Raw genomic sequence first — 143243 nt, forward strand, 5'->3', positions numbered from 1 at the left:
AAGATTGTATACATAAAATAAACAGATTGTTTTAAAAAAAACTAAAAGAAACAGTCATAGGACAGAAAAGAGCCAATGAAAATTCCATAGAAACAATAGAAAGCTGTAGAAGTCTTTTAGAAACTAGTATGAGGAGGAAACGAAAGAACATTGGAGAGAAAAGATTAGGAAATTAGAAGGTCAGTCCATAGGTCCAATATTTGATTAATAGGAATTCCAGAAAGAAATAACAGGGGAAAAAAACAGGCCAAAGAAAAAATTAAAGTTAGTAATTTCATAAACAATCATCCCAGAACTGACAGGCATGGGCTTCTAGATCAAAAGGATTCATGAAGTATCTTGTGAAATGGACAAAAAAAATAACACATCATCGTGATGTTCCAAAGTTCCAAGAATAAAATGAAACTTCCAGGAAAAAAAATATTAAAATAAGAAACATACAAAACAATCAAGAATCAAAATAATACGGGACTTTTACTAAAGTCACTGGAACACAGCATACCGCGTAGGGATGCCTTCAAAACTCAAAGACCCAGTCAAAATATCACTCACGTATGAGAGCAGAGATATTTATCCACAGGAAGACTTAAAAATTTACCTCCCAAGCATTCTTTCTCAAGAAACTATTGGAAGATGTACTTCAGGAAAAAAAAAAAAGAAAAGAAAAGGGAGTAAACCAAGAAAGGAGAGGATATGAGATCCAAGGAAAACATTGGCAAGGAGAATGCTCAGAGGATGGCAAACGAAAATTCCAGCATAGGAGCTATGCAGCAAGCCTTCAGCAACCAGTTCAGAGTGTAGCAGGCCAGAAGTTTCTCCAAGGTTGTTAACATGTGAATCTTTTATGTGGAGATAAAAGCTCTTAGCAGAGTTAAATAAAAAGCACTCAAAATGTGGTGAATAGATATAGAAAATTAATTACTCCAAGGTAGTTTTTCAAATGTTAAAAATGAATAAAGCAATTATTATGTACTTCAGAACTCAATTGTGAGTAGCATTTACAGAGTCATCCTGGAATGGAGACCTGGAGGAACCAATTATGATGTCAATAAATTGGGAGAACAAAGGGAGGTATGTCTATGAATGGGTGGAATAGAGAGAGTCCCCAAATCCTCCTGAGTTCAATCACAGTAAAAACAAGTTATTTAAAGATGTTGAAGGAATTACAGGAAGAAATATCTTAAGGGTTACTGCTGGTGAGGAGAACACAGAGAAGTATTTTTTATAAGTGTTGTAGATCTAATTGACTTTTTAAAAGAATATAAGCATTACATTAAACTTCAATTTGAAAAAGCCAAAATGAAAACTAAACTCAAATTAATGAATTGAGTGAATCCTGCTTTCACTGTGATAGAGTAATAGGGGTCAGACTGACCTTCATGTCATAAACAGTTAGAAAACTGGAAAAATATATGGCAGACACTGGGCCAGAAGTGACACAGAACCATGTTACCGGAAGGAATACATCCACACGAGACGGCTTTACTATCAACCTTGGTTTTCCACTGGGAGGCACATTCTGTACCATAGTGCCAGGAGGGTGACCTCAAGCAGAGCATGGTGACCTTCCCAAGTGAAAGATTAGGGAATTGGAGATCATGCAGGCCAAAACCTTGGAGTGACACCAGAATTTGCTCCTACATTTTTTCCTTGGAATATTTGCCAAATTTCAGCCCTGGGCATAGAGGCCAAGCAGAAAATATTGGATTCAGCTTTAAAGAAATCTCACTGAGTCAAAGAAATTAAAACTGGAGTTCATTATTACCAAGGTAGTAAGCACTGGAGAAAAGAGGACCATCAAGAACAGAGTCTTGGGGCTGGGACTGAGGCTGGGGTTCAGTGGTAGAGTACTTGTATCACATGTGTGAGGCACTGAGTTCAATCCTCAGCACCACATAAAAATAAATAAACAAAAATAAAGGTATTGTGTCCATTTATAACTAAAAAAAAATTACAAAAAAAAAAGAGTCTGGTATTCTCCATGAACTTTTCCCCCAAAGCATTTGCCAGCCTTGAAGAAGCAGAAGCTCTGTTCACATGAGATGAAAGATGGAAAACTACGTCATAGAGAGTGTCTGCTGAGAGGCCATGTAGGCAGGCATTTTGACAATCTCACAATGGAGAAACAAAAATTGAGGTTCACAATCTACCTAAAAGAAGATGTTCTGAAAAATATTCCAGACTTTCATCTGAGACTCTAAAAGGATTGCACTGTGAAAAATAAACAAACAAATATAGACTACCTTGCAAAAGCCTGAACCCAGTCTTGAGTCCTTTCACTGATTAGAGCAAGGTGATATGCCCACACTCCTTGGCACGACAGGAAAAAGATTCTATTCGTTCTTGGAGTTGATAACACCATCCATTGCCTCTGTAATTTGCATATTCTAAGTCTACTGTTCCATTAAAAATAACTAGATGTGCCAAGATACAGGGCCAAATGAGAAAAAAATGGAGAGAGAAAAAAATAGCAACAGACCTACAGATTGTCTAGGTTTTTTTTTTTTTTAAAGAGAGAGTGAGAGAGGAGAGAGAGAGAGAGAGAGAGAGAGAGAGAGAGAGAGAGAGAGAGAGAATTTTTAATATTTATTTTTTAGTTCTATTTTAGACACAACATCTTTGTTGGTATGTGGTGCTGAGGATCGAACCTGGGCCGCACGCATGCCAGGCGAGCGCTCTACCGCTTGAGCCACATCCCCATCCCTTGTCTAGGTTTTAAAGTTATCAGACACAAATTTTAAATTAAATGACTAATTGTCAAATAGATGAAAATATGGAGAAATTTACCAAAAACTGGGACAATTTTTTAAAGAATTAAATAAAAATTATAGAATTGAGAAAACTAACAAATTAAGAATTTTCTGCCAGATGCAGTGGCACACTCCTGTAATCCCAGCAGCTCAGGAGGCTGAGGCAGGAGGATCACATGTTCAAAGCTAAAAGCAAGATACTAAGCAACTCAGTGAGACCGTGTCTCTAAATAAAATTCAGAATAAGGCTGGGGATGTGGCTCAGTGGTTGAGTGCCCCTGAGTTAAAAAAAAAAATCATTTTCTATCCAATAGCAAATTAGACAAAACAGAAATTGAAGATTAGATCAGTAGAAAACACTGAAATTGAAGCTAAGAGAGAAAAAAAAGGATGAAAAATAAAGAATAGTGAATGAAGTACCTAAAATAAGCTTTATAAGTTGTCTAAGTGGAAAAAAAATTAAGTCTTTATGAAGAATATTAAACAAGATTTATGTAAAGGAGATATGGCCACATTCCTTGATTGGAATATTCCATATTTTAAAGATGCCAATCCTCCAACTGATTTATAGATATAATAGTACCATTAAAACAAATTCTAATGGGTTTTCTTCTAAATATTGGTAATCTATTTTAAGTCCTATTTAGAAGAAATAAAAGCCAAGGGCTGGGGATGTGACTCAAATAGTAGCATGCTCGCCTAGCATGCGTGAAGCACTGGGTTCGATTCTCGGCACCACATAAAAAAAAATAATAAAGATATTGTGTCCACTAAAAAAATATGTAAAAAAAAAAAAAAAGAAATAAAAGCCAAGATGCTCTTGAAGAACAAGACAGGTAAGTTACTTTAACAGACATCTAGAAGATGACGAGAAAGTTAGAGTAGCCACAGGACAATTAAACATTGATGGATAAATAAAATGTTACAAAATAAAGAGGCCAGAAACAGATCATGTTAGTTCATTGCTGTAACAAATACCTGAGATACTGAACTTGTGAGGAAGAAAGGTTTATGTTGGGCCACAGTTTCAGAGGTTTCAGTCTGTGGTTAGTTGGTCTGATGCCTTGGGCCTGTGGTGAGGCAGAACATCATGGTGGGGAGCCCATGGTGGAGCAGAGAGATGGGGAGGAAGGGGCTGAGGTCCCAATGTACCAATGACCTCACTTCCTTCCAGCAGGTCCCACCTCTTAAAGGTTCCATCACCTCCCAACAGTGCCACAGACTGGTGACCAAGCCTTCAACCCACGGGCCTTCCAGAGACACTCAAGATCCTAACCATAACACAGATCCTTCATAACAGGAAAAATTGATGCATGACTGAATTGTAACTGCAGATTTGTGAAGAAATGTTGAGTTATTCAATAAATAGTCCCAGGATAAATTTTCATGAATCAGATCTCTACCTCTCACCATGGGTGGTGGGGGATGGGGAGGGGATCAATTTTAGGAAGATTAAAATTTAAATGTGAAAAAGAAAAACTATAAACCTTTTTAGAAGAGAGTCCCTTTATGACCTCAGCATACAGAATAATTTATTTTTAAACTTAGAAAGTGAAATAAATACAGGAAATGATGATAAATAGAACTACTGTATCAGTTTTCCTCTACTATACAACAAACGGCCACATAGTTGAACATTTGTTAGCTCAGGGGCCCCAAAGCAGACCCCATGGCCACGTGCTCTTCTCTGAGTCTCAGGCTTAATCAGGGTGTTGGCAAGGCCATGTTCTCATCTGGACCCTGGTTCTCTTCTGCACTCCCATGGTTATTGCAGGTTCAGCTCCTTGGTGATGAGGTAGAGGTCCCTGGTCTCTGTTGGCTGTCAGTCAGCACCTGTCAACTGCCTAGAGGTGGTCTGTGTTGTCATATAGTCCCCTCCGTCTTCAAAGCCAGCAGTGCATACCAAATATTTCTCATGCTTTGAAACTCTGACATTCTCTTTCTCTGATCTCAAGACCCTGAACTGAAAGGATGGAGTCATGAGGTCAGATCCATCTAGATAATTTCCCTCTTGATTAACTTGTACACAACTGTTAGTAATCCTAATTACACCTGCAAAGTTCCTACTGCCATATAATCCCAAAAGTGAGATCCTGTCGTATTTGAAGTTCGTGTCTACACTCAAGGGGTGAGAGAGGCATTGTACAGAGAGAGGCAAGGGTCATAAGAGTCATCTTAGAATTCTGGCTTCCACCACTCCATTACAATTAATAGTTTGTGTTCTTGCCAGATGCCACATACCTGCCTGTAATCTCAGCAATTTGAGAGGCTGAGACAGGAGGATTGTAAGTTTGAGCCAGCCTGAGCAACTTAGCAAGACCCTTTTTCAAATTAAAAATAAAAAGGGCCGGAGAAGAAGCTCTGTGGGGGAGGACCCTGAATTCAATCCCCTGTACTGAAAAAAATTCTTCTCTTTGAATGACACTACAGATGATCCCCTACTTGTGATTCTTAGGCTTTTTTAAAAAAAAATGTATAGTTGTAGATGGACACAATGCCTTTTTTTGTTGTTTATTTATTTATATGTGGTGCTGAGGAATGAACCCAGTACCTCACACGTGCTAGGCAAGCACTTTACCACTGAGCCACAACCCCAGCCTTATACTTAGGCTTTTTGATGATGTGAAAGCAATGCACACTCAGTAGAAGCCAAGCTTCAATTTTGAATCTTGATCTTCTCCTGGGCTGGCGGCATAATGCTGGGCACAGTCAGTGAGGCACAGTTCCCAGTCACATAATCACAGGGAGAAATGACGACACTCTATAGTACCATGTGTTGCTGGTAATTTTTGGACACAGGTATTCAAAAAATTACATGAGCTATTCAACACATTATAAAATACGTTTTGTGTTAGATGACTTTGCCCATCTAGAGTCTAATTTAAGCACTCTGAACACATTTATGGTAGGCTAGGTTAAGCTGTGATATTCAGGAGGTTAAATGTATTAAATGCTTTTTTAACTCAGTGTTTTGTACCTAAGTTGGGGGTCACATCCCAATTAGCCTGTCTGATGGAACCCCAATGTGTGTTGCGGAGCATCTGTGTAAGAAAGTGAAAAGTCAAGCTACAGATGTAGTAAAAAAAAATTACAATATACATAAATGATGAAAGAATTAAATCTCGAATGTCTTATTAATTTCTTACATGTTAGTAAGAAATAGAATCAATGGAAAAAACAGACAAAAGAAAAAAACATTTTCACAGAAGAAACTCAGGATATCAACAAGTGTGTGAACATTGTTCCCACACTGTGAATCACGAAGAGCTTTTCATTGTTAACTGAGGAAAAGTAAAAGTAAACTCAGGATGACACCATTTCACCTCACTAAGTTACCAAAACTTTTTGAATCTGACATTATCAAGTATTTGTAGTGAATAATAGGAATGTACACATTTTTAATGTGAACTTAAATTGGTGCAACTTCGCTGAACAACAAATCATGATGATATTTCATTTCGTTCTATTTTATTCTGTTTCATTTGGTTTTTGCAGTGCTGGGGGTGGAGCCCAGGGCCTCAGCCTGCCAAGCAAAAGCTCTACCACTGAGCCACATCCCCAGCCCAATTGTGATAGTCTCTAAGGTTGAAAATGCACATGCTCTACAAATAGTGATTCCACCCCTGGGGATATACTAGACAGAGATGCATGCACAGGAAGGTTCAAGGCAGGGAAAGAAAAACTGAAAACACTGGGGAAAATCCAAATGTCTATCAACAGTAGTATGTGTGAATAAATCAGTCGTGGAATACTTCAAGGTAATGGTATGGTGATATTTCTTAAAGTTGGTAGAAACCACACCGGTGTTTCTTTCATTCTTCCTTTAAGAAGTCTTCCCAATTCCTCCATTCCTTGCCCTGAGCAGTAATCAGAGGAGGACAGGGGCTTACAGGTCTGGACCCCAACCCTCAGCTTCATTCACAAAGGGGCAAGGGAAGGAGATCTCACTCAGGGCTTCCAGGGGCTTCCACTGACGCCCACCTCTTTGCCTAGGATGCCCTCTTCCTTCCTTCCTTCCTTCTCAGCGCCCTCTTACCAACATCCTCTGCATCTTCTAGGTCCTTCCCTAGTCCATCCACCTGATTTAGGAAACTGTGGTTCAGAGAAGTGAGAAACTGACATTCAGATAGATCAAAGAGTGTGCTTAAGGCATGCAGTTATTAAGAGGCAGACCTGGCTCTTGGAATCTGCGCTTTCTTTATCAGCCGCTTCCAGGGCTAATTCTCTCCGTATTCACAGCACCTTTGAAGACAGTCCCTTGTAAACAGCAGATGTTCAGTCAAGGCCACTTCCTCCCTCTAGTCCCTTAACCCAGGTTTGAAACAAGAACTTTCCATTAATGCTGCGACACAGCAGGTGACCAGCAGAGGACAGCATTTAGCTTTCCCAGCTCCCAACTCTTAACCATCGCAAGCTTGAGAGGGAGCAAAGTTGGGTTTGCTTTTCTGTTTGCAGTCTGAGCCTCCTGGTGATGCCCTCTGCTCCCATTGGGAGCCTCATCCTCTTTCTTCTTTGCTGAAAAACATCTTAACTGAACTTCTGCAGGAGCTCCAGTTTTAGACATGGTGGGGAGGAGGCACGTGGATATGCAATAAGAAAGTGACCCTTTTTACCTCTAAGGAGCCTTATGAAATGTCAATTCTCACAAAGCCATGTGAAAGAGTGGACAGGGACTGTCTCCCTTTCAGCAGGGATAACTCAGGCTCAGGGAGAGGAAAAGGTGCTCAAGTTCACAGAGCAAGGTCAAATTTTCTGACTTTATCCAGAGAACTTTCTGCATTACCATGTTAGTTAGTTCTCAAAGGTAAAATGTAGCCAGAAGGCATTCTTAGCCTGTACGTGCAGCAAGGAGACCTGAAAGTTGCTGTTGAGATATATTTTTTTTTCAAATACAAAATGCTGTCTTGAAATGACAAAGGATAGCCTTGAACAGAATGTTGAGGCTCTGAGGAGGAGATGGTACCATTTGTAGGGAGTAGGTGTGGGAGGAACTGAGGAGACAGAGAAGAGTTCCTATAAACAGAAGAGCCCTCATCCTTAAACACAGTCAAGATGTGAAAAAGAAAAAGTGCAGTGGTGGAAATTCCAGATCAGGATGTGCAATACATGGTCTGGCTCTTCCATTTTCTTTTATCTCCCCCTTCCTTCAACCCCTGTCCATGACAGACATCATTAATCAATTGTAGAATTCTTTCCCCTTGAGCTCACAGCCTGCCCAGAACCCATTGCATCATGATATTCCCTTACCAACCAATAGGAAGTGGTCTATGAGGAAAACCTATCTGCTCTCTCCCCCAACTCCATTGCATCTGTAGTAAACATAACTGCACACTGTGTGCAGGAAGCTCTATGGAGCCCCTTACACACAACTTCCCTTGAAACTACCAGACGACAAATTCTCAGGAGTTAGGCACACTTCTAATTTTACAAATAAAACAATACCTTGAGGCTGGGAGATGTTAAAACTTCACAGTGGCACAGCCAGGATTTGAACTCAAGCCCATGTCTTCAAAGCCCAGGCTTAGAATCTCCTGGATGGTTGGGATCAGCTCAGCACAGAAGAAGTCCTGGGGTATAGGCCTTGTTTAGCCTGAAGGTAGTTTTTGGAGGTCTAATTTTTCTCATTTCCTTTAGTAGTAGGGATTGACCCTGGGGGCCCTTAGCACTGAGTTATATCCCCAACCCTTTTTATTTTATTTTATTTTGCGATAGGGTCTTGCTAAGTTACTGATACTGACCTTAAACTTGAGATCCTCCTGCCTCAGGTGTGTGCCACACCTGAAGGTATAATGAGACTAACCATGTTGCAGTGCAGACCAAACCCAAAGAACAGAAGACATGAAAATTGCTTTTGTTTCTTTAGTAAATGTCAGACACCTTGTAGATGCTGGGAGTGTAGTGGTTAACAAGAGAGACAAGACTCCCCACCCCTGAACCTGTGAGATTAACAAATACACAGGACAACTGTATTATGTGTGGGATGATGTTAAGGGGTAAGGGGGGAAATGAAGACTGGGGGAGGAGTAGAGGGAGTCACAGAGAGCTACGTGGGGACTCAAGCCTAGGAGATAAGGGATGACCAAGGGCCCTGAGCTTCCTGGAGTGACTGATGCAAACAGAGTGAAGGTCCTGATAATATGGGTCCTGATGTCCTCAAGACAGACAGTGATGGTGAGTGTGAGTGGTAAGGAGGAGAGCAGACTCCTTGTCAGGAATATGTGGAGTTCCAGAGGACTTCCTCATTCTTCTGAAGATGACGTGCCAGGGAAGGAGCAGGATTAGTAAAAAATGCACCCATCTCCTGGGCCCCTTTCCACCCTAGCAGATGTGGGTGGAGGCAGAGTTCCACTCACGCATCATGCATTTGTCGAGCACCTCAACAGCGTTTTGCAAGCCTCTCTGCCCATTGCCGGCATTCAGCCCCAATGGGAAGGACAGAGGAGGGGGAGGGGGTTTTTCAGCATCTGAGAACTGACTTCCTGCAGGGCCAGGAGTGGGTTCTTATGGTGCCAAAAGACGTGGAAACGTGGAGGCTGCTATTTGCCTCCATCAACAAGGAGCACATTGTTCAGTTGGGAGGGCAAAATGATGGCCCATGGGTCTGTGTAATGACCCAGGAACCTCGTTCATAGAGTAGTGTCTATTTTGGCAGGAATAAAAATGCAAAAAAAAAAAAAAGGCCTAACCCTGCTGGAGAATCTTGGGGTCTCCCCTGGGGTGCAAGTAATCTGGAAAGGAATGGAAGAGGAGGAAGAAATGTCACCTCCATAACTGGGACAGAGTGCAGAACTCTCACACTCTCATAGTTATTTTGGGTTACAACATGCATCCCCAGAGAGTTCCAGAACTTTCTGGGAGCCTTTTAGTGGCTGCCCTAGAACCAGAGCAGGCCTTCCTTAGATAACTGTCCCTCTAGGCACTCTTCACCTAGAGCCTGTGAAGGCCTTAGGAATAGGATCCACCAGAGTAGGGTGGATAATTACAGGTACGTGCGCATGCCTGATTATACAGATCCACACAGCTTTCTTCAAGTGCCCCCAAGGTATCTATGCTAGTAACTAAATTCTTCCTTCTCAGCTCCAAATTCATTCACCGTATTAGCTTTCTGTCGTTATAGAGAAATATCTGAGGCAATTAACTTAGAGAAGGTTTATTTAGCCAACAGTTTTGGAAGTTCTAGTCCAAGTTCTAGGTAGCCTCACTGCTTTCTTTGGGGGCTCTGGTGAGGCAGCATATCATGGCAGGAGGGTGTGATGGAACAAATGCTTGCCTCATGATCCAGGACTCAAGAGGGGAAGAAGAAGAGACTGGGGTCTCACAATCCTCTTCAAGGGCATGCCCTCAATGACTTAAAGACCTCCTAAAAGGCCCTACCTCCTTGAGGTGCTACCACCACCCAGTAACCCTACCCTGGGGAACAAGCTTTTAACACATGGGCCTTTGGAGGGTATGTGATAGAAATTTGCCCAAGCTTTTACAGCTGATCCTATAGCACTCAACAATACCTTCTCTGTGATCATGAGTAGAATTCCCATATGCTTCTCTCCTTGCAAGTGAACACAATATGGGACTTTCTCAAATAGAAGGTGCTGAGAAAATAAGTTAGAATGAAGGGGCTTCTCTTGCTGTTTTGGTGGGAGTGAGGATATTCAGTGATTCTACCCCATCCATGTCTCCAAAGGTCCCAGGAGATGCCAGCCCTGGCCTGGTCATCACCTCCTTAGGATCCTCCCAACACAGCTACTGCACGTTTCATGCTTCCTGTCCTTGCTGGAGACCCAGCTCCTTGCACATACTCATATACCCACCCTCTGCTGGTGGCTTACCTGTGCCCTGGAAGTTTGTTTCCTGCTTTCCCAGTTATTTCAGACCAGCTGTGGCCTAGGCTACCCAACAAATTTCTCTGCCACCAAGAAGCCTCCAAAAATATTTGATCCCCTAGGGAAGGAGCCCTTGCAAGGTTGTTCTTCCTGGGGTAATCCTCCCCAGCTATAGGGGCAGTAGCCCCACAGGGTTCTCTTTAAATCACGTTTACTTGTTTTTTTTCTTTTGTGGGGGAGTACTATGGATTGAACTCAGGGGCTCTCAACCACTGAGCCACATCCCCAGCCCTATTTTGTATTTTATTTAGAGACAGGGTCTCACTGGGTTGCTTAGAGCCTTACTTTTTTGCTGAGGCTGGCTCTGAACTTGCAATCCTCCTGCCTCCGCCTCCCAAGCTGCTGGGATTACAGATGTGCGCCACTGTGCCTGGCACATGTTTACTTTTTAATCACTGTGTAATAATTATCTTTATTAAACTTCCATTGTGTAACTACCATATGATTTCTGTTTTTTTGTTTGCACTTGAACTGATAAAGCACTCATTATCCCCAAATATTAAGATTTCTGCATATCAAGTCCCAAAAGAAATATCAGGCCAAAAGAAAAATATAAAAACTCTCACTCAGTTCATTGCCTCATGCATAGAAAATGAGAACTCTAACTAGCTCTGTTACTACCACAAGTCGGAGATGGAGACCAGTTTCTGTTACCACAAAGGGTTGGTAGCCTTTGAGACTTGCCCTCAGCCATTCCCCTTGATGTTATAGCGTAAGCTCTCTTTTCTCTTGCTGTAGCTGCAAAATAACAAGTAGAATTATCATTTATGGAGCACACACTTCAGACGGATCAGTGTGGCATGAGTATTATGTATTCTATTAACCTATTTTGCATATAAAAAAGTTGAAGACTAAGGAAGTTAGAAATTTGCCCAAGCTTTTACGGCTGACCCTCAGAAGGGTTAGAAACCAAGTACATCCAATTCCAAGGAGCAGAGCTTCTCTGAGTCTTTCTCTCTTTGGAGATACTGGGGATGGAACCTGGGACTCATATATGCTTGGCAGGTGCTCCACCTGTGCGCTACATTCCCCGTCCTCAAAGACCAAACTCTGAATCACGTTTGTTCATAATAACATCTCTTGCTGCGTCAGGCTCTGTGTTAAATGACTCACAGTAGTTATGTAATGTGTTTCCCATAACAACCATGTTTGGTAAGCAGTATTTTTGTTCCTATTTTATAGATAAAAAGACTGAATGCTTTACCCAAGGCTACTCAGCTAATGAGTGGTGAAACCAGGATTTGAAAAGTGGCCCTCTGAATCCAGAGCCCACATTTTAATATCTCCAGTGACCTGCTTCTCTGATTCACATAATATAAGAGAGCTCTAGAGAGAAGTACTTACACCTGGGGACCGAAAGGGAAACAATGGAAAGCATATGATGTTTGATTTACCAATAGTCCCTGCTGTTCCCACTGATGCTATCCATGTGTGTTAATAAAGAATAGAAAGCTGGTGAAGGAGAAGGATATAAGACAAGATGGGCCATGTCATTACCCTATGCTTCTGTGTTATTCCATTTTTCTGTTACTATAATGAAATGCTGGGGCTGAATGCTTTATAAAGAAAAGATGTTTATTTAGCATAGAGTTTGGGAGTGGAAATTCAAACAGTGTGGGTCTGGCTCTGGCAGAAGAATACATGTCTAAGGATTGCATAGAATACACAGTGTGTGGGTACTTATCCGTAAATAGCATTTCTCTAACTGAGCTTTTAAAAAGTACAGCATGGGTATGAGGCTGAGAGTGTACTTAAAATGCTAATGGTTTCCATTGCCAATGAAAAGATATGAGTCATCTCCCTTAATAATAAACTGAGCTGAGGCTTCTATTCAATCCTTTTACAAAAACTCAAGCACCAGCAAGAACATTTTCCTGAAGAGAAGGCTGAGTCACATGCCCTTTGAGATGTACCGAGAGTGATCCTACAAGCAGAGAGAGCCCAGATTCTTTTCAGGAGGAACTTTGAGCGTTCTCTAACAATACAATGAATTAGTAATCAAGGACCCACAGTTCCACATCCAAAAGTGCAATGGCAATAGAAATCAGCCTGGAAAAACTGGAGAGCAGGAGTGGAACCTTTTAGCCTTTTTACATCCTGCCCCCCACCGGAGAAATCTGCTACATATCTAATTTTGAGCAACAAGCTCTGCTCGTTAGACTAGTTGTGTAATGTACATGCAAAGTAACTCACAAAGTGATATATTTACAGTTTATAATTATTTTCTATAATTTCCCCTAAAGTTGGGTGTAGCTCAGTGATAGAGTGCATGCTTAGTATGTGTGAGGCCCTGGGTTTAAACTCTAGCACCAAAAAGGGGAAAAAAAAAAAGATTATTTTAGATCTAGAATTGGTAGCCTCTATTTCCAGAGGCAATTAGATAGCAGTGTTGTCCATTAGGACCACTCCTGGTCCACAATATCAAAACCAGGTAATTTTCATCCATGGGGAGGCTTAACATTCTGTTCTGTGTGTCAGGGTGTCAGGGCTATACCATTTCTAGGATTCTTCATGAGACAGACACCAACCCTTGGAACTGATGTTACAGATGGGCTGCACTATGTCTAATGGTTGAGCAGGCCAGTAGGAAAGCACATGTATAGCTCCCCTTTGAATGTGGAGTGTCCTGTTGCTGTTCCCACTTTTGTAGTTCATATTGTAGAATATAGATACAAGAATACATATATAATATCTATAGTGTACACTATATATGATATATATAATATATGTACCTATGTGCCTATGTATACACACACACACACACACACACACACACACACACACACACACAGTCTTCTTGGCCAGTGCTGTTCCTGTTTTAGCCTTTTATAACTTCCTGAGGGCTTCTAATTCTCTGCACATACCCTGTAATCTATTTGAAAACACTATTTGTTTCCTTCCCCATCATTTTTGGAGTTCAAGACAGGTAAGAGAGATGGTAGCATACACTCAGTCCATTATTATAGGAAGGGAATTTAGAGAGTTTCTAAAAAAGATGAGAATTAGGCAGAATCTTGGATCATGAGTCAGAGCAGCCAAAGTGAAAAGAAGAGGGAAAAAAAACTCACAAAACTTTGCAGATGAGGAGATACAAGAGCAAGGTTTGGAGATAGAATATGGTCTAGATGAGAAGGAATACAAGAAATTTGACGTTTGGTGAGAGGCAAAGGTGTAGGGCTGCAGAGACAGGTAGGATGTGAATAAACATGTGTCATGCTCAGGGCTGAGCTTTATCCTGGAGAGTCCACATCTTGTCTCCCCTGGGTGATAGACTTGAGGGGAGTGAGACTGGAGCCTGGAAGACTAATTAGAAAGTTCCCACAGAGGTCCCAGTTAGATTCCACAAGGGCCAGAGAAAGAGGACAGTAATATGTTAGGGATGGAGAAGAGGGGTTAGATTCGACAAGTGTGTGGGAAGTAAAACCTGTAGACAAGGAGGATGTTCTAATGTTGTTTTCTATAGATTGAATAGAAAGATTCTTCAGTCTTCTTCTAGGACAGTCATATGTTTTTGTAAAATTTGCAAAAGTTATCTGTTAACTGCAAATAGTTAATACCATTAGTAATAATGTGAATTTTTGTGACTACTGTCAGAACCAGAAATATTCCTATCAAGTGTCAAATATAAGCCATAAGATTAGAGGGCATCTTAAGTGCAGTGTCTCATCTTAATCTTTCTTGAATAGACACAAGTATTATCCAATTTGTCATGGATGTTCTTATTGTAATGGTGGATTAAATTTTATATTATCCTCGTAAACGTATTTCATGTCAAATTATCATAAAATTTAATCTTAGTGTTTATATCTAGCATTTGCAGACTTCATCAGAATAAAAGATGTCAGATAAAGTCAGTCGCAACCAGATATGTCAAGATGCATAGAACATTCAATTTTCATGCAAGCATACTTCTATTTGTAGCATGTGCACATTTTGTGACTTGCTATGTAAGAGTTATAATAAAATGTTTCCCGGGGGGGTACTGGGGTTAAGGCTCTACCGCTGTGGAGCCCTCGCCTCACACGTGCAAGGCTCTGGGTTCTATCCTCAGCACCACATTAAAAAAAAAAGTTATTAAAAAAAGTTTCCTGAAATTGCTCAAAAAAGATGCATTTATATATTGTGTTAAAACTGTATGTTGCTTTATTGAATATATTTCCTATAGGAGAGAACTTCTATTTGAAATGGGCATAGATGAGAATAGAGTTACATGCTTAAAACTATATATACACACACAACACACATAGAGTGGTTGAATGAGTTTTCCATAGACTGATTTCTGCTCCATACATCTGCGCCATACATGTCAATTCTTGTATTTCCTCCACTGTTGACTTATTTCTGAAGATGGGTGCTTTAGAACAGGTCATTATTGAGATGCTGATTCTGGAGCTGCTGACTGAATCAGAACAGGAATCCTGGAAGCCATTCCTACACCAGAAACACCACCAGGAAAGTGACTACACATTGAAGTGACTGCAAACTACATCAACATGTCCCATCCCTTGCCAGATCCCCCAAATATCTGTGGCTACTCCATACCAGGGGCACAAGGAGAAATGAGATGAAGAGGAATCAGAGTGGAAAGACCCAGCCATTTTGACTCTTTGCACATATAGCTCCCCTCTGAATGTGGAGTGTCCTGTTGCTGTTCCCACTCTGTAGTACATATTGTAGAATATAGATACAAGAATACATATATATTATCTGTAGTGTATATATATATATGATATATATATATATATTATATGTATGTACCTATGTGTACACACACACATACACACACACACACACACACACACACACTTACTTGGGAAATTCTACAAAAACACATGAAATAGTACATTATTGAGCCACCTTGTTAGGAGTCCTAACAAGGGGGCTCTGCAGCTTCCTGATGAATCTTTCTCTATTAACAGGTCTTGAAAAGTGATTCTGGCAGAGGGGAATTCAGTTGCTATCAGACCCATGGCATGAATGACTTGACAGAAGTGTTACCCCACCAAGATACAGAACCCAGGAGGAAAAGTGGGTCTGGGGGTGAAGAGGGTTAGTTCATTTTTCTGACATGATAAATTTGAGTGTTTTGAGTAATGGACCTAGTAGATGCCTATGTTTGTAACTCTAGAATCACCTTCCTGTTAAAACAAAATAAAACAAAAATTCAAACAGAACAAAGGAATATAGGTAAAGAGGAAAAAAGAATGAGAATGGGAAAGTACATGCAGCTATGCACCAAACAGAACTTCAATTTGTAACAATTTATAGAGTTATATCAATGTGTTCTAGATGAATATCAGCCCTGGGGGATATGGAGCTACCTATGTCTATATCTATATATCACAAGGAGGACAGAAAGAAATCCAAATATCTTTGTAATTATTATCAATATAAATGGTTTAAATGTACTTGTTAAAAGCAGATACTCAAATGATTCTTTAAAAATCTTATATAAGAAATGTCATTTCTAACAGACAAACCTAAAAGGAGTAAAAACAGAAGAAGTAAGAAACAAAAGAAAGAGAAAGGGGAGATAGATATACACTAGACAAATACTACCTTAGGATGTCAATATTAATAGAAAAAATAATAAAATGGAGTAAGTCACGGAAGAATACAACAATTACGTACTTGTACATGCCTAATAATTTGCTTTCAAAATTAAAGGCAAACTCAGACCAAATAAATTATAAGGAGAAATTGACAACCTACAGTAAAAGTAGGAAATATTAAACTACTCTTTCAGAAATCAATAATTAGTAGTTTGAAGTGGGGGAAGGATGTGTTAGGGGGGCAGAGATCTAAATAACCTGATTAGTAAGCCGGATGGAGAAATAGAGAACATTGCATATAAAAAGGACTAAGCCACATTCACAAAAACTAGGTTTGCCCCCCTCCCTCAGAAAAGGTCTGCATATTAGGCCACAGAGGAAATTTCAACAATTAAAAAACAAAACAAAACACGTTTTCTCATCTGTGACCATTAAAGTGAGAAGTCAATGACAAAATGATTACTTTTTTAAACAAAGCTGTAGGGTTTTAAGAAAATTTGTTTTAATACTTTTTGGATCTTTATTTTATTTGCTTATTTATATGTGGTGCTGAGAATCGAACACCAGTGCCTCACACATATGAGGCAAGCATTCTACCACTGAGCTACAACTCCAGACTAACAAAGCTCTAAGTTTGAAAATAGAAAGTTGAAAACATACTTCTAAATAATCCACGAATTAAGGGTAAAGTCCCAACAAAAACCCAAGGTATTTATAACTGAGGGGTCATGAAAGCATGGCATATTAAAACTTGTGTGATGCAGGATTTACAGGGAGATTTACAGTGATAGAAAGTTACTACAAGATAAGACTTTGGAAAGCATGATCCTAACATTCAACTCTAGAAGCCAAAACATTACAGTAAACCCAAAGAAGGAAAACTATTACAAAGATAAAAGTAGAATTAAAGCAATAGATAACTTTAAAAAGAGTGAAAATGATTTAAAAAATTAAAAGCTATTTCTTTGCTAAGCCTGGTGAGAGAGATCAGAAGCCTTTGAGATCCCATCCTCTCAACAACCCGCAGGATTCCTGCTAGCAAGCTTTATTATGTGTGGCATTTATGATTTATTTGTTTCTCTATTAGATTAGGAACTGTGTTAAGAATATAGGAATTTTCTTTTATTCTTGTATCCATGGTACCAAGCACAGGGCCAGTTATGTAGGCTGTACTCAAATGTTGTTGGTTGAATGAGTCAATATAAGAATGATTATAATAATACTGTATCACTCAGAATCCAACAGCATGTGACATTTTTCTTATTTGTTTATTTATTTCGGTACTGGGGATTGAACCCCAAGGAGCTTTACCACTGAGTTACTCCCCCAGTTCTTTTTGTTTCTTATTTTGAGATAGGGTCTAGCTAAGTTGCTGAGATTGACCTTGAATTTATGATCCTCCTGCCTCAGTTGGCCAAGTCCCTGGGATTACAGACGTGTGCCACCAGTTAGGCACTTTTTTTTTCCTTTTACAAGGGATTTACTTTCCCTTTCCTCATTTGATGTTTGTATGATTCCTGAACAGCAAGGAAGTCAGGGTTAATTTTCTAATCTTGAAGATTTTATAGGTGAGAAAGCCTGAGGCTTGGAGGATGAGTCACTTGTAATGTCAGAATCAGAACTAGAACCCAGGCGTTGGAAAACTAAGTTTTGCAGCTCTCACAAGGTGTTCCCTGTATGGAAGCCCTAGCAGTGAGCCTGTCCACCCACCTGGAGAACCAGGTCCTAGGCCAGGCCCCTCTGCAGTACCTCCTCAGCCCCTAGCATCTTGCTGGCGCCGTCAGGGCTTAACACATGTCTGTTGAGACTATATGGTTGAAAATTATGAAAAGGGGAGCACAGTGGTGGCTATTCACCATTCTGGCCTTGAAGAGTTCTGAGACAGGAAAGTGTGTACCAGGGAAAGAAGGAATCCACTCTAAGGATTGTTTATTTTTAAACAAAGAAACATTTGCTCAGTAGTGGATGAAAGTATTTCTCCAGGGAGAAAAGAAGATCGCCTCTGCTGCCGACCACGGGCATCCAAGCAGAAGTCACCTGGCTCCCTTCCCATACAAATCTCCCTGACCCACTGAGAACACCAGGTGACAGGGGTTCCCGAGAGCTGAAAAGGCGCGCCGGTTTCTTTGCGGGTTTCGCTGTTGCAATCTCCTGCAGTATGTCCGCGCCTCTGCAAGGATAATAACCTCAGCCCTGGGGGAGTCTTTCCTGTTCCCTTTGACCTTCTCTGTTCCTGGAGGCGTTTTCTCAGAGTTGCTCTGGAGCCTTTAGCCTGAGTTTCACCTCTCACCCTCCTATTCAGGTCCAGCCCTTAAGAAGAGCCCTCCTCCGCCTGGAGGGGTGCGCGCGTGTGCGCGCGTGTGTGCGAGTACTGACAGACCGCGGAGAATGAATGGGCCCCGAGGGTCCGATGTGGCTCAGCGGCCAGGTTCTGGAAGGTGCGTTCCCGCAAGGCGTGCTTGCATCAGCACCGCTGCCAGCGAAGGGCCAGCGCGAGACGGAGGCCAGAGCCTGCCTCCAGCCCTCTCCCCGCCTCCAGTTCGCTCGCGGTGGTCCTTCTAGTTCTTGTTGTCTGTGCGCTCTCGAAATGCAAATAGGATCAGCTGCTTGTTTGCATCAGTCAAAAATATGCAAAACATAAATATCCTTCAGTAAGGAGCTAGATAATAAAGAACGATGACTGTGTGATGGCGCACACTGTTCAATCCTTAGAAATAACCAGGTCGATTCAGGTATGCCTGCCTGGAAAGACCCTCCAAGATATAGTGAGTGAAAAGAGACTACTGTTGTTGCAACTACTCCAACACCGTTTTATAAACAATACAGTTATGTAAGTATGCATGCGTGCACTCAGAGTGTTTTAGGGAGAGAGATTTGGAAGGACGCACGAAAAAATGGGGAGGAAGTGAAGAGCAAATATTTTTTAGTTTTGAATATTTTATAATTACCATATATTCATATATCACGTGAGTGACCTTTTTAACAAATAACTTTATTTTTAGAACAATTTTAGATTCATAGAAAAATTGAGAATACAGAGAGTTCTCATAAACCAGGAATTTCTCCCATTATTAACATTTTATCTATTAGCATGATGCTTTTGCTAAATGGATGAGCCAATATTGATGCATTATAATTACTTAAAAGCCACACTTATTCAGATGTCTTTAGCTTTTTCCTAATGTTCTTTTTCCAGAATTCCATCCAGAAAACATCTAGTTTTCATATTTCCTCAAATTCTTCTGGTTGTAACAGCTTCTCAGACTTTCCTTGTTTTTCAGACGATCTTGAGAGTTTTGAGCGGTGCTCCCATGCATTCTGGGGACTGCTCCTCAGTTAGGGTTACTATGATATTTTTGCATGTTATGTATACTATAATATGACTTATCACTGTTGATGATAACCTTGATCCTTGGCTGAGGTTGTCAGTTTTATTCACTATGAACCTACCTCTTCGTCGTTCCATACTGGGTATAACCAGTATGAATAACCAGTATGAATATTTTTCAAATATTTACTTATTTTAGTTTTAGGAGGACACAATATCTTTAGTTAATTTTTATGTGGTGCTGAGGATGGAACCCAGTACCTCATGCATGCTAGGAGAGCATTTTACCCTTGAGCCACAACGCCAGCCCATGAGTGTGACCTTTTTGATGTAGAAAGTTTTCTTCCTCTTAGAGGCATTAATGACATACACTGGGCTGAAGAGGGCATTGGGAAATGCTTTCCTTCTTGGACACCAGTGAGGGGCGGGGCTGGATCGGGTCAGGGAGCGCAGCTGCCGGGCTCCAGGACCTGTCCTGGCCTCGAGAGGGCCCAGGCTTCCTCCTCCAGCTAGCAGAGGCCATTTTCTCCGTCCGCTGCGCGTCCTGGGCCTCACCTGGGGGCGGGGCCACTGTGCGAGAGTCTCCTCCCCCGGGCGCGTGGGGACTGCCGCGCCCGCGGAGTTTTCCGCCTAGTGGGCTCCTCCTCCTGCTCCGCCCAGACGGCTCGGCGCCCGCAGATCCCCGAGAGTGCCGGAGAGCAAGAGTGGGACGGAGCTCCAGGGAGAGCCCAGGTGCTCGCAGAGAGAGCCGCTGTAGCCCGTGTCCCCCTGCCAGGTGAGAGTCCGGGGCTGGCCGGGTGTCTGGGGCGCGGGGGGTGGGGGGCGGCAGTGCACTGCGTCCCCTGGTGGAGGCCCAGAACTGCCTCGCGTGCGTCCCGGGTCGGTCCCACTCTTCCTGGTTGCACCGCCTGGGGCAGGAGTGGGTCCGGGTCCCCTCGGCCGCGGTATGGGGAGGGTGTTGCCTTTCTAATGAGTTTGGGGTACACAGGCCACCCCCCACCCCCGCCAACCAAGTCGGCGCACGTGATTATGCAGCGTAGTCGGTTCAGGAGCTGTGCCTCGGCTTGGTAGGGCTTAGGGTCGTGAACCCACGACCAGAAGACAACTGGACGGTATGAGGGATGGCTGGTGGCCCGGCTCCTGAGATTCTAACTGAGTTCTCCAGAGTGTGGGTGCCCTTCCGGACAGGGCTTGTGCGGTGGAGAGCCAGTAGAGAAGGCTGCCTTCAGGAACTTTCCTCCGGAACTGGGAGGACGCAATTCCTGGGAGCTGCCACCTTTGCAGTTTATTTATAAGGCACTCTCCCAAGTAATTGAGAGAATGCGGGATCCAGCCTAGGTGCTGTCCCCACAACCCGCAGTCCTTATGCCAACTTCGGGAGGGATTCTTGGACTTGCCTGTCCCCTGGGGCTCAAGCCAGCCCTCTGAAGGCTTAAAATGGTAGAAGCAGTTCTGTTAGTTTAAAGGAGAGAGTGAAGTTCCTCATTTAGAGACTGAAGGGCAAAGCTACGGTAGCCAGAGCTAACTGAAGCTGAGAACGTTCTCCTCAGGACATTTGTGTCCCCGCCCTCCAAATCTGTGACCTCTCTGGGGAGATGAGCATCTGTGGGCAGACCCTGACTATCCTGGTAGCCTGCCCCTCTGCTCCTTCCAGTGGCCTTCATGTGAGGTCCCTGCAGCCCTGCCCACATAATAGACACTACAGGCTTTCAGGGCAGGACTTTCAGGGCAGGGTGGATTATCTTGCTCACCAGGCACTCATTGTGTTCCTCCATTCCTTCCTTGCTGCACTCAGTTGTTGGGGATTCCAGGATTAACAGGTCCCCTTCCCTCAGGGCACTGTCTGTGCTGCAAGGTGTTCCTTGACAAGAGAGGCCAGAAGAGGTATTGCCCTTGCCTTGTATTAGTTTAAAGGAGCAGGCATCTGATGACTAGCCCACCTTGGGCTCCTGCTCCCCTCCCAAATCTCTCTAGACTCTGTGCTTTGGTTTTCTCATCTGTAAAATGGGGATCATTCTAATTCCTTCCTGACAGGCTTATTGTGGGGATTCAGTGAATTAATATTTTTAACAACTGTGGAGTGCTCATGTCCTGACTGGTCAGAACAGGTGGAAACTGGTGCACTGTACCTGTGTGTTCCAGGTAGGTGTCACTCAGGCATAAAGTGTGCAAAGTGGGGCCTAGCCCAAGTAATCAGATCTAGGTGCTGTTGAATAATATAATAATAGCTATTACTGCCATTATGCAGTGGATGGTTCAGCTAAGTTGAACTGCCTTTCTGATGTGCCTCCCTGTCTTGGTTCATGCATCTCTGCTCTCTTGAATGCCCTCCTTCCCTGATTTTGCCCATTATTCACTAGTCATTAGATGCTTGCTCCCCAGCAGACAGGAAAGGACTGGCTTGCACTTTTCCTCCTCTACTCCTCTGACACTGAGTGAATCCACGCTGAGTTCTCTTCTCATTTGATCTGGTACATAGTATTTCTTTGGTCCTGAATATTGAACCCAGAGGCATTTAACACTGAGTCACATTCCTACCACCCCCCCCCCACTTTTTTAAAATTTTGAAACAGGGCTTCACTAAGTTGCTGAGACTGGCCTTGAACTTGCAACCTCCTGACTCAGCCTCCCGAGTTGCTGGGATTACAGGCATGTGCCATTGGCCCTGGTGGTAGATAATATTTGTATGACCATGTGTCTTACCCTTGCCCTGTTCTGTCTTTGGAGGGTGGGGACTGTGTTTCTGATTCATCTTTTGGTCTCTGGTAGCACCCAGGATAGGCCTTGCCTTATTAGATGCTCAGGAAATATTAGTTGAATGAGAAGCAGGAAGGAAGTAGTTTCTCTGTGGTTAAAGTACTGGATATACAGAATAGGTAGAGAAAAGCAGGGAGGGTGAGCTGGCAGGAAATCCAGACTGAAAGGTGGGAGAGAAGCTGAGAGGCCAACTTTGACCATTTGACCCCTTTATTTAGCCAGGACAAGGTTAACAGAAAGGGTCCATCCTGGTTACTCTATCCAAAAGGACATGATTGAGCAGTGATGCTTTGGTCATATGACTCAGGAAAATAATCTGGAGGTTGGGATGATAGTAGGAACTTTGTGCAGAACAGAGAAGAGGAACCAGTGCTGGCAGGAATCCACGCTGAGTTCTGAGTCTTCAGGGACCCAGGAGCTTGGCTTCCTCTCTTCCTTGCTGCCTTCTTCCCTCTGAAACCTGGTGCAGTTCCTGGCAGTTGGTCGCACAGGGAGTCCTGGGGGAGTTTGGTGTGAGTGTGCTTTGCAGTCAGGGGAGCCGACTCTGGTCTCTCTGGGCCTTTCTTTACAACACCCCCTGATTCCATTGTTCCTAGAGCATCAGGAATTTGAACCATATCTAGATAGGAAAGTTCTTAGGGTAAATGAAGCAATAGGTGGGAGTTCGTGTTTGTAAAAGGAGTTGTTGAATTCCTTATGGAACTGTCTCATAATCACTGACACCATTCCACAGTAGACTTACTGGCCCTAATCCCTGTAATACATGTTGTTTATTATAGGGATGATCCTACAGCCTGGGTAGTGACCAGAGCCCCAGCTGGCCCTGCCCCTGCTGATGTGAGAAAGTAATGGAACCAAGGAATTAGGGGACAGAGTTCTCTTCTGGGCTGGGTAACCTGGGACAAACCATTTAGCCACATGACCCCAGTGTTCTGGATGACAAACTGCTGCCTCAAGTGGAGAATCAGATAACAAGAGGTTTGCAGAAGGGGTTTGAGATCAGTCAGGGAGTGGCAGTGATCTTGTTGATATAGTGGGTGTGTTATAGCCAGAATTCCGAAGCTAGGGCATCAGTGTGTGCTGATGAAGCCTGACACTTATCACTTGGTGCTAGTTTTCTGGGGGCTTATGCTCCTGAGGATTCCACTGCTAAGCAGAAAAGAAACAGGTGATTAAGGAGGAAATCAGAGTCCCCTCCCCCTCACCCCTGGGGCAGGGGGCAGCTGGCTTGGAGGACAGTGGGGAGAGAGCAGTCTGGGTGAGGCCAGAGAAGCTGGAGGCTGCTCACAGGGAGGCCAGGGGCGTGGTACTCTGGGGTGGGGAGAGCTTGGGGCCAGCTGGTGATAGCACATGTGAGCTTGTTGTGTCCACCACAAAGGTCATGGCTATTTTTACAGAGTAGGTGATAGGCACGTTTCTGTTGAACTCGTCATTGGTGAATCCCCACTTGCCTGGGCTTGTGCTGTGTCCACAGAAGGAGAGGCCCCTGCCTCCCACCTGTGTGCTCATCCTTGTAGATGTCCCCAAAGCTGGGTGCTGGGTGAGAACCCATCTTGCAGCAGGGGAGGTTTGAATCAGTTTGGGCTGTGCTGTGTTCAGGGTGCCTCTGAGACATCAAGTAGGCTGGTGGTCTGGGGCTCAGGAGGTGTCTGGGCCAGACAGATGTTTTTGTCTAGGTTATATTTATATTTGAAGTCAAGGACACAGTGATATTGAACTCTAAGAGCCAACTAAAGGAAGATGAGCCTGTATTGGAGATGGCAAGAGAGCAGCCTGAGAGGGGACCTGAGAGCCAGGTAGACCTGTAACACAGGATCCAGGTGAGCCTGCTTCAGTAGGAGCAAGTGGACAGTGGTGGCATTGCTGCCATTGTCAGTGGCGGTAGTCTTAGCAGCTGCTGTTTTGGTGGGACTATGGGAATAGAGGCCAGATTGGAACAAATGGGGGAGGGAAAGGGGAGGTGAGCATCCTGGGGTGTGGGTGTAGGTAGACTGTGAAAGGTGGGCTAGCACAGAGAGTTGATTCTGCCTCCTCAACTCACCGAGGAGTTGGCATGTGGCTGTCAGCAGCCTGGATCGCTCCCCTCTCTCTTCCTGCCCCTGCATCATGGGCACCCACAAAGTTGTGCTCCGTTCACAAATTGAATTTGTGCTGTGCAACTTATTCTCTATCTTATATGTGTGTGACTTGTTTATTGCTGACATTAGCTCTTGGTTCCTGGGATGCCAGGTCAGCAGCTGTGGAATGTTCTATAGTACGGAATTACCATAATTTATTCAACCTTGCCCTCACTGAGGGTACTGAGATCATTTACTATTTTTTTTTTTTAGAGAGAGAGAGAGAGAATTTTTCAATATTTATTTTTTAGTTCTCGGCAGACACAACATCTTTATTTTTATTTTTATGTGGTGCTGAGGGTCAAACCCAGCGCCCTGCGTATGCCAGGTGAGCGCGCTACCACTTGAGCCACATCCCCAGCCCCTCACATACTGTTTTTATTGACTTGAATCAGTATTGGAGTAAACAACCCAGAAGGATCCTCCCTGCTTGGAATGTTCCCAGTGTGTTTACTTAGGAAGAGTTGATGTTTTTAACGCTATTTCCCAAATTGAGGCCAGACTGCAAGCCTTGTGGTGTGTTCTTATTATATGTTATGAATGGGATTCTAACAGGATGTGCTGGAATTTAAATGTATCATTACATTAATTTTTTACTCTTTCTGCTTTTCTCCCTCCTATTCATTGACTATTAACTTCGGCCTTTGTCCATTTCTTCTTACTTGTATTGTTTTGTTGTTCTACTTTCACTATAAATGATTTCATTTATTTTTGGTCTTTTAATCTAAAAAGCATATAATGTTCAACATCTTCCTTGAGTATAGTTGTAGCTGGTGGGCTTTAGAAGAAAGTGCTCATTTTTCCAATATTTTCTGGTCCCTTTCTAAATCACTTTTGGTCTGAGAATTATTTAGCAGGTAGGATCCTGAATTTCCAAGTGGATCCTGTTATGGAGAGTATCATGCTGTCTTATTGTTGAGTGCTAGTTTTCTTGGGTTAGTGAATGTTATCTGCAAAAATTCTCTTCTTATGGGACTTTATTAAATTTTCTTTGTGGCGAACTATACCATCCATATTAAAGTGGGTGGTGAACTTGAAAGAAGAAGATCTGTATTCTCTGAGGGACACAGACTTTAGAAATGTCTTTTAACTTGAGCTTGCTCTTTATGGCTGTGCTTGTCCATCTGTCAAATTCTGAGCAATGTATAAGAAATTCTCACTATAATTTTTTTCTAAGCCAAGTTATATTTGTGTTGGTGGGAATCCCAGCTCTGTGAACTTGGCTTTCGTGTTTGGTGCTTACAGGTTTATCATGTTTACCTTGTGGATCATACCTTGTTTCATTTTTTTGCTTATTTAATGATTTGGTCTTTTGACCTTAAATTTCATCATCTGGGGAGAATGTTCAGGCAAGGATCTGGGAGAATCCCTTTTCTTTACAGTCCTAAAATTAATAAGTAAGTACACTTTATAAGAATTAAGGGCCAGAAATTGAGAGGCAGGTATCAGTGGGAAGGCATTCAAACCCTGTCTGCTCTTCATGTGGAGTAGTTGGTGATAAGGTCTTGCTTATAGTCATGGGCTCCCCTTCATGGCTGTCCCAGTGATCTGCCAGGCTTTTCGGAGGAATTAAGATGAGAATTGCCTGCAACCTCTATTGATGTGGCCTAGTCTATTCTGTTACTATAACAAAATACCTGAGGCTAGAATTTTATAAAGAAGTTTATTTAGCTCACAATTTTATAGTTCCAAGAGCAGGGCATGGCATCTGCTTGGCTTCTACTGAGGGCCTCAGGCTGTGTCACAATATGGCAGAGAAAAAGCAAGCATGGCAAAGAGGAGGCATGCATGAGGGAGAGAGTGGATAAAAGAGGCTGATCTGTTTTATAACAACTAATTCTCGCAGTAACTCATCCAGTCACCTGATCTAGTCACTTCCCTCTAGTCCCCACTTCTTAAAAGGTCCCATCACCTCTCAATACTGTTAACTTTAGCACCACATGTGAACCTGTTAGGGACGAACCATCTTCAAACCATGGCAGAACCTCTTCTCTCCCTTTGCTGCTCAGGCCCCTTCCTTAGGTTCAAGGATTTGGGCAGCTCTCACTTGCACTTGATATTTCTGTCCTCCTTTGAGCCACCAAGATGGGTTGTCTTTGTTCTTTTACTTGAGCCAGGGGAGTACTGGAGATGGCACACAGGGGCACTTGGCCACTGAGCCAAATCTCAGCCCTATTTTGTATTTTTATTTAGAGACAGGGTCTCACTGAGTTGCTTAGCGCCTTGCTTTTGGTGATCCTCCTGCCTCAGCCTCCTGAGCCTCTGGGATTACAGGTGTACACCCCTGTGCCCAGCTGTTTTGAAGCAGTGAATATGCAAGAATTTATGAGGGACAGACGTCCCATATAGACATTCAGGCCTTAGTGTGCTTCAGGTTTCATAAACAGTCTCAACCGACTGGAGTCGTCTCAGCCTTGTTGGACCTTCAGAGCTTAGTGGTTTTCCAAGTCCTCTGTTTCCAAATAAAGGCAAATGACTGAAAAGAAGTCCTTGGCCTGCTGAGTCAGGGTTATCAAAAAGTCCTCAACTTATTTATTTTTTAGTTTTTTGGTATCAAGGATTGAACCCAGGATTCTCAACCACTAAGCCACATCCCAGCTTTTTTTGGTGTTTTATTTAGAGGCAGGGTCTCGCTGAGTTGCTTAGCAACTCCCAGAGTTTCGGAGGCTGGCTTTGAATTTGCGATCTTCCTGCCTCAGCCTCCTGAGCTGCTGGGATTACAGGTGAGCATCACTGCACCTGGCCTCAACTTACTTTTAATATTAATACTTCCACCTCAGTTTTTTCTTTCCAATCTTCCTTTGCTCAGCCTTCGATTTTGAGTCCTTCTCACTTAAAAATTTCTCTTATAATCAGCACGAGGCAGGAGAGAGGATGGCGGATGGCAGCAGCAAACCTGACTTGGTGCTTTCCATCTTTGACTGAGGACTTGGACTGCTCACGTGGGGGTTATGCTTGACTTTATTCCTTGTGTCTTCGTTACTTAGTACCCTGGGAGGCTGTTCTCTCCTCTGATCTTTGCTTGGTGGCTGAGTTTCTTTTCGTCCCTCCTCCCCAGCCCAGCTGGATTAGGATTTGGGTTTGGCTGTGATGTGAGGGAGCCCCTCCCCCGCCTTTAGAAACCAGGCTCCAAGAGTCTGTTCCCTGAGGTTTCCAGGCACCAGGCCCCTTGTGTCATGTTGCTCCTGGCATCCTCCAGTCTGTGCTTCTCAGACTTGAGCAACAACACGTTTCCTTTTAGTGAGAAACTTAGCCGTTTCCTTTTAGTGAGACCCAGGCTCAAAATAAAAAGTGCTGAGTGTAGCTCAGAGGTGGCTTGCTTGACGAGCATCGCATGCTCAAAGCCTTGGTTCCATCCCCAGTTCTACAAAACAAACAAACAAAAATAACCCAAGAAACAAACAAAAACCCCGGTTTCCCAAGTCCCTGTCCTAAGGGTTCTGATCTGGGAATCTCTGATGGGGCCTGAGAATTAGCTTCTAGTAGGCCTGGGATGTGCCGATGCTGCCAGTATGGGGGTCACGCTTAGGACAGCACTGTCTAGGTGCCCCCCTTGTGGCCCAAGACAGCCACAGATAGGGCCCTGCCGAGCTGGTAGGGAGGCTGGGGACGTGGTCCTTACTCGGGGCTTCTGTGTGCCAGGCTACAGCAAGTATTCTGTTACTAAAGCAAGCAGGGGCAGATGGTTGAGGGGAGGCAGCCAGAAGTTTCCAGAACACCACCCACTGCTCTCCTTCATTTGAAGCTGTTCCTGTGTTTATCAGCCTTGCCATTGGCCGAGCCTGTATTCCTCAGGTTAGGAAGTGGGACCCATGTTTGGTGGCAGTGGCAAGCTGGCAGGCAGTGTGTGCAGGGCAGCTCTGTCCCTAAGGATTCCTCTGTACTCCAAATGCCAGAGCATAGGGCATTGAGTTTTTATTTCTAAAAAGTGTCTTTCAGAACCTGCTGGCTCAGGTTGGGGCTGTTGGTCACCGTGGAGACTACCCGAGGCCATTCCTGGCCTGCTTTGCCTTGAATTTCTCTAGGCTGGGCTGCCCCAGGTGCCAGCCTTGGGAGGGCAGAGTCTGAAGCACAGCCTGGCTAATGATTGACAGAGACACTACTGTTTTTAATTCCTGATGTGTAGGTGGGAGCTGAATGCTCCACAGCACCTTCTGTAGGCTTTTTTTGTAGTGCCTGGGAAAATAGGGTCCTTGTTGGTGAGATGCTGTCCTGGGGCTCTCTGGCTGGCTTTGGTGACTTAATATTACCTGTGACCCACCAGGGCAAGGCCTGGGGCTCTGTAGCCCCTGCCCTACAGTCAGGGCCACTCATACGCCCTCTCACCTCACATCCTGCTTGGGGGTAGGAGGGAGGGGGAAATGTCCTAATGTGTCTTCCCTGCCCCCAGAATTCCTGAAGCCTACACACCAGACACAGGCAGCCAGAACAGGTGCCACCTGGGCGTGGAAGAGATGAGTCAGGGTACACGGGTCAGGGTACAGGTGTTCCTGGTGGGATTCTGAGTATAGAGGACCTCGTGGTGCCAGCCCCGTGCCTGGTGGTGGGGAACAGAGAGGAGAGGCCTGTCCTGCGGCCTGCAGCACTGCCGGTCTCACTGGAAGGCTTAGAAAAAGGAGTCCTGGTTCTGACCTCACTGGGGTGTGACCTTTGAGTGCTAGCTAGGTCCCTTGCTGAGCCCTAGGTCTCTTGCTTATAAAATGAGGTGGTGATGCATCTCCAGCAGAATCGCTGTGTAGGTTGACGAGGTGATGTAGGATGTGTCATGCCCATCCTGGGAATGAGAAAAGGGGGAGCATGATTGGAACAATGGAGGACATTTTAGGCCAAGTGTTGGGGGGATTCCTGGAAGGGTCTTCATTGTGGGAGGGGAGACCAAGGTGGGTTTACTAAAGGAGGTGGGACTCTGTCTAGCCTCAGGCAAGGCCAGGAGACCAGAGGAGGGATAAGCCACAGGGTCTTCCAGACAGAACTTTAAAGATGGAAGTTGCTGGGCTTGGCTGAGTGAAGGGCATGTATTTCCTGCTCTTCTTTCTGTCACACACATTCCTTGGGGGGCCTCCTGTCTTGCCATCCCTCAGTGCCCCCGTATAACTCTTGGTACAGGTTGCTTTGCCATAGTCCAGGATGCCAACTGAAGGGCATCAGCCTGTGCCCGGGCCCTAAGAGAGAATCTTTCTTTCCATTGTGACCTGTGGGTTCTCCAGGGGTTTCCTTTCGGCTTCCAGCATGCATGACTGGCTGGGGGCTCTTGCACAGTTGGAAGAGGGGCCGTGGATCAGGGGCATTTGAAGGAGAGGTTCCCAGGCTTCTAGGCAGGGCGAGAAGGCATCGGCCCTGTGGCCCTCGGGTTCCAGCAGGCCTGAGGACTGGGCGGCTGCAGTTCAGGGCCTCCCTGCTGCCTGCAGACTCCATTCTCACCCTCCACCCCTCTGTCCTCAGCTGCTTTGAGACTTCTGTGATACTTTCCTGTGAAGGTGAGGTGGCTCACCACCTCTTACCTGGAGTGCCCCTGTCCCTGCTGTTCCATTTTTCAAAAGATCTTAGTCACAGTCTTTCGTAACCCCTGTCCTCCGGCCCCCTCCAAGGAAATTACTGTGTGTGAGTTACAGAATCTTCCTGTTGTGACCACAAAACCTTCGTGGGACCCCAGGTACCAAGATAGGTGAGGCGGAGAAACCTGGGAGAGGCTGAGAGCGAAGCCAGTTTCCCCAGCGCCCCTGGCTCAGCTTCCAAGACCACCTTTCTCACTTCTTAGTTCTGCACCTCCTGGGAACTGCTCTGGAGTATTGTGTGTTTTCTGGAAATGCACAGGCCTTACCTCCCAACCGAGGGAAAACCTGCTGGGGCCCGACTGTGTTCTCCTCTGTCCTGGGGAGTCTAGACCACCCCCAGGGCCTCTGTGACTAGGCACAGCACTGTGAATGCTCAGGCCCCAACCAGGCTATGGGAAGGGCCCTGTCAATGAGTCCATAAGTCATCTGGCTTTATAAAGTTTGCAGAAAGCAAAGTGTTTTGCATTCATTTTCTTTTCTTAATGAATGAATTAAATGAATACAAAATCTCATGACCCATAAACCTTGGAGCTACCGGTATGGATGATGATTAAAAACAAAAACACCCAGAGACTTGTTGGAAGAAAGCAACACTGGAAGCAAAAGGTATTTCAACTTTTAGAAAAAAACACAAAGTTAATTTTTTTTTCCACAAAGTAGATGATTTTACTATGACCAATAATAACAATAATCTATTTTTTGTTTGTTTGTTTTTGGTATCAGGGATAAAATTTAGGGGCACTCAACCACTGAGCCACATCCCCAGCCCTATTTTGTATTTTATTTAGAGACAGAGTCTCACTGAGTTGCTTGGTGCCTTGCCATTGCTGAGGCTGGCTTTGAACTCACTATCTTCCTGTCTCAGCCTCCTGAGCCGCTGGGATTACAGGTGTGCGCCATGTCTCTGGTGTAATTTGTTTATTGGCTAGATGATAAAGGGTGCTGATTTTATTATTGTGCTTTTTAACTCATACACATGTTGTATTTAAAATATCATGAATATTATAAAATCACAAAATACTATAGAATATTTTGTAATTAAAAAATGAGAAAAATGATGGGCTGGGGATGTGGCTCAGTGGTAGAGCGCTCACCTTGCACGTGTGAGACCCTGGGTTCGATCCTCAGCACCACATAAAAATAAATAAGTGAAGTAAAGTATTGTGTTCAACTAAAAAATAAATATTAAAAAAATGAGAAAAATGAAATATAATGATCTGAAAGGCTATAATAAAACCAGTTGTCCTTCCCTTTTTCTAACTCTCCACAGTTTTCCCATCTTTAAGAAGCTCTTTATCTTTAAATAATAGGTTCCTATTACTGTTTTTTAATTTCTTAGACATTGTGTATTGACTTCCTGTTTGGATTCATAAGAATCAATACATATTATTGACCATAAATTATATTGGTCAGTGTTGTGCCAACTAATCCACTGTGGTTAGACATTCAGGAGTTCAAACCCTTGTTTTTCCTTATTCCTGAAGTGAATAGTTTTCCTCTTTTTTTTTTTTTTTAACTTAGTGTTCTGCGTATCTGTTGCTCCATACTAGACAAGTTGTCCCCAGTTGTTGATCAGCTGTCATTTGAGAACTTCCTTTTACAGTTTCTGCTGGTTTTCTATGCTAGATTCCCCATGTTTCTGGGGTCCATATATTTCATTTCTTTCTTCTTTTTAAAAAAACTGTTTCTTTTGCTGGAGTGCTTTAGAAGTTCCTAAAGAGTGCATGAAAGGTCGGGGATTTTGGTTTGTTTTTGAGTCTTGTGGAAAAGTCTGTTCCATTTTCTCCATCAGCAGATAATTTAGCCAGGTATGGAATTAGCCCTTCATTCAGAATGGTGAAGGCATTGTTCTGTTGTCTTCTACTTTCCAATGTGACTGTTAAGAGGTTCAGTGTCATTCTGCTTCCCCCCAAAAGACTTTTGTTCCTTTTTTTTTTTTCCTGAGAAATTTCAGTGTCTTTTCTTTGCCTCTCTCAAATTTCACAGTGATAAGCTTTGCTGATGGTCTTTCTCCAGCCATTGGACTGCCACTAGGTTTCACAGTATTTAATTATAAAATGTTTTATAATGTAGCAATAACTATAATAATCAATATGGAAGTTTATTTCAGTGTTTATCAACATACTTGTATTTTAACTGAAAATTTTCCCGCCTCTGTTTTCACTCCATCCTTTCATTTTTGATCATTTTTTTTTCCCTAGTGCTGGGTGATTGAATGCAGGGCTCACGTGTGCTAGCAAGCCCTGTGCCACTGAGCTGCATCACGGCCCTTTTTAAAGGTTGATTTTCAGGCAGGGTCTCACTCAGTTGCCCAGGTTGGCCTCTATCTTTGCAATCTTCCTGCCTCAGTCACCTGAGTAGCTAGGATTACAGGCATGTCCCACCACACCTGGCCATTTTCTAATTCTTTTTTTGATCTGTATGATTTTTTGTTTGTATTTCTGTTTTTTTTTCTGAGTTTTCCCTGACTTGGTCTTTAATCTTTCGGTTGCCTATTTTATTTCAATCCTCTGTCTTCAGTTTCTGAAGGCACTTTACTGCTGGCTAATTGTTCCACTTTTGAACATCTTTTTGTTTTGTAGAGGCGGTGTTTCCTCAGGCCTCTGAGGATATTGATTGTAGTTTTCCTCTCCTGCCCACAAATGTTTCTGTTCCCTGGTCCTTTTCCTGTGTGTTCACCTCGCCCTTTCTTGCTGGAGACCTTCCCCGATGTTCTGGCATCCTTGGTATGTTAGTACGGAGAGGGAGGGGGGAGGCTGGTGAGAGGCTCAGGGTCCGTAGTTGGAGTGGCAGGAGGAGGCGGGGATTTTACACACCTCCCTCTCCTCTGGTTTCTCCTGAAGGCTGTCATTCCTGGTACTGCAGAACTCATCTCTGCTCAGCCCTGAACTTCTGTCCCAACATTGCCTCAGGCAGCGGGCCAGGCCAGAGCTCCCTGGCTGCAGAGTCCCTCTGCAGAAGGATCCAAAAGAAGCATCCTGGAGAAGGGGGCGTCCATCCCCTGGACACCCTTTGCTGTGCTGTGCCCTATCTTTGGGATGTCAAGCTCTTGACATAGGAGGCGGGAGGCTCTGGGGCAGCCCCCCTAGGATCTTGCTGTATCACCTTGGCCTGCCAGTCCCCCTCCCTGGCCATCAGTTTCCCTACTGAATCAGGAGGAGGTGGGTGGGTGGGTCTGGGCTTGCCCGCCTCTCCTGGGCATGCTTGGCCTATCAGGCATGACTGCCCAGCCTGTGCCTGGCGGAGCTCTCACCCTCGCCCTCCTTCAGCATTTGCATTGCTGCCCGGGTGTGTCTTGCTTAGCCACATGGAAACTATCCTAGGGCCCGAGTCTCACCATGGTGACTCATGGTGACCAGGGTGACCATGGCAACCAGTTTGACCTATAATACAAGTGAGCAAACCTTTGTTGAGCCTTTCCCCAGATGCATGGGAGAGCGAGCACCTGGTCCCTCTTCATTGGGGAGTGCTGTTTTGTGGTCTGGTGGTTTGATGCTTCCTCATCACGGAAGGCCGCTGAGCGAGGCAGGCTGGTTTATGGCCGTCTCTCACACAGGGCAGAGGCCGCTTCAAGAACCCCATGGAAGGCTCTGGGGGACAGGATGGAGAGGAGGAATGGTCACTGTATAAGTGAGCTTTCTTTTCCTACAGTAACAGATTATAACAAACTCTTGGAGAGCCACGTGACTTTTTGTGAAAAATCAGACACAACCTCAAATTGATGCTCTTAACCGTTTTTAGGTGTGTAGTTCAGTGGCATTAAATACATTCACAGGGTCATGCGGCTGTCACAATCACCCACCTCCAGGACTTTTTCTTCTTCCCAAACTGACTATGCTCACTCCTCTCTCTGGCCTCTGGCCTCAAGATGCGCCTTCCTGTCTATGACTTCCACCACTCTAGATGCCTCGTATAAAGGGAACCCTGTGATAATTCGCCTCTGTGACTGCTTATTTCACTTGGCATGATGTGCTAAAGGTTCATCTAGGTGCTAGCAGGTGTCAGAACTTCCTCCCTTTCGAGGGCTGAGTAGTATTCCACAGCGTGGGTCTCTGGCACATTTTGTTCCATCCAGTAACCTTGGTTACTGTGAATAATGCTGCTATGACTGTGGGTGCTCAGGTATCCATTTGAGGCTCCCGTTGCCTTTGGGAATGACAGTGGGATTACAGGGCATCTGAAGTGGTGCAGTCAGCTGCTTGAGGAGCCCCCAGGGTTTCCCACGCCAGCTGACCATTTAACCCTGTAACTTTCTCATCTTACAGTTCTTCCCATAGTCTGGTGTCAGTGCTGCAGTCGGTCAGGATGTTGGCAGGGTTGTCATTCCTGAGGCTCGAGGGCTCCGTGTCCTCTCCTTTTCCTGCCTCAGTGGAGTCTGCATTCCTTGGCCAGGGCCCCTTCCTCCCCAGAGGCACCCCCTTGGCCAGGGCCCCATCCTCCCCAGGGGTGCCCCCTTGGCCAGGGCCCCTTCCTCCCCAGGGGCGCCCCCTTGGCCAGGGCCTCTTCCTCCCAGGAGCCTCCTCCTGCCTGTTTGATGCACCTCACCTGAAGGACTCCTGGAACTGGCCGGTTCACCTGGGTAGTCTAGGATCCTTCCCACACATGGCTGGTGGCCTTCATCCCATCTGGATGGTCCCTTTTGCCAGTCGTAGGGTCACATGTTTTGGGTTCTGGGGACCAGGGTGTGGACCATCTGTGTTTTTTCCAAGTGTGGAACCCGATGGTGGCTTCATCTCGGGCTTTGGGAAGCCCTCCCCTCTACCCTTTCTGACCAACTTGGTCCCGAGGCCCTGTGACCTTAGCAGTTGGTTGGGCACGGCCCTCACTGCATGGATTGGTCAACTGGAGGGCAGACACTTGGGATCTCTGATCCTTTTATTCCTCTCCAAATGTCACAGCCTGTCCTCTTTGGCCACTTGGGAGAGAATGGCACTTGGCAAGCTGGTCACAGGGAAGATAGCTCTTCCAGTACTTTACAAAGTTCATTCTTATTACTACATTTAATCATCATAGTAATCCAAGGTGAGTGGACTAAGTCATTTCTAGGCGGAAAGCATGGAGTTTCAGAGATGTTAAATTGCCCAGGGAGGGTCATACAGCTAGGGGCACAGTTAGAACCTAGACCTTGGTTCCCAAGCTAATGCTTTTTAAGGAATGAGTTAAGATTATTAACATATAGTGCCTACCAAATGCTAATCAGCTATCATGGGGAGTAGCTTTATATATGATATTAATTAGTACCTGAATCCCCACAGCCAGAGTAAGATGGATGTGTTTTCCCCTATTTTGCAGGTGAGGAGAAAGGCTCAGAGAGATCCAGCAGTGTGCCCAAGATCACACAGCCCATGAGGGACTGAGCTAGAATTGGAGTCACTGTGTTTGGACTCCAGACCCTGTATGTCACTGTCACGGCCCAGCAGCAGTGTTAGATGATAACAGAGTTGTGTGGGCTGTGGGGAAATTTCATTTAGCAGAATAGAGAAGTCTCTCGTGACAGTCCTGTGACTTTTGCGGTTCTTGATGGGGGATCATGGGCTGTGTGAAGGTGGGGGAACTGGCTGAGGGTGTGGGAGGAATAAGTGGGGGTGGTTGAAAGACTGGCAAGCATCTGTGGTCGGGTGTCAGGAGCCATTTTGGTGACACTCAGGCTGCATGGCCTGGAATGAGACTCCGCCACCCTGTCCCCACCCAGGTGAGGGCAGGGTCTAGAGGAGGGGTTCCCCTTGGTCCCTTCTCTCTGAGCCTCTGGAAGGGGTGCTTTGTGCAGGCTGAGTGGCTGCTGCAGGGTTAGGAGTGTGGAGCGTCCCTGTGGTCAGGCCACCTGGAGAAGCCAGAGTGGGCTTGGCAGCGTGGAGAGCTGTGGTAGCCACTGGGCCCAACATGTGGGGACCTGTGCACATCACTGTCAGCTGCCACTTCTGCTCGGTGGTCCCGTTTATTGAGCTTCTCCAGCGGTTTGGGCTCTGCTTGTGCAAAAGGTAATGACACAGAAACAGACTTCTCTGCCCTGGCCGGGCGGCGCAATCTCCCTTTGTGGGGGGGTGGGTGTGTCCTTAGGTCATCTTACCAGCGCGCACTGCTGTAGCAAAACACCATGGGCCAGGTGGCTTGGACAACAGAAATCTGCTGCTTCCGGTTGGAGAGCTGGAAGTCTGAAGGTCAAGGTGCCAGCAGATTTGGTGTCTGGTGAGGGTCCGCTTTCAGGTTCATAGATACACTGTCTCCCTCTCCTCCTGTGGTGGTCTCTCTGGGCTTTCTATTATAGGTGATTAATCCTGTTCCCGAGAGATCCACAGGACTTCCTCAGATCCTCCTCCATCAAGGAAAGGTTAGGTGAAATAATGAGAGCGAACTTGACATTACTAACTATTTCCATTCTTCAGATCTGGGAAACTGAGGCCCAGAAAAGTTAACCTGCCCAAGATCAGAGAGCTAGCAGGGAGCGGAACTGGGGTTTGAACCTGTGCAGTCTGGTTTCAGAGGCTGTATTCTTCCTACCAACCTTCACGGCCTTCGAGGAAGTCCAGGGTCACCCTGTGACAGCTGGACATAGAAACCAGCTTGCTTGTGCTGATTCCTGTTCCCATGCAACCAGGTTTCCAAAGCTCAATCCGTGAGACACTGTCCTGGGGTCACTGGGCTCTTGAGAGGGAGATGGCATGGTGGTGAGTGCTGGGCTTTGCTGCTGGCCTGCCTGGGTGTGAATTCTGCCGCAGCCACTTGCTCCGGGGGCCTCTGTCTCCTCTGCAAGGAGGAAGCTGGTGGGAGCTCCTGTGTAGGATTGTTGTGACGTTAAATTCCACACAAAGCTCTTGCTGCCGTGCCTGGCTCGTGGTTAGTGTAGGTAACTGGTGGCTGTGACTATGGCCTGCTATGTTTGGGAAGTTGGAGGGTGGAAACAGGCAGGCTTCTTTGTCACGGGGCTTCTCGGAGCTTTTACTCTGTGCTCCTGGGAGTCGGCGGTTTCCTGGAGGGGGAGGTCTTAGTGGCAGAAGTGTTTGGACAGTGAATCTGTCTTCTGAAGATGCGATCTGGCTGACTTCACAGTTTGCAGGATGCTAAGTTGGTGAGAACACAGTTGGGGCAGTGCTGAGCTACAGGTCACGCTGTCCGCTTCTGCCCTTGGCATCCTTGGCTGGGGACGGTGGCCGGGTTGGACCTGAGAAAGATGGTGGATGATCAGAAGTGAGCAGGTTTACAGTGAAAATAGACTCCATGCCTGGAGGGAAGATCAGGATCAGATGGCTCTAGGTCCCTGTAGCTGTGTGGCTGCCATCAGTCAGCAGTGTCACCCGCCAGGCAGGTCCTGCCCTACAGAGCACTGGGATGCAGAATTCGAGTCAGTTTATCGTTTTTGCCAAGAGCCTTGGATTAATTGTTGTGCTGTTTCTTGCCCTGCCTGTGCGGGCCACATGCCTCTTATTTGAGGCTCACACGGTCTTAGGAGCAAGTGAGGGAAAAGGTTATAAAGGAGAGTCTAGGTGGAGGGGTATTGGTGGGGGGCCAGGCTCACTCAGCCACCAATCAGCAGAGCACATGCCGGGCCCCAGACCTCATTCAGCCTTCCACCCACGCTGCACTTATGGGGTACACATTAAGCCAGATGCAGGATGATGGGGGTGAACGAGGCTGCTGCCGTGTGTCTACCGGTGCCAACCTATGGTTGGCAGCATTGCCACCAGGTAAGAGCTCTCTGGTCCAGGGACTGGGAAAGTCCTGGGGAGGCTGTTTTTTGGGGCTCCTTGTATTGAAATATGTCCTCAAGCATTCCAAGCTCCACTTCTCCTAGGATGAGTTGGTGCCTGAGCGCTGTTGGCACAGAAGCCTGGTTATTACCTGAGAGTTCCGCTGATGCGTGCATGTGTGTGTCTACTTCAAGTTCACGGCATTTAGAGAGGTGAAAAATTACAGGTGAAGTAATATACAGTGTCTGGGCTTTTCTTCTAAATAATACAGGGGAGCAGGCAGGGTCCAGATGAGTCAGGATTGGCTTCGGGAAGATGCTTCACGGAAGCCCAGTGGTGAGCGTCTACTGCACTGTTCTGCTCTATGCATATTCTCCACAAGACAAAGCTGTAAAGGATGCCAGTCATTGTCCATCGCTGTTTTCCCTACTCTGGTTCACTCCTGGGAGTGCTCTTGCTCACAGAGTGAGGTGCAGTTATTTGAGTGTGTGTGGCAGGTGTGGGCGGAGTCTGGCCCCCTCCTGCCTGGAGCCAGGGCCATGGGTGTAAGTGTTGACAGTGTGGGGTGGGGTGAGCTGAGGCCCTGGGGCTTCTGGACCCCCCAGCAGGAGGAATGGCCTTGCAGAGCCCTTTCTAAACACATCCATGCTGTCTCTTGCCCGTGGAGGAGGGGTCTTCAGACTGTTCATGGCAGGAGCAGCTGCAACCACTGAACAGGCCGGCCAGCTTGGGATGGGGCAGGAAGGAGCAGCATGGCAGGGAGGAGGCAGGTTCTGCTGCCAGCAGGCCACGTGGTAACCAGAGCGCCTGTGATTTTAGCAAGCTAGACCCAGGGAGGTGGGACCCACATAGTCTCCATGATCGCCTCCAGGGTGGAAATCATTTTGTGAGGCTTCAGGGTAGAAGCTCTTCAGAAATCCTAAGATCCAAGAAGAAGGAAGAGCCACAAGAGGCGACCTCCCTCACCACCCCCATAGGACAAGTGAGAGGGACTTGGCTCCAGGTCACTGGGTGAGGTCCTTGCTGCTGGGATTCATGGGCTGGGCTCAGAAGACATTTCTCCTAGCCTTGGGTTTCTGTCTTGCTGCTTGGGCTCCAGCCCCACCTGACCAGGCTCTGGGTTGTCATCTCCACTCCCCTGCCCACCCACTGGGGGCCAATAAACACCCACTGCTCCCAGGTGGCACATGGAAGCCAGGAACTTCTCAGACGGCTCAAGGCCAAATCTCCATCTCCTCAAACCCCACCAGAAGGCCACCAGGTGGAAATGTGGCCTGAAGAAAAATAAAAGCAGACTGTTTTCCTCTGGGCTCATACCACTCTCCTCTCCGTGACCAGGTTCTGGGCCGTTTGTACATGACCTTTTCTCCATCTCCAGCCGCCTGTTCTACAGTTCAGCTCAGCTCTGACCCAAACTGGAGTTCGGCAGACCCTGTTGTAGGGACAGACGAGGCCAGGCATTGAAGACAGCAGGAAACAGTTTTATTTGGCTGCAGCCAGGTTCAGAGGGTACAGCCTTTGCTGTAATCAATCAATCCCCTGAACCCTGAGTTCAGGGAGTTTCAGAGTTTTATACCCAGTGTGTAAGGGGAGGGGCTCAGAAACTCACAGTCTGCAGAAGTTCACATAAAAGCAGCTTTTTCTTTCACTGTTCTGGGCAAGTTAACTCTTCAAGGACAACACCTGAGAAGGGGAGAGCTTCTTCTCCCCTTTCTTTCCTCCCCCTGCCAGCTGTTACCATGGAGCCCATTTGTAACTTATCTTAAAAAATGTAGACATCTCTGTGAAGCCCAGCTCAAGGCCAGAGGCCTTGTTTGCACAGTTCTACAAAGTACTATACTGGATATGTTTGTCAAAAACTAGTAAGGGCGTGTCCAGCACCTGGATGCTGGTATCTTCCCTTCCAGTGGCCAAGTAAACAGGGTGACATGAAAATAGGAAGTTTATCTACATTGGACTCTTTCACAGAGACTCTTTTGCTGACAGTCCTAAAATCAGCCATGGTGAAGAGGGCTTTTCTGTGGAGAAAGGGGGTGCCCACTTCAACCCCACAGGTTCAGTGCCACAAGCTGCTGGAAATGTGTGTCTTGTTGTATGTCACAGTATCGCGGGGACCAGAGCCTGACTTTGTTCTGGAGTGAAGAGAGTTTGCAGATGTGCAAACACATCTTTCCTGTTTCCAGATCATACGTACATAGGAACACACGTGAATTATTTATGCTTGTACATTTTTATATAAATATACATGTGTGTGTGTCTTTTGACCTTTAGAGCTTTACCACAGAGCCACATCCCCCCCCCTTTTTAAGTATGGTTTTAGTTGTAGATGGACACAATATCTTTATTCATCTATTTCTATGTGGTGCTGAGGATCGAATCCAGTGCAAGGCAGGTGCTCTACCACTGAGCCACAGCCCCAGCCCTCAGCCCTTTTATTTTTTATTTTGAGACAAGTTCTTAGGGCCTTGCTCAGTTGCTGAGGCTGGCCTTAAACTTGTAATCCTCCTGCCTCGGCCTCCCGGGTTGCTGGGATTACAGGTGTGCGCCACTGCTCCTGGCGTGTATGTGTGCCTTGGACTGTGCATTTTTGTGTGTGTGGTTGGGAGAGGAGATAGAGGTGCTCTGTCATTCTGAATTTCCGTACAGTATGCATGTATTCCTTTTATTTATTATTTTTAATTTTTTAAAAAAACAATGTGTTTTTTAGGGCAGTTTTAGATTTCACAGCAGAAATGAGCAGAAACTGCACAGTTCTCACCTGCTCTCTGCCCCCATGCGTGCACGGCTTTCCCATTCTCACCCCGAAGTGGCACATTGATGATAGTCCAGGATTAACAGGAGCACGCCATTACCACAGCCCTCAGGCACATTAGGGTTTGCTGTGGTGGTGTGTGCTCGGGGTCCTGAATGGTGTATAACGGCGTATTCGCCATGCAGGGTCACTCAAGGCCTCTGCGTCACCTCCCTCCCCTGACGGCTGCAGCCTCTCATCATTTTATACCTTGGTCTTGCCTTTTCTGGAGTGACTTATATTTTGAATCATACGATACGTAGCTTTTCCAGAATGGATTCTTTAACTTAATAGTATGCTTTTGGCGTGCCTTTGTCCACGTGTTTTATGGCTCAATAGCTCATTTCTTTTTAATGTAGAGCACCACTGCACTGCCTAGTGGCACCAGTAAGGGGTTATCCATTCACCTACTGAGGGACATCTTGGTTCCTTCTGAGTCTACCAGTTTTGACTAAAATACCATAAACTTTGCTAAGTTGGGTCTGAAATTATCCCCAAAGGCCCCTTTGTCCCCAGCCTGTGGCACTGCTTTAAGAGATGAGGCCTGCTTTGAGGAAGTTAGGTCATCAGAGATGTTCCTGTGAAGGAGGCATTGGAACCTGGACCCTCCTCTCTCACTTTCTGCTTCCCAGTCACCATGGGTGAGCAGCTTGGCTCCATCCTGTGCTCCCCACCATCATGTCCTGCCTCACATGGACCGGAAAGCAATGGGCCAATCAACCATGGACTGGATCCTCTGAAATCATGAGCCAAAACAAACCTTTCCTTCTTATAAGTTGTTTATCTCAGGTATTTTGTCACAGTGTGACAAAAGCATCACAAGCATCTATGTGCAGGTTTTTGTGTGTGGCTAAGTCTTCAGCTCATTTGGATAAATATCAAGAGCATCATGATAGCTGAATTGTTTGTAAAATTATGCTTGGTTTTGTCTCTTCCAAAGTGGATGTACTATTTTGTATTCCTCCCAGCAATGAACAAGTGTTCCTGTTGACTCCACATCCTCTCCAACATGTGGTGCTGTCAGTGTTTTGGACCGTGGCCATGTAACAGGCCTGTGGTGGCATTGCATTGTTTTAATTGGCAATTCCTTAATGGCATGTTGTCTTTTCATATCCTTCTTTGTCATGTGTAGATCTTTCATTGGTGACATGTCTGTCCAGGTCTTTTGCCCACTTTTTAAAAAATTATGTGGTTGCTTTTCTTGTTGAGTTTTAATAGGTCTGTGTATATTTTGGCTAACAATCTGTCAGAGGTATCTTTTGCAGATATTTTCTGTTGTTCTGTGGCTTCTTTTTCTTTTCTTTTTTGAGACAGGGTCTCTCTGTGTTGTCCAGGCTGGCCTCATACCCCTGGGTTCCAGGGATCCCCCTGCCTAAGACTCCTAAGTAGCTGGGATTAGGGGGTGTGAGCTGTTCCTTTTCTTTTACAGAACAGAGCATTGAGGATTATCAGAACATTATGGTTTGAACTATCTATATTTAAGTTTTGTGTAAAAGCAGGTTAAAGATTTAATATTTAAAAAACAAATGGATAAATGAATATTCCCACAGGCCCAGGAAGGTCAGTGGAGGGTCATCCCAGGAAGGCATCCCTTCTCGTCTGTCCAGGCCTCTCAGCATTAACCCAGTGCAGGCTCTGTCCTGTGTGAGCCTTTGTGTCTCCTCCAGGCAGGCCATCTCTATACTGCCACCACATGATGTGCACAGGCCAGCCCTGCTGCTGGCTGGAGGCCTGGTGTCCATCTCCCCATTGGGTGGGGGACAGCCAGGAGTGGAAAGCAAACTCTCTCTGGGTGGTTCAGCCTCCTGCACAACATGCGTTTCTGGCTTTCTGTGTGTGAGGACTGGCGAGTGTCCGTGTGGGGCCCTTGAAATTTACTGGTGTACTTGAGCACCTATTCACAGCTGCAGAGAACAGGCTCTTTGCTAGTCCCTTTGACGCCCCCAGCTCTTTCCTTCGACATTCACGAGCGCCCTGGAGTTTGGTTCTGCTGGGATGCGTCTTCTCAGTCTGCTGCTGGAAGGGAAAGCAGATGGTACAGGCCAGAAAGGTCAGATACCTTGAAGGAAGGAGCATTTTCCAGCATGTGGACCACAAAACCAATTCATCAGAATCCTGGGCCTCGGGTTGGTGTTGCATGTTTACATTTCATATCCTTGGGCCCACCTCAGGTTCAAGGGCCCCTCATGCCTGGTGCGGAGGCATCAGTGTTTCCTGAGTTCTCCTGGTGATGCTCACACATGGGAAAGCAGTGTCGCTCCAAGTGTGGCCCATGGTCCAGCAGCATCACATGGAAGTATGTCACACATGCAACTTCTTGGGCCCTGCCCCAGACTTGCCGATGCTGGATTATGGCAGTGGGACCCAGCACTCGGGTGGGGGGCGGTAACAGGCCCCACCGGTGACTGTTTTATTGAGGCAAACTCTTACCTGCAGTGGCCACAGCTTAATGAAATCAGTACACAGTTGCAGGAAGGAAGGGGGTGTTTGTGCTGCAAGGTCCTCCAGAGAGTCTGGACCAGAGGCTGGAGATTCCCCAGAGGCAGGTTCTAAGAATTGGAGCAGTTCTGCCAGGCATGTTGGCCCACACCTGTAATCTCAGCAACTCAGGAGATTGAGGCAGGAGAAGTACAAGTTCAAGGCCAGCCTCAGCAATTTAGCCAGACTCTCTCTCAAAATAAATAAAGAGGACTGGGCCTGTAGCTCAGTGGTAAAGAACTTCTGGGTCTCCAGGACCAAAAACAAAAAGAATTGAAGCTGGAGGTCAGCCTCAAGAGGCCAGCTGCCTAGTATGTGGGAGAACCTCTCCAGTGAAGCCCCATGTCTGGGTGCTGTGATCATATATGGGCATATAGAAGGAGGGACATGCCCTAGCTGGCAGACTCACTCAGTAATGTGAAGCATGCCCCCAGGTTCATGCACCTTCCTCCCCTTCCTTTCTTCCCTACCCCTCCTCCTCTTCTTCCTCCTCCTCCTCTTTCTTCTCCTTACACTGGGGATTGAACCCCAGGGCTCACTCATGCTAGGCAAGCACACTACCACTGAGTCACACCCCAGTCCCCAGGCACCTTTTTTCTTTGCTCAAGGACAGGAGAGAGGCCTAGGTCCAGGAGGCAGAGTGATCCTCATGAATGTGGAAGAGAGGCAGGTCTGCTGCTTGGAGCTCACAGTGCTATTTTCCGTGGCTGTCCTCTGAAACGGAGACTGGGGGCCAGATGGGTGGGAGGAGAAGATGAGGTCCAAGGTGAGGCCTAAAGGCCACCCCAGGCCATCCGGCCACTTTATGTTTCCCCTGCTTCCCCTGCAACTGTCAGAGACATAAGCTGCTCCAGCCCTCATCTGAACGTGGTGGGGATGTGGGCTGGGTTGTGACACCTTTAGGGGGGCACTGGGTCCCTGAGTCTGATACCATGGTGGGGAGTTGTCAGCATGATGGGTCAGGAAGTGGCTGGCCTCTGTTCCTGGGAAGAAAAGCACAGATGCCACTCCCATCAGATCTGCAGCTGGGAAGTGAAGGGAGCAAGAGCTGAGGTGTGATGTGGGTCAGGATGCAGGGTTTCTCAGTGGACTGGAGCCACGGCAGGATCTACAAGGGAAATTTAACAGGAATCCCGTACGGGCTCCATCACCCAGAAAAACCCATGCGTGGCCATCCAGAGAGGTGGGCAGCTCTGTCCACGGAGAGGCAGCAAGATGTCCTGCCCTGCCTCTGCAGACTGCACCGGGAAAAGCTCAGAGACAGATAAGTGAGTGAGCAGCAGGCTTGAAACTATTCTGGGTAAAAAATACTGGGAATAAGGAGATCCTTCTTTCAGGAGAGAGGAAGGTGGGAGGTGTGTCCTGGGGAGAAGAGAGGACCCCGATGAGGGACTGCAGGGCTAAGGCTCTGCAGGTGCCTTAGGCCCGCCCTGTGGGCCTGCAGGGCAGGGCCCTTCCTAGGGGGCAGGTTTGACTCTTGCCAGGAGGCTCCACAGCTGTCCTCCCAGAAGTTGAGTGCCGTCCCCTTTGTGTGGCTGACAGGCCTGGAGTCCTGATGCCAGGTCTGAGTGTCCCTATGTTAGTTATTTTAATCTTGGAAGAACAGCCATGAATCTGTGTGGCAGGAAGGAGTGGCCTGATGTGTGGTCAGAAGTGCCCGCCTGCACTAAGCCTTTTTTAAAGCTGTGTTTTGGTAGGTAGTACATGTGTGGCAGAAATGCAGAGGGTGTGTGCGGGAACAGCAAGCCTCACTTCCAGTCCCCGCTTTCCCCTCCAGAGGCAACCAGGGTTCCCAGAGTCTTGTTCATCACTCCAGAGGTGGTCTGGGTTCGTGTACTTACGGGCATCACTTAGTTTGTGTGTTTCTGGTTTCTTTATTACCAGTTTGTATATACGTAGCCCTGTACCTTGGTGAATAGTGGGGACATGAAATGATCCCCATAGAGAGACAGCTGGCTAAATCTGAAGGGTGTGTTGTAGGACTCTGTTGTGTTTTATGTTTGACCAGATGTTGGGTGGTGAGGGGTTTTCTGTTGTTACAGGTAATACCACAATAAATCCATGGCCCTACATCATTTCCTACAGGGCCAAGTGCTTCTGGGAGATAAATGTCTAGTGGAGTTGCTGGGTTAAAGCAAGTGCCATTTTTAATTTTGATATCTCTGCATTTTTAACTGGTGCTTCTCTTAGCACCTTTTGAAGGCGAACGTGTTTCATCCACATCATTTCAGTTTTTCTAATGGTTATTGGTCTCTTCTTTTTTGTTTTGAGGTGGGGGGTCTCCTGTGTTTTCCAGGCTGGCCTTGAACTCAAACCACAGCCTCCTGAGTAGCTGGCTTTTTTTAATTGTATAACTTTCCCCATAAGTTAGTCATTTGTTATGTCTTTAGGTTGTTTCTGATAAGGCAGAAGCTCTATTTTGTGACTTTGGGATTTGGGGCTGCTGCTTACGTTTAAATCTCCAGCCTAGTGAACATTTATTTGGTGTAAGGAAGAGGAGTAGAAAGAATACAGTGGAAGTCCTGTCCAGTGCTGTCTCTGGAGGGGCAGATGCCAACTCATCCTGCTGCAGGCAGCTCCTTACAGTCAGAAGGTTCCTGGGTCACCTGTCCCCACCCAGGCTCCCTCCTCCCTGGGAGGCCTGAGGGTCCCATCAGAATCTGGGTTGAAGGAGCAGGTTGAGGGCAGGACCAGCGGGGCTTCCTGCTGATAGGTCACCTGGCTGCTGGGTGATGATTCATACCATGCCCCAGGCAGTGCATGGGCCAGATGTTCAGAGAGATGGTACACTGCACTGGGAAGGGTCATCTGGACCAGATGGTAAACTGCAAGGGGAAGGGTGGTCTGTCCAAGGTGCAGGTAGCAGTTCCAGCTCTCTCCAAGACCTCTAAAGCACCACCTGACTTCCCATTGCTTTGCCTCTGGTCACTTCTGGACCCACTGAGCAAATCAAGTGACCACACCCAATGGCTGAGAACCCGGATCGCCTTCTGGGGACCTGTGGCACCTTGAGAGCCCTTCAGTTCCTTAAAAACAACATGTCTGGTTCTTCAGAGTGGATGAAGGGGAACTGAGTCTTTTGAGTGGATGGTGTGGCGGCTGATCTGTGTCCCTCGTAGGCAATGGGCATTGCCAAGGGTCTGTGTATGGAGGGACTGTGGGAACAGGTGTCCTGCAGCTGTTGTGGGTTCCAGACTCTCTCCTCCCCTTACTATCTTATCAGCAAGTAAGTCACTTACTTGAAGTGACCTGCAGTGGCCTCATCATCATGAACAGAAGGGCATTGTCCCCTCTGCCCTGATTTTGGGCCCCACAACAGGTAAAATCCCCGTGCAGGGCCCTTCTGTTTCTAGGAAGGATAGTTCTGTACTGGCCAGGTCCCTTGCCTGACGAACTAGTGGTTGGAAACTGGAAGGTGTAGCCTCAGTCAGACCCAAGATGGGAGTAGCTGGGGGTTGTAGGCTGGCCACAGGGAGACGGGGTCCCCTGACTTCCCCTGTTGCTGGAGGGATGGTGATAAAGGCACAGGAAGAGGAAGACACGTGGACTTGGAGCCCTGAAAAGGAGACGGTCTCTTCTCTGTCACTTGAGGTCAGAGGGCAGGTCCAGACACACGCTGCACCTTTGTCCCCTGAGGCTGGAGGGAAATGTGGGTGAGAGGGCTGTCCAGGATTTGAGAAGATTCCAGGTGGTGAGTCTTCCTGTGGCCTAGGCTTGGGGCCTGGCCCACAGTCCGAGTTTGAGGCCCAGCTCTGAGGCCCCACAGGGAGCGAGTAAGCTGGGTTGTGCCACCAGCCTGATGCAACTCCTGAGCTGTGGCCATGGCTGCTGTCCTTTCGTAGCTGACCAGCAAGCCTGCTTGGTGAGGACGCCCAGGACACACCTGAGTGTGCTTTCTCTTCTCTTTCAGATCTAGCCATGAGCTACCCAGGCTATCCCCCACCTCCTGGTAGCTACCCCCCAGTTGCACCAGGTAAGAGGGGTGGGGTGGGGTGGGCCAGGAGTGGGGAGGGAGGAATGGGAGTTTCCTCACTCCCTGTCCTCCCCAGAGCACAACCTGCAGGAGGCAAGCACAACAGAGGGGACCTCCCCAGGGCGGGCAGGGCCTGGAGAGGATCCACGCTGAGGCTTGGGGAAGCCTGGGTTTGAAACTGGTTCTGGAAGGCCCTGGGCCAGACCAGGACTGTCTCTAACCTTATTAGCTGATAAAGAAGTGGACAAATGCCTTTATTTTTCTGAGACTCCATTTTCTCCTTTGCAAAGTGACTTCAAAGATCTCTCCTTCGCTGGGCTACTAATGACATACTCACCATATATCCAGGTTTGCTCATGAGCCTGGCAGGCAAAGGCTCTGACTAGGTGCCCTCCAGAGCATTCACCCTGGCTGGGGGAGCATGGTTTTGCCCTCTCCCAGGGAGGAAGTAGAGGCTGTCTCCTGGAGGCAGATGGTGGGGGTCACGTGTCATTCCCTGCAGCTGCCTGAAGCCATGTGTTATAGGGTGAGGCTGCCCCTCCCAGTGGGTGATCTGAACCCTGCCCCAGAAGCAAAGCTTGTCTTACACTTAGGGCTCTTCTGCCCTGGCCCTGGGCCCTCATTTTCCTGAAATGATATTTGGTCCCCACACTAGAAAAGGAGATGTGGGAGCTTCTGGAATGAAGGGGAGGCAAGGGCCATTTCAGGGACAGTCCCTCAGAGGGAGTCCAAGCTGTGCTGCCCCTTGCCCCAGGGGACACAGCCCACATCACACACTTTTGGAGCTGAGGTCTAAGCATCAGTGGAACCTGTAGGCCATTTGTGCCCTTCCTCCCTCCTCCCTCCCATTCAACAGGTGAAGACCAAGCCCAAGGGGGAGGAGACTCAGTCACTTGTCACTTTCACCTCAGGGTTGAGCCGGGCCACTTCTGCTGAAGCAGCTGCTCACCCCTAGCTTAACCACACTGGCCCCAATCTCCTCCGCAGAAATCCTGCCGTCCCCACCTCTGTCAGCATGGCTGCTCAGCCCGAGCAGCAGGAGGGAGAGTAGGCGCGTGTCTTAGGGCAGGATGGTCCCTGAGTATCCCACAGCCCTGGAACTGAAGAGCCGGACGCGAGGCCGCCGTGGGCAGGAGTGCACCTGCCAGTCAGCAGCCTCCACCGGGTCCAGTGGCCACATGTAGCCACTGCCCAGGCATTAGCTTATTCCCCATCGCAGCAGCTGGATACACACACTGGGCATTGTGCCCATTTTTTGGCAGAGGAGATGGGCCCAGAGTGGTTGAGAACCTTGCCCTAGGACACACAGCTGGCTCTAATGTCCCCTTGTGGAAACTTGTTAGTGTCTGTTTGCCACCAGGCAACCCTATCTCCTCCATCCCGTCATCCTTCTCGTCTCTGCCATTTATAGACTTAGAGCAAAAAGCCAAACCCGCAGGAGAGCAAAAAGCCAAACCCGCAGGATTCCTCACCCTGAGCCTGCACATCACTGTAGACATTGGGTGTTGTTTTCAGGTGGTGGTGCCTGGGGCGGAGCTAGCTACCCCCCACCCAGCATGCCCCCCATCGGGCTGGATAACATGGCCAACTACGCTGGGCAGTTCAACCAGGACTACCTCTCAGGAATGGTGAGTCCAGCACCTGAGGCTGCTCCTGAGGCTGTAGCTGTGTGGCCAGAGGGGTCAGGGCACTGGCCCCTTGTGGCTCCAGAGGTGGTCCTGAGCTGGAGTGCGTTGAGCTGTATGTTAGAACACTCGGGTTTTCCTCAGCCTTCTGCCACCTCCTCACCGCCTCTCTGGGCCTCAGTGTCCCCCTCTGTCAGATGAGGAGAAGGGCAGCATAATTGGACTGATGGTCTCTCAGGGTCCTTTCAGCCCTGGGGGTTGGGTAAGAGTGGTGCCTTCATGGAAGTTTGTGGAGCACCTTCTTATGAGCTCAGCACAGGGTCCAGAGGGAAGGGGTGTGTGTGTGTGTGCACATGTTTGTGCATGTGTGTGTGCATGAGAGTGTTTTATACAGGTGTCTGCGTGTGCAGGCGTGTGTGTACACGTGGAGATCTGTCTCGTTGGTCCTGGGTGGGTGTATGGCAGGAGAGTGGGCAGACACTTTTATTTGTTGTTTTGCTTCTAAAATATATTTAAAAATTTGACAGCAGATGTAGAAACGGCAACCAGTGCACATCTAGATCTGCTGAGGCCCAGCTCTAGGTGTTAGGGGTGTGCAAATAAAACAACAAAAATCGCAGCCCTGATGCGCTCAGCATCTGTTGGGAAGACAGAGACAATGATGTAACCATGTGATGATATTGTATTGAAGGGTTTTGGAAGCAAGAAAAGCCAGGAAGAAGGGTCGGGAGTGGGTAGGGTGACGTGGGATACAGCTTATAAGGTAGAGGTTCCATCTTTTAAGGTGGGTCAGAGTGGGAGCGGGTGTTGAGCAAAGATCTAAGCAGAAGAGGGGTGTGCCGTGTGGATGTTAGGGACTGTAGATTTCTGAGCTGCTGTGGCCTGATGTGCTCAGGGACAGTGAGCTGGAGAGGAGAGGTGAGTGCGGGGCGAAAGATGGAGGCGGCCCAGGTCTCAGGACACAGGACCCTGTCGGGGATCCGGGCTCTTATCCTTGTGAATACACATCCTCCTGGGCCTCATTTGCAGAGCCGGTGGCCAGCCTGCAGGAAAGGACCCTCTTGATTTCTGGGGCTGTGAGCCCCTACCTTTAGCCAGTGGGTCTGGCTGGAAACAGCAGCTGTGGGAGAAGGAAGGCGTCTCCTCTGCACGGGGGGTGGCAGGTCTCTGCTTTAGATGTAGACCTTCAGGTCAGAGCCCCAGCTGCACCACTTGCTGACTCTGTAGCTTTGAACAAATGTGCCTGTCTCTGAGCCCACTTTGTGGGTGTGATTATCCATCATGTAGCTGTGGTGGAGGTGCTAATACAGCACTTAATACAAGTCAGCTCAGGTACGAGAAGAGCTTAGGTAGCAGGGCTTGGTGGGCAGGTCCTGGAATGAGGCTCCTGGGAGCTGGCAGGGCTCAGGCCAGGGAAGGGTAGACCATCGGACCGCCACCAGACCTTGTGGGCTGGGGTTCTCAGGCTCTGCTTTGTGCACTTGCAGGCAGCCAACATGTCTGGGACATTCGGAGGAGCCAACGTGCCAAACATGTACCCTGGGGCCCCTGGGGGTGGTTACCCTCCAGTCCCTCCTGGGGGCTTCGGGCAGCCCCCTCCAGCCCAGCAGCCTGTTCCTCCATATGGAATGTACCCACCCCCTGGAGGAAACCCACCTTCTGGGATGCCCTCATATCCACCGTACCCAGGGGCCCCTGTGCCAGGCCAGCCCATGCCACCCCCTGGGCAGCAGCCCCCAGGGGCTTATCCTGGGCAGCCTCCAATGACCTACCCTGGGCAGTCACCAATGCCACCGCCAGGGCAGCAGCCTCAACCAAGCTACCCAGGATACCCAAGCTCTGGGACTGTCACTCCTGCTGTCCCCCCAGCTCAGGTGAGTGCTGATTGGGACCTGAACCCCCAAACTGGAGACCTCCCTGTGGCTTCTGGCAGCAAGGCCAGGAGGTGCTGGAGGGCTTGGGCCTTTGCTGCTGCTTATTTGGACAGAGTATCACTTTGTCACAGGCTCCCCTGGGGCCATGCCTTAGGCCTGTGGGAGCTTCTCCCAGTTGGCTTCAAGTGCAAGTTGGATGCTGTTCATTCCTCCTGTGATTTACTGCCTGGGCTGTGTTGTGAATTTTTCAGAACTACCCAGGCCACCAGTCTCCAGGCTCCTGCCCTATAGTCCCCTCGATGGGCCCTCCCAGACAGGTTTTGGAGGATTCTTAAAATCCCCTTTGGGCTGGGAAAATTGTTGGCAGTTCCTCCAGGGTTGATCTTGGCTCATTTTGGAGAACGGTTCATGTTTGCAGAGCCTAGAATTCATTGTCATGGTTACGTGGCAGAGCAGCCAAGCACAGGGCTGGTGTTATGTGCTGGGTGACTATTTTTAGACAGAGGGTCCCCTCTGCTCCCTGTCCGCCTCCATGCCACCCTCCAGCCTGCCTCCCCGCGTCCTTCCCATCTCTTCTCTGAGCACATCTCCTCACTGTGTCATAGCCGTCTATCTAGCCTGCCTGGGAGGACGGCCCACCAGGAGACAGTTGAGCCTGTGCAATCGCTCTCTGTCATTTTGGCAAATACCTGTGACGAACAGCTTAAAGGAGGCCAGATGTATTTGGACCCCCGGTTTTAGTCCATGGTCACTTGGCCTGTTGTTGGGGCCTGTATCAAGGCAGAGTGCTTGGAGTGAGCTGTCACCTCGTAGTAGCCAGGGAGCAGAGAGGAAGGGGCGGGGCACACCTTCACTGACCTAACTTCCTCCCACCAGGCCCCCTCACGGTGCTGCCACTTCCCACTAGTGCCGCAGGCTTTCTGCAAAGTCCTTTTAACACAAGAGTCTCTGGGAGGCATTTAAAAGTCAAATAGCAACTGGGAAGTTCAATTTCACTGGGGTTGTACAGCTGCTGGCTGTGCAGGCAGTGTAGTAGTCAGGCAGCATGGCCTCTAGGGACAGGGAATGAACGCGAGTCCCAAGAAGCAGTTAAGAGGCCACCCACCATTGTGAGGGCTGGGTGCCGGCATCTCCAGGGTCACGTGGACTGGCCGCCCGTCAGAACTGTCCTGATGTGTGCTCCATGCATGATGTGATTCGGCATGGAGGACAGGCCAAGGGCCCTTCTTCAGGACCTGGGCCCAACCCTGGAGGACCTGAGTGGAGGGCAGGTTTTCAGCGGCAGGACCCAGCTGTAAGGGCTCCTAGCCACAGAAGCTGGGAAGAAACCCGTACCAGAACACAAGGACAGGTGACAGCCACTTGAGGGAGACTCAATGTGGAGCCCTCTGCACTGTTTATTTCGGGCTCCTTGAGCTCCCCCAGGTTTAGAGAGAAGAGGTGCCAGAGTCTGGGGTGGGACAGCCTTGGCACTGGACAGCCAGAGTGAGTCATCTTACCTGCAACTCTTTGTCCAAGTAGTTTGGAAACCGAGGCACCATCACAGATGCTTCTGGCTTTGACCCCTTGCGAGATGCCGAGGTCTTACGGAAGGCCATGAAGGGCTTTGGTGAGAGACCTGGGGAGGCTCCAGTCCACACCCCACCCCGTGCCCTAAATCCCTGAGCAGTTTCACGATGGTTCTGTGGGCTGAGGTGGCTGGCGGGAGGCGAACCTGACCCCAGTGGTGTTGGAAGGAAAGGTGGGCTTGGGAGTGTAGGGGTGTCCAGGAGAATTAGCGGCCCCAGGCCAGGAGTCAGTAATCACAGAATGTCCCTATCACCTGCAAAGCATCCCATGACCCACTCCCACCTCCTCATCCCTAGGGACTGATGAGCAGGCCATCATCGACTGCTTGGGGAGTCGCTCCAACAAGCAGCGGCAACAGATCCTCCTGTCCTTCAAGACAGCTTATGGCAAGGTGAGTTATGGGGTGGGGGTGGGTGAGGACAGTGGGGCCTGGTCCCTATAGAGGCAAGCATGGCCTACAGACCCACTTTTCCTTGGGGCCAAGTGGACCTGGACATCTAATGGACAGTGAACTGCATTAGGACATTTCCTGATCTTCCCCAGCTGGTTGTCCCCAGATGGTGACATCTTTTAGAGGTGAAGGATGCCTGGAGGAAGCACCCCCAGAGTCCATAGTGTAGTGAGGCTTGGTGAGAGGCATGTGGACAGCTGGATTGCAACTTTGGCTCTGCCACCACTCACTGACACCATGCATAGTTCATTTCTCCCCCAGCCCTACCCAGCCTCAGGGTCCCTTCCCCTCCCTCTTCATGACACCCTGGGAGGTTTAGCTGACAAAGGAGTTTTGGAAGAAAAGATTTGTGAACTGAACAAATGCAAAAGGGGTATATTTTCAACTTCTAGAACTTTGAACCTTACAAAAATAATCATGTATATATTGAATGGGTGAGTGCCCGGCCCAGCGCTCCCCTTGGTGTGCCCCCAGTGGTGGGCATCCTGTATAATTGCAGGCTCTGCAGCTGAGGCCTGTCCCTGAAAGCAGGCTTTTCTTCCCTGTGATGTCCATGATGTGGCTGTCCCATTTGGGATTCTGTTCCTGTGAGTCACCTTTTGTGGATTCTCAAAATGTCCTTGTCTTGTTTGTTTGAAAATGCAATCAGGATTTGATCAAAGACTTGAAGTCTGAGCTGTCAGGAAACTTTGAGAAGACTATCTTGGCTCTGATGAAGACCCCAGTCCTGTTTGATGTGTATGAGATAAAGGAAGCCATCAAGGTATGTACACGTAGGGCTGTGGGGAGGGGTGTGGAGTGGAGTGTGGGTGTGGACACACAGCCCAGAAGAGAGCTGGATGGTGTGAAATGTGGCTGTCCCCTTCCTTGCTGTTGCTCAGTGCAGCTCCTGGGCCCTCCTGGGTTGGAGTCAACATGCTGTAGAAAGCACATCTTCCGGTAATTTCCCCAAGAGACACATGACATGCCATTTGTCAGAGGGAGTGTCCAAGCCTCTTTCCATCTTAAGTGTCAGGAGCTGGGGGTATAGAGGAAGGTGGTAATGGAGTGAGAGAGGGGGTCGAGGCCATGGTTGGGGAGCTCTCATCCTGTGGGTCTCTGCCACTAGCAAATGGCAGCCACCTGCTTGAGCTGAACCAAAATAGAGGCAGAGAACTGGTCGTGGGGATGAAGACAGCTTGGCACAGAGAAGGAGGGCCAGGGCCAGGGCCAGGGTATGTAAAGGGCAGGATCCAGATGTGACTTCTGTGTCCACTTCTTCTGGGGTATTTGCTTCCAAATGATGACACCCTGTACCCCACCGCCATCTCCGCCACCTATCAGATCCAGCTACAGAAGATACCAGCTGTCCCTTGTCCAGATTCCTAATGGGGCAGATTCTGATGGACTTGGCTTGGGGTCACTGTCCCCCGCAGGTCTAGATGGTTCCGGCTGAGGGGCAGGTCCCATCCATCCATACAGTCCTGCACCCGTGTGTGTCCTGGGGCTGAGAAGGGACAACCCCTCAGAAGGGGGTTCCTTGTGGGTGGAGCATGCATCCCAGAAGGAACTGCTCACTGGGGTCCAATGCCTCTCCCAGGAGAAGTAGAGATTCAGTGTGGTGCCTGGAAGGGGGAGAGGACTCTGTTGGAACACACACTGCCTTGTGTTGGTTCAGGGAGGACGCAGGAGGTGACTGGGGAGGGCAATGGTCCCTAGGCTTCTGCCCCGCACCCGCCTTCAGCAGCTTGATAAGGTGGTGGTGATGGGGTGCTGGGAGCAACACAGGCGTAGCTGCAGCTGTTGCTGCCCAGCTGTGTGTCCTTGAACATAAACGAAGTGGGGACAGTAGATGCTGTCAGGATGTGCAGTGGGCACTGGGTAAGTGCCGAACACAGAAGTCCATCGTAAACTCCAAGTAATCTGATAATTGCAAGGGGGTATCAGTAATGGTAAAAGTAGCTCACATAAGCTACTTTTTTTTTTTACAATTAAGGGTCACAAAGACCCTGGAGGAGGCCATCCTGCCTGAGCAGCACTGTCTAAATGCTCCACTTACATTAACCCAGCCACCTGAGGTACAGAGAAGTTAAGTAACTCATCAAGGTTGCATAGCTGGTGAACCACATGGCCAAGATTCAAAGTGACATAAAAGCAAGGCTGCTGACTCTGTCCTCTGCCTTTCTACTGTCCCTGGTATAGTCATTTTTTTTTTATCCTCATTGCAGCCTATTCTAAGATGTCCCCAGACACTCCACATTCTACTTGGGACTCCCACACACCCACTCTGATCTCTTTTACTTTTAGCCCATTTTCTCAGTTATTTGTCATCTCACTCATGGGCTGACCTTGGAATAAAATAGACCTTGGTCCACATCTCACCCTTACTAAGTACTGTGTGGCCCTGGACAGTCACTGTACCTCTCTGATTATTTCTTGTCAGTGGTGGTGATCCTTTATGTGATCTGTGTTCATCTCCATTGACATTGTTATCTATTGCTTACCTGGGCCTGGGGAAGTGGGGTGAGGGGACTGGCTCCCAGGCCCAGGAGCAGTGCCACAGGTGTGCCTCTGGGGTTGCTATTAACAGTGTGGCACCTGCTGTCTTTTGAGGGTGCTGGTGAGGGTAACTGTGTGGTCTGCTGTGTTCTGTGCCACTGTAGGGGGCTGGCACTGACGAAGCCTGCCTGATTGAGATCCTCGCTTCCCGCAGCAATGAGCACATCCGGGAACTGAACAGAGCCTACAAAACAGGTGAGCCTGGCCCAGGGCCTCTGCCCTCTGCAGGCGGCTCTGCATGCCAGGTATGGGCCACACCCTCTCCCAGGGTCTCTTATTCCTTCCTGGCCTCTTTATCACCCCATTTCCTGCCACTCCTAGCACACTGGGCTTTGACCCAGGCCCAACCCTGCCTGTCCTTCACACACAGAGCAGGTGACTAAGGGAGGGCTGTGGTTGGAGCCATGCCTGTCAGAGGCCAGGGCAGCCTGGGGGTCACAGGGTTGCATTTCTTGAAGGGCCATCTGGGCCTCTGTCCTGTCCCATTGTCCACTGATGATCGACTCTGCAGTGGGCAGCTGCAGCTGAGAGTTGATTTCCTTGTGTCTCCCTTTCAGAATTCAAAAAGACCCTGGAGGAGGCCATCCGAAGTGACACGTCGGGGCACTTCCAGCGGCTCCTCATCTCTCTCTCTCAGGTACCTTCCCCACGACAGACAGTCAGAGCAGTGGGGTTGGAGCAGTGAGGGAAGGGGAGCAGTGAGGAGCTCCGTGCCTCGACGGGGTGGGCCTCACCGTACCACCTGCTTCCTTTCAGGGAAACCGGGATGAAAGCACCAATGTGGACATGTCCCTCGTCCAGAGAGATGTGCAGGTGAGCGTGATGACCAGGCCAGGCTTCCTAAACCAGGGGTGTCCCCCACTTTCTTCCTTCACAAAGAGATGCTCTGGGAAGAAAAGAGCAATGGATACAGAGAGGGCTGCAGATGCTTCAGGTTTCAGCCATGCTCTGCCCTTTATCAATTGTGTGACCTTGAGAAACCACTAGTCTTCTGGGCCTTAGTTTCCCCACCTATAAGGGGGGAACATGCAAGAAAATAAATGATGCAATGATTGATCGACGAGTTATGGATGTGGGATTTCACATGGCTTGGGACCTTTCCGGTGTTGAGGTGTGTGCACCATTATGTTTGCAAAGGGAAAGAATTAGCACTTGCCTGTTAAGCTTTTGAGGCTTCAAGTCTAGAAACCAGCTGTCAACCCAGTTGTGCTTCCTTAGAATTCCATCCTTGTTCCTCTTGTGATTTGCAAAGCAAAAGGGGAAGGAAGCTCAGGTGTCCATGCTTCTCTGGAAAAGTCGGTGTGTCCCACTATTGCATTCAGACCCTGGTGTGCAGGCTTCAGAGAGCCCCGTCCTGGTGGGAGGGAGCGGCCGTACCTCCCAGCAGACCTCTGTTGAAGGCAGAGGTATCATGCTCTCCCTCCTCCATGCCTGACCTCCTTCAGCCTCACCTTGACCTGCTGATTCCCTTGGGTATCAGTGCCCACAGGTCTAAGAGCTGCTGCTTGGGACTTGCAGGCACCTTAGAGGCCATCTGGGGCAGGGTTGCAAATTGTCAAGTATTTAGGACTCAAACCTTCAAAAGTTTATTAACAGGTGAAAGCAAATTCTGCCTCTTTGCAAACATAATGGTATACATAATAAACAGAGGAAGAACAAATTATGAAATCCCTTACTCATGATTGCCATCTATCTGCTGTTGTAATATTGATTGTCTCACATGTTCCTTCTTCTTTTTTTTTTTTTTTAATACCTTTATTTTATTTATGTGGTGCTGAGGATTGACCCCAGGGCCTCACATGTGTTAGGCAAGGACGCTACCCCTGAGCCACAACCCCAGCTCACATGCATTCCTTCTTATAGATACGGAAATTGTTTTTCAAGGCTGGGAAATTACCTGTAGAATCTGGATTTCAGGCTTTGAGGAATGGATCTGGCAGCCTCAGACTGTGTCTCTCTATCACAGGACTCAGCTGCTGCTGAGAAGCACTGTCCCTCAGGATGGCTAGCCATGGGGCCCCACTCTGGGCTTTAAAGCTGACCTACTTTTATCAGTTGTTATCCAGCTGGCTCTCTGGGGCTCTTGACTTTACAACCTCAAATCAAACTCACCCTTGGCATTTTAGAGATGAGAAACGGACTTGGAGAGACCTGCCTCGAGCCCAGCCCTCTTCTTCCATTCCTTCCATTTCTTCTCTACATTGCTGCTCCCTTGGACCAGTTAAGGATGCTCTTTGCCCAATGTTGGCCTCCAGTTCGCCTTGGTTGCCTGATCTGACTGTCTCCCAGCACCAGCATTCTCTGTGCCACCCCAAGGGTTAGAGCACAGCAGGGGATCAGCAAACCTTTGCTCCAACTGCCCCATTTTCTGCTCCTCTGGGGTCACAGGGCCAGACGCTGCCCTATTTTCTAGGTGACCTGAGCCAGGGGTCTGGAGTGAGCCCTGTGTTGAACATGTGCCCTCCTCTCCAGGAGCTGTATGCGGCTGGGGAGAACCGCCTGGGAACAGACGAGTCCAAGTTCAATGCAATTCTGTGTTCCCGGAGCAGGACCCACCTGGTGGCAGGTAAGGCAGTCCTGGGTCTCCCTGGAACCAGTTAGATGAGGGCATTATGGGAAACCAAGCATGCAGGACCACTGGGCGGCTCATCTCTGCCTGGGGCCTTTGCTTTCTCAAAAGCACCCCCTGGTGGTGAGTTAAAAGATGCTCTTGAGTGTTTGCTGAGTCAAAGCACCGGTTCTGCAGGAAGCAAAGGAAGACATGAGGAAATGGGCTCTGGTTGGCTGTGCTGGAGCATGGATTGGAGTTGGGAGTGCCCTCTGGGGCTCCTCATCGGGGTTTTCCAGGGTGGCATAAGACACAGTTATAGCAATGTCTCTGGGCAACTTTGTTTACTTGGTCAACACATCCTGTTGGAACTCTGGCTGTGTTCCTCTTGGGTGGTGGAGTGGGTGCGGGGCCTGGAAGGAACAGAGGCCAGCAGAGTCTCTGTTCTCATGGGCTTCGCCTTGTTCAGGATACAGACTGTAAGTAAGTACTGAGTAGAGCCTGTGTCAGGTGATAAATCCTGTAGAGAACATAATAAAGCCAGACATGGGGCTAGGGAGTAATGGAGCAGAACCCAGGGGGAGGCTGTGGGGCCAGTCTGCTCAGACAGAGTGCCATTTTACTGATATCCTAAAGAAGACACAGGCGCAAAGGCCCCATGCAGTGGCTAAGACTCAGGGAAATGGGCTGTGTGACCAGAGCAGTTGGAATGAATGAGGTCGGAGGAGGCCTGGCTGACGGTGCATGGGGTTAGGTGTTTATCCTGAGCGGCCTGGAGGCCCTGAAGAGTCCTGAGGAGGCAACTCAAGTTCATTGGAGAATTGAGTGTACTCCTTACCCTCGGGGCGTGCCGGGCCAGACATGCCCAGCTTTCCTGGGGGACCTAGACCTAGTGTGTGTTGAGAATAGAGTGCAGGGTTTCTGGGAGAGCAGAGGAACCTGTTGGGAAGCTGCTGCAGTGACCCCAGGGAGAAATGAGGGTGGCCTGGAGGAGGGATGGGGTGAAAGGAGGTCAGGTTCCGGCCCTCCTTGCTGATGACTGGGACACGCAGAGTGGGAGAAGGAGAGGAGCTGAGGATGATAGAGTTTGGTTTTGGCTAAGCAAGTGGAAGAATGGCGTGACCTTCCACAGAGATTGGGAAGCTCTGGACGGGACGGGTCTCATCAGGAGGGAAGGACACTAGGAGCCTTGGGACAGAGAAGCCAGGAAGCCAGCTTATGAGCCTGGTGCTCAGGAGAACTGTGGGCCAGAAGTGGGAGTTTAGTAGCTAGCTGCAAAGGGTCAACAGTGCTTTGGCCTCTGGACTGTAAGATGTCCCCTTGGGAGGGGACAGAGAGAGAATAGTGGTTTGAGGTTAGGGCCCTGGGGGAGGACTCATGGTAAAAGGCAGTTTGGGAGGCCAGCTGTGTTGGAAGGACTGAGAAGGGACTGGGAATCCTGAGCATGGGCAGCATGGAAGGGCACTGGCCAGAGATACAGGGCTGGCGGGAGGTGAAGGCCCAGCACACACTGAGTTTAGAACGCAGGCGCCAGGAGCATGTGTCCTCCTGGCTTCAAGAGGAGGGAATAGGCTGTTGGGCAAGTGAGTCTGGCCACGCTTGGATTTGAACCCAGGCCTCTGGCCTCAGGACACACTTCTAAGCTTCCTCACTGTGCTGCGTGGAGTGGGAGTTAAGGTACTTTCCCCTTCGGTATCATTTTAATAGCGAGATATCATACCAGAGTAGCTGCAGCAAACCCAGGATTCCACAAACATGGCTTGGGGGAAATAGCAGCACCTTGAAGAAAATCTGAATTGCGCTGGGCACGAGTGCAGCCGAAATCATAGCTTTGCTCTGTAGATGGCACCAGTTTGGAACTGATACTGGGGAGCAGGCAGAGTGAGAGAGAGCAGCATGCAATGCAGAGCCTGGCTCCAGGCCTCCATCCCGCCCTGGCTCTGCTGGTCCTGGGGAAGCAGGGCTGTGGGGAGAGCATGGGGTGATGCTGGCCCTGCTGGCCGGGCCTTAGCTCACTGTTAGGCTGAGCAGATGGAACTGACGGGGATGACTGAGGAGGAATGCGTGGGCTGGGGGTGCAGAAGAGTTGGTGGGAGGGGACCCTGGGTGTGCCAGGGTGGGTTGGTTGTGATTGGTAAGCAGATTGGCGAGGACTGTCCTGGTAGGAGGACTCCATGAGCAAGGAATACTGGGCAGTGCCCATGACGTGGGACACTGTGGCTGCCTTGAGAGCTGGCAGGCAGTCAGTGGGGCTGCCCAGGGCGCCTGGAGCAGAGCAGGAGAGGCAGCTCCTGAGGGCCAGAGGCCTCCTCTTGTGCGACCTTAGTTTGCTCTGACAAAGACTACAGACTGGGTGACTCAAATGACAGGAATTTATTTTCTTGTAGTTCTGGAGGCTAGAAGTCCAAAGACGAAGCTGCCACAGGGCCCCTTCTAGGGCTTCTCTTCTTGGCTGTAGACAGCCTCCTTGTCACTGTGGTCTCACGTGGGCTCTCTTCTGTTCAGGTGCTCTTTGACTTACTTACGATGGGCTTATGTCCTAGTAAGCTCATTGTAAGTCGAAAATGTTGTTAAGTCAAAACACATTTAAATCCCGGTGCAGTGGCATGCATCTGCAGTCCCCGGGACTCAGGAGGCTGAGACAGGAGGATCACTTGAGCACAGAAATTTGAGACCAGCCTGGACAATATTGAAAGACCATGTCTCAAAAAAAAAAAAAAAAACAAAGAAGCATTATTTATCACTTAAGTTACTGAAAGTCACACTTAGCCTAGCCTGTCTTAGGTATGCTCAGGATGCTCATGTTAGCCTACAGTGGGGCAAAGTCATCTGACACAGAGCCCGAATGTCTGTACTGAGTGTTGTATGGGGACCTTTGTAACCACAAACATTTTAAGTTAAATCATCCTAAGTTGAGGACTCTCTGTGCATGCACTTCTCTCATCTTCCTTGTCATGAACTCCTTCTTATAGACACACTGGTCAGGTTGGCTTAGGGCCACCGAACAGCCTTGTTTTAATAGACGTACCTCTTTAAAGACCCTATTTTCAAATACAGTTCTGTTCTGAGGTACTGGGGTTAAGATTTCGCCATCTGAATTTGGGGGGAAACAGTTCAGTCCATGACATGTCCTTTCTGTCTTCCTGCTAGTTTTCAACGAGTACCAGAGGATGACTGGTCGAGACATTGAGAAGAGCATCTGCCGGGAGATGTCCGGGGACCTGGAGCAGGGCATGCTGGCCGTGGGTAAGTTTCTCAGACCTGCCCCTCTCCCCAGGCAGGGGCTGACACGCACAGCAGTGGTCAGGGTGCTCACCGTCCTCCTGCTGAAGGGTGGCGGAGTGCAAGAACCAAGTGTCCAGGGTTGCTAAATCCAGATCCAATGGTGGGAAGTCCTGCTTCCCGGATCATGGCAGAGTGAGCCCCGCTAGCCCGGTCAGGGGTGTCTTGTTTATATTTCCAGAGCCACTCTGGACAGGGAGCTGCAGTGTGGGCATTAGTGGGAGAGCATCCAGCTGCTGTCCCGGAGGAAGGTGACTCATATCCTGCCAAGTTTCCTCTAAAAATACATCCCTGCAGGCAGTTGTCAGATGTTTGTGATGGAAACACGTGGAAAGATTTTACTTGCAACAGCAAAACAGGCCTATGCCAGAGGAAGCTGGCGGGGCTCCCAGGAGGGTGGCTGCTTCTTGCAGGGCTTGTGGCCTCTGAAGCAGGCCCTGCCTATCATGCAGAGTTGGGTCCTCTCCCTGTGGCTCTCACAACAGCTCTTTATACTCACTGGGAAAAGCAGTTTGCCCTCCCCATCCCTCCCCACCCCCAGCCCACTGTGCTTTCCTTGGAGCTTTCTGAGTTGAACAGACAACAAGTCCTCATTTCCTTACATGTCCCCATGTGTGTCTCTTGCTTGAAAATTCTAGAAGGACACTATTCTGCTCAGCCGTCTTTCTTTGTGAGGTCCATAGGGCTCTGATGTGCCTCTCCCTCCCCTCCCTACACAGCTCCCTGCATTGCTCAGGGGCCACTGGTTCTCATTCCTCTTTTTTTTTTTTTTTTACAGTACTTGGGTTGAACCCAGGGGGCTCCACTGAGCTATCCCCAGCCCTTTTTATTTTTTATGTTGAGACAAGAATCTCACTAAATTGCTGTGGCTGGCCTTGGACTTGGGATCCTTCTGCCTCAGTGTCCTGAGTGGCTGGGATTACCCGCGTGCACCACCGTACTTCATGTTCTCACTCCTTTTATCTGGGAAGTTACCAGGAGAGAGGCTGGGTTGGTGCCAGACTCTGTGTTCCTATTCCAAAGAGCTGGAGTCAGGATCATGAGGTGTAATTGGGCCTGGAGGAGAGGAAGATGGAGGCAGTGACGGGTTTGATCTCTGAGGCCTCCAAGGAGGACACCTGGGTAGTCTGTGCCTTTCTCGGGCTGTGTTTTCTGCTGATCTGGTTATGCTGTGTTTTTTCTTCTAGTGAAATGTCTCAAGAATACTCCAGCTTTCTTTGCTGAAAGGCTCAACAGGGCCATGAGGGTATGTAACTCCCACGTGCAAAAGGCCCAGGTCATCCCTGCATTAGCCCTACCTGTGCCTGGGACCAGGGGCTAAGCATAGAAGTCATGGAGAGAGAGACCTCAGCCTGGAAGTCTGAGCACCTGGGGGCGGGGGAGGGGCAGAGGGTTGGGGAGTGAGAGGGTAGAAGGCCCGTTGCTCATGCTTTGGGTGGACTCTCTTTAGGGAGCAGGAACGAAGGACAGGACCCTGATTCGCATCATGGTGTCTCGCAGCGAGATCGACCTCCTGGACATCAGAGCAGAGTATAAGCGGTTATATGGCAAGTCGCTCTACCACGACATCACGGTACGAGGCCCCGGGGCTGACTGGGCTGGCTCTTGGAATCCCACTCACCTGTGCCCCTGTTTTCACCTTGCCCTTTCTGGAACATCCAGGTGCTTGGGCTCTGGGCCACATGTGTAATCTTGTTGGACCTCAGACTTCAACTTCCACTGGTTCATCCAGTTGCCCCTGAACAACTTGTAAGCTTCTGAGGTCCAAGTGTGTCTGGACCCTGCATCCTCAGCTCCAGTGCACCTGCTCAGTCAGTCAGTGCGTGGAAGTGATCACCCAATGGCAACTGTTGTGTCACTGTGCCCCATAGTCAGGCTGACAACATTTATTCTTGTCTGGGTGACTTGACGGTGAAATTCCAAACTCATGTGAACTTTAAAATTGAAATTGCCAGGACCAGGTCCAGACTCCCTAGCATTTGATGTTGTTCCTTGAGAGAAACTCATCTCCATTTCCATGCTGTAAAGATAAGGCTGTGAAAGCAGGGAGCTAGCAATTCCTGACAGCATCTCCTGTGCGCCAGCAGACTGGCATCCGGAAGAAGCCATGGGCCTTACTCTCAAAGAACAGACAGTGGCAGGAAATGATTAGAAATTAGCAGGGCCTGGCCAGCACTCCTGGAGCAGGTGCAGAGGAGTCAGACAGAGGAGAGAGCCTGGGAGCTGGGAGGCCTGTGTAGTAGCAGCATCTGACATTGTGTGGTCATGGAAATCACACTCCCTGGGCAGGACATGGTACATTATGGCAGAACCTCAGTTTGGTGCTAGGTCAGCGCACTGGGAAAAGAACAATCCTGGTTAGCCTTGCATAGTGGTTTTAGGCTGATTTTAATTTTGTTGCAGTTGACTTTGATAAACTGGGGTGCAGCTTTTTTTTTTTTTTTTAAATGGGGACCCAGGAAGGCTGAACTGCACTGTCTAAGGACTGCGCTCGCTGCCTGTTGTAGGACCAGTAGGGTGGGACATTTCCCAGGAGGGCCCTGCTTCTCCTCAAGGGGGCTTGGAACCAAAGAAAGTCAGGAACCAGGAGGCTGGAAGTGCCTTGCCTCCCTTACCGGATGCCTTTGTTTCTGTGACCAGGGAGACACTTCAGGGGACTACCGGAAGATTCTGCTAAAGATCTGTGGTGGCAACGACTGAGGAGTGACCCCTGAGCAATGACGTGGCTCACTTCTGCCCCCTGCAGGCAATGGTGATGCCCTGAAAAGGCCAAAGGAGCACCCTTTTCTCACAAATCCGCAGAATAGCCCAAAGGTGCACTGTCTGTCCCTAGAGCCGTGGCCCTGACCTTCCTGCCCTTCCCACTCCACATATTATGTCGTGCTGAAGGGCCTGGGTGGGGCTTGAGCTCTCTCAAGGTGCCTCCGTCCCTTCGCCTCTTGCTCTTAAGGTAGATATTTTATTTCCTGATTCATGCAGTCATTCCTCATTGCTTGTGACGAAGACTCTTAGCTTCATTTTAGTCATGTGATTTTGTATGTCTATTTGAAGGCATATTTTCTTTCTTTTTTTAACTGTCATTGCCAGACAGATGCATACGAGTCTGTTTACTACACACACATTTCTGGTGAGAGCGAAGGGGTGGGTAGAGAGCACCCTGCCCTCACCAAAGACAAAAGGGAGGACCTGTCAGGGTAAAGTTTGCATCTGGTGAGAATGTGTCATAGGCTTTGTTTTTGCCAAACTCACTCCTTTTTAGAAAAATAAAAAGGCCAGAAAGTCATTTGTTCCATCATCCATGTACAACCACAAGAACAAGGCTGGTTCCCTGCCAGTGACAGGGCTCCTTGTAGTTTGGAATGTGCCTTAAACCTGAATGTCTGTAGCCAAAAACTGTTTTAAAATTAAAGTCAGCAAGCTCTGGAATGTTCTGGAAATGACTTCCTGGGGACAGCCTGTTTTTTTTTTTTTTTTTCCCTGCTTCGTGGCTCAGGGGTTCCCATCTTATTAGCCAGTGAAAATTTGCACAATTTGAATTAGAAATTTGGGGGCATAAGCTAATTTATAGGGACTGGGTTGTAAGACTGTGATGAGGAAGAAATGGACCCAACTCAAGGTACCTGAGATGCAGCCTTACAGGCCTCTTTCTGAAGACAGGTGCACTGGGCCTTGGCTGCTTTCTGGAAACAGTAGTCAAGGCCAGTCCAGGCTACACATCTAATCTCACTTCTGAAAGGAAAACTAAAATACGAAGCATGAGCTGGGCATGGTGACACATGCCTGTAATCCCAGCTACTTGAGAGACTGAGGCAGGAGTATTGCCAATTTGGAGCCAACCTAGGCAACTTCAGAAGACCCTGTTTCACAGTAAAACTAAAGAGATTGAGGATGTAGCTCAGAGCTTGCCTGGCCCTGGGTTCAGTTCTCAGCATCACCAAACAACAACAGAAAGATGAAACACAAGGTGAATTCAGCTCTTAGTGAGTTTTCGTATCTGTAGGGCAAGTGGGGCACTTTTCTTATTTTTACCTATCAAACCTGAAAGCTCTCTGTGCCTGTGTTCCCAATAAGAGACAGGTACATCATTACTCTGTCCCCCATCAGACCCCATGCAAATCTCTTCTCAGTAAAGGAGTCAGTCATTCAAGTCTCCCAGCTCTAATGGAGACCATAATCCACAGCTCCTGCTCCTAGGAAAGCTGCTCCTTGGTCCAACACTGGTATTCACACTGAGCCCGTTTCCTTTTGTAGTTAGAGCCTATATCCTGAATCAGAAAACACTCTGGGCTGCAAGTTGAGTATCCCTATTCTGATATTGGCTCAGACACTGATTTGCCTTGTGACCCTGGAGAAGTCACATCTGTCTTTGGGCCTTTATAAAATGAGCAGTAAACTAGAGCAGAGCTTTCTAAAATTTAGTGTGCTCAACAACAATGGTGAGATAGGGAAATCCCCAAAGTCTACTCACAAAACAAGTAAGCTAGCAAAAACTCTTTTCAGAGTCAACTTTATTGGAAATCTGGAAATAGAGTTCACAGCGACCAAGTGAATGCTTAAGGAAGAAAAAGGTGAATTCAGTATGAATTCTGTTGTATATTAACTTACCGTGGTACCATTCCCCACTCCCCAGCTTGACAGTAGCATCAAAAGCAATATTCCTCATTCCCTGTAAATCTTTGTAACACTGGAGGGAAGAGAATAGATATTATCCTCAGGAATAATTATGTCAGGTTATGCCTTAAAAGACTAACTCAAATAACTTACTTTTGTTTGGCCTAATTTGGAACTTTCCCAGGGTGAAGGTGGCAACTGGGGACGGGGGGGGGTCATTTCAAAGGCAATCTTTTAGCCACTGATGCCTAGGGAGAGGGATAATAGTTGGGCAAACAGGAGACAAATTAGAAACTCGAGAGAGGAAAGGCTAGGGAGTGAGGTGCTTTAGGAAATGACATGTTTGAAGAGCTTGCACATGTCCTGGGAATTTAGAGGATCACACACATGTCCAGTCCTGGGTGCATGAGAAAGACTTGAGAAAGTCCTGAGCTCCCACCTGTGGCTCACAAGCAGGAAGAGAAAGCTAAGGCAGAGTTAGAAGCTGCCTGAGTGACAGGTATGGCTCACGCATGGAAAACACCCACAAAGACTGGGGGGACTTTTTTTGTTCCAGATGTTTAGGGAAATCTGGTGACTGACTGGCTACTAAGCTAGCCAAAGACTGAGATCACCCTTGGACAAAGAGTACAACTTTAAAGCATTAGCTCAAGAAAGTTACTGAATAAACTACAACATAGAGTAATAACAAGCTGGTAAAAAGGAGATTTGATTTTCTAAGTGGCCTTTTACTGTTCAAAATGTTCAGTTTTCAGCAAAAATATTAGGCACACAAAAAAGTATGGCTCACACATGAAAGACTTACTAATAGAAACAAGAAAGCTCAGATGTACTTACCAAAGACTTTAAATCCACTGGAGAAAAACAAAAGAAAACCCCCAAAGCTCAAGGAGCTAAGGAAACCATGAACAAAGAACTGAAAGAATCCAATAGAACCAAATAGAAAATTTCAATAAAGGGGAATGAGAAAAAGAATGAAATTGAAATTCTAGAATTAAAAAGCATAAAAATAAATGAGAAATTCACTAGAAGGGTTCAAGAGAAGATTTGAGAAACCAGAAGAATCACCAAACTTCAAGATAGGCCACTTGGGGGTATCCAGTCTGAGGAGCAGAAAGAAAAAAAGAATGCAGTATTAACAGCCTAAGAAAATTGCTGGACCTTAGCAGGTATACCAGCGTACACATGGGAAATCACAGGAGAGGAGAGAAATGGCAAAAATACTTGAAAAAAGAGTGAGAACTTACACATTTGGTGGAAGGCATTGTGCATCCAAGGAGCTCAGTGCATTTTAAGCAGGATAAAAGAGACGCATTGAGACCAAACCCAAAGAGAGAGGCAGGGATCCTGAAAACAGCAAGAGAAGCAATTTGTCATGTCGAGGTTATCATCAATAAGACCAGCAGCCAGTGGCTCATCAGAAGTCATGGGGATCAGAAGCCAGTGGGGTGATATGTTTAATATGCTCCAAGAAATGTCATCCAGGAATCCTTTATCTGGCTGTGCGCAGTGGCGCAGGCCTGTGATCCCAGCGGCTCAGGAGGCTGAGGCAGGAGGATCACGAGTTCAAAGCCAGCCTCAGCAACTTAGCGAGGCCCTAAGCAACTCAGTGAGACCCTGTCTCTAAATAAGATGTAAAAAAAGGTTGGGGATGTGGCTCAGTGGTTATGTGCCCCTGGGTTTAATCCCTAGTACCAAAAAAAAAAAAAAAAAAAAAAAAAAGATCCTATATCTGGCAAAATAAACTCAAAAAGAGAATAAAACATTTGGGATAAACAAAAACAATTTGTTGCTAGTAGATATCACACATGGATTGCCACGTCTTTCCAGCCAAAATAAAGACTACTGGACAGTAACTAAAATCCACATGAAGAATTAAAGAACACCAATAACGGTAATTGCAAAGGTAAATATAAAAATATTAATGTATTTTTTGAATGTGTAACTGCTTTTTCATTTTCCTCACATGATTGATTGATTGCTTTTGGTACCAGGCATTAAAGCCAGAGGTACTTAACCACTGAGTCACTACATCCCCATCTTCCCCCCTCCCTTTTGAGATAGGGTCTGGCTAAGTTGCTTATGGCCTTGCCAAGTAGCAGAGGCTGGCCTCAAACTTGTGATCCTCCTGCCTCAGTCTCCCACGTCACTTGGATTACAGGTGTGTGTCACCATACCTACCTATTCCTCACATGATTTCAAAGACAACCATACCAAACAATAACTAATATTGACGGACACAAAATGTATAAAGATAATTTGTGACAGTAACAACATATGGGTGGATGATGAAGTTGTGTAGAAACAAATTCTTGTATACTATTAAAAAATGATGTGGGCTGGGGATGTGGCTCAAGCGGTAGCGCGCTCGCCTGGCATGCGTGCGGCCCGGGTTCGATCCTCAGCACCACATACAAAAAATGATGTTCATTCAAACCAAATTGGTATGAAGCAGATGTTAATTGTAATTCCAGTGAAACCACTAAGAAAATAACTAAAACAGTGAAAGTGAAAAAGGAATAAAAATGATATGCTTTTGATCTGTAACACAATATAGCATAATGAATGAATTGACTCATTTCTTTAGTAATAAGAATTATTACTAATCACTTTAAATGTAAATGGAATAATTCTGCATTTAAAAGGAAGGAATTGCAGTGCAGATTTTAACACTGTTACAAGAGACACAGGACATTTTACCCTGATAAGAGTCAACCTATAAGAATATGACAATTATAAATACTTATGTACCAAATAATAAAGCCCTAGAAAGTTTGAATAAAAATTGACTGAAATTGATGGGAGAAATAGGCAATTTAATAGTTGGAAGGGCTGGAATGTAGCCAGTGGTAGAACTCTTGCCTAGCATGTGCAATGCCCTGGTTAAATAAATAAACACAATGGAGATTACAACATTCCACTTTCTCTATTGGATAGAGCAATTAGGTAAACAAGGAAACAAAACTTGAACAATCTGGTAAACCAACTAGAGCTATGTAAAACACTCCACTCAGCTGATAATAGACCAGAAAGCAATCTAAATTTTGTAAAGTTCTATAAAAATATGAGCAAAATTGATAAATATTTAGATAGAGAAGGAGGGAATGCTCATGAGGAATAAGAGTGACACTACTCACAACCTTACAGAAATAAAAGGATAGGAAGACACTGTGACCAATTCTGTGACCACAAGTTGGACATTCTAGAGGAGATGGATAAATTCCTAGAAACACAGATTATCAAACTGATTCAAGAAGAAATAGAAAATGTAGATAGACCTATACCAAAGGGATTAAATCAGTGATCAAAGAATTTACAGTGGAGGAAAAAAGCCCATGGCCAGATGACTTCATTGGTGAATTCCATCAAATGTTTAAAGAAAAATCAACTCTTTAAAAAAAAAAAAAGAAAAGAAACACTTCTTAATCCATCCCATGAGACTACTATGACCTTAGTACCAAAGCCACACAAAGACATCACAAGAAAACCACAGACTAATATCTCTTACAGGTACAAAAGTCCTCAACAAAATCCACTAGCATATATATGGACTGTACACTTTGCCAAAGTGGGATTAACCCCGGGAATGCAAGGCTCACTCAGTATACAAAGATTAATCAATGTAATGTGTTATTAATAAAACAAAAGGAGAACACCCCACTTGATCCTCTCATTTGATGCAGAAAAAGCATTTGGAAAAAACCCAACACCCCCTTTGTGATTAAAAAAAAAAAAAGCACTCAAGAAACAGAAGGGAAATGTCTCAATCTGATAGAAGGCGTCCACGAAACGTCCGCAGCTCATGTTGTTGGTGGGGTTGGAAAATAGCACAGCTGTTGTGCAAAACTGGCAGTTCTTCAAAAAGTTGAACAGTTACCATTTGGTTCAGCAGTTTCATTTCTAGGCACATACTCAAGAAAACGAGAATATATCTACACAAAAACTCGTAAATAAATAAGTGAATAAATTATAGCATTATTCATATTTGCCCGTAAGTGCAAACAACCCCAAATGTCCATTTGTTAATGCTTGGATGAATAAAATGAGGTACATCCATTCAATGGAACATCATTCAACCATGAAATGGAATGTACTGATAGATGTACAACTTAAAAACATGCTCAGTGAAAGAAGCCAGATACAAAGGGCCACTTATTGTATGATTCGTTTATATAAAATATTCAGAGAGACAAGTCCATAGAGAGAAAGGTTAGAGGTCTTTAGGGGACTGGTGGGAGAGGGAATGGGAAGTAACTGCCTAGTAATTACAGGATATGATGAAAGTGTTCTGGAATTAGATGGAATTGATTGTATAACATTGTGTATATACTGAAAGCCGCTGAATTTGTAGTTTAAACTGGTTAAAATGGTGAATTTTATGTAAATTTTATTTTAATAGGAAAAAACATTTTAAAAGGGCTGGAGGTAAGGCTCAGTGGTAGAGCCTTGGTGGTGGTGGTGGGTTTCATCCCAGCACCAAGGTGGTGGGAGTGGGGTGTCTTCAGTGAACACAGAAATCCCCTGGGGAATCTCATTAAGATGCAGATTCTGATTCAGGAGATCTGGATGGGTCCAAGAGCCTGCATTTCATGTGTGTGTTTGTGTGTATCCTGGAGATGGGAACCGGGCCTGGCCACACACTAGGCAGGCACTGAACCATCCCCAGCCATTTTTAAAAATTTTTATATTGAGTCAGGGTCCCACTAAGTTGCTTAGGATGGCCTCAAACTTGTGATCTTCTTGCCACAGCTTCCTGCTGTGGAGTGCAGGTGTGTGCCACTGAACTCTGCTAAAATCCTGCATTTCTGAGGACTTCTGGGGTGGTGCTGTTGCTGTTGTTCTGGGGCCTAAGTCTGAGTAGCAAAGCTACTTACAGGGCCCTTCTGCTGTGTCCCTATTATGATTCTGGGCTTCAGGAGTCTCAGCTCTGGGTATCACTCTTGCTCAGTCTGTCCCTATAAATAAGGAGGGTCCAAGTACAGGTGGCAGGGTGCTGTTCCCAGATCTGAGTCTAGAGGGGAAACCAGAACCTCAGAGCATGGAAGAAAAGGGAGAAGAGACTGTGGCTGCAGGTGTCACTGTCCACATACACACAGGGCATCAAAGGAGTTGCTTTTATTTCACACAAAGGTAGGGAAAGGAGGGCGAGAAGACGTGGCTCTGGTCTGAGTTGCCCTCCAGGAGGTCCCACCTCCAGCTGCTCAGCTCCTCCTCCACCTTTGAGGCTCAGAAGTGATCTGAAAGAAAGGGGTTACCCCAGAGTGAGCTGCAGGGGGTACTGAATGGTCCCCTCATCCTCACAATGTCAGCAGTTTACTCCCCCATTCCCTCCTCAGTCCCTTGGACACACAGGGCTCAAGAAGGAAGCAGGCGACAATCCCACCATGGCCCCATCAGTGACGTGCGGGTCTTCCCTGGCGGGGATTTGGGATGGAACAAGAGTGGATGCTGGGAAGGAGATGAAAGAGGACGGGGGATCTCTGAGGCGTGCCCAAGGCCCGCGTCGGAGGGAGACGCTCTCCAGGTCGGGGTAGTGAGTACACCTCGAATCAATGCTCGGCTGCAGCGGTGCCCGCGGTGGCGCGAGCTGTCCCTTCGGAGCGGCGGAGGGTCTCCCTGCTGGTCCAGCTGCACTCCTGCGGTGGAGCAGCCACCTCTCGCGCGTGCTTTCCCAGACTCCGCGCACCGAGGCCCAGGGGCTGCCCGCCCTGCCTCCCCAGCCTCCCAGCCTCCCCAGCCTCCCCCGCCGCTCACCGTCTCCGAGGAGGTCTGGGGCGGGGCTGAAGGGCCCCGGCGGCAGGTTCCAGGCCAGCTCCTCCAGCAGGCCCAGGAGGCCTTTCACTTCTGCCTCCAGGTGCTCCACCACCTTCTCCGCCGTCTAGAGAGGGAGAGGAGGGCGAAGTTAGGGACAAGAGTGGGGCAACTTCTGCTTAGTCTGCCACGCTCCAAGGACTACTGGGTCCAGCGGGGAGAGAACTGGGTGCTCATTCGGGCTGTGCTTCCACCTCCCTGTTTCCCCACATGACAATGTCCCAGGCGGCTTCTAAGGCCCCTCCCCGTCTGCACTCAGCTATCTCCGTCCCAAGCTTGGCAGAAGCACCCCCTTTCTGCTTCAGAACTTGGCAGCCAGAGTTCATATTCCTTTTATTGTCGCGCCCCCTGGTGGCACAGCTGCCAAATAACAGGTACGGGATTTTTAATTTTTCTTTATTCAGGATTCTTAACTTTTTTGTCATGGGCTATGTTGGCAGTCTGATGAAACCTACAGAACTTTTCAGAAAAAAAATGCTTTAAATGTAAAAAGAAAATTCTGTAGTGTTAACAAGGAAATAAACTTTATTAAATATTATTCAAATGTTAAAAAATTTTGATATAAAATATATGTACTTATTTAACTCACTAAATAAAATGATCTAAAATCGAGCATAACAATTAATGCTATCCTAACACAATAAGGAGTGTAAATGACTTGTGATATTCCTTTTTTTTTCTATACTGGGGATTGAATCCAGGGGTACTTTACAACTGAGATGAACTATATCCCCAGCTGTTTTTACTTTTTATTTTGCAACAGAGTCTTGCTAAAGGCTGATCTCAAACTTGGTAATCTTCCTGCCTTACCCTCACAAGTCACTTTACAACTGAGATGAACTATATCCCCAGCTGTTTTTACTTTTTATTTTCCACAGAGTCTTGCTAAAGGCTGATCTCAAACTTGGTAATCTTCCTGCCTTACCCTCACAAGTCACAGATGTGTGCCTCTGCACCTGGCACATGTTGAGATATTCCCAATGACTATAATGGCATGAAGTTATTTGTGATTTCTGTTGAAGACAAAGTTACCATACAGTTTTACTGTGAATAGGAACACAAAATCTCAATTAAAGGTCTTCTACAATAAAGATGTAAAATTTCCCCCACATAAGCTTATGAATCCCAGGTCATGAGCCATAGCGGCATCACAAAACACAGGGATCAGATTTCTACTTTCCTTAATTCTGCATTCAGCTGGTCACCTGAACCAGCTACCCCAGTTAGGGCAGGGGGACAGTCAACGAAGTGATTAAGGGACAGGATTGAACTGATTTCCTGCCATTCCAAGGTAAGGTTGTGTCTGTGCCACCAGCCTGGCAGGGAAGTGGTCTTTATGCTTCATGTCCCCCACCTCAACACCTTTATTACCTCTTCCATCACGTCTAAACGGTCTTGGACAGCCATGTATCTGTCACAGCCTGTGCTCCAAGCGGGGTCTCCTTGGGAGGGGCTGAGGGGCTCAGCGGCTGTGGAAAAACAAGTCTTGTCAGTGGAACCCTCGGTTTCCCTGCAGCACAGAGACTCCAGACTTGGAGTGAGGTGGGTCTTGAAAGCCCCCAAGGATGAGCAGAGAAATGCTCAGGTGTGAGCTAGTGTGCAGGTTGCCACCACCCTATCACCACTTGTCTCTGCAGCTGCCTTCACCTACAGACCCAAGTGGGCTTCATGAGGATGCAGTGCCCGGCCTGGGAAAAGTCAGGAAAGAACAGGTTTTAGCCAGAGAGAACCATAAAATAACAGGCTCCACAGGACACAACCTCCAGGGATTTGGAGTGACCAGAGAACAGAGGGTGGGAGAGGAGATGGGGCAGAGGGATCCTGGAAACAAAGCCAAAGGGTAGATCTTTATCCTAAGGCTTTAAAAATAAATAAATATGTATGTATGTAAGTAAGTAAGTAAGTAAATAAACAAACAATTACAGGGCTGGGGTTGTGGCTCGGTGGTAGAAAGCTTGCCTAGCATGTGTGAGGCACTGGGTTAGATTCTCAGCACGGCATTAAAAAAAAAAAGAAAAAAAAGGTCCATTGACAAAAAATATTAAAAAGAAAACCAATTACAATGTTCGGAGCTTTATTTTAACAGTCGAGTATTTTAAATACAGATAACAGATTGGAAGGGTAGTTATTTGGAGGCAGGAGGTAATCAGAGTAAGGAAGATGAACACAGTAGCAAAAGGAATAGAGGGAAAGAAAATGCACTGGGAAAGCTGGATGTGGTGGTGCATGCCTGAAATCCCAGCAACTTGGGAGACTGAGGCAGGAGGATTGCCGGTTTGAGGCCAGCCTAGGCAATTTAGTAAGACCCTCTGCAACTTAGTGAGACCCTGTTGCTGAGGGCCATTACCAAGTAGGTATGACGCATCGTAATCCTTGCCAGTGTACCCCATGTTAAATGGACTTGCCTTGGAAATTTGCTGCGACCTTGCTTGTGTATTTGAGAAAGGTGACCCTGCTCAATCACCAGGGTGGATCCAGGATTAGGGTGTATTCTTGCAGGAAGTATCTCCGTCCTTGGGTTTAGGGCGTGACAATAGGAGTTTTAGGGAAGTTGAGGTTGAAGATTATTGATGCTGGGATTAGAGTGTTCCTGCTGCTTGTTCCCGTTGAGTTCTCGTGAGATTAAAATGGGATTTGGAAAAAGCCTCGTGGAGTAGGATTTGGGATCGGACATATTGGAGACTGCCCCTGAACGTGTGTGGAGGCTGGTGTGAGATCGGGAATAAAGAATTGCTGTTTGAACCTACAAAGCTGTGGTGCCTCCTGATTCTGGTGCCCCCCAAGACATCGGCAAACTGTGTCAAAAATAAATAAATAAATATAAAGTTTTGGGGATGATGTGGCTCAGTAGTGAAGCACCCCTGAGTTCAATCCTCAGTAACAAGGAAGGAAAGGAGGGAAGGAAGGAGGGAGGAAGGAGGTGTTTTAATCGTAGCATTGACATTGGGCACCAGTTAATCATAGCTGGCATTTGACGAGTGTTACCAAGCAGTGTGCCAAGCAATGTGTTAATTCAACATGTTAACTTCCCCTTCCAACAGCCTGCTAAGACGCCCAACTTACAAATAGGGAAATTGATGCAAAGAAGGCTGAAATGCCACTGCTGGGAAGAGAAGACCTGAGATTCAACCTTCTCAACTTCGATTCACCAGTTTCCTCCCCAATCTTGTTCTCCTGGCACCACCAACCCTCACACCCGAAGTTTCAGAGCCCTGGTTCTGCGCTCAGGGTTTGGAGGTGGTGACTCTGAGCTGCCTGCGGGGCACCTGGAAGAATGCTGCCACTCAGGGTGCTGTCCCAGAGGTCAGGAGAAGTGAAGAGCTTTACAGATTCTACAGAAGGTGACAAGGACAGCATGGTGTAAGGCAGCAGGGAGGGCTAACCTGAAGAGCACAGAAGGACAGCAATAGAAGGCTCTGCCCAGTGCCACCCCACACTTCTGCCAGAGTGGTGCAGGCGAGGCAGAGACATGAGAGGATGGGCCAGGTCCAGGAACCCTTTTCATGAGGCTTGGGCAAGAGGGAAGGCAGATCAGATCACCAAGCCTCGAAAAGTGTTTCCTGTTGTCATTTCTGTTTGCTTAAGCACTGGAGAAACACAGCCATGCTTGTAGCCAGAAAGACAGGAGGGAAATAGAACTAAAGGAGTGTATTTCCTGCAAATGGGAGGCCATGGGATCCAGAAGGGAGACAGACCACCATCATAGAAGGACAAAAGGATCGCAGCAGGGATGGGTCCAGGTGAACTGTTTAAATGGCCAAAAAATTGGTCGGGGGATACCCACCCGAAGATCTCTAACTGCGAAATAAGATGGGACTGTCTGCTGAACATCATGGCCAACTGACTTGTTGACTTTTTAGGAATTCTGTGTCTGGGTTGTTAAAAGCAGCCATTACAGTGGTAGCCATGGCGAAAATAGGAGGAAATCATAAAATGCTGTTTTAAACATTGAGAATCAGCTCATTCGTGCAGCATTGAACAAGGAACTTGAATAAAGAGCAGTTTGGAGGAGAGGCAGAGAGGGAGGCTATGTGGGAGTCAGCACCAATGGGCAGCTCCAGAAGCACCCATTGCTGTAGTTTGGGTCCCAAGTGTCCCCATGTGTAAATGGTTAGTCCCCAGGATGCTGCTATTGGGAAGCTCTGTGGCCCTTCAGGCAGTGGGGCCTCCTGGGAGCGCCTGAGGTCATTGGGGGTGTGTCCTCAAAGGACTTTGTGGGATCTCTGTCTCTTACTCCTCTTCTTTCTGACTGATGAGGTGAATGGTCTGCTTTGTCATAGGCCTCCAGCATGATGCGTTGCCTCCCCCCTAGGCCCAGAGCAATGGGGCCAAGCAAGCATAGACTGGAACCTCCAAAACTCTGAGCCAAAACAAAGCTTTTCTTTTTGTGAGTCAATCACCTGAGGTGTTTCATTATAGTGATCGCAAATTGACTAATACAGCACCTCTTGCAGAGAATGATTCGCTTTTCAATTTCTCCTTTTTGTTATTTTCTTCTATTGGACTGAGAAAGCCCTCCACAAAAGACAATGGTGGTATTGTTGAATTTGGGGAGGGAGGAGGCTGGTATTCTGGCATGTTGGCTACTTTTATAAAAACGAGTTTTTTAGAAACCCAGACTAAAATATGTACAGCTGAAATGCTATGATATATTGGATTTACTTCAAAATACCCTAGGCTTGGCATGGGGATGAAGGAGAGGCATGAACACGCCTTTAGAGCAAACCAAATCAGCCAAGGGTTGACCATTGCTAGAGATGGGTGACGGTCACATGGGGGTGCATTCCACTATTCCCTCTACATTTGAGTATATGGTTTGACATTTTTCATAAAATAAGCCAGTTGTCTGATGGAGTTGTTAGCAAAAAGTAGAAACTGTCATGGATCGAATGCAGAGGGAGGATTGTATGGGAGACCCCACCGGAAGGGCTGGCATTGTAAGAAAGCTTTTAAGAGGTAGGGGAAGGTCAGGAGGTGACCTGGTCTCATTTGTCTTAGCTTAAACTAGGGTGCTCAGCCTGGAGAGGAAAGACTTTGCAGAGTGAGAAGCTTTTGCCCACAGTGTAGGCTGTCTCAGGAAGAGGGGACTGTCCTGGTGTGAGCCTGTGAGCACACATACCTGAGGACCTTTGATGAAGTCATTCCCCTGGGTATCACCTGCCTCCTCTCCTCCCACCCTTTTCAGAGCTCATGCAGAGAGGAAGCAATGCAACCCTGGCAGCAGACAGCGGATGAGCCAGCTGTGGATGCTCAAACAACATGCAACTGCTCCCCTCCATAGGCCTCAAGCTCCCTGTTCCCTACGTGCCTGCGATGAGGTCTGACTTGGCTCCAGCATCTCCCTGGGGAAGAGACTGGGCTGAGGTCATTCTCCACACAGCTCAGCACTAATCCCTCACATCTGGACAGAGCTGGGATCTGTGCACCACTGCATAACTGTCCATGAGCTCATCCGGGCCTCTGGGGGACTCCCTGTGAGAGAGAAAACTTGGAGCAGGCCTTGACAACCTCCCTGCCCAGCCAGCCCCACACTTGGGGGCTGCTCGTTGCTTTGGTCTGAATGCATTTTGGCCAAGAACACCTTGCAGACCCATCCTCAGCCTGGCTCAGCCACTAGTTATCCCGGACTATGAGAAACTTCTTTTGTCCTCCTGAGTCTCCGCAGCATCTTGTGTAAATTGGGCTGGGGTTAACCCGAGGCCTCCAGATGTAGCTCATCCAAGATGCTTCTCTACCTTTCGGGGCCTGCTAAGAGGCCTTAAAAGTGATCTCCAAAGGAAAAGTTACTTCTTGGAGCAGAAACTCCAACAAGGCAAAAATTGTGTGCCTTCCATTTCTCTCTTTCTCTGCCTTACCCCCCACATCGGGCTGTCAGGGGTGGGAAAGGCTGAAGGATTATCATGGCATAGCTTTCAGAGCGAAAACTGTGGCTCTCCAGTGTCCCTTCCTTCCTTCCTTCTGCTCTCCTGACCCCACCAGTTGGGAAATGGACCTCCTTGGATGTTGGGTTGTTTTCTCTGGCTCAGCTCCTGCTCAAGGCCTGATGTGCACCCTGGCCAGTGGCCATGGGTGGAGAAGCATCCTGCACTGCCAGAGGGAGTCCAGAAGCCCAGGGGAAGCGCTGGGTTGGCCCAGTTAGAGATCTGACCACAGGAGCTGTCCTCTGGGATAGAAAGTATGATCCCTTCCCACTTACAGACCTCACTGGGAGACCTTTGGGATCTGGCATTCAGAGAGTAAGGAAGCACCCACAACTAAAGTGATTTCTTGTGCTGGGTGATGACCATTTTCTCAGTAGTGAGTCTAACAGTCGCCTTCCAGATCATCAATGTCACATCCTATTTTTACCATCAGCATTGGTCACCGGGGGGCTAATTATATTTGATCACACTCCAACATAATAGAATGATAACTTTTTCCACATCTAATACTTGTATAAATATTTGTGATTCATTCAAAATAATCAGTGGCTTTTTTTTTTTTAAGAAGCAGAAAAATAAATACATAAAGCAGAAGAACGCTACTTTGAAGTGAGTGTGTGAGGACTTCCAGTCTGTGGAGCTGCTCTGGCTGAAGCAGGAGAGGGACCCTCCAGCCCTGAAAGAGAGAGTGAAGATCCTGAGAGTGCAGATTTTTGTTTTGTTTGGTTTGTTTTGTTTAAGAAGGGATGTGTCCTAGTTTCCTTGTCCTCTGGACATTTTCTGGATCTGGATGGGAGCCCTGTGGATCACTGTGAGTGTACCAGTGTCATTTTGATGCATTCTTTGGGTTAAGTCAGTACTTTACTTTTAGAAAGCAAGTTAAGCTGCTGTAACAAGAGCCCCTTTCCATTACACCCATGTTTATTTCTCTTGTGTTTTGATTCAGAGCTGGACTGGCTGCTGTCTGGCTGGCAGCTCTGCTCTCCAAGTTGGATAGGAAGCTAGATTACTTCTATCTCGATACACTGTGTTTTTTAAACCACCAATTTATCATGTTAAACACATCCCCAAACCCCAGGATTCTGAGAAGGCTCAAAACTCATCCAGGACAAACCTCTTTCTGTGTGCCGTGGGAAAGAACACAGGGCTGGCTGTTGAAGACACTGCCTTCTCACGGTGTGCTTTCTGCCTGTCACCCAGCTTCTTCAATTGCCCTCTAAGTCCTTTCTAGGTGAGGAATCTGTGACTCAGGGAGAGGAAGGCATGGAGCAGGGAGGTCAGGAAGTCAACCAGGACACAGCTCTCTGTGTGGAGGCAAGCGTTCTTTCCAGATCACTCTGACCAGGACTCAAGATGGAGAGGCATCTGTTCTAAGGCTAAACCCATGCAGGGGTCAGAGGGTGCAAGGGTCCAAGGGGCGCTGGGATGCTCTGCTCCAAGCCAGTCCCACTTGCTGGACCTTAGCTTTCTTTGCTTTTTAAATGGGCATAACAACACTCTACATTCCAAGTGACTATTGATTTGGGATGGCTTGTTATGTGCCAAGCTTTTTTGTTACGTGCTTATTTGCATCATCTCATTTACATATATCTTGAGGTCTTTTTAATTATTTTAATTTTTTACAGACCAAACAACCAAGGATAAAAAAGGTTGAGTGACATGCTGAAGATTGCATAGCTGTTAGGTGGCGGCAAGAGAATTTGAGTCTCACTGCCTGATACTGTCTATACTGTCCCCTAGCAATAGTGTGACTTTGTGTAGGTTAAGGGTCTCCCATCTCTGGGCTTCTGCTGCCTCCTTTGTAAAATGAGGGGATAGACAGGTATCATAGGATCCTCACCACAAACCTCTAGCATCTTCCGTTTTGATCCAAAGCAAAAGCAGAATCTCAATGGCAGACAGATATCCATAGACACAGGGAAGGTGGTAGACAGTGACAGTTCAAGCCCCAAGGGGTGAGTGAGAATGGTAATATTAATGAAGAAGACTAGAATTGATTTGGGATTCCTCTGACAGCAAAAAGGAGCTCAGCTGAAGCTTTACCTTAAGAGAAGTTCTCTACAGGTAACACAAAGCAGTTCACTTCACTCAATATATAAAAAAGCTTTAATAGGTTAATATGAAAAACCTCAATGCCACAATTGAGAAAGTGTAAAGTAGTTTATAAGAATCTGTACCAATGACCAATACACCTTTGAAGAAAAAGTCCAACCTCACCAGTAATCGAATAAATTCAAATTAAAATCATAAAGACTACCTATAAAGTATTATTACAAAGAAAAATTCTACCTGGATTAGATAAAGATTCTAGATTTAGGAATCTTTTATAGAAAATAGGAGAGGTAGAGGAACAAATAAATGATATCAACGTGATACAAATAGCAAAATAAATATGAAAAACTTCACAGGACAAACTTAGTTTTTCAATAAAGAAATTTTAAGAAAAAAAAAAGGGAGAGAGAGACAGAGACCCTACATATTTGAAGAGATTTAGCAAGCATATCAACCAAATGAAATGTATATTACCTTACCTGGAATGAATGAATGATATATAAACACATATACACAATTAAGGACATTTGAACAGAGTGAATATTCGCTAGAAAGGGATTGTTCATTCTGGGGAGTGTGATAATTGCAGTTATGTTTACTTAAGAATTATTTTTCTTCGACAGGTGTGGTGGTACACACCTATAATCCCAGCAGCTTGAGGGGCTGAAGCAGGAGACTGAGGCAGGAGGATTGTGAGTTCAAAGCCAGCCTCAGTAACTTAGTGAGACCATGTCTCTAAATGAAATATAAAGAAGGGCTGGGGATGTGGCTAGTAGTTAATCACTCCTGGGTTTAATGCCCAGGACCAAAAAACGAAAAACAAATTATTTATCTTTTAGATATACACAAGGAAATATTTATAGACGAAAATACAGGATGCCTGGAATTACTTTTAAATAATCCAGGCAGGAGAGAGGATGTAGACTCATAGATAAAACAAGATTGGCCATGAATTAGTACTTAAGGCAGGTTTCTAGATATGTTACACAATATTCTATGTTTATGTACTATTATTTTACATAGTTTGTAGCCTAATGCTCACATCATCAAAAAATTAAGGAAAACTCTGTACTCCAGAAATATGTATAATTCCTATGCATTAAATAAAAATAAAAAATTATATTTTTTAAAATGTTAAGGAAAACAGTGGGATATTGTCTGAAATCTGAAAGGTTATAAATCAAAATGTGAAAAAGTACATTAACATATTTATACTTTCTTCTTTTCCATCTGTAGTAATGAGTGTGCATAATCAGAAGGAAAAATAATGCTTAAAAACGAATTTAAAATGTATATATTAATTGTGGTTAAATGAGCCACAAAAAATCACTTTGGGGCGGAGCTGGCTCCTCCCTCAGAGAAGCACAGAAAGGCTTTGTGCCTTTAGCTGTGGGAGCCTGGGCTGAGTGGGAGGAGGGCCCCTTGCCCAGGGAGGTGATGGGGAGGTCATGCAGTGTGGATAGAGCTCGATGCTGGGCAGAATTTCCACCCTTCTTCAACCAGCCTTAAGCAGAAGCAGTTGATTATCTTTACCAGGTGAGGAAACTGAGGCTGGGAGTGATCTGGTTGTGTGAGAGCTAGATTGGATGTGTGCTTTCTGGTGGGCACCTCCTCTCATCCTATCCCTGAAGCCAGCTTGGGGGATGACTTGCTTCTCCTCAATTTACAGAGGAGGAAACAGCCTCAGATGTGTAAAGTGACTTACCCAAGGTAGAAGTTCCCAAGGATCAGGACTGCCTGAGTCCTTTCCCTGAGTACTCAGTCAGTACACTGGTCCCCGAAAGCCACTCCTATACTTCTATGTCAACAGGGCATTTCTGCATGGGTGGGTCCAACAGCCTGCCTAAGGGGGCTGCAGTGCTGGATGCCTGGACAGGGCTCTTTCTTGCATCCATGAGAAATGAGCTTTCTCCTCATAGGGACAACTGGGATGAGCAGCAACTGTTCCCTGAGTAAATGGGAATCTGGCTGTGAACTGTAAAGTGCCGTACAATAAGCAGAGTCTTGGTGTGGAGGGACGTGCCTCTTTGTACAGTCCTGGGTTGTAGGACAATATATGCCTTGCCACGAGTCACCCTGTCTCTTCACTGTTTCGCCTGGGAAGGGGCAGCATAAGACTGCAGGAGTCAGTGGGTAAAGGGGACAGTGCAAGGTAAGAAATCCAGATGGCCTCTCCCTCCTGTAAGCCCCCTCCCCCTCCACTTCCACTCTCCATCCACGGTAGCTTGGACCTTCAAGGAAACTGGAATCCTGGAGGCTGGCCTCCACTTGCCTGCAGAACCCCCTCGGGCCACCTGGCATTTGAATCTGGGCCTTGCCTGGTCATTCATGCTGTAGAGCTCAGCTCACTGCCAAAGCAATGCCCCCTGAAGCCAGACCTGGCCGCCCCCGCAGGCCTTGGGGGTGGAGCTGGCTTCCAGGGCTGCCCCACCAAGAAGCGTTGACCTCCATCCCATCCTTCTTCTCTCTCCCGCTGGGTCCCTGGCATGGGCTTTCTGAGCTCTTGTCCCTTTTGGTCTCTAAAACTTTCTCTTTGCCTCTTTCTCCTTTCTTCTTGCCCATCCAGTTCCTCTTTTTCTTTTCTTCTTGTTCTTTTGTTTGTTTGTTTTTCAGACTCCTTTTTCTTTCTATCCTCCTTCATATCCATTTATCTCCAAAGCCTCTTTCTGTCTCAGCCTTTCCTTCTCTTTTTAGGCTCCCCCTCTCCTTTAGCACTTGTTCTTATCTTCATTTCTCCGCCCTTCTCTGCCTCTTTCTATTTTCTCACCGCTGTCTCCCCCTTTCAGCATCTATCTCTATCTCTCTATCTCCTCTCTCTCTCTCTCTCTCTCTCTCTCTCTCTCTCTCTCTCTCTCTCTCCATCTTTATCCTTCCTTCCCTCTATCCGCCTCTTTCTTTGCCTCTGTCTATCATTCCTACCTCGCCATCCGCGGTCTCCCTGGGTTCCCTGTCCGCGCCCCGGGTCCCACTCACCCGCCAAGGCGCCCGCGGCGCAGAGCAGGGCGAGCCCAGCCTGTGCGCAGAGCAGGAGCCCCATGGTGCTGGCCTGGCAAATCTCAGCGCTGTGTCTGCCGGCGGCCGCCCTCCCCAGGATAGCGCCGGCCGGCCCAGGAGGAAATGCTCCAAGTCTGAGCCAAAATTCCTGGGCGGCTCCGGCTTTCTGGCTCCAAAACACACTTCCCCTCCAGAGGCCCCGCGGCACCTCGCGGATCTCAGAGACCCCAAAGACCTAATCTCTAGGTTCCAGCAAGGGCGCCACCCCAGGAAGGGTGTTCAGGAGGAGGGGATTTGGGGAGGACATGTAGCCCTAGGAGGCTGCCACGGGAGTCTAGAGGTTCGTTAGAGCCCATTTCACAAATAGGCAGACTGACTCTCTGAGAGAAGTGCTTTCCTCTGTGTCACCGCAAGTTGTTGGCACAGGACCTGAAGCCGGACTCCTAGGAAGCTTTTCTGTCTACCCAAGGACAAGATATTAACGCTAATGCTGTCCAACTCCATCTGACCCTGAGAGGGAGATTCAGGCAAGGTGTCTGCCCTCCACAGAAACTCACTGCTTTGGTAAAGAAGTAGCAGCAATATTAAAAGACGCCTTTCAAAAGAAAATAAATTCATGGCTGTCATACAGATAGAAAATGAGCATGTGCCAAAGATTTTATTTAGCTCATTGTTAATAAGGGAACAAGTAGATGTTATAAGCAGTCCTAAGAATGGACTTAGATTAGGAAAAGCGGCTTGCAGGTGCAAAAATAATTGAACTGAACTCTTGCACTCTGGGAGGGATGGGAGCCACTACAACCTGTAGCAGACAGAATTACAGATCTGTAGACAAGAATTTTGGGGGGCTGAAGGCACAGCTCAGTGCTGGTATGCTTGCCCAGCATGTGCAAGAACCTGGGTTCAGTCCCTGGTATTGGCCCTCTACTAGTGTTAGGTAGACTGTAGGGAAAGAGGAAAGGGAAATCACATATTCACACATTGTGTCTAACCTTTAAGGAGTTCATGCTCTAGTAATTGTTGTGGAACTAATAAACAGCTGCTGAGCTTTGGTTGGTTGACTTCTACTGTTTGCCATCTCCGATCCTTACTGCAATCTCACATGGAGCACGTCATTATCCATTATACAGATCAAGAAATTGAAGTTCAAAGAGGTCAAGAACTTTGCAGATAACTTGCAGATAAGTCACACAACTGGCACAAAGAGGGGTCAGGATTAGAATTTTGTTTGTCTGCCTCTGCACAGCCTGGTTCTTGGATAATAACACACCACATCCTGTTGTCTTTGTGCTAAGCAAACTGGGTGGGTTTCTTCATTTCAAGAGCTGGGTGAGTTTTTCGGTGATCATCTAATCATCCCCTACCTTCCTCCAGTTTAGAACACAGAAACTGAGACAAGCACAAAAAAATAATAGTTTTAGTGAAAATACAAATTAAAGGTACAGCCCTGACATTTCTGAGAGCCCTGAGTACCTGAGGACCCTGCTTGCTGCACGTGGAACACCTTCATTGCCAAGCCTGGGAGAAAGACTTTATCCATCAGGAGTCCCCATCCAGTTTATTTGGAGGAGCCTCTGCAGGCCAGGTCTGTCTCTCCGCCTTCTCTGTTCCTTGTAGTGGTAGTGCAATTGTCCCACATAATTACCTAACAATTAATCCTCACATCCCATTTCCTCCTGAACAGTAAGACAACAGCTTCAGGCACAGACATTCTGAGTCCTCAGATCTGTCATTGAGACTAGGATCTAATTTTTTAAAAGCCTACATGGGGATTATGATGCCCAGATGAGCTGGCCTAGAAGGGTGGGTTTATTTTAAGAATGCCAAGAATTTCTCACACTTGGTTGGATATTCCACAGTAGCTTAGCTGGGTGGGAAATTATCAAAGAATACTTAGATCCACAAAGATTCTTTTAGCTCAGAGCCAGGGGTTGGTTGCCTAATATTTTGAAATTAAGATTAGACGCACACACACATATACACACACACTTTGATTTCTTGATATGTTAGAGCATAAAGTAATGAAGTATACAATGCAAAACTTCAAACCCTGTCACTAATTTCCTCTGCCCAATAATTCCAGTTCAATTTCCGTAGTGTCATGGACTCTCCTATTTTTTTTCTACATATTTCCTTTCTATTATATATGGAGAAAAAAATATAAACATGTTATCAAATAACAAATATTTTGCTTTTACATTCATGTTTACATCAGTCCTAGCATCAATCTTGGGAAAAAAATTTGGAAAAAATTTATAAAAATGTGTACAAATAAATCTACTTCATTCCACATAGGAGCTACAAAAGATCCCATGGATGAATATACCATTATTTATGCAGACAATACCCTGTTGATGGACACATGCGGTGTTTCTTTTTTTCCCCCAATATAAAACATGCTTTATGAACATACTTGTGCATATATCTTTTTAACAGTTTATTTAGGTACTGGGGATTAAACCCAGAGACATTCCACCATTAAACTATATCCCCAGACCTTTTTAAGTTTTTATTTTGAGACAGGATCTAACTTTCAGAATCCCTGAACTTCCAATCCCCTTGCCCCAACCTCAGAAATAACTGGGATTACCAGCATGTGCCACCATGCCTGGCCTCCTGTATTTTAATAGCAAATTTATAGGAACAGCACAAAAGATGGATAATATTAAAAACACTAGCATGTAGGACAACTCAGAAAGGCATAGTGAGTGAAATCCACTGATTGATCAAAATTCTACAAACGACATTTAGTGGCTGTCAATAAGAAGTTAACTTAGTTTTTTAAAAATCTAAATGTTGGCATGGTCATGGTAAAAAAAAAAAAAGCATTTCTTTATAATCATTATACAGTTGAATTGCCAGAAATTGTTCTCTAAAACATTTTGATCTGCATTACTACTTTGCATACTTAACATTTATATAAAAAATTCACACACACATAAAAATGGAAAAGCTACCATGATTCCTCTCCCCTCGTTTTCTACTTATAATCATCCACTGAGGCACCTTTTGACACCTTGGGGACAGAGGGGATGTTTAACATCAGACCTAAAAATAGTGGTTTGGTTTGTTGTTTTTGAGATGCTGTGAATCAAACCCAGGACCTCATGCATGGGAGGCTTTCACACAGCTACCCATAAATCCCTCCCCATAGTAGGTTTTTACATAAGTTCTCAATGTGTCAGAGTGCTATTTGGAGGTCATTTGGCATAAGTACTGCACGTTTGGCATAGATAGCACAGATCTTATTTGTGTCTTCTAAAAAGCCAACCAGAGAGTCTTCATTTGCCTCCCACCAAGAAGAATAGCTGCCCTCTGGAAGCACAAATCTGTTTTTAAATCGGAGCAGTTTCTCACACCAGAAGCTGGAAGAGGAGTTAATGAATCTGAAATTTAGTGGACAAACTAGATGTCAGAGCACCACAACACTGGGCCTGTAACTCTGAGTTTTCTTCGTCTCTACACTAGAGGGCGCTCATTTCAAGCGATTTTTGTAGCCAAGTGCTTCTTGGGGGTTTTTACCACTTGTGGTTTGGGAGGTAGTGGGCTTTTTGGAGGATTCGTTTTGAGACCTTTTTGCTCCCTTCTACTGGAGTTCAGCGCACTAGAGGCGTTAGAGAGGGAGGGCAGCAGTAAATACCATGTTTCTTTATTTCTCCCTCCCTTTCTCCCCCTCTTCCTTCCTTCCTTATTTTTCTTTCTTTCTTTCTTTTTTTTCCCCCCACCCTGTGCTGGGGATTGAACCCTGGGCCTGCATGTGCTAGGCAAGTGCTCAACCACTGAACCTCATTCCCAGTCCCCACTTTCATGTATTCTGGAAAGGCTAGATTCCTGGCAGGGCAATCACAGAATGAGAGAGCTTTTATTTTTTGTCCATAAGGCAAACACTGCCCCCAACTCTCACTAAACCATGGGGGTAGGAGTGGGAGGAGGGCACTGTGTTCCCAACTCTGACATCACTGTCTGCGGTGGAATAGTGCTGGAGGAGGTGTCATTTATATAAAATACTTCTGGAGTGGCTGGACCTGAGGTCACAGACCCACGTGTCCAGGGCTGTTCCCCAACACCTGATTTTTTTTTAAAATTTTTTAAATAAAACCATCCTATGCTGCAAAATGATATCTTCTTATTGGTTTTATTTAGTTGCTGTTATTTAGAAGTGAGATTGGGTTGTGTTTGCCTACTTAAATACTTTCCCCCACTATTTCCCCTCTTCTCTTTATATATCCTGATTATTAACGTAAATGCCTTTTATCTGTGATGGCAATGTTTTCCCCAGACCTCCTTTAAACTATCTTTGTGGTGTCTTTGCTCAGGAAGTTTAGATATTAGGTAACCAAATTTCTCAATATTTTTGTTTTAATATTTATTTATTTATTTTTAGTTGGACACAATACCTTTTATTTATTCATTTATTTATTTTTATGTGGTTCTGAGGATTGAACCAGGGACTTGCATGTGCTAGGCGAGCACTCTACCGCTGAGCCACAACCTCAGCCCCATCAAGATTTTCCTTTATGACTTCTAGAGTTTACAATTTGCTTATGATTCCACACTTCAAAATTATAAAAATGTTTTCCCTTATTTTCTCCAAGTAGTTTTAAATGTTTTGAAAGGTGTAATCTCTATTCCATTTAAAATTTTTCTGTGGTTGTGAAGAAAGAAAAATATTTCTAACTTAAAAAATTTTCCCCAAATGGACATCTAAATATCCTCCTGCTCTATTGTATAGTCTATCCTTTAGCTGCTAATTTTCTTTCTTTCTTTCTTTCCTTCTTTTTTGATGTATTAGGGATTTAACACAGGGGTAATTTTCCACAAAGCCACATCCCCACATCCTCGGACTTTTTTATTTTTTATTTTGAAGGTCTTACTAAGTTGCTTAGAGTCTTGCTAAGTTTCCAGGCTGACCTTGAACTTGTGATTCTCTTGTCTCAGCCTCCCAAGCTAGCCAAGTCATTTAGCTGATAATTTTAAAATAAATTAAATTGTTGACTGACTATTTGTTCCCAATCGGTATTCTGGAATAATTTTTGGCGGTCATGTCTGTCCCATGGTTAAAGAAACAAAAATCAAAATAGCAGTATCACTTCAATAAATACTTAACTATTAAAATTAAACAGTCATTGCTGACTTACAATAATGATAAACTCTGAGGTATAAATAAAGGGACGTATCTCAAACATGGTAATTACTTCTATCTTAATCAAACAGTTCACACATGCATAGAGGATAAAGGAGAGCTGTGTTCCTTTTTTTTTTCTTTAGTTTGGAAGATTGAACCCAGGGCACTTAACCACTGAGCCACATCCCTAGCCTCTTTTAATATTCAGAGACAGGGTCTTGCTAAGTTGTTTAGGACCTCTCTAAATTGCTGAAGCTGGCTTTGAACTCTCAGTCCTCTTGCCTCAGCCTCGCCAGCCATGGGATTGCAGACACATACCTTCTTGCATGGCTGTGTGTTCTTTCTTACACCAGGAATGAGGTAGAGATGCTGTATCCATCGAAGCAGTTAATAATCCAAGGGCAGTTCAATGCAATAAAGCACAAATCAAAAGAGGAGGTATTGTGAAGGAGATAAAATATTGCTATTAGTAGAAGATTTGATTGCTTACCTAGAAAATCTGGTAGGACCAGAACTACTTGAATGATTCCATAAACTGCCTGAATTTATGACAATTGTGTGTTTATTTCCTCATACTAATAGAAAACAGCCCAATGTATATGGGAAATTTCTGGGCAAAAAGACAGTAAGGGCCCAGTTTACTAAGTCCAACATTCTCTATAAATGAGCCCTCAAATTCAAAATTGGGAAGACTGGCATCAGTGGAAGGAATTAACAGAATATACCAACAAGATGCCAGGCCACAAAGCACACTGGTGGCCAGGAAGCAGGAAGTACCATCATTTATTATTATTCTGTCATTTGCTGGATGCCTTCTCTAATCTCGGTGGTGTCTTGGACTGTACATGCCTTATCTCATTTAATCTTTGCATCAGGTAGGTATCTTCATCCCCATTTTTCAAGTAAAATTTATGAAATATATTTACTCTAAGGTCAGAGAGTAGCAGTTTCCAGGTTGGAAGGCACTTAGGTCTGCCTGCAAAATCCACACTCTTCAGCATTAGGGAGCCTCTTAACTCTGAGGTCCCAGGAAAATCATCGATAATGAGGGAATGTGGAGGATGAATAAGGTGAGAACAAAGCTGCTGGGATATTTGGGGGTCTCTGCCATGAGCATCCTGCTGCCAGGAAAGAACACTCTTGGCCTGAGCTAATGAGCCACGCTTGGTGCAGGAGCCTCCAGTCTCTCTTTAATGCTCCCTTACCCTGCAGGTTGCATTGAAATCCACTCTGAATGCAAGGTGTGTCTGGGAGGATTGAGGTGGCCCAAGGTACACAGAGACTATTTAGAGGTGTAGGGATTTGCCCCAACAGTGACAGGTTGTACTAGTGCCCGCTGTATGTACTCAGGTTTGCAGCCTGCTCTGGGACTTGCTCTTCTTGCTCATGCCCAAAGCAAGGGTCCAAGGGAAACAGGAAGCTGGGGAATGGCCCTCTCTCTGAGAACAGTCATGGGGTGAGAGTCAGCCCAAATGGAAAGCCTCCTGGTTGGGAGTGCCTGAACCACACAAGGTGTCCTTGTCTTTGGCTTTTGGCACCAGGAAGGATTTCCAGATCCACCAGCGAGACCCAGCCAAGAGAGCCCTCAGCGTTGCCCCACAAGGCAGCGTGGGCTTTGCCTAGGAGGCTGCTAGCCCAAGACCACAGCAAGCTATGCCAGAGAAGAGAACCAGGACATCTGGGGCAGGTGGGGAAAGGAGAGAGAGAACTTGGAAAGTTGAGATTTAGGAAGATTTTTGGTTGTTTATATTTTGTTTTGAAGCTACCATCTTTTTAGTGTGCATTCCCATCCTCTTGCCAGGTGGGAAAAGATATAAGAGAAGAGGAGGGTCTGCTTGGTACAGGGAGAAGTGAAATGCAGAGTGCGGGTCAGATTTAGTGTCAATAATTATTGTAACAGTAACAACAGCTCAAATGCCACGATTCATTCATTCTGACTTTGTGTTAAGCTCCTGTGAAGTGGTGTAGAGTGTTTCTCAGTCCATCCCATCAAGGGCTGGGATGTAGCTCAGTGGTATGGCCAGCTCCCCTGGGCTCAACGCCCATTAATGGGGGGAAGGAAGAGGGAGTGTTAAAGGTGATGGCTGCATGATCTCCCTACTGTACAAAATTCCTTTTGTAATAAACATCTCCTGGGAGATACTTTAATTCTATGTAAATATCTGATCACCGTGTTTTTACCTACTAACCCTTTCATTCATTGCTGACTCCCGGCTCATTGTTCATGAACACTGTGTTCCCAAAGGGTGGTTTTTCTAGATGTAGAAGGGCTTAGGCAGTCAGGGCAAGATGGCGAGTGAGGAGGTCGGGAGTGGGGCCAGAACAAAGGAGCAGGGAGAAGGTCTTCTGATGAGGTCAACTTCCTGCTTGATGAAAGTGCTCATAAAGGATACAAGCGAGGGACCCAGTCAGACAACCACTTATGCATTCATGCTCCTAAGTGGGGGATCCAATAGAAAAACTAAAACAGACACGTGGTCAGAGGGGGACACCAATCAATAATAGTGAAGAGCATGTGGACAGGAGAGGAGATAAGGAAAGGAGAAAATTCCAGAGATCACAAAAAGAACAAGTCAAAACTCCCCCATTGAGTTCCCAGCACTGGGGCCCCTTCTCTTCAGAGAAGCCTATCTCTGTAACTCTGTTGCTTTCCCAATAAGCCTACTTCTTGCTTGCTATCTCTGTGTTCTGTTCTTCAATTCTTTCTGAACAGAGACAATGAACCCAGCACTCCTCGCCAGTAACACATTCAACAATTCCTTATGTATTTATTCATTTAGTTTTGTACTGCTTGGGATGGAACCCATGGCTTTGCACATGCCAGGCAAGTCCTCTACCATTGAGCTATACCCCTCAGATTTTTAGATTTTATTTTGAGCAGGGTCTCACTGTGTAGCCCAGGTTGGCCTCAAACTTGTGATCCTCCTGCCTCTGCCTCCTGAGCTGCTGGGATTACAAGTGTGCACCACTGCATCTGGCCTCTGCTTCTGTTTCTTGGGGTTCTGTTTGTGCTCATTGCTACTGGAGTGCCATCGATCCCAGGCCCTCTCAGCAGACACAGCTAGGGAATACAGGTTAGCAGTTCTGAAATTATTTTATAGGTTTCTATGATTGAGCAAATAATAAGCCTGCTATATTTAGTAGGAGCTAGTTTTCTCACTATTGATGAAATGAACTACAAATAAAGAAAGGAAAGGGTAAAAGGAACCTTGTTGTGTTCGATTAGATCAAAGATTCTCAAGGTGAATTCATGTTTTAGACAGATGGAGAAATAAATGTGACTTAGCAATTCCACTCCACAGTAGAAATTGCATGATTGTGAAAATATTCCAATAGGAATGTTCATAAATGTACTATCATAATAGTCCTAAATGGAATTACCCAAATTCCAATTGACATCAGATGTGGTAATGAATATTCTACCACTTTATGCAAACTTGTGGCTGAAAATATAATCAGTGAGGGGAACTTTCACAAAAATGCTGTGATTCACTTTTTATGAGATTAAAAAATTGGCAAGATTAATCCAAGCTTGGAGAACTCAGTGTCAAGTTCTTTTGTGGGCTGGGGGAGGGTAGTAATTGTGAGAAAAACAAGGGAGTCCCTGATATTGTTCTGTCCTTTGACCTGGATGCTGGTTACACAAGTGTGTTCATTTCTTTTATTTTTTTGTATCCAAGATTGAACTCAAGGGGAACCTGGCCACTGAGCCACATCCCCAGTCCTATTTTGTATTTTTTAAGAGACAGGGTCTCACTGAGTTGCTTAGCGCATCGCAGTTGATGAGACTGGCTTTGAACCCAAATTCTCCTGCCTCAGCCTCCCAAACTGTGGGATTAAATTCTAGCAAGTGTGCTCAATTCTGAAAATGTCTTGGTTACTTTAATATAAAGTTTTTGCAAAATCTTCATCTCCTGGTCTAAATCTCATGTTACCTTCATTTCAACTCAGGATACAAAAGCCTCATTGAAAACAATAGAACAATTCTGAACAAGCCCACCCTGCTTCTTCTTCCAGTCCACATTGCATAAGCATGATGATAATCCTTTCATGACTGTCACCATCTCTAATCCAGGCGAAGGGATTATTATCACCCCATCTACCTAGGAGCACAGTGTAAGGAAGGGAAGTGACCTGCCCAAGGGTTACCCCCTGCAGAGAAAGAGTAGGAATGCAGAGCTGTTGGGGGTTAATCCAGCTAGCCATCTTTTCTTCTAGAATTCTCCACCTAATTAATGCCTTCTAGGGATTTCCCACCAAGGTTAAGGGAGAGAATTAAACTCTAAAGCCTAAGGTTTGCCTTGTTTGTAATTAACATTTACCCTATGCATTGTTTGAAACCATATATTTTTAAAGGTCAAATCATGACCTTCAAACACATATAAAATGAACATGTGCTAGGGATTTTCACTGAATCAATGAGGAAACTAGGCATATTATAACTGACTCAAAGGAAGTCAAAAACCACAGACTTATATAAAGCAAAAGAAAGTTAAAGAAGCACAGATAACGCTCAAATAAGCTTCTTCAAGAGACACAAAGGGAAGTTAGCTGAACCCGTCTGCTACAGCAGAATGTACCTGTGTAGAGATGAGGGTTATTTTGCATTGCTAAAGTTTTTGTGATTTTCAATGGGCTTTCATGTTAAGCCCAGCTATCATTAGTTTTATTCCACACCCTTTGTTTGTTTGTTGGTACTGGGGATTGAACCCAGGGACACTAAACCAACTAATCTACATCCTCAGCCCTTTTATATAGTTTACTTAGAGACAAGATCTCACTAAATTGCTTACAGCTTCTGTAAATTGCTAAGATTGACTTTGAAATTGCTATCCTCCTGCCTTAGTTTCTGGAGCTGCTGGAATTACAAGCATGCACCACCACACCAAGCCTTTTATTCCACCTTTAGGACTGATTTGAGGAAGGTGAAAATCCAAAACTGTTCAATGTGGACCCTTAATTTAGAGCCATGGGTGCTTGAGAAATAACATTGTTTTCCTCTTTGAAGGGGACATTTAAGAATAAACCTAGAAAGTGACAGGAAGTGTAAAGTTTAGCTCTCTCCTCAGTGAGAAATTTTATTAAAAAATCAAGGGCATAATAAAATCAATGTAAAAGTTAGAAAATTATTCTGGTGAAACAAACCCAGAATCTTTCAACATAGATAAGTTACATAGAAAACAGAAAAGCCCTTTGTATCATAGCTGAAGATGGCAAACAGCAAATCAAGGAAATGAAGCCATCAAAATTACACAAAGTATTATAAGATTTCTAAAGTATTTTGTAATGTAAAAAAGTGGATGATACATTTTATTCATTTATTTGGTACTGGGTATTGAGCTCAGGGGCACTTTACCACTGGGCTAAACCCCATTCTTTTAAAAATTTTTTATTTTGAGACAAGGCCTCACTAAAATGCTGAGGCTGTCCTCCAACTTGTGAACTTCTTGCCTCAGCCTCTCCAGTAGCAAGGATTATAGGCATGTACCACCTGGAGTGGTTTTGCCTATGATGCATTTTATAAGCATTGCATGTTATGTGTTATAAATATTATTATATACCATGTTAATTTTGCTTGATAAAATTCATAGTGTGATAAAACAACCTTTCATAAGATTTTTAACATTTGTCATCTTATTTAACACATTTCAGACTCTGGTATTATAAACAAAGCAAATAAATTGTTTTATTTAATTAATTTTTTTCCTGCTGGTGATTGAAATCTGGGCCTTGCTCATGCTGGGTAAGTGCTCTCCTACTGAGCCACATTTCTGGCCCCACAACTTATTTTAAATTCTTCATTATGCTTTTTCATATTCTATAACAAAATGATTCTTTCCTTAGGACTAATTTCTTTTTTGTTTTTTTTACAATTTATTTTTTTGGTACTAGAATTGAACCCAGGGGTGCTTACTACATTCCCTGCAGTTTTTTTTTTTTTTTTTTTATATATTTCATTTAGTGACAGGGCCTCTTCTAGGTTGCTGAAGCTGGCTTTGAATTTGTGATCCACCAGCCTCAGCCTCCAGAGCCACAGGGATTATAGGTGGGCCCCACCACGCCCAGCTCTAGGACTAATTTCAAGGGCTCCTGAGGTTGAAACTAATTTCTGTGAAGTGTATTCATTGCAATTCACTCATTGTTGTTATTTTGAAGTGAATTGTGAGAAAAATCATTCAAAAAATTTCTGTTTCTATTTCTAATATAGTAAACATAGCTATTGATAATATATAAAATCTCTTTTATATCCTCAATATGTTTGAAGAGTGTAAAGCATTTCAACAAACAAACCAATATAAATGTTTGCTGACCCTTTATGGGCTCCAGGATTAAATCCTCTGTTTTAAGACTTATAAGTGGTGAAGGCCAAGTTCACTAATGAAGGTTAGGTTCTGCAAGGCAACCCTGACCTCAATCCTGCAATGTCACAAGATGATTGAACTTTGTCAAGTTCTTGGCCACATTCCTTTGATTGTCCCACCCCCTCCAATCCCAAAAGCCTCTTAACTTCCACCTTGGTCTTGCATGAAGAAGCTCCATCTCTGGTTCACAACCTCTGGAGGTTAATGTCCATTTACTGATCTGCTCCATCTAGTTTGGGTGTGTCTTCACACTGGAAGTGAAACCTGGTGGCCAGTTCAGAGGAGCCACCACTCCCACATCAACCATGGAAGAACAGGTTGTGCACCTGCTCAGGGAAGGAGCCTGGCCACACCCACCCAAAGCCCTCAGTGCCATTGCCCAGAACTTGGATGGATGCCCCACGTGAACCCTGCCACATAGTCTTGTGCTCCTGAGCGGGCCTCTCCTATTCCTCCTCTTGAATTAATAACTTATGGTGCCAAATCAGAATTAGCACTGGGGTCTTTTACAATGCCCAGATCTGTTGTGCAGCTTCTGTGTGGCCTCAGAGGATTCTCCTCTGGTCAGTTCTTGCTCAGACTCATATTAAGTCTTCTCCTCCTGGATGCTATTTAACATCATTTCAATTGGACCCCTTGCTTGAAGAAGAAATGGGGTAATTTCTGTATAACAAATTAGATGGTAAAATCAATATACATCCATATTTCACAGTGAATATATTGATACCAGGTGGAACTAAATTACTGGCTACCTTAGTAATTTACAACTGGTTGTCTCTGAACAGGTTACCATCATAGGCTTTGGAACTACAGGGATTTAGGTTTGATTCCTGGTTCTATCACTCACTGTTTTGATTGCAAACAAGTTATTAATTCCTCAGGCCCACTGGGAATAATGGCTAGCAGAATCTGTCTCCTAAGGGTCAAAGTGAGGATTAGATGAAAGAATGCAAGCTAGGCTCTTAGCACAATGCCTGGCCCACAGTGAGCATTCGGTTGATGTTTCTCCTATTATTATTAATATTAAAACTGTTCTGTGGGATTCCTGCAGATGCAAAGGACACCATGAGATGATGTAAAGAAACCTTCCTCTTCAAAAAAAAAAAAAAATCCCTCCTCTGGTCAAATTTTTGCTGCAGGCATGACAGGATCCAGGATAACATTAGTGACACATTGAGCTTTGGAATTTCATAACATTTATTTTCAGTTTCCTGGGAAATACTCTAATACCCAGGACATAAACCCATAAACTCTGATTGTACAGATGGCAAAACTTTACAAATGTTATAAATACCCCCATCCTGTGTATATGTGCCAAGTATTATTGCTGCATCTTTAATGGAGAGCAAGAAGAACTCTAGGTCTGCAGGGTGTTTGCAATATTTGAGCATTGCCATGGATACAGTACCAAAGTCAACCACAAGTAATGTAAATGGGCCTCAGCGGGTTAAGGCAGCTAACAGTGACAGAGACTATTCTCTCTTAATGCATCATTCTTGGAAGAAACTTACAAAATATTTGGGAGGTGAGGCATGCTGCTGAATGTTACTTTGGATGCTTCATCCAACACTGCTAACAGGCACTTTGGCAGAACAGCAAGACATGAGGGACCCAGGTCTGTCACCTAATTGGCTGTGGGATGTTGGTGTTTATTTTCCTTAGTTTCTCCCAGTGTAAAACGAGGTGTATATGTGTGTGTGTGTGTGTGTGTGTGTGTGTATGTGTGTTGAGGGGAGTGTTTTGCAGTTATTGCCAACATTCTGATTAGAAGTGGATGGGAAACATGATTTCATCTCATATCCAGTGTGGTTGAATGCAACTCTAGCTAAGTTAACCAAAATAAAGATACTTGTTGGAGACATCCAAGATGAGCTACAATAATTGGTTAGACAAGGATTTTTTTTTCTGTTTGTCTTGTTCAAAAATTATATAGATTTCAGTTGGTTCTCATACTGTCTTAAAGACAGATTTTCCCCTTTAAGAGAGCAACATGAAATGTAAGTGACTGAGCTCTTGTTGGCAAATTGTCAAGAATTAAATGAAAATCAGATAAGTCAGTTACCAAACTCAGAATCCACAGAGTCTTTTCCAGATGCCAAAGTTTAGTTGCAATTGACCTATTGCAACATGAATGGGTCTTGCGGTTACAAATATATTACAACACTATTCATTTATATTAAAAATACAGTCAGAAAACAACGATGTACATTTTTGCAAGAATACAGGCATAGCAAACACATTAGAATTATTGTCCAGGATTGGGGACAGCTGGGTAATGGGGATAATGGAAATCAAACAAAACAAGAGGGAATAGACACTGAGACTCAAAGAGAGAATGTAATTTACCCAAGGAGAGATAGCTAATAAGTGTTGCGTGATTGAACAGAGCTGTCACTGAATGACTCAGGGCTGTCCCTCCCTCTGCCTCTTGTGCTCATAAAGGCAAACAATAACAACAAAGGATTACAAAGGGATTTGTTCCTTATCAACTCTGAGGGGTGTAATATTGTTATTTTTTCCTTGTGAATAAAGTACCTTTAAGATTCATGCAAATCTAGTCTTCCTTCTTTAGGACTTTCGCTTAGATCAGACCTCTTCTTGATTGGGTAATTTCATTTCTCAACAGCAGGAAAGGGAAGGTAAATAAATTCAGCTCTGGTGTTCTGAGGTCTCGGTTCATGGAGACTGTAGAGGGCTCTAGAAAGTAGAAAGTTCTTGAACATGGGGCTCTTGGTGGGATTAGTTACTCTCTGAGGATGAGCAACTGAAACACCATGTTGGATGTTTTGTGAAAGCGCCTCTGCTCATTTTTTTCTGGGGAATCTACTTCATGGTGGGCATCTATTCCAGAAACTCACACACAAGATAAAGGCAAATTCAGAATGTTCATGTGTATTTGCTTTCATTTGAAAATTACACAGGGATAAACCTGATGGCAATTATGTTTTTTATGTGAGGGTAAATAAAAATAAGGTTTTTAAAAATTTTTTTATAAAAAATAGAAGGAGAAGAAGAAGACTTCTCCATTTTACCTTTTTACACAGTTTTTCTTTTTGGACCTTGTCTATGTCTTATATGTTAAGGATATAAGATAAAATTAAAAAGCATGGGGGAAAACCCCTCAAACTGAATGCCAATTAGCAATAAACCTGAACACCAACAGCATATTCACAAGGAGATAAAAGGTAACTTCTCTGCTACAAGGATAAAAAGACTTGCAAAGGTGATTCCTTGTTGGTGGTGACACTGGTTGAGAAGGTGTGATTCTGCAGTGGGGGTGTATGTGCCAGAGGACTGAGGGAGGGAGGCCACTGGAGCTGGGATACTCACAGTGGGAGCAGGAAGTAGAGGAGGAAGAAGAGCCCTGGTGTATCAAACTGGAGTCAGAAGGCATCAATATCAGTCCATGATTTAAAAAAAAAAAAGAAAAACAGAAAAGAGAAAAACATTTTTCTTAGCTCTGTCCCCTGAACAGATTAGCTAAGCAATGATACCTTGAGCTGCAAGGACACACCAGATCTGGGTTACTAAATACCTTTTACTAATAAAAGGAAGTCAGACTGCTCAGAGAAAAGCCCAATCCAAGGCTATGGAAGGAAAATTACATCTCATTGAAAAATACTTAGAAGGGTATTTAAAGGGGACAAAATAGGAACCAGCTTGAAGAGACTTCCGCTGGCCAAATATGAGCATCAAAATAACCAATGACCAGGGCCGGGTGGTCGCTCAGTGGTAGAGCGCTTGCTTAACACGTGTGAGGCACTGAGTTCGATTCTCAGCATCACATTAAAAAATAAACAAAATAAAGGTATTGTGTATAAAAATATTAAAAAAATAAACAATGAAAAAATAAAAAAGAATCCAGGAATTCATAGTGATACTTAACATATGAAAGAAGGAGGAGGGGCAGAGAAGGGAAAGCTCTCTGAGGAAAGTCGTCCAAGAAATGCAGGTGAAATGACAGGAACTCGCCCAGGGCCCAAATCAAGGTGAACACTGGTTGAGGCAAGATCATCAATGGCATTTTCAGCCTCTGGTGAGGATCCACAGATCCCTTATGAACTCACAGGTTGGGTGGGAGAAGAGACCCTTACAATGGAGAAAATGAGAGGATACCAATGTAACCCAGTAAAGAAATGTAAGGTCATTAGTAATAGGATAAACCTCATTTTGTGCCTCCTGATGGGATACAATGAAGAGGACACAGGCTCACCAGGGATGGTTCCTACTAGAGTGCTTAACTTCGGTCTGATGAGGAAGGAGAATATTGAGGGACATTTTGCAACATAACTGGAACAAACTTTTTAAAAACACCAGTCATAGAAAGTCTGTAATCCCAGCAACCCAGGAGACTGAGGCAGAAGGATCCTTAATTTGAGGCCAGCCTCAGCAATTTATCAGGATCTTACGTCAAAAATTTAAAAAAGGAGAGTGTTGGAGGATATGACTCAGTTGTAAAGCATCCCTGGGTTTAATCACCAGAAAAACGCGCGCGTGTGTACAAAACACACACACACACACACACACACACACACACACAATCATTACAGGCAAAACCAAAAACAAAAATGGTAGTGGAACCCAACAACTAGCTGCTATGTGTGATCCTGGGTTGGGTCCTGGATCCCCTTAACCCTCATCCTCAAATACCAAGAGGCTGTAAAGACATCTGCACCATGAAGAAAATTTGAACCTGAACTTCCTATAAGATAATATGAACTCTCCCCTCCCCACCCTCTTGCTGGTCCTATCTCTCACATTATTGCTTGGATTTTTTCCCTCTTATTATTTGAGTTCTTCTTCCAAACATGTTTTCAATGTGGGTCTTGTCTGGCTCTTTATAAGCCCTTTCAAATAAGGTCAGTTTTTAGAAATATTTATTCAAATATTTCCTCTACTCTCGTTTTTTTCTTTCTTTCTATCTGCTATTAGGATTTATGCTTGTTCTTCATGTTATGAAGTGTTTATTTTTCTTTTCTTTCCTTTTTTTTTTTTTAAATCTAGGGAATGAACCCAGGGGCGCTTAACCACTGAGCCACATACCCAGCCCATTTAATTTTTTATTTTGAGACAGGTTTTTGTTAAGTTGCTTAGGGCCTCACTAAATCCCTGAGGCTGCTTTGAACTCATGATCCTCCTTCTTCAGCCTCCTGAGCTTCTGGGATCACATGTGTGCACCACCGTGCCCAGCCCAACTATTTCTTTTTTGTACTTGATATCTTTTAGTCCTACTGTGGGACTTCTACAATCTTATATTCACAATTTATTTTTTCAACTATATCCACCATATTTCATTTGTTTTGCTTCCACTTATTATATTATTTCAACTGTTTTATATGCCAGATATTTTCACATGTTTTTTTAAACAATTTTTTTTTTTTTTTTTTTTTACATAATTTTCTCTTATTGCCTACCTAAAGAACCCTTTTAGATTCTGGGTGCTTCTGTTCCAACACATTTGTTTTGGAGGATATCTGTTCCTCCGTGTAGACTTCTTTTCCTCACTGTCCAATGAATTGGGTTGAGAGCTCTCCTTCCCTTGGGACATCAAACTAGGTCATCCCATAGTACGCATTGGAAGACGGCCACAGCCAGGCCCTCATCTCTGCTCTTCTTACAAGTGTAGTTAGTCCCCTGATGAGGGAGATCTGATTTTTACAAGTTTCTCTTTGCTACCATCTGCTCTCTCCTCAGGATAAACTGCCCAGTGAAGCATTTTTTTTCTTGTAGATGGAGACAATATATTTATTTTTATGTGGTGCTGAGGATCGAACCCCGAGCCTCATTCCAGCTAGGCAAGTGCTCTAATGCTGAGCCACATCCCCAATCTGAAGCTTTTTTTCTTATGAATTAACTGAAGGCTGAAGTGAGCTGGGAATGCACAAAGCCATCTTCCAGAGCACCCTGTTACCAAAGAAGGTCACACCTGGAAGGGTGCTTGCCAGGAACCTTGACCACAACAAAAACCAGAAACTTTGATCATCGATGTCCTCTTTGGAAATCGATTCTGGATAGCTCTCACAGACCCATGTGTAGGAAGTGAGATGCATACTCAGCCTGCGCACCAGGAGAGGCCACCTTCTAAAGCTCAGGACAACTAAGGTACCCACCCATCTGGGACCCATATACCTTCCCTCGAAAAATTATATAAAGATTCTCCCTTAGGGCAAAGGATAAGATGGTCATTTAAAAAGTGACAGTTGCCGTTTTCCAACACATGGCTTGCTATCACACTGCTCCCTGATGCAGTGACTCAATGGGGGTAGGGGGTGAGGGCAGCAAACCCAGCCTAGAACGGTTTTGAGGTAGGAGAGAAGAAATAAAAACAGGTGGGAAGGAGACAGAGAAGGAAAGTAGGACTGTGACTTTAAGCCTAACAACTCCTCGAGTGCCCTCTCCATCACGCCCTGGCCAATATTTCCTCTAGGCCTAAATTTTTAAGAGGTTCAATATACTTTAGAACACTGTAAGTCCAGTTAATTTGTGTTTATATACCTTGTTAGCTTACAGAATATATTTTTGGATTGATTAAAGGAAGAACAATTGAGAGATTGCTACAGAGCCACAATATGAGCACAGTCCAAGTGCTATCTAGAAACTAGATAATGTCACCATGAAAATTATTTAGAACTAGACCACTGTGGATCACTGTGCTCTGTGATCAAAAGAATAAGCTTATCAAGTTCCCACCAGCCTACGTACTTCTCACACTCACCATTTACAAAGTGGCCTTTAAAAGAAAAAACCTGAATCCCAGGAGCTCTGGAGGCTAAGGCAGAAGGGTTGGGAGTTTATAGCCAGCTTCAGCAATTTGGCAAGTTCCTAAGTAACTTAGCAAGATCCTGTCACTAAATAAAATATAAAAGAGGGCTGGGATGTGGCTAAGTGGTTAAGTGCCCCTGGGTTCAATTCCTGCTACCAAAAAAAAAAAAAAAAAAAAGGCTGAGATCCCAACAGTGTGGTTCACTCTTGAGGTCTGCACTCCTCTCCCTTTTGAGTGTGCATCCTGCTCTAGTGCTTGCTATCCTGGCTAAATCTCAGCTTGAGCCACATTAGATGTGTCCTGACATTCTTCTCTGAATTTCGAGAATCTACTGGGACTGAGTTAAAGTCCCCTTTTTCCTTTTGGGGGACCTCCATGAACCTATCTGGTGACATTTCCAGTCCTAGTGATTTATAGAGTGAGAATCCAAGGACTACACAATTCTTAATCCCTGTTTAAGGCCAATCCACTAGCCCTTCCTTTGGCTAGGGTTTCACTTCTAAATTTAGGAAGAAATAACAATCTAATCCACAATCCTGGTGATTTGGTTGGGAGTGTGGTGGAGCAAATGACCTGTTATGAACTATTTCCCACACTGCCCACCCTCCCCCAACTGCTGACATTGATGGGCCCTGGTGCTATTGTGCTGAAAGGGTCCCTGCTGGTGACTGTCTTAAGGCAACTTGAAGGTATGAGAGCAGAGTGTGCCAAGTTCTCCAACCTTGTTTCACAAGCTGTCCAGACTATAGCTATTAATTAGCTAGCTCTCCACCCCCACAGACTGCAGTCGACTTTGGTCTAGACAGTGGGGAGAGTTCTCAGTCCCTCCACTCCTAAGTTTTAGGAATCCTGGCTTCTGTGTGCTTCTGTTGTCTCCTTCAGGGCTGACTGTTGGGGAGGGAGTCAATCTCCTGGCCAGTCAGTCATCTTGGCAAGAATTCTCTGCGTCTTCAACTACAAGATGGGGATGACATGACTGGAAGGAGTTGTGGATTTGAATATTTTACATCAACGTCTAGAATCAAGTAAATAATTGAAAGGTACTGGATTCTTTCTATTTTCAAAAGACCTCAATCCCCAAATTTCAATCGACTAATCCAATCAGGCATTTTAAGGCCTTGAACAATGTTCTTTTCATTTGCCTCCAAATACTGTATAAAGTGAGTGCTGAGCTTACAATGAAGTTTTTATTATTGACAAAAACATGTTGGCTGGGCTGGGGATATAGCTCAGTTGGCAGAATACTTGTCTCATATGCATAAGGCCCTGGAGTTCAATCCCCAGCATCACACACACACACACACACACACACACACACACACACACACACTCACACACCAACCCATGTTGACACATCCAGAAATTAACCTCATCCTCAGGGAACCATGATAGAATCATCTGACTTCTAGTTCTAGATTTTTTTTTTTCTTCCTGGCTACTCAAAGTGCTGTACATCACAGACAGCCTGCTAGACCTGTAGAATCTCCTCTATACTCTACACTTGACGCCATCAGTCTTAACATCATCACTAACGTCTTTTCTCTCCACTAAGAATTTCATTTGCTGTGTAGAAGCTTTTTACTTTGATGAAATAACCGAATCATGCCTGGCCTAATCGAGCTTGATTGCTGGATTCAATCACTTCTACTTAATCAAGCTTAAATTACAAACTGCATTTTTACAAGATCCTACTTGATCCATCTGAAGAATCAAGTTTGAGAAGCACTGGATGCATCTTGGGGAATTGTAGACCTTCCAGAGCAACTCTACTCCTGTTGCCTGCGTTGTATTTTTTTTTTTTTTCCTCCAGTACTGGGGATTGAATCCAGGGCACTGCACATGCTAGGCAAGCCCTCTAACTCTGAGCTATGTTCCCAGCCCCTTGCCAGCATTATAATCAGTTTATCTAAATGATTTTAAATTTGCCATTCTGTTTTCATCCTAAGGATGTGGAATTATTCTTGTTCTTTTTAAATGATAAAAAATTGGGCACACGTATGATGTGTAGCATAATGTTTTGACATATGTGTACATTGCGAAATAACTATATCAGGCTCAATAAAATCACTTTATATAGAAATTTTTGTTGTTGTGAAAACACTTAAAAATCTATTCTTTTAGCAATTTTCACGTACCTAATATATTGTTAATAACTATATTCACCATGTTGAACATCAGACCTCTTGAATTTATTCCTCCTAACTGAAAATATGCTTCTTTTGACAAACATTCTCAGCCCTTGACAGCCTTCAAGGTTCTCTGAGTTTAACTTTTTTTTAAGATTCCACATATAAGTGAGGTCATGTGACATATGTCTTTCTGTATCTTGTTTAATTCACTGAACACAATGTCCTTCAGTCTTTCCATGCTGTTCTAAATATCAGAATTTCCTCTTTCAAAGGTTGAATAGTATTCTACTATGTAGATACACCACATTTTCCTTATGCATTCATCTGTTGATGGACACATAAATTGATTTCATACCTTGGTTACTGAAAACAATACTGCAATGAACATGGAAGCGCAGATATCTCTTTGACACGTTGATCTCATTTTCTTTGGATATATATCCAGTAATGAGATTGCTGGGTGATGTTAGTTCTATTTTTAACTTTTTGAGGAACCACCACACTGTTTATCATAAATGAGTTACTGATTTACATTCCATCAGTAGTGTACTAGGGTTCCCTTTTCTCTGCATTTGGCCAACATTTATCTTTACTCCTTTTGGTAATAGCTATTCTAACTTCTTTTTTTTTTTTTTACCTACTTTTATTTTGGATTAGCTTCTTCATATCAGAAAACATCAGACCTTTAACTTTTTGGAGCTGGCTTATTTCACTTAGTATGGTAGTCTCCAATTCCATCCAGTGACTGGCAAATGCCATAAAGTCATTGTCTATGGCTTGTGTATATACACCACATTTTCCTCATCCATCCATCTGTTGAGGGGCACCCAGATTGACTCCATAGCATAGCTACTGTGAATTGTGCTGCTATAAACACTGATGTGGCTGGGTCACTACAGTGTGCTGACTTTAAATCTTTTGGATATATATGGAGGAATGCAATAACTCGATCAAAAGGTGGTTCCATTCCTAGTTTTCTGAGGACTCTCCACACTTTTTTTCCAAGTGGTTACACCAATTTGCAGTCCTACCAGCAATGCATCCCCACCTCCTCACCAATATTTGTTAATTGTATTCTTCATAATTGCCATTCTTACAGGAGATGAAATCTCAGTGTAGTTTTAGTTTGCAGTTTCCTAATTACTAGCAATGTTAAACATTTTTTTTTCACCACTCATATTTTTTTCATCTGAGAAGTGTCTGTTTAGTTCCTTTGCAGAGAAATGGTATTTATTAACCAAGTCATCAAACTTAGAGCTTGAATTAAGGAAACTCCAGGAAGGGCCTTAGCAAGATAAAATTGCAGTTGCACTCTATCCTCTAACTTCTTTTCTTTTGTGTATGTTCAGTGTAAAGACATAAGGGCCTTCTGAGAGGGCAAACTGTTTTCCTAAAAAGCCTCAAAACATCTGAATTTTAGCCTCTTAAACCTAAGGCTTGTTAACACCATGACTTATAAAACATGTTCAGACTTGGATTCATAAACATGTGAATGGAGGCCATGTTAGTTTATATGTTGATCCTTCTATTAAGATGTGAGGTCATTTTTTTTTCTTTTTTGTTCTTCCAAACTATACATGCTCTGAAAATCTTTTGGGTTTATGAGAAAACAGGTCAGTCTCTTCATCTTCCATGTTTGCTTCCATGAAGATGCCTCTGGCCTTTTCTCATTCATCTCAACACAGATCTGTTTCTCCCATATCACCACCATGACTAATGCAGAGCCAAGATGGCTCCATTTTTCTGTTTATTTTTTGCTTCACAGACTTACTTCTAAACTCCTGGGCTGTGTGGGAAGAGGAAATACAAGGCTCAGGGTTCTGCCTCTCTCTGGAAGATGTTGAGTAGGTCACTCTCCCTGGGATGCAGTTTATGGTTCTATAAAATTAATGACTTGCAGCACCTGTTAAGATCCCCTTTGGTTCTAAGCCATAATAATGCCACAGATAAGATCATAGGATTTCTTTATGTTTGGCATTTTAAAAATGCCAGAACGCTGCACAGATTTTACCAGATGTTGAATGAAAACAGAAACAAAGAGGAAACAACCATACAAGGAAAAAGAGACACTGGTATCCAACCCAGAGACTCAGAGAGCACACAGGAATGGAGAACTACACACCCCACAACCAGGGCATTCTGCATTTCTTAATCAGTGAATGCCAAACTGATATTTGAACTGTGCCAACAGTTCCATTTAGAGCTACTGAGAAAAAGAATAAAATGTGTGATAATATCAACACTGATCAAAACAAAAAAAATCCATTTCATTGTAGAGAAAGTCACAGCATTTTATTTGAGTTAGTCTATTTCATTTATTCATCTGCCACATTGTTCTGAGCACAATTATTGTCATTATTAGTGTCATTTGGAGACAGCTATGCTTTTAAAAAAATCTGGGTTGGATCTCCATGATGCTTAATTCCTGGTCAAATTTTTTTCTTTACTCAAAAGTAACCCTACTCCAAGAGGAAGATCAGGAAAGACTGAGATATATTTGCAAAAAATTTATGTCCGCTAAAAACAATTCATAGCTCATGATCTCTCATGGGGGCTTTCTTTTTGGGGAGAGTTGTTTCTTATAAATGTTTGCTAATACAACAACCTGCCCAAGGAATCACAAAGGGAAATGAGAAATAGCTTCCAGAGAACAAGCAGATGCTCTCCTCAGAAGGAGCCCTAATGTCTCCTAAGTGTGATGGTGCCATTCTGCCAAGGTAAAGGGACAGAGATAGGGGACCGACCTCTCTCCCCAAAGGCCAGTAGAAATAAAGTACATTCAGGTTAATCAGGGAGGTAGTAATCAGCTGGAAAACCCAGAGGTTAGCATCTCTAGAGAGGAATGTGGGTGTGACTGAGTAAGCTAGGGCTGGATGAAGAAAGTTGACAGACAGCAGGAGAGTGGGGAAAAATCCATATTTCCCCAGAGAACCACCTGATGCACAGGTGGGAACAGGTGCCCCAGGGAAAAGGACAGCTGCCTGAGTTGTGGCCCTGAATTGAAGGGGCAATCTAGCAGTGGCCATCACACTCTGCCTACCACAGAGCACAGTGTCCCTGGGGCCACGTGCAAGGAAGGATCACTGCTGGCTGGCAGCATCAGGGAGACCCTGTCCTGGTCCTCTGCTCTGGGTTCTCGGCAGGTCCTTTGGGCCTTTACACAATTGCTTAGTTGAGGAGATAAGATCTTGCCTCACAGGTGTCTAACAAATGTATTATGGAAGTGTCATTTCATTTTGGTTCAGAAAGGTGAGAACAAATTTAGAAGAGATAATTTACTCAGAAACAGAGGCACAGGCCCACCAGCAAGCAAATCTAGTACTCCTTTCAGCCCTGAAGACAGAGAGGGACCAGCACAGCCAAGGGCCTCAGAGGGGGAGGCTGCAAGTCTGCTGCCATTCAAGTTTTCTGTAGAACTTGGAAAACTTTTTTCTTATTTCTTTCTTAGATAACAACCAGTCAACTCACGCTCAACCCGAGCATATGGAAGAAAAATGAACATTGAGAGGGTCTTAAACACCTTTGTAGGACAGACAGTTTTAGAATGTAGAAAGATCATCAAGTAAACAGAGCACCCCCCAAAAGAGAGTCTGAATGCGAAAGCGGAGAGGAAGTTTTGGCTTTCTCCTTTAACTGTGTTTTTGGCGCTTTGGCCTGTAAGCAATCAAGATGGAGAGAGATGCTATCCCAAAGAGGAAAGTCTGCAAGAACCAGAGTAGTTGAGCCCGACTGTCTGTGATTCCTTTATACCTGAAAAAGAAAGAACAAAATTCAGAAACCAGAATTGTCATTTTATGGGGGTTACTGACTTCTCTATTTTTTTCATTTAGCACTTCCATCTACTTTCAGGTTTATTTTGCTGTTTTTCTCTGGAGGGGAAAGATGGGTTCATTTACTTTTCATCTCTCTTGTTTTCTGATAAATGCATCTTAGGTGGTACACCTCCCTGGGAACCAGTCTGCCTGCTCTCTGGGTATAGTATTGTACAACTGTTTCTCATGTGATTCTGATCAGTGGATAGGTAATCAGCATTAGCAGGGCATCAGAGCAAGTCTCTTGAAGACAGACCAGAAGAGAATCCCAGCTTTCCACCTACTAGCTGTGACATGGAAAATCACTCAGTTTTCTCATTTGAAAAATAGGAATAGTAGTTTCTAACTCACCAAATTTTGACGTGATTGGTAAGATAATATACCCAAAGGGCTTAGGAAAGAGCTTGGTGCATAGTAATAATAATCACCTGCTCACAGAGTCTTTCAAATTAAACTGCTTAAAACAAAACTCCAATTAATAAATAAGAAAACTGATCTAATTGAAGGAAATTTTAGTCTCATCTGTAATATAAATCTTATTTGGATGACTTTTTATTTAAAACAAACATCACATATAAAAGCATATAGTTTTCAACACTAACAGACTTAAAAGGACCATAAAGAATCTTAGTAAATTCAGAAGAAGCATTTGATAAATTTTATCATCTATTCTTAATAAAAGTTCTCAGCAAACTTAGAAATACAATGGAGCTTCCTAAATTTAATAGAGGTATACAGAACTCTAGAAGAAACAATTCCTGTAACATGATACACAGAGAGGTTTTTTGTTTGTTTGTTTTGTACTGGGGATTGAACTGAGGGCCACTGAGCCACATTCCCAGCCCTATTTTATATTTTATTTAGAGACAGGGTCTCACTGAGCTGCTTAGCGCCTTGCCATTGCTGAGGCTGGCTTTGAACTCGTGATCCTCCTATCTCAGCCTCCCAAGCCACTGTCATTTCAGGCTTGTGCTACTGCACCTGGCAGAAGGTTTTCTTTTAAGATCAGGAACCATGCATAATGTCTACTACCACCACTTTCAGTTGACACTGTAAATACAGCCAGCACACAAAGGGAAGAACCAACCAAAGGTACATAAAATTGAAAAGAAGTGGTGCAACTATCTAGACACAATTGTATATGTAGAGACTATTAGAATTAATAAATGGACTAAATAAATAAATGGACTTAGCAAGGTTGTTAGATATCAGGGTGATATATAAAAATTGATGATATCCACACAGACTACCATCAAACAATTAGAAAAGGAAGAAAAGTCATTTATAATATCATCTGAAAGTAGAAACAGCTGGCCATAGTCAATAAATGAATAAACAAAGATGTAAAATACCTCCTAAAATTACAGAACTTTATTGATATATTATAGGAGATTTTAATAGATGGATACGGATCATTTCATATTTAGAAGATGCAGGAATGGAAATGTCAGTTCTCTTCAAATTAATTCACATGGTGAATACAATAACGATCTCAACAGGTTTAGATTTTTGCTTTTGCAGCATATGACAAGGCATAAGAATGTGTAAAAGTCCAGGAGCAGCCTCCTTCTTGAATAAGAAGGCAAGAGGACGTGCTTTATCAGCTGTCAATGATCATAAAGCCACTACTACTGACAGAGCCATGTTGTCCCAAGAATGAACATACAGACCAATGGAGCAAAACAGGAAGCCTAGAAACAGCCATACAGAAATATACATATGATATAAGACAGGTACATCAATGGAGATTGAATTCAATCACAAATGGCCCTGGGAGGACTGAGCATCCATATGGAAAAAGGTGACGTCAGAAACATCTTTCCCACTCCCAAATCAGTTCCAGGTACATTAAAGGCATAAATGTGAGAGGCAAAATTGTAAAACTCTTTTAGAAGACACTGTTAAAGAATACTTTCATCATTTCAATACAAAGAAAAAAAATAATAAATTTGACTACATTGATGAACTTCTATTTTTCAAAAGATCTACCAGAAGAAAAAGACCCAGAGAAAGAATATTTGCAAAACATCTAAGTGGCAAAGTAGTTAAATAAAGGGGGAAAAGAAAAAAGTTCCTATAGATGGATAAGAAAAGGGCAATTACCCAATTACAAAAGTGTTAGTGTGGGTGGTGTAGGCCAAATGTACCAAAGACATATTTATTGCAATACAGTTTATAATGGCAAAACAATTTAGAGACTTAAAAAGTTGATCAGAAGGGAACTTTCTTCAATACATTAAGGCACATTCACATAATAGAACACTATGCACTAATATTAATGGATGGAGTAAAATTCACATGAATAGACACAGAAAAACAGGGATATGTAACTATGGAAAACTGTTAATAGAAGAAGTTCTATGTATGTGTAAAATTATTTATAAATGCATAAATTGTAATGATAAATATTAAACTTTTAATAATGACTATTTTGGGGGATTTTAGGAGACCTTTAAATTTTCATTTCATTTAATCTTTTTTTTTGCAGTACTAGTGATTGAACTAGGGCTGTACCAGCCCTTTTAATTTTTAATTTTGAGACAGGGTCTTATTAAGTTGCTGAGGCTGGCTTCGAACTTAGATCTTTTTGCCTAACCTTCGCAGTCACTGGGACTACCGGAGTGCACTACTGCACCTGACATTACCAAGAAATTGATTTATTTATTTTGATTGCTGAAGATTGAATCCAGGGCCATGCACATGCTAGATTAAAAACTATACCCCTGAGCCACATCCCTAGCTTTACCATGAAATTGTTAAAAACATAGAAAAGGAGCTTAATATTATGATTATGGTTGACATAAAGACAAACATCGTCCAATCCTATCTCTGGTTAAGAGGAATTTACAAAAAATGTATTGAATTTATACCAAGGTGCCAGATGCTCAGTAAATTTTAATTTTCTGCCTCTCAAAATTATCTAGAATCAAGGATATTGTCAGCTGGGTGCAGTGCCACAGGCCTATAATCTCAGCAACTCCAAAGGCTGAGGCAAGAGGATCTCAAGTTCAAAGTCAGCTTCAGCAACTTAGTAGGACCCTAAAGTGCCCTGGGTTCAGTACCCACACTGTTTTGTGCATACTACTTATTCAATTAAAAAGTTCACATGCATGAAAAAAGGAATCCACCAAAATGTTATATGTAGCTATTTCTGGGTAGTAGAATTTGGGAGGCTGCAATTGTACTACAGGTTTTCACTTATTTATTTATTCTTTCATTTATCTTATAATTCAAAAGGAATATTTATTCTGATTTACATTCCAACAGATTAGGCAACGATTTCAAGAACCAACTTCTCCATGTCTAACCTCCCTCTGCTCTTCAAAAGACTGATAAAAGAATGTTAAAAACTGAGTCTTTAGGTTTTCATTAGAGGTTCCAAATGCCATTACAAAATAAGTTTTTTTAAAATACACATATCTAGTTTCCATACCCAGAGATTCTGATATGGTATGTGTTGCTTCACACATAGGAATGTTCTTTCTTAAAGTTATACAGATAATTCTGGGCCACAATGCAAATGTAAAGCCCCCAGACTAGACCCTATTCAGCAGATACCAGTATAGGTTAATACCACATGAGAAAGATCTCTTTAAAAATTCTCTTTAACCTGTATTAGAAAAAGGTTCTCTGCATATTTGACTTTGCATAAGCATATACAGAAATGCTGATTCAAAGGATAAGATGGTTATAATAATGCCATCTATACTCTGGCAGTCTAAGTTCAAGGACTGGGCCAAACAACTCCAAGGTAAGATTTCACTGAGAAGCTGAAGAGGCCATTGGAAAGAGGTACCTGTATGCTTTGACATTTTCTGTGTCAAGTCCAGAGAATGGCTTCAAGAGAACCAGTTGGAGAGATTGACATGAGCCCTTGAGATTTGAAGAAAGGATTAGTAGCTGACTCAAAAGTATTAAGACTGTTTTAGTCTGCTGGGTGAAAGAGCAAAGAAACCAGCTGTACTGGGAACTGTACACAATTGCAGGTTATCACCTGGAAGGATAAGGAAATCAGCCAGCCAGATTTTTTTAGAAGGGTACTAGACCTGGTGGGTTTTGAAGGAACCCTGCCTGAAAGGCCCAAATGAAGCATAGATGTGATCTCAATAAAAGGGTAAAAGTCTTTCTCAAAACAGGTCCAGAGGTAAAAGTGCAAAGTGGCATGCTGGAGGAGGCACCAGGAAAAACCATCAAGGGAAATGCAAAGGGAGATCCACAATGATAAGCAATTTCCCCCCAATTCACCAAAGGCCCTCTAGAGAAAAAGAGTCTACACTGAATTTGCAACATAGATAGCACCCAAATAACTGATCAAGAGACTGGGCCTGTTTCCCTAACCATTCCTACCATTCCAAGGAAGCCACAGCAGGCTCCTGAGCCGTAGCTGGATAGGAGCTGACATTTTGAATTAGAAGAAGCTTACAGTTTTAACAAACAGACTAGATGAGAGTGGACAATTACAGATAGTGACTAAAAAACCCACAGATCTGTCTGAGTTTCATCCAGGGCTACAGTGGGGGTGCGGGGGAGACAGAAAAATTCATGGGGTAAATTTACTTGGAGAGGGGTGAAAAGAACATAGTTGTTTTCTGCTCTTTTGGTAGAAAGCCCAGTGTGTTTAATAACAAGAGGATAGAATACCATAATCTATACTTAGGAGTTTCTTGCATGGTATGCACCCACTCAATGTTAATTATTTTTATTATTAAAATATAGTGGTAATACAGTGTCCGACTTTGCACTTTTAGAAGTAATACAACAATAATAGAAGTAATAATTAATCTGGGTCATACAAAGATATTAATTTCAAATAAATTAAGCATTAGGATAATCATCTTATTCTCTGTATCACAATTTCTGTATTTGCTTATGCAAAGCACAAACGTAGAGAGAATTTTTTTTCTAGTACTTTCACACCATATTAACCTACACTGGAATCTGATGAATCGGGCATTGTTTAGGGGCTTTTAACTTGTATTGTGCTCCAGAATTATCTGTGGAACTTTAAGAAAGATCATATGCCTATGTCTGAAGCAAGACCTACCAGATCAGAATCTCTGGGTCTGGAAACCAGACTTGTATATTTCATAAAAGCTCCTCAGGTGACTCAGTTGTGACACTAGGACTGTGAACCATTGGCCTACATCAATAACTTAGCTCTTTTTTCAAATTAGAAGGAAGCCTAACCTTTTGTTCTAGTTGGGGCTACACAGTTTTGAAAACATAACAAAAGTCATCTCAATTAGATAACTAAATAAATGATTCATTAACAAACAAACTGAATTTATTCATCAAACATTTACTGAGTACTCCATGTCAGGTTCAGTACTAGGTATGGGGATTCAGATCTAACCTGAGAGTGTTCTCATCCTACAAGTATATAAATTATTGAAATGTGGCTACTCTCATCTTCCATTAGATACCATGAGAAAGGTGACAAAGACCTATTGCAAAGACTTACTTGCACAATACCATGGCATATAAGGACTCTCCCACGTGAATCAGCCAGGCAAGCCAATACCTGAAACAGGGAAAACAAAAACATTTTGACTAGTTTAAGGTGATAGCTACCAACTGATGAAATCTAACAAGAAATCTTAAAAAGAAAGGTGTCTTAATGTGAACTAGCAACACTGTTAGATATCTAACAGCAATTGCAGGCTTTTCAGGTCTCCAGTGAGACCAGTGCTGTAATGTCCACAAGTGGTTTCTGCAGTTCTCCTTACCCATTATGCAGGAGGGTGTGATGGTGGTTCACCAAATACTGAGTAAAGTAGCCCAGAGGTCCAAGGCTCTGATAAGGGATACTCTGAGGCCAGAGGACAACACACTGAAAGAGAAGCAGAAGTACAAAGTATCTTTTAGATCATTTAAAAGATCAGCAATTATTTATTTTTGAGAGCAGCCATGAAATAATACTGATTCTACAAAACAACTCAGACTGTAAAAACTCTGAACAGCATCATTTGGACCTCCATTTTTTTTTTTTTTGTGGTGGTGGGGATTGAACCCAGAGGCTTGTGCATGCAAGGCAAGCACTCTATCAACCGAGCTATATCCCCAGCCCTTGGTACTTTACTTTTTTAAACATTTATTTATTTATATGTGGTTTTGAGGATGGAACCCAGGGCCTCACACACTGAAGGCAAGCACTCTACCAGAGTCACAACTCCCGCTCTGGTCCTCCATTTTTAAATTTTAATTTACAAAAGTGACTATACTATGATGTTTATGCAGAGGAAACTATGTGGTTATCAGACTCAGTGCCCAGGGTGGCCAACTCCTAATCTTATTAATGAATTTCAGCAAAACATTATTTTACAGAGGTCATTAACATTTTTTTAGTTTATGTTCCTTGACTAGCTTTTTACTGAAGAAACTACAGCTTGAGCCAAAGCCCCATTTAACGTAAAACTTCTGTCTCTTCCTTCACTTGTGTACTTTTAAAACTGGAAATGATCCACTGCACAAAGATGAAAAATAGGTAAGATTCACTTTGTGAAGTTATAATAGCAACTGCTTAAACACATGAGGTTTCTATAGTAAAATTATCAACTTTTCTTCAGCCTATGTTGTAATCTCTACCAGCTTAGTTTTGCTTAGTTTTTTGAGAATTGTCAACAGTGTCAAAGTTTATTGTCCTTTCATCTCTGTCAAGAGAAATACTATTTCTCCCAAGATGCTCTTTTCCATATAAAATTTAAACAAAGCATGAATTATCAGGGCAAACAAAAACAAATAAAAGGAAGTATACAGCTCCATGATAGCCCCATGTGAAGTCCTCAAAGCTTTCCCCCCTTTGGATTCCACCTAATCAGAGAGTCAAAATAGCACAACAGAAATGCACCTTTGAAAAGTTTCAATTCAATGCCTTCATTTTACATATGGGGAAATCAGGACAGTGGTGGTCACACTTGACACCAAACAACACTGTGGACATGAGGACTCCCCAATCTTCAGAATCCCTCCTGGGCAATAGTCAAATAGCTTTGCCTTCCTTCATATTTACATCAATTGAGCTCCCAGTGTATTTCCTAGCATTTTTCCCATTAAACAAACTCTCAGCCCTACCAAAGACGTGCTTCCTCTGTAGAGCTTTCTTGCTGCCACATCTATGCCCAAACAGTTAGTTATATCCTCTTTATTTCTTTTGAGCAATTTAATCCTGCCCATTGTTCAGCTTTATCCCCATTTTCCAAGCCATTCCAACTGCTTCAAACATTCTGCTTCGGAAGTCCTATCTTGAGCTGACAGGGCTATGGAAGTCTGTTAACTTGACTTCTTTACTCTTTGTGAGAGGCTCAAACTCGGTTAAGCCTGAATAACCAACTGTACAGGGAGCCAGAACACAAGGGCAGAAGCCCTCTAAAGCAGAAGATTTCCCAAGAGCCCAGGGAACTTCCGCTTACATCAGTAACGTAGGCAACCGTCAGGAGCGCGTGCGCAGAACCTCATTCCCACAGCAACCCTCGCCCAACGAAGGCCTGACCGGCCCAAACCGATCTACCGCCCGCCCCGGACTCACCGAGAAGTATCCCAGCGTCAGGGCTGTGACCAGCGAGGGCAAGGGTCTGGCTACACGGAAGTAGGAGGTAGCGTCCCTGCCGGCCTCCGACTTCCCCTCCACCATCTTGAAAGACCCAGGCATTGAGTTCCCAGGTGGGGAGCCCTGCTGGCGTTCACATAGGGAAACCCTGGCGAGCCGGTTTCTCAGAGCCTTGAGCACCCGCCCAAGGCCCTGCTGAGGACTAATTCTTCAGCATCTCCTCCCCAGGTCTCGGCCCTCCCCACCCCATCCAAACGCGCTGGAGCCAGGACTGCGCCTGCGCGGACCCCCTGCAGGCGAGTCCTGAGACCTTGCAGCACTACCTCTGCTCCCTGGGTGGGTGGCCCTTGCCCTTACCGTGTAGTAGCCAAAGGAGAGGGTAATGACTGTGAACCAGAACAGACTGCCCCTCCGGAAGTAGGCTGCATCACCTGCTACGGTCGCCATCGCTGCAGCATCTCCAGGGGAATGAGCGGCGACCCAGTTCCGCGCGGGGGTGGGAGCTGGGTCGGACCTGGGCTGGGCGAGGGAGAGGCGTGCGCCACCGCGTGGGGGTGAAGACAGAAATCAGTCTCTCTAGTGCATTCCCTCCTCCTCTCTCTCTTTTTGGCACCTGGGATTGAACCCTGGGACGCTCAACCTCTTGGATCTTCTGAATAAGTATTTTCTCAGCTTTCCTTTTACTTCTTATCCCCCAGATTCAAGGTTGCCTGTGTTCTCTGTGCTTTCTGTACATTTGAGATTCAATTTTCATCTCCTTTTTCATGACTCTAAAATGCTCTTTCTAATCTTGACGTCTCCCCAGATACTGCTAGTCGCTTTCACCAAATAACCTGCACACATTAAAAACAGAGTCTACGCTCACTATTCACAATCAGTTCCGACTACAGCTCCCCTATTTATGTAAATAGCACTCTCCTTCTACGCTGTACCCCCCATACCTAGTTAACTGTAGAGAATCCTCTTGTTGGGGTAACATGACATCTCATTCTTTTGGATTAAACCATGGTTTGTTTAATCCCCACTCTCTCTGGGTCATTCCTTTCTGATTTTTTTCTCCTTCAACAACCACATGCACTCCATTTATCAAACCTACAAATGACAGGGTCATCTTCAGGTGTAGTTCTGATTAAGGTTTTCATTTTGCTTTTCTGGAACTTTTCTAATGCTTATTTCTTGTTTGAAAACATTTTTCTTCAGATATTAAATCTGAAGCAAGGGAGACATTGGAGAAATAATTCACTTTAGAAATAATTCAACAAAATGGCTTGGGTTAATGGACTAGAGAGCTAAATTTTAGTTTTATAACCTCTGAAAACCAGGAATTGGTGGGAAGAGTGAGTGCATCTCACATTCGAAGGATCTTATTGCCTATCATGCACACATCAGCAATCCAGATACCATATAAGATTATTACTTAGATGCCAATAGTTTTTGTCATGTTCAGAAAGGCTTCCTCGCTTCTATCCAATTTGACTTTTACACGGGACAGGGAACTTGAATTGTGTAACCTCAAGACATCCTGCGCTGTTGTCCCCTCTGGGCAGTTGTCCCCTCTGGTTTAGCAGAGGACTTTCTTACCCCTAGACACTTCTCCTTTCAGGATGGTTTGATGACCTAAACATGGAAAACAAAAATTGTTTCTTTTTCCCATAAGATTGGCCTACAAGGTATGAAGACACACTATAAAGGACTGTAGTAATAAAAACTTTTGGTATTTGACATGCAAAACCAACAAATAGATCAATAGGAAATAATACCACTAATAGAACTCATATATCCAAGCACTTATTTTATGATGAAGGTAATACTTCAAATTGAGGAGGAAAAATGGGCAATTAGCTAAATTATTGTGGGACAATTAGCTAACTATTTGGGTCTCACTAATTTGCTAGGGCTGACCTCGAACTTGTGATCCTTCTGCCTCAGCTCTCCGAGTTGCAGGGATTATAGGCACAACCCACCATGTCTGACCTAGTTATCTTTGAGAGTAAAAATGTTTTAAACTTCGCTCCCATCCCCAAACACAAATTCTCAGTGCAGTATCACAGGGTACAGAGAAAAATAGTACCCTTGGTGTTCTGATGAGATGGCTAGAGAGTAGAATAGCCATGTGCCATGATGTAGCAAACCCCTTCTTCCACGATTATTCAGGATCATAATGGGGGGAGCATTTAAATCAATTTTTAAAAATAAAAACCAAACATAATGTGTCCAGACAATCAGGAGCAGTATTTTATTTCATTTTTTTGGCTTGAAGAAACAAATGTGAAATTGAGTGAAGGAAGATGAGGATGGAAAAGCAGGAAGGGTCCTGATCATGAATGCCACTGGGTAGCGGCCTGTTATGATCCTACAGCCCAGGCAAGTTAGGGAAGGTTTTTTGTTTGATTGTTTTGCATCCGGGAATTGAAAATGTCTGTTGTACATGGGATGAAGGTGAAGTTGGAAGCAGGGAAAAAGAAAGATTAACAAAGCTCTATATGATGGGAGTGAACAGATTTCATCACTCCCTCAAATATGGAAGAAATATTTCTGCAGGCCCATTTAGTGCAGGGGTAATGCTTCATCCCAGAGATACAACAGTGAAGAAGACAAATGCAGCCTGGGGCTCTCAGGTTGGGTACAATGTAGGTCAGCTGACAGGAAAATCAGTAATAGGGATTAACTAGAGACAAGTGTCTATGTTGCATTGATCCTGTATTCAGGGATTGTGACCAGGAATGTCCTCAGGACATTGGATTAAGTAAAGAACAAAGGAGGCAGGGATAATCAGTAAGGTGTTGAGAGTTTGTGGAGTGAGGGGAGGAACCAGAGGATTATTTTTTTGACTAAAAATTTTCAAATTTCACCTAGAATTCCAGGGGCTTGGGAGGCTGCAGCAGGATTGCTAGCTCTAGGCCAGTCACAGCAGCTTAGTGAGACCCTGCCTCACCAAAAAAAAAAAAAAAAAAAAAAGGAGTGGGAATGTAGCTTAGTGGCAGAGTGCCCTTGGGTTCAAGCCCAAGTACTACATAAGTAAATAAGAAAAAAACTCTTCAAATAATGATGATTAATGATGTTGAAAATTAAACTTTGTGCATGATTTTGGCCTAAAGAATACTCGTTTACATATATCCTTGAAAGAAAATTAGAGGTGGAACAAAGTAAGACTAATAAATGTTAGCAATTTTTCTTAGCATTATTACAGTTGAGTGAACATAAGCTGTGATATGGGAGAATGAGGCAAGCAGCTAAAATTTTGGTGGAGGAAATACAAACTTGTGAATGGGCAGTTGATATCAAATCATCTCCATAAAACTCATGTCCTAGAAGCCAATTTGCTGAGTCATCAGTTTGCCAGATTCACCCAGTTTATGGGATGTGGTTTTGAGACTTCAACAGGAATGTTAAATATTCTTATTGACCATGTTCACTTTTTGTCATGGACAAAAGAACTGTTACTTTTTTTTGTTTTTTTAATTGAATATCGAACCCAAGGGCAATTTACCACGGAACCACATCCCCAGCCCATTTTTTTTTTTTTTAATTTTGAGACAGGATCTTGCTTAGTTGCTGAGGGTCTCTCTAAGTTCCAGACTGGCCTTGAACTTTGAAGTCCTCCTGCTTAAGCCTCTGGAGTAGTTGTAATTCCAGGTGTGTACCACGGTGCCATGCAGGGATTATGTATTTTTGAAAGTTCACCTGAATGTTGATGTTTCTGAGCCTGTGCTGGGCTGTTCACAGCCCCATCATCACATAGCTCCATCCACAGGACCTGGTGCTCGCTGGGCTCTTTCAGTCATGGGTGTCTGTAGCAAGGATGAAGGACTCAGACCACATGCTCTGAAGCTAAGCTTCATATAAAGAATGTGAACTAGGAAAACAAACAAGAGATTGGCCAAGTTTGATGACTTAGGAAAATTACCCATGAGATTGGGCCATTTGGAGCTGATTCCTTGGTGTAAATCATGGAGTGAGCTCTGAGGAGATCCTGACTGGAGGGGAGGAAAGAATGAGAACAAGGGAGTGTGGTGGGGTGCAGTGGGGTGGGGGGTGGGGATGTGTGTCCAGGTGGTTTTTGGAAGCAGGTTGATGGAGGAGGGGACGAAAAATCACTTCCTGGTATGAATTCAGGCTACTGAGAAAAGAAGGAAATAAAGCTGATGGGAATGTTGAATTATTGGGGAAAAAGTAAAAGCCAGAGAAATCAATCTAAGGCCAACCTTTTAATTTGAATGTTAGAAGAACTCACCAATATAAAATTCTGGTATAATATTGGACAACATGTTTCCACACCAATGCACCAACAAATTAAAAATAGATAATGATTTTATAGACAATAAAAAAGAAAAAAAAACCTCTTATCTTTGACCTTTAAGAATACCTTATACAAACCATCTTAATTGTAGTCCAGCTCAGTACAGAGACACTATAGTTAATGGAATGCTGGGAATAAAATACTTCCTGTCCCTTTGCTCCTGAGGAGAGAACCAGGGGTCACTAACACTGAATGACATCCTAAGACTTTGATTTTTAATTTTTATTCTGAGACAGGGTCTGGCCATATTGCCCAGGAGTACTTTGGATGCTCTGCCTCAGCCACCTGAATTGCTGAGGTTACAGGTTTGGGCCACTGCAGCCACTGTTTTCATTTTTTCCCCTCTTTTGTGATTATAATGGACATGGTCACACCATAATAAAATCAGAACTGTCTGAAGGCTGGTTTGGTTATCTGTGATCATTAAAAATGCCTGACCCTATGGAAGTGTAAAAAATATAAAATGTAAATACAAAATGTAAATTTTCCTTTTTAAGGTATTTTGAAGGAAAAAGAAAAAAAAAGGTAGGACCCTTCTGTATTGCAATTCACATTATGGTTTTGGTTGAATGGTGGCAGAGCACATTACATCTGCTGGTTTGCTGACCAAACTGTGCGAGTGGGCTTCTCTACAGGGAAGTGACCACCTTTAGATTAAAACAGCAAGTGAAGGATGACCAGGTCATGCGACTTTTAAGATTTTTTAAAAACTTTTCTTTTTTTCTCTTTTTGTTTTTCTGGTTTTGGTGCTGGGGACCTGACTCAGTGGTGCTTTACCACTGAGCTACATCCCAGCTCCTTTTCATTTTCTGATTTTGAGACATAGTCTCACCATACTGCTGAGTCTTGCTAACATGTGAGGCTCCAAATTGTGATCCTCCTGCCTCGGCCTTCCATGTCTCTGGGATTCCAGGCCTGTACCACCATGCCTGGCTTATTTTTCCTTTCCTTGCTGTCTTGGCATCCTCATTGGTATCAATGTTGCCATATCATTTTCGATGCCCTTTGCCATAGCTACCCCAGCAGCCTCCTTGCATTTCCACCCCCTTCCTCACCATCACCTTCTACCCTTGTTTATCTCCCTCACTGTCTGCTTGGCCTTCTGAAACCATCATTCTCTTTAGCATTCCCTTTAGCAGGGGCTATTCTAGTCTGGCTCTCCACAATTTCCCTTTTCTCATGAAGTCCTTGGTGGGGATCTCAGAGTGGAATACATGGTCGCTTATCACATGTTGGATAAATTGTGATCCCATGCAGAGGGTTCCAAAATAAAGTATGAGACCTGGACTTTGGAGCTAGACCTGCCAGAGTCATGGGGCAAAGAAGGTTGTGGCTAGGAGAGGGTAGGATCCTGGAACAATTCAAATGGCTTCTGGAGCAGCTATTGGCTCAATTCAATTTTAGTTTGCTCTATTTTCTCAGTTCCAAAGTCCAACAATTCTGGCTCCCAAAATATTCCCCCATGTACTCCAAAGCACACAAATGACTGTCTCCAATGACAGGTTGTCCTAAGCAGACAGCATAGGACCCATCTGCTGCCACCCCCTGAAAGGTCCTCCATGAATTTAACTGCCCATAAATTTATTCCTTGTGCTTTTTCTTCATTTTTGGTTACAGAGACATTATATATCACCTGGAATCAAGTTAGAAAACTGGATTCCTTCAGCTTTTTTTTTCCCCTTAGGCCAGGGAATGAACTCAGGGGCACTCAACCACTGAGCCCCACTCCCAGGCCTAATTTGTGTTTAATTTAGAGACAGAGTCTCACTGAGTTGCTTAGCACCTCGCTATTGCTAAGGCTGGTTTTGAACTTGTTATTCTCCTGTCTCAACATCCCAGGTTGCTGGGATTGTAGGTGTATGCCACCGTGTCCAGCTAGCTTTTTTTTTTTTTTTTAAATATAACTTTTGCACTGTTGGCTGCCATTTAGTTGTCCTATTGAAACCTTATATTTATTTTTTAGTACTGGGGATTAAATTCAAGCCACTCAACACCACATCCCCAGCCCTTTTGTATATTTTATTTTGTTGTGGGGCAGGTCGCTCAGAAAACATACCAAATCCTAGTTTTGTCCAAATTGAAGAGTCTTTATTTAGCCAGCCAGCAGGTGACTGCTCCCTGCAAAACCGAAACTGTGTCTGCAAGAAATAGCCCCAAACCTGCGCATTTAGGATATTTAAAGGCAAATACTACATCTGGGTTGACATAGCTGTAAGCAAGCAAGTTCAGAAGCTGGATTGGGCAGTTAGTGAGACAATGCAATGGGTACATTGGTATTCTCTGCATGACTTTCCAGGTTGGCATAGCAGCAAGCAAGTAGAAGGGAAGTCAGTCAAAATGACCCTAGTTGAGTACAAGTTAGAGAATGGTAACTAACATCTAGAAAATTAATTTCTGACAAGGTACATTGCACCCCCCCAAAAAAAAGGGAAAGTAAAGAGAATAATTTCACATTGTATAAGAATTTCTATTTTATGTTGCCAAGTATATTATGTAGTTAACTATTACTGGGTAACTATTACTGGGTACAGATGTGGGGCTTTCCCAAGGGAGAAGGATTTCTTACATGATATTAAGTGTCAAGAGTAAAACAGAGTCTGTTTGGTCATTGTCCATATAGACAGGCTTATAACAATTTAGAGACAGAGTCTTCCTGAGTTGTGTATGGCCTCACTGAGTTACTAAGTTTAGCTTTCAACTCGTGATCTTCCTGCCTCAGCCTCCAAAGCTTCTGGGATTATATGTACCTACCTACACACTGTGAACCTTATTTTCATCTGCTTTATGTTGTAGTCAGTCTCCTCAGGGTTTGAATTAAATTAATTAGTTAATCTCTCTGTGCTTCAGGACTCATCTGTATAATCATGTATATCCCCATAGGGCTGCTAGGAGATAAAGCAGAAAAAAATCTGTTCCAGCTGCAGAATTAGCCTTCATACATTTGTAGGTTTTGTCCCCAGTACCAAAAAACAAAACAAAACAAAACAAAACAAAAAAACATTGTTAAATTGCTTCAATAGAAAGAGAGACATGTAGATTCTCTGATTCAGGAAGGAGATAAACTATTAAGCATTGGTTGATTTTCTACACAAGAAGTTCAAAAAACCTTTTAAGAATTATTACCTTCTCCCACACATTTGGGAAAGTACAAGTTCCCAGAGTTGTGAAGAAAATGCAAAGACATACAGTTTCTTTGTGAAATGGAGATTTTTGTTCTATCAAAGGACTGTATGAAGAACAAGATGAATTAAAGGGGCACCATGGTGCATACCTGTAATTCCAGTTACTCCAGAGGCTGAAGCAAGTGAATTCCAAGTTGAATGCCCCCATCAGCAAATCAGCAGGACCCTGAGCCTCCACCCTCACTCCCAAAGGAACCTGAGTGGTAGAGTGCCTCTGGGTTCAATCCCTAGTACCGAGAAGGAAAAAAAAATATTATTGACAAACTATTGATAAACCCAGCCTGATTCCCTCTAAAAATTGGGAGCCATCTCACCGCAAAGCCATGAAAAGCTATTTTCGGCTTTACTGTAAATGACTGCAAATTCTGATCTTGGTTGGAATGCCTGCCTGTGCCTTGAACTCACCCATGCTTGGTTCTCTAACCAGATAGCAGCTCTATCTGAAACTTTAGTGACCCCTCACAAATCTTGGCCTTCCCTGGCCAGATAATGACCCTCTCTGAGGCTCTAATGACCTTCATAAATTCTGATGTTGGGGCCAGCAAAAATATAAACTAGCATTTGTGTTATGCTCATCAGAGTTTTGTCATCTGTAACTCCCCCTTTGGGTAACTTTCTGGGCTATAAAGCTGGGCTGCAAGAAAGCTGTGGTGCTGTCTTGTTCCTGTGGTTTGTTGTTGGGAGAGGCAGCCTGGCCAGTTGAAATAATAAGCTTGCTTTAATTTGATTTTAATTGGAGTCAGTGGTCTTTTCTTTGCGTCCTGGTCTAACACTATCTAAGGCTCTTAAAACTTTAATATGATGTCTTATAATATCTTTATGCAATTTCAATCTGTGGTCTCTCCTGCTTCCAAGCTCAGTACTCCTTAATCAATACCATATCAAGTGATGCGGCTCATCTTTGAGTCGAAACTGTTCTGCCTCATAGTGTGGGTTGTGATAGTGTGATAGAGAGGAGCACAAGGTTTAAGGTGCGAGGTCAGGGGCTCACTATGACCTAAACATGTCTGTTCCCATTGTCCTCAAGTTCAATTGGGGATTAAATAGTACCAGCCAAGATTAGTTTCAGGGAGTGCTAAACAGAAGATAGGATTTGAAGAGATAGGTTAGGTTTAGGTAAACTGAGGTGTTTAGGGTGTGGTGTGGACTAGGGTGGGGCAGAGTCTCCTGCCCCAGGGCTCTTGTTGGGGATAGGGCAGGATTAGGGGGTGTTGACTGCCTCTGTCTGGGGAGGGGCCGCCTGTGGGCGTGTCTAGGGTTGGCTATAGTAATGAATGAGGCTCCAGAGTTCCTCACTTTACTGCTGAGAAGGCCTGAGGAGCAGAGAGTCAACATGACTTCCAAAGGTGAGGCTCTTTGGTGGAGGACTGAGATGTGTGTTTTCAGGGCAGTCCATGGACTCATGCACTAGTGTTTGGAAGTGGGGATGTTTGAGCCTTCACCTTTCAAGGGTAGGCTTGTGTTCCAGGACAGCTTCTGTCACCAACGAAACTGTCTATGGCTGCTGCAACTGGAATTGGGGAACAGGGCTTTTCCAAAGGCTCTTATATTTAAAAATAAGCTCATGGTTATATTAAAATGATTCCTTATATTTTAGAGATGTATAGGAGTATTTTCAGGTCAAGAGATACATCTGGATTTCCTATCAAAAAAATGAAGGGACATGTCAAAGAGATGAGAGAATGATTGGGTAGATCAACTAAAATTGACTAGGTATGCTCTGTGTTAAGGTGGAGGGATAAATTCTTTAGGTTCTTGTATTCTTTCTTCTTTCCTGTGAGTTAAAGAGTTAGCTGGCATGGTAGTATGTACCTGTAATCCCAGCTACTCAGGAGGGAGGCTGAGGCAAGAGGATCCTGAGTTCATGGGCAGTCTAGGTGTTTTGAAAGTTTATTGGGGGGGGTGGATGGGCTTGTGGATCAATGTTAGAGCACTTGCTCTAAAACTGTGAGGCATTGGTGAGGCACTGGGTTGGTTCCTTAGAACCACAGGATAGGCTAGGGTGTGGCTCAATAGTAGAGTCCTTGCCTAGCTTTCCAGAGGCCTGCATGCACAAGGCCTGCATGCAGGAGGCCCTGGTTTCCATGTGGCTTCTTCCCCCACAGAACACACAAAGAGCATGGGTATAGCTTAATTGTAGGGTACTTGCCTATCATGCCCCAGATTCTCTAGAATCTTAGGAGTACAAGAGGGGTGAGAAAGTACACTGGAAAATTTAATGAGTGGTCCCAGGAATTGTTTTTTCCAGTTCACAAATGATTTTTTTTTTATTCTGTGCAATTCAGAATTAAATTGTGAACTTTCCAAGCCTAGGATAGTGGAAGAGATTTTACATGCAAGTTTTTCATGAGGTGGACTTGCGAAAGTCTTGGTTCTGTCTCTGATTTCTTTTTCTAGAGGAGCTCTAGTTTAGAGGAGAAGGTTTAGGGATCAGCTGTCTTCCAACTTATACACGACCCTCCTCCCAAAATGTACATAGTGACTCAGGAGTCAATTGGCCAGAGGTTCTCAGAGGCAAAAATGTGCATCAAAGGGCCTTCAAACAGTGATGACTCAACTGTAGTCCCTTTGGGATATGAAGTCTTTCACAAAGCCACCATGGAACTCAGCTAAGCAGGTGCCAGAGTTCCTGCTTCTAACCATGGGGCTAGAGCAATCTAAAGGACTTGTCTTTTTGGTTACTGCTTGTTGCTACTGAGCTTTATTTGGAAAAAACTCATGTCTTTCAAACATTTTCAGTGTGCACATTTGCATTTCAGAAATGCTGGGAACATTTCATATTGAGTTATGGAGTAGGAAGTGGGATGAATCTAGACCAGAAGCTCCCCTGGAATCTTGGCTGTGATGAGCTGGCCTCCCCACATGTGACATTTGCTGTGAATAGAGTGCTTTATTATTATTCTTTTAATCCAATTTTAGGTGTTGTTTCTGAACATTTGGGGAATTTGCATCTCATGGCTAGTGTGTCATGCTGCAGCTCATTGATGGTTCTCTAGGATGAGAGGTAGAAAAGTGGTACTGCATATGAATTGTTGGGGAGATTTCTGCTAAGTGGCATGGTTGAAAGCACTGCCTCCTTTACCCTTCTCACCAGCCCCTCCTAGACACGGATAAGCCTCCTATGTGCTCTCCAGAGCTCACTATTAAGACTACAAAGTATGTTGAATGTGTTCTAAAAGGAGATTATCATCCTTTGTTTCATAAGAGAGAAATTAATATGCCTGTATTTTAGGGAGAACTGTATTTCTTGTACTAAGAAACATCCAAAAGCACAAAAAATGATTCCATTCAGGCATTGCTTAATGATTTGAACCAATTCTGAGAAACATATGAGGAGACATTTGTTGTGTGGACACCATCGGGTGCACTTACATAAACTAATATATCTCTGATAACTTGATGACATGCTCTGTGTCATCACCATCATATATCCAGTCCATTCTTGACCACAGCATTGTTATTTGGTGCATTGTTATTTGGTAAAACAGCTCTGGGCTCAGTCCAACTGGAATGGAGCCAATGTTGAAACACTTGATGTTTCTGTGTGAAAAACTTAATCCTGATGGAACAGCTTTGGGAGGTGTGGTCTTTAAGGCCAGGGAGGCTCCACCCCCAGAGTGAGTTAAATCTGTTCTATGGAGTCGGTTAATTATCCTGATGTGGCTTTGCTATAAGTGAACTATGTTTATCTAAGGTGAATAAATTCAGGTGTTCTCTCTTGGGATGATTTCCTTGAATTACTTTTTTATTTCATATTTACTAAGCTGATCCTCTGTGCCAGTCCTGGGTTCTCAGACCTTCTCAACATCCCAAGAACCATCCTTTGGATGTATAGTTGATGTATAACTCAACCTCACTACCATTTTAATGTGCAGTTCAGTGGCAACACCACATTGTCCTGTAAACCTTACCACCAACTGTCCACAGAGCTCTTTTCATCTTGTAAAACTGATATTTTTGTGGGCTGTGGTTGTGGCTCAGTGGAAGAGCACTTGCCTAGCATGTGTGAGACTCTGGGTTTGATCCTCAGCACTGCATATAAATAAATAAATAAATAAATAAATAAATAAGTAAATAAATAAATAAATAAAAGATCCTTGCCTAGCATGTGTGAGACTCTGGGTTTGATCCTCAGCACTGCATATAAATAAATAAATAAATAAATAAATAAATAAATAAATAAGTAAATAAATAAATAAATAAAAGATCCTTTCACAGGTAAAAAACATTTTAAAAAGGGGGAGGAGGAAAAAGGAGAGCTACTACTGCCATTTACAAGTAAAAAAAATTAAAAAAAAGAAAACCTGATACTTTGTAATCATTAAACCATAATTCTTCATTCTCTACCCTGCTCCTTAGCCCCTGGACACTATCATAGTACTTTTGGTTTCTATGATTTTGACTCTCTAGGTACCTCATACAAGTGAATTTCCTGGATAATAGAGTCATTTTTAATTATTTTTTTGAGAAACTGACATGTTTTTCACAGTAGCTACACCATTTTGCCTTCTCAGCAACAGTGTATCAGGGGTTCCAGTTCCTCTGCTCCTGTTCAGCAGATGCTTTACTCTGGTTATTTGATTTGTGGATAGTAGCCACCCTAATGAGAGTGAGGTGTTATCTCCCTGCAGATTTGAGTTTGGCTTCCCTAATGATTTGTGATGTTGACCATCATTTCACATGCTTAATGACAATGGGTTTTTCTTCTTTGGAGAAATGTCTATTCAAATCCTTTTCCCATTTTAATTTACAGTTCTGTGTAAGTTGTGGTTCTTTGTCTTGTCAACACTTTGTTGGATATGATTTGCAAAGGGATTGTCCCAATCTGTAGACTGTCCTTTTCTTTACTTCATTGTATCCTTTAGTTCTTTATTTAGATGTAGTCTAATGTTCTTGTGTGTGTGCTTTTGGTGATGTAGCTAAGAAATCATTGCCAAATTCAATGTCAAGAAACTATCCTCAAGTTTTGTTGCAGCAGATTTTATGCATTTTTCTAGCTTTATTTATTTCCATTGAGTTAATTTTTCCCTGTGGGGTAAAAGGCCCAACTTGATCCTTTGCATGTGGATATCCAGTTTTTCCAGTACCATTTGTTAAATCCTGCCTAGTGTTTCTTTGGACTCAGAAATAAATGTTCCATATTTGTTTTCTATGGAAGAATGGATGCCTTCCAAGTGGATTAGGTCACCCAGAGAAAAGGAGAGGACAGAAAGAGGGAGTTGTGTATGAGGGTTTTGAGAGTGTCACCCAGAATCCCATTATTCTGTACAATTATCAGTGCACTAGTAGTGGGGCATGAGGTGCATGCCTGTCAATTCAGTGACTCCTGGGGCCTGAAGCAGGAGGATCTCAAGTTTGAGGCTGCTTAGTTGAACCCTGTCTGAAAATGAAAAATAAGAAAGGGTTGGGATGAAGCTCTATTATAAAGCCAGTGGAACAGCTACTGAGTTTATCTATTACCCTTTTGAAAAATGCTGGAAAAACAAAGCCACTGGAGTGAGAGTGAAGTGGAAGGAAGAAAAAGGAAGGCTACTACTGCCATTTTGTTTGTTTGTTATGTCTTAAGTGTGTGTGTGTGTGTGTGTGTGTGTGTGTGTGTGTGTGTGTGTCCCTACTTTGTTCTTACTGCTTTAACTTGGGTTTTTTCTTTCCTTTTGATAGGGGCATGTTTTGACTCTCTCCTCATTTCCTCTCATGTCAATTCTATGTATATTTTTCTTACAGTAAATAAAAATAATGTTACAATATTTTATTTTCATCTTAATAATAACTGCGGTCTCATAAATCTATTCGTTTACACTTCAATCCCCCACTTTAGGCTTTCTTTCTTTCTTTCTTTCTTTCTTTCTTTCTTTCTTTCTTTCTTTCTTTCATTTGTTTGTTGTGCTGGGGATTGAACCCACAGGTGCTCTACTACTGAGCTATATGCCCAGCCTTTTAGCTTTTTCTATTTTGAGTGTGATCCAGTGGAAAAGTGCTTGCCTAGCATGCCTGAGCCCTGGCTTCAATTCTCAGAACCACCAAACAAACAAAGCCCCCATAAAACATTTGGCAAGCCCTTGGCACTAGTGTTTTAAGACTGCCATCACATTGCAGAGGGGTTAGGAAAGGGTCATGTATGCAAAAACTTCAGTATCCTTTATTTGATTGTTATGTGGAACAGTAAGCTCGCTTTGAACTTCATATTATAGAGCAAAAAATGAAGGTGGTCATAAAACATCAATACTTGTATCATCTGAATGCGTACTCCCTAGTTTATTTAATCTTATTCCTCCCCTACTCTATTGCCATCCGCTTAAAGTGTTGGGTGTGAGATTAATGTGAGATGATTTATTTGTACTTTCTTTATGGCTGTGCATTGCATTAGTCACTTTCTTTATATTTTTGAATTTTTGTTAGACCAAAATCCTTTCCCACCCTTCAGATCAGAATATCATGGTATCCTCATATTTTTAAAGATAGGCCCTTAATGCTTTTTTTTTTATTATGAATAAAGTGTGAGGCAGAGATCCACCTTTAAAAAATCTTAGTCAACAAACAATCTTTTCTTTCTCTGGATACCTCTAGTATTCCTAAATTCTATTCTTTATGTTACCATCTTTTTCAGCATCTTCATTTGAAGATAGTCATGAGGAAGCAGAAGAAACAAATCAAGAAAGAGGAAAAGGAAAACCACGGCACAAATTTACAAAACATGATGTGGAGATTCTTAATCAATCATTTGAACAAAATCCATACCCAAATTTTATGATCCGGGTGGAGCTGGCCAAGCAAATGCATTGCCACATATGTGAAATCAATGTAAGTCAAAAGTCCAAAAATTACATGAACATATATTTTTGTAGATGACACAGAAAATAGAATTTTTAAAAAGTTTCATTTCAGGTGGTCTGGATGTGAGAAAAGGAGCACCCACCTTTTGGTTTAATTTTTATACCCTACTTGCTAAATTTCAGTCACCGCTGACAAATTGTGGAATCTTGAACCTCATCTTTCTGTTATAATTATGTTGGAAAGAGAAAATGAGAACGTGTTTTTAGAGGTCCCAGTTGTTATGTATAGTGACAATTTAAAAAATCTTAAGCATGTATGGAAGACCATTTCCAGCTCTTAACCTAAAGCTATTCTGAACTTGGGAATGCGTTCCAGGAGTGATCAAATATCAAAAGGCTTACAGACACTCTTGCTGTGCCCCTCTACAACTCTAGTTCATTGAGTTGCATAGTCAAAAAAGCATTTTCTCATCTCCGTACTCTCACCTCTAAACTCTGGAGACTATGGCTGGTATTGCAGGTATCCTCAATTGATGTAGGAGAAAAACATGAAGACTAGAGTTGTTCAGTGCAGGTGTTCAAATCACGTGTACAATGCCCTGCCCAGTTGTGACAAAAGCTTGCTTGTTCTGTATGTGTATTTTAAATGCAATAAATTTAAGAATATTCTTAAAATACACTGAGTCATGATTGTACCTTGATGGGGCAGGTTGAGAAAAATTAAGAAGTTGTGGGAATGTGTGTAGGGCAACTAGGGATCTGTTCATTCTAAATTCAGAAGTTGCAGAGAGGTTGCTGGGAGACTGTGAAAAGCCTGTGTTCTCATGGACAGCAGGGCTGCTGTAGACTGTGGGGACAGTTTGGAATTTGGAATTGGGCACCATTCACAACCTCCATTATATGGAGAACCCAGGAAGGATTTTCTTTTTTTGTGTCTACTCCAGGTCAAGAAGCAAGTCAGTAGTAATGCTGAAACTAAGGTTACCTATACAATATTTGATTGAAAATAATTTGTCTTTCTTTTTAGAATTGGTATCAAAACAAAAGATCCAGACTACCAGCTAGAGAGAAGCAGAGGATGTTTGCAGCCAGGAAACAACAAGAGTCCCCTGTCCAAGGTTATCAGGTTTTCCACCAGCAAGATGCCCAGAAGCAATCTGACAAGGGCACCACTGCACAGCCCTCTCGCCCCCAGCAGGCTCCACTGGAAAGACCTGGCTACTCTGCTATGAAGACACAGGGAAGTCCTAGTGAACAGGATAGCTCATGTGACTGGGTATTCCCAAGCATTGGAGAGTGTCCTGGAGAAGGTTGGACTTATGCAGAACCTCCACAGCAACAGAAACAAAGAGAGCACTTGTCAAATTTAAACAAACATGTGCAAGACACTTCTTGCACAGCCCTGCTTCAGACATTTTCTTCCACTACGAGGTAAGATTCTCTAAGGTGCCAGTGTATGGAGGGTTCTGAAGACTGCTGCTGTCCTCCATGGACCAGCCCAGTATCTTCAGGACAGAGAAGAGCTTTCTAGGACAGCCTGGACTCTCAAAAAGTTGTCAGCATCATTGATATCAAAATAGATTTCCTTCAGTGTCAAATCTAACAAAAACACAACAACAAAGACCTACAAATAGACAAGATAGGACATTATGAAGGAAGGCATCTCACCCAGGATTGCCCTAGAAAAGTTCACAACATTCTTCCAGAATGCAGCCTTCTAGGAACAGACTTCTGCAAGGAGGTCTGTCCATCAACTGTCTATTTATCTTTGAACTCACATAATCCTTGTGATTAACATTGAAGCCTAGAATTGTTGTTTTTTTGAAATTTCTTTTGTACTTCTTTTTAATTTTGCCTTTAAAAATCTTCCCCAGCCCTAAGCTCTCCCACTGTGCTATAGTGAATATACTCAAGCATATGTGGCAGGTATATGCCTACTATACTGTGGCAGGCATATGCCTATTACAGTGTCATTCCATTTCCAATTTACATTCTTGGAAGCATCTTTCTCTGTTATTTAAATAGACACCTCCATCCACCTAAAAGGTACAGCACTACCTGAGTTTTCCCCACCAAAGACATGGCTTCCATTGAAGTAGAAGCTCCAACTACTGAAATCTCAAGAACCCCTGGAGCCTCTTGCACTGGGATAAGAATCCCCGATGGGATTCACTGTATTTTGACAGTCACCTGGGCATGTTGGTCTCAGCATGCCCAGGTGAGCATTCAGATATTGTCAATATGAGTTTTTGAGACAATCTTCAACGTGGAGGGTACATGGGAATTTCCCACTTGGAACCAGTTTCATAATTTTGGTCTTTAGGACTCAGAACACTTTGAAGTATTCCAGTTTCCTGTTACTTCCACAGCTCCTGCAAAAACAGCTCTGCAGGCTACATCCCTCAAACCACTAGGGGGCACCATTCACACAATGCCAGTGCTAGAGAGGAACAACAACTTTTGAATTTCCAGTTGACTCCTGGGGTGTTTTGTGTAGAAGTAGACCAAGGCCTGAGCTCTCTTTGGTAGCACTTCCCATTTTACTCTAACAATATTTAATTACAAAATGGTGTATACTGGTTATGATCATTTAGTAACACTAGGACTTTTAGAGAAACTTTACTCTTGTGTTTATTGTACTTTGCCCACCTCCTCATAGCCATTGTGAATAATCTGATATGCTATGTTTGTCATGTGTCTCATATTTATTAGATTGTGCAATTAAAAAATACTATAAGTATTAAATTACACAATAAAGCACGTTTTGTATGAATTTCTAAGTTGTGTAACATAAAAACCTTCATTTTGAAAATATTTTCCTTCCTATAATGAGATTGAAAACAGATGAGGAAACAGCAACTCTCCAACAGGGAAATCTGTTATTTACACAATCCCTTTAGGTAGTCACTTGGAATGTTTATTGAAATTGCAGATGTCTATCAAGTCTGCTACTAGATGTTTCCATAGGAAAATGATGGTCCTTTCTTACAGAACACAGAACCCCCCAGATAAGAAGTTTCATATAAAGTAATCCAGCTAGCTGTGTTAGCTCTCCACCAGTGTAATTCATATATGTGACAAGGCTTAATTGACAGTTTTTTTTAGTTGTCTGTGGATTAAATCCAGGGCTTTTTGACACTGAGCTACTTTCCCGGATGTTTTTATTCTTTGAGACCTATTCTCACTAAGTTGCTCAGGCTGGCCTTGAACTTGTGGTATTCCTGCCTCTGCCTCCTGAGTTGCTGGGATTATGGGTGTGGTTGATCAGGCCAGGCTTGGTTCATTGGTTTGGAGGTTTCAGTTCATGGTCAGTTGAGGCTGAAGGGAGAGAGTGCATCAGGGTAGAGTAAAACTATCTAACACCCAGAAGACTTAGGGAGGAAGAGGGAAGGGCCAGGGCCACATAATCCCCTTGAAGATCAGCCTCCAGTGACCTAAAATTCTCCCCATAAGCCCCACCTCTTAAAGGTCCCAATATGTCCCAGAAGCATCACTAAACTTCACCACTTGTAGCTTTAAGGGGTGTTTAAAATCTAAGATTAGCACAGCACAGTTAAAAATAACAGACTAATGCAGTTATTTTGAGAATATTCTAGGATATAATGACCAGTGAAATATCAAGTTTCAAAATTAGCTTTATAATATGATAATTCTGAAAATGAAAGAAGAGCTGAAACAGTAATGATTATTCTTGAATTTACACATAGGCATTCACCCAGTAAAAACACATGGATTAGATTTATATGCCCTAGATTTTTAAAATATTTATTTTTTTAGTTATAGTTGGATGCAATATATTTATTTTATTTATATGTGGTGCTGAAGATAGAACATAGTGCCTCACATGTGGTACATGGGTGCTCTACCTCTGAGCCACAACACCAGTCCCTGCCCTAAACTTTCGAAAGTTGCATTTGGACTTGGGCAAAAGCATTTTTTTTTTACACCAATATTATGAGAAAACTCAACTGGTTTTTTTTTATTGTTGGTAGTTCAAAACATTACACAGTTCTTAATATATCATATTTCACAGTTTGATTCAAGTGGGTTATGAACTCCCATTTTTACCCCTTATACAGATTGCTGTATCACATCAGTTACACTTCCATTGATTTACATATTGCCATTCTAGTGTCTGATGTATTCTGCTGTCTATCCTATTCTCTACTATCCCCCCTCCCCTCCCTTCCCCTCCCTTCCCCTCTTCTCTCTCTACCCCCTCTACTGTAAATCATTTCTTCCATTTGTGTTTTTAACTAACTAGCTAACTAATTCATTTATTTATTTTTAAATGTTTTTTTGCTTGTCAATGGACCTTTATTTTAGTGATTTATATGCAGTGCTGAGAATCAAACACAGTGCCTCTTCCATACTAGGCAAGCACTCTCCCACTGAACCTCAACCCCAGTCATTAACTGAATTTATTTATGCTTTCCCTTTCTGTAGATTTTGAATTTTCAAATGCTTTTTTCATTGATTGCAAGATTGCAACCCAGTCCTAGTGATCTGCATAGATTTTTCTTAAAGAAAAATGTTTTTCTTTGAGAAAGCCTAGTAGATCATCACACATGTATCCTATTTATGTGTTTCTACATTAAGGTACCTAATACTTCAATTAACATTTTTTCACCTATTTTCAGGAATTTCCTGATACTCAGGTTTTTGCCAGCACTATCTTGAAGGGTTTGTAGCTTTAGTATGAATTAGATATGTCATCTCCCTTGTTATTCTCTAAAATCTTGTGCTAATTTACATGTATAACTTTATGAAATGTTTAGATTTTTTTAATGACTGAGTCTGACCTTTCCTTTACAGGAAGATTTTTTATAACTGATTCTGTATTTTTCAGTGATTACCAGTGGTTCTCCTTGAGTCATTTTTGGAAAGTTGAATTTTTCCAAGAATATATTTTTGAAAGGTATCAAATGTACTGACATAGAGTTGTTCAAAGTAGCCTGGTAACTTTCAAGGCTAGAGCAAGTGTAGTGGTGTGTTACTTTCATTGTATAAGTTTATAACATCTATGTTCTATTGCACAGGTTGTTTTTGCAGGCCAGCATCTGTGACAGGCTCTAGGGTCTGCTGGGGTGGGGGTCCATGTGTTGGGGGCAGTGCTAAGCTAAGGGCTGGTTTCCATCAGCAGATCTCTGTGGGTCCAGGTGGGGTTTTGTCAAAAGGCAACTGCAAGCTCACAGAAGGGGGCTGTGGCTAGGGGAGGGTAGGATCCTGGAACAATGCAAATGGCTTTTGGAGCAGCTGGTGGCTCAATCCAATTTTGGTTTCCTCTACTCTCTCAGTTCCAATGTCCTCCAACACTTTTGGCTCCCCAAATATTCCCCCATGTACTCCGAAGTACACAAATGACTGCCTCCAATGACAGACAGACTAGAACCCATCTGCTGCCAGCCCATGAAAAAATTTCCATGAATTTAACTGCCCATCAATATGTTCCTTGTGCCTTCCCTTCATTTTTGGTTACAGAAGCACTATATACCCTGGAATCACGTTAGAAAACTGGATTTCTTCTTCTTCTTTCTTTCTTTTTTTTTTTTTTTTTTTTTTTTTTTAACCAGGGATTGAACTCAGGGGCACTGGATCACTGAGTCCCATCCCCAGTCTTAATTTGTATTTTAGAGACAGGGTCTCTCTGAGTTATTTAGTGCCTTGCAATTGCTAAGCCTTTGAACTCATGATTCTCCTGTCTCAACTTCCAGAGCCGCTGGGTTTACAGCCTTGTGCCACCGCATCCAGCTAGCTTTATTTTATTTTATTTTTTAATCTAACTTCTGCACTGCTGGCTGCCATGAAGTTGCCCAATTGAAACCTTATATTTATTTTTTGGTACGGGGGGGGGGGGGGTTGAATTCAGGCCACTCAAAACTCTGCCATATCCCCAGCCCTTTTTTATATTTTATTTAGAGACAGAATCTTGCTGAGTTGCTTAGAGCCTGACTGAGTTACGGAGGTTAGCTTTCAATTCATGATCATCCTGCATCAGCCTCCCAAGCCTCTGGCATTACACTCCCATTCATCTGCTTTATGTTGTTGTATTCAGTCTCCTCAGAGTTTGCCTAATCTCTCTGAGTTTCAGGACTCTATCTATATAATCAGGTATATCCCCATAGGGCTGCTGGGAAATAATGAATAAAAAATCTGTTCCAGCTGCAGAATTAGCCTTCATACATTTGTAGGTTCAATCCCCAATAACAACAACATCAAAAAATTAAAAGAGCAAATTGTTAAATTGCTTCAATAGAAAGAGGGACATGAAAATTCTCTGATTCAGGAAAGAGAGAAACCATTACACATTGGTTGCATTTTTTTTTTCACATGAAGTTTAAAAAAACCTTCCTAGTATTATTACCTTCTCCCACACATTTGGGAAAGTCAAAGGTCCCAGATTTTTGAAGAAAATTCAAAGGCATGCAGTTTCTTTGTGAAATAGAGATTTCTGTTCTATCAGAGAACTGTATGATGATCAAGATGAATTAAGAGGGCACTGTGGCACATACCTGTGATTCCAGCTACTCCAGAGGCTGAAGAAGGAAAACTGAAATTTGGATGCTCCCATTAGCAATTTACCAGGACCCTGACCCTCCCACCCCAAAAGGCAGGGGCTGGGGGATGTAGCTCAGTGGTAGAGTGCCTCTGGGTTCAATCCCTAGTACTGAGAAGGAAAAAAAAAATGACAAACTAAGGCTCATAAAACTTTTATCTGATATCTTAAAATATGTTTATTCAATTTCAATCTGTGGTCTCTCCTGCTTCCAAGCTCAAAGTTTCCTGAGAGGAGGAGAGAAGGAGGGCAGAGAGACAGAGAGAGAGAGAGAGAGAGAGAGAGAGAGAGAGAGAGAGAGAGAGAGAGAGAGGAGAAAGAAGAGGAAGAGAAGAGAGGAAGAGGGCAGAGAGCACAGAGGAGAGAAGAGAGGAAGAGGGAAAAAAGAGGGGAGGAGGGCAGAAAGACAGGAGGAAGAGGCCAGAGAGGGTGTGAACTTGCAAGCTTGGGCTTAAGAATGGTTGCATAGGTGACATGGCGGGTGCTGATTGGCAGGGTGACTCAGGAACAGCGAGAAGACACTGTGTCCTCTGGGGATTGGTTAAGAAACCTTTGAATTTTGCCTCTTGGACTTGGCGCCCTTTGGAGAGCAGCAGGAGGGTAAAGGATTCCGAGTTCTCATGAGAAGAGAGGAAACCTGAACTTCAGTGGGGAGTCTCCCTCACACCCAGTGTTCCTCCCTTTTTGTTCTTGTGTTGAGAACAGGGTAATGAAATTGTCTGGCTCCTTCCTGCTGGAGAGGGACAACAAGTGTGAAGGAAGGGAGGGATGGCCAGGGCGGGGGGACAAGAGAAGCATGGCTGTAAAGGCCAGGGCGCTGAAGATGTGGATTTCCTTGGGGCTGAGGTCGATGAACGTTCCTGGAAGCCAAGGGTCATGGCTAGTCTTCGTCCAATCCTTGTCCTTGCAAAAGGGGGCAATCAGCCAGCTGTCCTGTCGGAGGGCCTCCAGAAGATCCACGAACCAGGTGCGCCACATGATGAGCCTAAGAACACCAAAGATACCTGAAGGCAAGGGGCAGAGGGAAGAGGAGATGCCACATTAGCTTCTGGCCAGAGGTCCAGTGAGAGGGACTGGCTGAGAAGAGACCAGCGGTCAGGAGGAGGCACACGAGAGCGAGTGGGCCTAGAAACCCTGGGTGACAGGCTAGTGACGTTCCCAGTCATGTTTCTGTTTTGTAGCTCTAAATCCACGATGGCGTAGTGCCATCAGCCACTGGTGACACCTTCTCGTAAGGGACAGGTGTCCTCCGAGGGGGCAGGTAGCTGGAAATCCCTGGGGCGAGGCTGGTTAAAGATCTGATTAGATATCTGGCTACTTGGTCCTGCAGGAATCTCTGATCCATGGTAGAAAGGCCCAAAACAGGAAAATCCCCATTAGAGGGAAACCTGGGGTGTCTGAGGAGGCAGAAGGAGTGGGTGTGAGGGACGTGGGTGCCAGGGGGTGGCAGATAGAAGGGGAACTAGACTGAGGCATGTTGCTGGGAGGGTTTCTAGGTTGAGGAAGGTCGTACTCGGGAAGGGGGAAGGAACCCTCAGGTGTGAGATGTGGAGCTTTAAAGGACTCTCAGGTGTGGTGGAGCAGATGGATTACTGGGAGGAGGATGGTAGAAGGTCAATCTGGGCTCCCTCTGTTGGAGGCAGAACTGGTTTCAGCCTGGAAATGTGAATCCATGAAGTCAGTTTGCCTGGGGATTCCTGTAGGTGGGCAGTGGTGGGAGTGCACAATATAACCCTCAGGGGCCCTTCCATTGGGGTGTCAGTGTAGGTGTGTCACCAGAAGGAGAGAAATATACCCAGTCACCTGGGGATAAAGGGAAAGAGATGTGTGACCTGAAGAGATCAGGTAATAAAGTTTCCTGGAGTTTCCAAATCTGTGTTCTAAAGAAACTAAGGAGGGGATGACTGAGATGTTCTGGAAGAATGCAGGGTGAAGGGTTCACCCCAGGTAGTAGGGTAGGCATGCATCACCACAAAAGGGGATGTTTGAGTTGGTCTTCTGGGGAGCGCCTGAAGGTGAAACAGGGTGACTGGAAAAGTTTAATCCAGTTGAGATGTAGTTCGAAGGAGAGCTTGGTGTGGGTCTCATTTAGGGTGAGATTAATGCATTCTACCTTGTCTGAAGAGGTTGAATGATACAGGGTGTGTAGATTCCAGGGAATGTGGAGAGCCCCAGCAATGCATTGTGTGATTTGAGAAGCAGGAGGATCTCAAGTTTGAGACCAACTTTGTTGAATCCTGTCTCAAAATAAAAAAATAAGAAAGGGTTGGAATGAAGCTCTATTGTAAAGCCAGTGGAGCAGCTACTGGGTTTATCTGCTACCCTTCTGAAAAATACTGAAAACCCAAGTCACTGGAGGGAGAGAGAAGAGGGAGAAGGAAAAATGGGGGCTACTACTACCATTTTTCTTCTTTGATATACCTCACACCTGTGTGTCTGTGTGTGTGGGGGTGTGGGGGTGTGTTTGTCTGTGTGTGTGTCCCTACTTTGTTCTTATAGCTTTAACTTGGGTTTTTTCATTCTATTTGATAGTGGCATGTTTTGACTCTCTTCTCATTTGCTTTCATGTCAATTATGTGTATATTTTTCTTACAGAAAAGAAAATAATGAAACAGTATTTTATTTTCATCTTATTAATAACTTTAGTCTCATAAAATCTCTATTCTTTTACAGTTTTATCCCCAATTTTAGGCTCTCATTTTTCTTGCTTTCTATTTTGTGTTGTTGTTGTTGTTGTTGTTCTGCTGAGGATTGAACCCACACTACAACTGAGCTACATGCCCAGCCTTTTAGCTTTTTCTATTTTGAGTGTGATCAGTGGAAGAGTGCTTGCCTAGCAAACCTGAGGCCCTGGCTTCAATTCTCAGTACCACCAAACAAACAAAGCCCCCATATAAACACTTGGTGAGTCCTTGACACCAGTGTTTTAAGACTGCCATCACATTGCAGAGGGGTTAGGAAAGGGTCATGTATGCAAAAACTTCAGTATCCTTTATTTGATTGTTATGTGGAACAGTAAGCTCGCTTTGAACTTCATATTATAGAGCAAAAAATGAAGGTGGTCATAAAACATCAATACTTGTATCATCTGAATGCTTACTCCCTAGTTTATTTAATCTTATTCCTCCCCTACTCTACTGCCACCCGCTTAAAGTGTTGGGTGTGAGATTAATGTGAGATGATTTATTTGTACTTTCTCAGTTACTATTCTGGCAGAGCATTTTGCATTAGTCTCTTTCTTTATATTTTTGAATTTTTGTTAGACCAAAATCCTTTCCCACCCTTCAGATCAGAATATCATGGTATCCTCATATTTTTAAAGATAGGCCCTTAATGCTTTTTTTTTTTATTATGAATAAAGTGTGAGGCAGAGCTCCACCTTTAAAAAAATCTTAGTCAATGAATAATCTTTTCTTTCTCTGGATGCCTCTAGTATTCCTAAATTCTGATCTTTATATTTCCATGTTTTTCAGCAACTTCAGTTGAAGATAGTCATGAGGAAGAAGGAGAAACAAATCAAGAAAGAGGAAAAAGAAAACCTTGGCACAAATTTACAAAAGATGATTTGGAGATTCTTAATCGATCATTTGAACAAAATCCATATCCATGTTTTGGGATCCGGGAGAAACTGGCCAAGCAAATGCATTGTCAAATAGGTGAAATCAATGTAAGTCAAAAGTCCAAAAATTACATGAACATATCTTTTTTGTAGATGACATAGAAAATATAATTTTTGAAAAAGTTTTATGTCATTTCTTCACATAGGACAGCATGATACTCTGTCATGTATCACTTTAGTGTGTTTGTGAATGTATCATAGGACTTTTATGGAAAAATCGACTCTTGTGAGGCAAGTTTGGGAGTAGGCACCAAGTAAGGTGCTCTTGTAATAATCCTGTGCAGTTTTGTTCAGGGTGCTAGCAGTGAAATTCTAGAGACCTAGGAAGATTGAATATTTTGAAGGTGGAACTGATAGTTTTCAGAGATGTTGGGTATTTAGGGAGAGGATTTAAGAATGGTTGTACAATTTCTGCATGATCATTTTTATACCAGAGACATGAGGAGTTTTTCTTCAGATATGTGAAGTTTGGTATGTCAGTCAAACCTCCAAGAGGTGATAGCCTAGGGTGCAGGAGAACGGGCTTGGTTTGATTATGTCCCACACATGGCACTGCACAGCATTAGTAGGTACTTTTAGGCATTTGTTACATAAACCAATATTTTGTTTTGGAAATTTCTGATGCACATAGTTTTGTAAAATAGCTATATAATAACAAAATAATTGTTAAAGCTGCACAAAATTTTACCATCTCAGGATTGCTCTAGTATACATTGAAGAGGGTTTTTCATATATCTCTATTTTGTTATTATCTATGGGCCAGGAAATATGTTGGCCTTTTGACACAATAGGACAATTTTGGAGGAAATAAGAAAGGGAATATAAGAAGAGCTTTGGAAGATACTGGAATAGCAAATAGTATGTAAGCAATGAAGTTACTGTGTTAGAAAAATTCCATAAAATGAAGCATTTCAAAGGTCCTGCAACTCAGTGATGTTAGACAAATAAGTAGAAAATCTGAACAAGGTAATGACTGGAAAAATAATTTTAATTGAAATGAGATACACGTGCTTAGAAGAAGCCCATGTGATCAGAAGCCAGCTTGGTCAGAGAGAAGATCATAGGTGGTCTGGATGTGAGAACAGAAGCACCTGCCTTTTGGTTTAATTTTGTAACCTACTTACTAACCGCTCTGTCACCACTGACAAATTATGGAATCTTGCACCTCATCTTTCTGTTATAATAATGTTAGAAAGAGAAAATGAGAACATGTTTTTAGAGGTCCCAGGTGCTATATATAGTGACCATTTTGAAGTCTTAAACATGTATGGAGGACAACTCTTAACCTAAAGCTCTTCTCAACTTGGAGATGGGTTCCAGGAGTGATGACATATCAGAAGGCTTACAGAAACTCTTGCCTGTGCCCTTCTACAACCCTAGCTCGTTGGGTTGCATAGTCTAAAAAGCATTTTCTCATCTCCATACACCCACCTCTAAACTCTGGGGACTATGGCTGGCATTGCAGGTATCCTCCATTGATGCAGGAGAAAAACATGAAGACTAGAGTTGTTCACGGCAGTTGTTCAAATCACATGTACAATGTACTGCCCAGTTGTAACAAATTTTTGCTTGTTCTGTATGTATATTTTAAATACAACAAACTTAAGAATATTCGTACAATACACTGAGTCATGACTGTACGTAGATGGGGCAGCTTGAGAAAAATTAAGGAGTTGTGGGAGTGTGTGTAGGGCAGCTCAGGATCTGTTCATTCTAAATACAGAGGTTGCAGAGAGGTTGCTGGGAGACTTTGAAAAGCCTGGGTTCTTATGGACAGAAGGGCTGCTACAGACTGTGGGGACAGTTTGGAATTTGGAAATGGGCACCATTCACAATCTCCATTATATGGAGAACCCAGGAAGGATTTTCTTTTTTGTGTCTACTCCAGGTCAAGAAGCAAGTCAGTGGTAATGCTGAAACTAAGGTTACCTATAAAATACTTGAGTGAAAATAATTTGTCTTTCTTTTTAGAATTGGTATCAACACAAAAGATCCAGACTACCAGCTAGAGAGAAACAGAGGATAATTGCTGCCAGGAAACAACAGGAGTGCTCTGTCCAAGGCTATCAGGTTTTCCACCACCAGGATGCCCAGAGGCAATCTGACAACACACCACTGCACAGCCCTCTGGCCCCCAGCAGGATCCACTGGAAAGACCTGGCTCCTCTGCTATGAAGACACTGGGAGGTCCTAGTGAAGAGGATGCCTCATGTGACTAGGTATTCCAAAGCATTAGAAAGTGCTCTGGAGAAGGTTGGACTTATGCAGACCCTCTACAGTAACAGACACAAAGAGAGCACTTCTCAAATTTAAACAAACATGTGCTTTTGGTAGACACTTCTTGCACAGCCCTGCCTCAGATATTTTCTTCCACTTCGAGGTAAGATCCTCTAAGGTGCCAGTGTATGGAGGGTTCTGCAGGCTGCTGCTATCCTCCATGGACCAGCACAGTATCTTCAGGACACAGAATAGCTTTCCAGGACAGCCTGGTCTCTCAAAAAGTTGTCAGCATTATTGATATCAAAATGGATTTGCTTCTGTGTCAAATCTAACAACAACAAAGACCAAAAATTACACAAGCTAGGACATTAAGAAGGAAGCCATATCACCCAGGATTGCCCGAGAAAAGTTCACAACATTCTGCCAGAATGCAGCCTTCTAGGAACAGACTTGTGCAAAGAGGTCTGTCTATCAACTATTTATTTAGCTTTGAGCTCACATAATCCTTTTGATTAACCATTGTTGCCTAGAATTGTTGTTTTGAAATTTCTTTTGTATTTCTTTTTAATTTTGCCTTTAAAAATCTTCCCCAGCCCTAAGCTCTCCCACTGTGCTCATAGTGAATATACTCAAGCATATGTGGCAGGTATATGCCTGCCTACTACTTCTGTAGCAGGCATATGCCTATTAGAGTGTCATTCCATTTCCAATTCATATTCTTCGAAGCATCTTTCTCTGTTATTTAAATAGACACCTCCATCCACCTAAAAGGACACAGAAATACCTGAGTATTCCCCACCAAAGCCGTGGCTTCCATTGAAGCTGAAGCTCCAACTACTGAAATCCCAAGATCCCCTGGAGCCTCCTGCACTGGAATAAGAGTCCTTGTTGGGATTTCATTGTATTTGGACAGTCACCTGGGCATGTGGGTCAATGATATCTGTGTGTGCCAAGATGAGCATTCAGATATTGTCAATAAGAGTTTTTGAGACAATCTTCAAAGTGGGGAGTATCTGGGAACCTCCCACTTGGAACCATTTTCATAATTTTGGTCTTTAGGACTCAGAACACTTTGAAGTATTTCAGAGTTTCCTGTTTCTTCCACAGCTCCTGCAAAAACAGCTCTGCAGGCTGCATCTCTCAAACCACTAGGGGGCACCATTCACACAGTGCCAGTGGAAGAGAGTAACAATAACTTTTGAATTTCCAGTTGACTCCTGGGGTGTTTTGTGTAGAAGTAGACCAAGGCCTGAGCTCTCTTTGGTAGCACTTCCCATTTTACTCTAACAATATTTAATTAGAAAATGGTGTATACTTGTTATGATCATTTAGTAACACTAGGACTTTTAGAGAAACCTTGCTCTTGTGTTTATTGTACTTTGCCCACCTCCTCATAGCCATTGTGAATAATATGATATGCTATGTTTGTCATGTGTCTCATATTTATTAGAGTGTGCAAGTACAAAATACTATATTTATTAAATTACATAATAAAGCACGTTTTGTCTGAAATTCCAAGGTGTGTAACATAAAAACCTTCATTTTGAAAATATCTTTCTTTTTATAATGAGATTGAGAACAGATGGGGAAACACCAACTCTCCAACAGGGGAAATCTGTTATTTATGCAATCAGTTTAGGCAGTCACTTGGAATGTTTATTAAAATTGCAGATGTCTATCAAGTCTGCTACTCGATGTTTCCATAAGGAAATGATGGTCCTTTCATAGAGAACACAGAACCCCCAGATAAGAAGTTTTATATAAAGTAATCCAGCTAGCTGTGTTAGTTCTCCATCACTATAATTCATACTTGTGACAAGGCTTATTTAACTTTTGTTTTGTTTTAAGATGTCTGGGGATTAATTCCAGGGCATTTTGACACTGAGCTACTTTCCTGGGTGTTTTTATTCTTTGAGACATATTCTCACTAAGTTGCACAGGCTGGCCTTGAACTTGTGGTATTCCTGCCTCTGCCTCATGAGTTGCTGGGATTATGGGTATTGTTGACCAAGCCAGGCTGGGTTCATGGTTTTGGAGGTCTCAGTTCTTGGTCAGTTGGACCTGAAGGGAGATAGTACATCAGGATAGAGTAAAACTGACTACCACCAGGAAGACATAGGGAGAATATGGGAGGGGCCAAGGCCCCATAATCCCCTTGAAGGTCTGCCTCCAATGACCTAAAATTCTCCCGATAAGCCCCACTTCTTAAATGTCCCAATATACCCGAATAGCATCACTAAATTTTACCACTTGTAACTTTAAGGGATGTTTAAAATCTAAGGTTAGCAGAGCATAGTTAAAAATAACAACTAATGCTGTTATTTTGAGAATGTTCTAGGATGTAATGTCCAGTGAAATATCAAGTTTCAAAATTAGCTTTATAATATAATTCTGAAAATGAAAGAAGAGCTTAAACTGTAATGATTATTCTTGTATTAACATATAGGCATTCAATCAGTAAAAACACATGGACTGGATTTATATGCCCTAAATTTTTTAAAAATATTACATTTAGTTATAGTTGGATGTAGTATTTTTATTTTATTTATATGTGGTGCTGAAGATAGAAGCTAATGCCTCACATGTGGTACATGGGTTCTCTACCTCTGAGCCACAACACCAGCCCCTGCCCTAAACTTTTGAAAGTTGCATTTGGATGTGGGGAAAAGATTTTTTTCTCCAATATTATGAGAAAAGTCAACTGGGTTTGTTTT

General features: G+C 44.4%; 3 protein-coding genes across 7 annotated transcripts; 1 reads left to right on the forward strand and 2 right to left on the reverse strand.

Moving 5' to 3' along the window:
* Positions 1–20138: 20138 nt before the first annotated feature.
* Positions 20139–64194, forward strand: Anxa11 (annexin A11). Of its 4 annotated transcripts, XM_026390289.2 has the most exons (16): positions 23792–23807; positions 23944–24087; positions 46804–46866; positions 48382–48494; positions 49979–50365; positions 51887–51974; positions 52231–52325; positions 53035–53148; positions 55028–55118; positions 55481–55560; positions 55680–55736; positions 57396–57489; positions 60622–60717; positions 61941–61999; positions 62204–62326; positions 63394–64194. In XM_026390289.2, the coding sequence occupies exons 3-16, from the start codon at positions 46812–46814 to the stop codon at positions 63451–63453; spliced, it is 1512 nt and encodes a 503-aa protein (XP_026246074.2). In that variant the 5' UTR covers positions 23792–23807; positions 23944–24087; positions 46804–46811; the 3' UTR covers positions 63454–64194. The 4 variants fall into 4 exon arrangements, with proteins under 4 accessions (XP_026246075.2, XP_026246073.2, XP_026246074.2 ...); XM_026390290.2 differs by lacking the exons at positions 23792–23807; positions 23944–24087 and adding an exon at positions 20139–20285; XM_026390288.2 differs by having other exon boundaries at positions 23715–24087.
* A 6270-nt stretch (positions 64195–70464) lies between these two features.
* On the reverse strand, positions 70465–82242 carry Plac9 (placenta associated 9). The gene is made up of 4 exons (XM_026390237.1): positions 82122–82242; positions 72547–72644; positions 71119–71242; positions 70465–70601 (listed from the first exon to the last, which is right to left on the reverse strand). The coding sequence occupies exons 1-4, from the start codon at positions 82183–82185 to the stop codon at positions 70591–70593; spliced, it is 297 nt and encodes a 98-aa protein (XP_026246022.1). The 5' UTR covers positions 82186–82242; the 3' UTR covers positions 70465–70590.
* A 23889-nt stretch (positions 82243–106131) lies between these two features.
* On the reverse strand, positions 106132–114846 carry Tmem254 (transmembrane protein 254). Of its 2 annotated transcripts, none has more exons than XM_026390230.1 (4): positions 114237–114846; positions 112060–112163; positions 111795–111854; positions 106132–106271 (listed from the first exon to the last, which is right to left on the reverse strand). In XM_026390230.1, exons 1-4 carry the CDS (start codon positions 114324–114326, stop codon positions 106151–106153), a joined length of 375 nt encoding a protein of 124 aa, XP_026246015.1. In that variant the 5' UTR covers positions 114327–114846; the 3' UTR covers positions 106132–106150. The 2 variants fall into 2 exon arrangements, with proteins under 2 accessions (XP_026246015.1, XP_026246014.1); XM_026390229.1 differs by lacking the exon at positions 114237–114846 and adding an exon at positions 113859–114226.
* Positions 114847–143243: the final 28397 nt, after the last annotated feature.

Source organism: Urocitellus parryii, chromosome 5, assembly GCF_045843805.1.
Source record: "Urocitellus parryii isolate mUroPar1 chromosome 5, mUroPar1.hap1, whole genome shotgun sequence".
NCBI lineage: Eukaryota > Metazoa > Chordata > Mammalia > Rodentia > Sciuridae > Urocitellus > Urocitellus parryii.

Coding starts and splice junctions, on each gene's coding strand:
- Plac9 (XM_026390237.1), bottom strand. CDS start 82,185: ATGGGGCTCCTGCTCTGCGCACAGGCTGGGCTCGCCCTGCTCTGCGCC. Junction 72,645..82,121: donor CGCCGCGGGCGCCTTGGCGG/GTGAGTGGGACC, acceptor GTTTTTCCACAG/CCGCTGAGCCCCTCAGCCCC. Junction 71,243..72,546: donor GTTTAGACGTGATGGAAGAG/GTAATAAAGGTG, acceptor CTCCCTCTCTAG/ACGGCGGAGAAGGTGGTGGA.
- Anxa11 (XM_026390290.2), top strand. CDS start 46,812: ATGAGCTACCCAGGCTATCCCCCACCTCCTGGTAGCTACCCCCCAGTT. Junction 51,975..52,230: donor GAAGGCCATGAAGGGCTTTG/GTGAGAGACCTG, acceptor CCTCATCCCTAG/GGACTGATGAGCAGGCCATC. Junction 57,490..60,621: donor CAGGACCCACCTGGTGGCAG/GTAAGGCAGTCC, acceptor TCTTCCTGCTAG/TTTTCAACGAGTACCAGAGG.
- Tmem254 (XM_026390229.1), bottom strand. CDS start 113,981: ATGCCTGGGTCTTTCAAGATGGTGGAGGGGAAGTCGGAGGCCGGCAGG. Junction 112,164..113,858: donor TGACGCTGGGATACTTCTCG/GTGAGTCCGGGG, acceptor CTTCTCTTTCAG/TGTGTTGTCCTCTGGCCTCA. Junction 111,855..112,059: donor CACACCCTCCTGCATAATGG/GTAAGGAGAACT, acceptor TCCCTGTTTCAG/GTATTGGCTTGCCTGGCTGA.